Consider the following 112,375-nt stretch of genomic DNA (forward strand, 5'->3'; position numbering starts at 1 on the left):
ACCTTTGGTTCTGGCATTCATGTGGATACCACCTGACATGTTCCACCCACTCAAACACCGTTGCAGACCAAGTAACCCCCCTCATGGCAACAGTACTCCCCAACGGCAGTGACCCCCCCGGCAGGATAATGCATCATGCCACACTGCAAACATGGCTCAGGAATGGCCCAAGGAATGTGACAAAGACCTCAAAGTGTCAACCTGTCCTCCCAGAGATCCTGTGTCCATGCCTCGACAGGTCAGAGCCAAGTCCGATCCAAGCAGGCCCCACCTGGGATTAGGGGTACATCTGGGGTACCGGCACATCACAAGAATCCTTGAGCAGATTGGGACCGGGGAAATTTAGAAGCCAGGTCGACAACTTGAGCTTTTTGTCATGCTCCACAGGCCATTTCTAAACAGTAAGAAAGTTTAAGCTTAAAATGCAAATGATCTTTAAAAAAGAGTGCTAATGTGCAGACATTTAGAGAACAAAAATCAAAACTTTGGATAACTTTGGATTTGTTCTGTGTTTTATGTAAAAAAAAAATGCAATAAAAATGTTCTTAAAATAAAGATATGTATTGTAAAATCCCATACATTTTTAGACAAAAAGGGAGATTCCAGGGTAAACACTGTCACTTTTTTATTATTTTTTAAAAATTTTGCGTTAATTAAACCAAGTTTGTCCCATTTAGATCAAAGATCTTCTTTGCAAGAACAACCTGGCCAAGAATAGCAGCAACAGAATTTCAACAACAAATAACATTTACATAAAAGCACATAGATTTGTGTGACATAAAATGATTAGATATAGATTACACTCAATGGATTTCCCTGTGGTTTTAAGCTCATTCAAGGTCGCCATGTTTTGAAGCAAGATCACTCTGCTTCTTTTTCCATGTTGTAGGTGCAGAGAACCTAAAAGCTTTTTTGCCAGCTCTAAGTTTAAGCACAAGACACAAAAAGTCCTGTGAACAGAGATTATAATTTCCATATTTCATATCCAAAAGAGAAGATAAGTAGGAAGGAATTTTACCAACAATAGCTTTGTAAATAAAAACATACCAGTGACTGGGGCAGCGTGTACATATAGCAGGCCAGTTCACTTCTGAGTAACTCATAGATACCATCATGATAGATACCAGCTGATTACTTACATTTAAACAATAAAGTTTTCTGACATGTTATGTTTAAACACGCAAATGGGGCATTATCTAATTAAATATATGCTTTTTCAACACATTTCAGGAACAGAAATCTGAACCAAAACAACCACATTAAATGTGTTTTTTGGATGTTTTTTTTCCACTAGTCTGACAAAAGACATGGTTTATAAGCAGATTAGCCCAAAAATCTCAAATTTGACCGGTGCATGAGAAATCTCTGTTTGTACCTGGGGCGTCTCGCCTTAAGAAGAGATCATGAATATATATTTTCTTTTTTTAAAGCCCATGTAATTTCCTTTTAGCAAACATTACTCAAACAGCAGTAAACAGTGTATTTATTGGGGACTATTTTCAGTGATGGATTAATACACATTTGTTGCTGTAGTGAGTATTTACAGGAGGAGGATGGCGTATGTGGGATCAACTCAGAATAAACTACAGTGCCCAGAGTTATGTCACCCAGTGTGCCTCCCTGATGTGTTTTTAAGGACAACAGTTGAGGTCTGTGGCCTCAGATGCAGCCTGGTCTCACTCCCACAGCATCAAAATACTTCGCCTGGGCAGTGTCCCTGGAGTCACTATAATGATGCTGGGGGCAGAGTTTAGTGTCATTGTGAGACGCATTGTGCTTTCCACTAACTCAAATGTAAAACCATTATTAATAGACGCTCAGAGCAATGGATTATGGATTTTAAGGGCCTGAAAGTCCGTTCAGGGTGGGCAGGAGGTGAGGTGGATAGGGTCAACAAACCCTGGACTTTGGCCCAGGAGAATAGTGTTCAAGTCCAACAAACAACAACATTGGCTGCAGCTTTTGTGGCACTCAACGCAAAAGGTTGCCCCTGGTGTCATTTTAGCAATGCCCATGGTGAGTAGGGATAATATCAGTTTTCAAAGGACTAATTCACTGGGATTGTCTGCCACTGTAGAATAACACTAAATAGGCAATGATGAATGGAGCTTGTTAATGCTCTTAACTGATCAATATTTGTCATGCCTAATTACCATCATAAAGCCTCGGAATCAAAATACACTTTTAAAGAAATGTTTCTGCAGAATTTCACAAAGCAAACATAACCTTTAACATTCCTTGAAAACATAAATGTGTCCAAAAAATAATAATATGATTTAGAAAGTAGTGCAAAATGAAGATAAGCGGCTGCCTACTTCCACTGAGCTCTATCGGTAGATTTAAATAAATTGCCCTCAAAGCCATCATTAGATGTTCGGCAGCAGGGATATCAGTGGATCAAGAAAGTGAGGGTTTAAGCCGGTCAGATAAAGCGAACGTGGAAAATTCTAATACTCATCTTGCACCTGAACCTGCATTCATTAAGAAACTGGTCTCTGCCAGATTTGAAGCTTCGCCCCTGAAGGATTGTGTAGCTACACACCATAACCTATGAGCATGAAGCTGTCAGTGGGTAACTGAGTGTAGGATTTCACTGTGTGACAAAGTCCACCAAAGCTGTGTGCACTCACATGTCATGATGTCTGACTTGCTGACAGCTCACTTTCTTGCAGCTTTGTCATTCAATCTGTCCACATGTAACTCCAGTTCCTCGTCATTTGCCGCTAAACAAACATGGCAATATTTCATCTCGCTGCCTCAGGAACTGCAAGGAGTGCAAGTAAGAAAGGAGCTGAAGATAAGGCCCCCTTAAGAGATAAAGAAATGACAAGTTACAGTAGTGATATCAACTGTGAGGAAAAGGAGCTGTAAATGCCTCAGGACCATATCTATCTCTGGAAAGTATGAGTGGAAACATGAGGTCATGACATAAAAGAGAATATATCTCATTCCTCCTTTAATCTTGCCCATCAGTAACTTCAAATAATGTTACAACAGGTTCTGTCCAGATTCATTTTTCTTTTTCAGCAAGGTATGAGAGTCTGCTGCCTGTTCCTTTATATCAATGTCTCCAAGACTCTTTGGCTCCTGGCGCCTTAAAATGAAGCTATGTCCGCTTGTGAGCAGCAGTTTTCCTTCTCGGACTGTTTGATTTATGATTTAATTTTAGAGGCCTGAAGAGGTGATGGTTCAGTGTTCAGCAAAATAATAATAATATTGATAAAAATAAGTCAGAAACTCAGAAAGCCTTTGTCTTTAGTGGGAAAGGTTACAATGGACATTTATTCCCTTAACAAATGACTGTGCAGATGTCACAGGTATTTTTCAGCTCTAGCAGGGATGGAAACATAGCACCCAAGTGGCTACGCTAATTTTCACCCCTTGTGCGTGAACACCAAAATCTGTCACCTATCAGAATGTGTGACACAGCACCAGACTCCCTTAAAAAATGACTGAGTTTTGAGGGTTGTTAAATGGTCAGGATTAAGGGGCTGAGTCAGGGATTCTAATGGGTCACAGAATTCACCGGCACGACCTTCGTAACTTCTGTCCATCTCTGACCCTGCAGCGCTCGAACATCTTTTCAGATTAGTCAACAGTGAGAGAGACTGAAAAAGAAACACATGTAAAAAAGAAGTAACCACCATTACATTTTCACTGGCCTCCATGCTGCTCTCTACTGTTTACTACAGTCCGGTCCAGTGCATTTGTGATGGTAAATGTGACACACCAGAGAAAGAAATAGAAATGCAAATTTGTCTACTGGCAACGGGAAAGGAGTCTATTGCCATTTTCAGCATGCAATGGGTATAATTAAATCATCTATTAAAAGAGAGGAAAGTTATTCTTAGTATCCTTGTTAGTGGCGGAGTCCGCCATTCCTATTTCAGACTCAAATATGCACATGGGACTCACAGGAAACAATAAATGTAATCCAGCAAGAGTGTATGTTGTGTTTCTAAATAATGTGTCTTCAATCATGTCAAGTACTCTGCTACTTTTATGTTTTTATACGGGGGCCTGATGCACATGTTAAAATATTGAGGGGGGCGTGTCCCCTTTATTTATGTAAGCCAGCGTTTCTGCTTGTAATTTTACCTTATTGATATCAGCCTCACTGTTTACTGTTGTTCTTATCTTAGAGTTGTATAAAGTTACTGCTAATGCAAACTGAACATTTCCATCAGCTGCCAGTTGATATTAAAAGTGTCCTACTGGTGAAATATGATGTTACCACCAGTAACCACAGGTTTCACCAAATTAGAAGAAGAAGCAAAAAAAAATTAAGGTAAGGTAAATAAAAAGATTTCTGTAATCATCTTAAAGTCTGATTTAGCTTGGTGGCCCTTGTATGTTGGTCGGGAACCACAACTCTACATCAACCAAAGAGTTCTCTGCACTCTATTATTCCATTTTCATGGTGGATTACTTTTTGAAAGGAATAATATAGTAAAGAATATCACATGGCTTATCAAACAATGGACTCAAAGACAATGGACAACAAAGACAAAAGACAACTAGATTTCACTGGCTAAATATGCCACTGAGACCACAGTATGTCTATCCCCACTATATCCAGGATTGAGAGTAATGGATACTATTTGGCCACATGACTGTGCTGCAGTGTACTGACACCTTAAACAGGTGAGTAGTAGTCGTAGTAACAACAGTAGTCATATCCAGGTGTGCATGAACAACACAAAGACACAGCATGCACATCTTCACAAACACTGAGCCCAGTCCTTACAGCTGTTTCTCCTGATCAAGCCGGCCCATCAGCACCGCTCTATATTTACCTTCATCCTGGGTTACACACACACATACGAGGGAGGAGGAGGAGGAGAGGTCTTAAACAGCACAGGGAGATGGACAAGGGTTAGCAGCTCGGGGACACTTTGATTAAACACCGGCTTGGGTGGGCTCGATGGCTGAGTCAGGACCCTGTGATGATTCTCCCTCCCCTGGCTATTGTAAACACTCTCTCCACTGGACCCTGGCAGAGCTGTTAAGCCGGCAACGGGGTACCAAACAGCTCTGTGTCACATGAGAGGACTGGCTGGAGTCACGGTGGCCCGGGATACTATTCTTAGCTGTAGGAATGTACACAGTGGCCTCATGGCGAGCTCCACAGCGCCTAACTGGAAAGCCTTGTCGTTTCTCTGTGTCATGCTCCTTGTCTCTCCCTGACTGCACTACCCACTTTCTGTCTGGATAATGTTTTGGTCCTCTTTGATTGGAACACATACTTTCTGACCAGACATTTTGGATACTGATTATTGATTTTCTGAGGGCAGGAGGTAAGGATTCACTCAGTCACAGATGTTGCTGATGAACTGGCAACAGGTTCATCAGCAACACGTTTGTGTCAAACTCACCAGTTTGACACAAACATAATATTTAAATGCCTTGGTGCTTTTGTTAAGTAAAAGCCTCAGTGTCTGCTTAAATTGTATTCACATCTTATAGGTTTTGATCAAGATTTTTTTTTTTTTAAAGTCAGAAATTGCTAATATAATCCAGCTGTGCCACTTTCATAATAACCACTGGAATATATTCTATTGATAACATATTTATAAATCAGTTTTGGTATTTGGTTACAGTGTTAGGAGTTTCAAAATATATATATAATATTTTACAAAAGAGAACACACAGCAATACTTGTTTCATGATAAATGTTCAGAAACAGAAAGTAATCCAAGTGACTGACTATAATCTATACATGAGCGTGACTCAAGTCTTAATTTCTGATGCAATTCATTACAAAGAGCACTTTCTCTCAACTAGCAGGTCTTATTTAATCTGAGGAGAAATAATGATCTGTGAAACGTCACTTAGTCATTTCACAATATACAATAATGATCAGAGGTCTAAATATATCAGACAAGCTGGGCCCCGTAAGTGGGAGTAAATCAGTAGCTGTCGCCATGATTAGAAGACTTAGTGTCGCTAATAGCCCAATGAAATGCCCGCTCTTTAAACAGCAGGATCATCACAAACCCTCCACCTAGTGAGAGAGTAGACAAGAGAAGAGGAAAATGGTGTAAAAAAAACTCAACGTATAGAAATTAGCAATAGAGATAGCGAGAGGCATTGAGATGTCCAGAGAGAGAAATGCAGAGGGGATGGAGAGACAAACACAGATGGTCTGTTGATATGGCTCTGTTAATGTTAGCAGTGATGGACGGCTTGATGAGGGAGATGTGACTTGATGCTACATAGATGCATCGAGATAATTCAGACGGGGTAAAAATAGAAATCTATGAGTCAGTAATTGTCACATTAAGGACAGCTGCCATGCATAAGTTTGAAGAGGTGAAGGCCAAATAAAATGTCAGTTAATACTGGGATTCCTTAAAGGACAATGCATGATATAGGCTACTGTTTAAATTCACCTGTATGGATGAAACAGTAGCTTCTATCCTAGAAATTTATGACTGACCAAAAACTGCCAGGACAAGTTGTGGTTGTGCCACTGCAGTTTAACAAGCAAAGAAGCATTTTGGTTGATTAGTTATTTGGTGTAGTTTTGGTAGATTCAAGTCTTTCTGTAGCGCTAGCTTCAGCAGCTACTTTTGGATCTTAAAGAAAATAGTTACTGGCAACCTCAAAGTGAGACTCAGTCAATTTGCCCACTCAAGAAAGCACAAAACCTCCTGTCAAACCACAACATGTTGTTACACTTTGGTTTTTGCAAACTGTGTCCCGGCTGTAGCCAAGTATTTAAAGGGACAGTTCACCAGAACATCAAAAATACATATTTTTCGTCTTACCTGTAGTGCTTTGTATCAGTCCAGACTGTATTGGTGTGAGTTGCCGAGTCTTGGAGATATCAGCCGTAGAGATGTCTGACCTCTCTCCAATATAATGGAACTAGATGGCACTTGGCTTGTGGTGCTCAAAGTGCTCAAATAATTAATTTGAAAAACTCAATAGCAATGAAACCAGTTGACCCAGTTACTCATGATAATCCACAGACCTTGTTATGAGCAGTTTCATGTAGGAACTATTTTCTGTCTACCAAACTCAACCTCCTAATCATTTCACCACACAGAAGGAAATGTGCATCTACTCATGGACGAGACGCTCATGGTTGTGACAGCGCAAATGTAAACATTAATGGCGTCCTCCTCAGCTGAGCTGTAACGTTAGCTAGCTCAGTGGTGCTAGGAGAGCTAGCAGTAGATGCACACTTCCTCCTGAGCAGTGATATATTGGTAGAAAGAAAATAGTTCCTACATGAAACTGCTCACAACAAGGTCTGTGGATTATCTTGAGTAACCAGGTAATGATTTCTGGAACGAAAAATTGTTGTTGTGTTTTTAAAATGTATATTTTTGGCGCTTTGAGCACCACAAGCGGAGTGCCACCAAGTTCCATTGTATTGGAGAGAAGGCAGACATCTCTACGGCTGATATCTGCAACACTCAGCAGCTCACACCAAAACAATCTAGACTGATAAACTGCACTACGGGTAAGAGGAAAAATATGTGTTTTTGATTTCGGGACTGGAACTTTCCCCTTAACATACAGACATGAGAGAAGTATGGATCTATAGTCATCAGCATACTTTTTAAGAACTGTGTAATGTCAGCGTATGCTCATGTTTTTGTCAACCATCTGGTTCTGATGGACAATAGAAATACAACATGATCATGGAGTCTCTTTTTTCTTTCTCCACAGAATGGCCTTAAGACCACGAGATGTTTTCTCTTTCAAAGACTCTGAACTGCCCTCCCACCTTCTTGTCCAGCTCAACATCCTTCGTCAGGAGCGTATCCTGACAGACGTCCTGCTCTGCACTGAGCACCAGGAGATCCCCTGCCACAGGAACGTCCTGGTGTCCAGCAGCCCGTACTTCCGCGCCATGTTCTGCAGCAACTTTCTGGAGAGCAGTCAGGCCCGAGTGAATCTGAAGGGAATCTCCTCAAATGTCCTCAGTGGCATCGTGGACTATGTCTACACAGGCTGCGTCACTATCACCATGGAGATAGTGCTCCCGCTCATGCAGGCAGCCTCCATGCTTCACTATGGAAGTCTCTTTGAGGCCTGCTCCATGTTCCTGCAGGAGCAGCTGAGTCCAGAAAACTGTCTGAGCATGATACGACTGTCTGAGATCCTTCACTGTGAGAGTTTGAGGGAGAGGGCGAAGGAGATGGCTGTGAGATGTTTCTCTGATGTGGCCGCTACGGAAGACTTCTGTGAGTTGTCTCTACCTGAGCTAATGTGTTACCTAGAAGACGACCGACTTTGTGCTGAGGAGGAGCAAGTGTTTGAGACCCTCCTGGCATGGATCCACCATGACCCGTTCTCACGACGCGGTGCAATCCACGATCTCTTCAAGAAAGTCCGTCTTCGCTACATCCACCCAACTTACCTCTTCCAGTTCATTGCTAATGACCCACTGGTGCAATCCTCCACCCTCTGTACTGAGATAATCGAGTCAGTGCGTCGCCTCATGCTTACAGTCAGCACCAAGTGTAGCCGAGAGCTCAAGCCGCTTTGGACAACACCACGACGTTACACCTGCAGAGAAACACTGGTGGTGGTTGGAGGACGCAAAAACAATGAACAGACCTCACGAGAAGCCTTACTATATGATGAGAGGACTCATCGGTGGCAGTGGTTGGCCAAGCTTCCTCTGCGCCTCTACAAAGCTGCATATGTGTGTATTCATAGCATCCTCTATGTGCTTGGCGGGCTCAGCCTCTGCATGACATCAGGTGACAGTTCAGTCAGCGCCACAGTTTACACACTCTCCCTGAAGACCAACCAGTGGCGGACTGCTGAGCCCATGTTGGAGCCACGATACGCCCACCAAAGTGTGTCCTATCTGCACTTTATTTTTGTGTTAGGAGGCATTGGGGTGGACAAAAAGATCTCTCAGTCTGTAGAAAGATATAACAGCATGTTTAATCAATGGGAGGCCATGGCACCAATGCCCACAGCGGCGCTGCACCCAGCTGTTGCAGCCAGCGATCAGAAGATCTATGTTTTCGGAGGGGAGGACGCCATGCAGAATCCAGTCAGGCTGATTCAGGTAGGGTCAGACTTCTCATTTAAGCAACATTGAATCAGCATTAGAGTCCAATTTCTGCATTGTTGCCACTCAAGTACAGACACAGAATTTGTTGCCAGTATTTACAGATATTTTCAGAATGCCACACAAGAAGACAGTAAACTACAGTCTCAAATGCTGCTGTAAACAGGCTGACTGATGTCTGTGGTGTGTCAACAGGTGTATCACATCTCTCGTAACTTGTGGTCAAGGCTAGAAACAAGGACGGTGAAAAATGTTTGTGCTCCTGCTGCTGTCATTGAAGACAAGATCTACATCATAGGAGGTGAGCTCAGTGAATGGTTGGCCCAGCTGTTACATAGTTTTAGAATATAAATGCCATAGTAAAAACTGTAGTTGGTGACTTTGTAGTCACCTATTTGTAGTCCTATTGGCCTTATTGCACGTGAATGAAAACAACCAATCAGAGCCAAAGAGTCTTTAATGCTTCTGTAAGTCCTGCCATTCGCTGCTGGTGAACTGTGGTCAAACTGTCAAACTAGGCAGCACTGATCAAATATGAATCAAGATTCAGTCACTGCATTGCCTATTTGTCACCTCAAATGTTTTAAGAAACATATTTTAGTGTACTGTTTAGCTGTAAAATGAAAAAATTAGCCCAACCGGTGGGCAGTGTTTGGTGCTTTGGTCAACTGTTTTCAATGTGGTGGCCAGGTCACAAACTTTGTCATTTTACAGCTAAACAGTACACTAAAATATGTTGCTAAAAACATTTGAGGTGAGAAATAGGCAATGCAGTAACAGTATCTTGTTTCATATTTAATCAGCGCTGCCTAGTTTGACAGGTTGACCGCAGTTCACTGTCTGTGATATAGGAGTATAATAGCAAGAACCACAAGACTGCTTAATAGCTTCTTCCCACAGGCTGTTCACAAGCTGCATTAGAGACTCCTTGGCTCTGATGTCTCCTGATATGTCTTGTGTACTGCTTTTAGAATATAGTGATAGTTTCAGCAAATATCACAAAAAGTTTTTTTCATAAAAGTTGTCAATGATAGCTTTAACATCTGTACAGTAGGTGTGTACAGATTTCCGTACTTTGCCTAAAACTCCCAGCCCAAAGCCCACTGCTAAGTATCTTTCTTAAACACCGGGGCACTGTAGTTTTTAGCAAACATTACATAAATAGGAGAAAACAATGCATTTGTTTGGGACTATTTTCAGCTGCACATTGATACACATTTGGTACAGTAGGTGTTTCCAGTGGCAGGACCGTGTACTGTATGTAGGACTCAAAATAAACTACAGTGCCCATTTCGATTGTATTAAAAGAACATGTCTCCCAGTGCAACAGTGTGGCTCACTGATGTGTTTTTAATAGATTTCAGACAATGATGGAGCTCTTTGTCACAGAGGAATAAACTAAATCAGCTTTAGATACTCAGAAAACACTTATCAATTTATTGTTGGTTTTGGTCTTTGTTGACGATAAGAAATACATCGAATATCACCAGGCTTGTCCGTAAAAATATGCTCAATAAAAATCTAATTTCCAGGATACACCAGGCGAATGATTGCCTACGACACCAAAGCCAACAAATTCGTCAAGTGTGAGAACTTAAAGGAGCGGCGGATGCATCACAGCGCTACAGTGATCAACAACAAGCTCTATGTCACCGGTGGACGTATCCTCAACGGCCACGATGTCATCGAGGACTCAGACTGCTTCGAGTGTTACGACCCAAAGACAGACGTTTGGACCTCGAAAGGTTCTTTGCCATACAAGCTGTTTGACCACGGCTCCCTGCCGCTGGTCTGTGTTTCCAACCGACCCAACCCACCGTGAGCCACCATCCAACCAGTTACTTGGGTGAATGCTTTGCTGCATGTTCTTCTTCACCTCCCCTTTGCTGTGACTTAACGGCCTCTAACTACACAAATGGGAAACCATTTCAAACTGACTGCATTCCTTCATGCAGCTCACGCTGCCACAACTTAGCAGCACGTTAGGCCAGGCCGACTTTCATCTGACTCAAAGGAGAGCCCAGCTGACAGGCAGAGGTGTCATTACTAAGGCACCTGGTGTGGAACTGAGCTGAGAGCCCATGAGATGACGGGAGGCAGACGTACTTACATAACAAGCAGCTGTTCAGACACATACGTAATCCAAAAAGCTCTTTCCGCAGATGGCTGCGCTCGTTTGATGATAACTAAAAGTGTTAATGCTTTAATTTCCCAGACATTTATACGCAGCATAGCACTGCCTGGCAGCTGCAGCTGACTTCACTGTAACAATTAAATACATAGGGAACTAGAGACTTGGAGAGGGCAGACCTCCACCAGGGCCAGATGTTCTTGCTCGTAATGTTAACAGAAGTGAAAAATAAATTGTGAATCCACCCCATGATTTGGATCTGCTCCAAAATATAATGGGCTTTCCTTGGTCCATACTACACCCTTCCACCAAGTTTCATGAAAATCAGGCCAGTAGTTTTTCTGTAATTCTGCTGATAACAACTGACCTGAAAAAATAACCTTTTTGGCGACGACATGGGCAGATTATGTGACAATGGGCCCCTGGGCACAGATATGCAAAGGGCCCCACCACCTCTCCTACAGAGAGAGACACACAGACTTTCTTTGTAGTCTTTATGTATCTTTTTGAGGTTTTGTTTCTCTTTGTGGTCATTTTGTGTGTCCTTGTGGTTGTCTTGTGTCCTTTTGTAGCCATTTTGTGTCTCTTTGAGGTCATTTTGTGTCTCTTTGAGGTCATTTTGTGTCTTACTAAGGTAATTTTGTGTCTCTTTGAAGTAATTTGATGTCTTCTTGTGGCTGTTTCGTGTTTTTTTGTTGTTGTTTTACATGTTTTTGTAGTTATATTGTGTGCCTTTTGCATCTCTGTGTGGTCTTTTTGTGTCTCTCAGTGGTCATTTTGAGTCTCTTCCTGGTCGGTCCATGTTAATTTGATATCTGACGTTTTGCAAGTGAAGGCCCCCTGACACTCTGGGCCCCTGGGCCTGTGCCCAGTGGGCCCATTCAGTTATCCGTCCATGGGCAGAGGTAACTATGTCTGGCTGTTTGTAAACTCCATGAGCTTTGCTTTTTGTGTAAAACTGAAAATAACAGATTAGACAGCTAATATAATTTGCACTTTATGGAAAAAAACATTCCTCCTTGACCCACATGCTTCTATCAGAGTGCACTTGCTGATGAGAACAACAGTGACAGAACATGGACAAGCTCCCTCTGCAAAGGACAGCAGTCTGTTGTTTTGGCTGAGATGTCGAAAAGAAACACAATATTACTTAAACAAAATTACCTGGGCCAACTTTGTTCCAGTTTAGCTGGCTTGATTCTTGACTTTTAGAACTGAACCCCCAACAAAGCATGTTCTGTATTGTCTCATTTATGTTTCTTTCATGCAGCACATGTAGTGTAAGCAATATGAGGTAAAGTAAAAATATGCTTTAGGTGAGTCAAAGCACTGTAAACACAACGATTTGTGCTTCGCAGTGGTGGTTTACTTTTCATTTCACCATGTACAGTTGTTGGATAAAGAAAAAAGCTTCACAGGCAGCTACATTGATGTGAGGACATGTGACAATGCTGCCTCTGAGGCAAGTGCATGGTAGGGATGCAGTGTCCTACTAAGGGCGATTATGACTGGAAATGGTGAACATGTGGAGATTTTCAGGGTTTGCAGCCTGTATAATGGGCTCATGTAAATGTGCAACCTGCAGGTGGTTTCTCAGAAACATGTCCATTAATCTGAAATCTATTTTCTATTCATGTGTGAACAATAGCTGTGATGTATCGGAGGACGGTGTAAGACAATGAGACCGTGGAACCTCTCCACAAGCCTGTTACTTCAGTCGTTGCCCTGCAACCCTCTCAACCCTTATGGAGCGTACACTCACTGTTGTGCTCCAGCCCCTGGCCCTGGTAACTGCTGCCATAGCAACCCTGTTATCACCCCATCGGATCATTCGTGGCATGCATCCCTGTAGTGGGTCTATTTGAGATTACATCACTGATCAACTGTGTTGCTGTTGCTTGCACATTTGACTCTCTTTCTTTCTTTCTTTCTTTCTTTCTTTCTTTCTTTTTTTCTTTCTTTCTTTCCTTCATGTTTTATTTCCTACTGTACAATATGCTTATATTTTGGATATTGATTCCCCTGTTTCTGACTTGGTTTATAAAGGAACACTGTAATGGCTGGATATGTGCAGTATGTGATAATACTAAAAAGACAGTTTCGTTTGATTGCTTTGAATTTCTCTGCACAGGAGTAAAAATAATAGCATCTGTTTTGGACACGGTACAAATGCTGTTATTGTTTTACTGGACTGGTCTTTAGTTGAACTTGGTGCCAATTTACAGGGTTATCCATTTATTTAAAGACTGCAAGGGTGTAGGATTCGAATTTTGAATGTCAGACACTTAATTTCCTGCATTCTGGTGAATTTTTCTGCATCAGTTTATGGTGTACATGTTTTTAATTTTGTCAAAATAAAAGTCTTGGTGGACAAATGCACATGTTTTAAATATATTGGGGGATATGTCCTCTGTGTTTCCCATGAAATCTACGCCTGTGGCCGGCTTAGTCATGTCCCCTTCAAGGGAACATTGTTAACATGGACACAGAATCATGCTGGCTGGCTATCAGGTGACACATTGCTCTCCATACATTATTAAGTACCGCTGCAACGTCGATTAACTTTGGTGCAATATTGTAAGAATTATGACAGAAAGTTAAAGCAGTGAAATCAATACTTTTCTTTATGTTACAGTGTGACTAACATGTGCCAACCTCTCGACCCTTCACATTCTCATCGTAAAGTTTCAAGAGGAGCTCCACATGTAGACTGCATATCTAGTTACCGGTGTCCCCCCTGAGAGGCTCACTGTTTGCATGGTATGACCTACTTGTACACAGCCCTCCGGTGAAGCAGACCTTAGGAGAAGAGATGCGGTATCCAATTTCACTCTTACATTTTAATCCCTGCCCATTAGTGGGGAAACATTGACACTTGCCCAGGAGCAGCAACCAAAAGGGAATTCCATCACACTCCACATTAGCAAGCCCAGACTGTCATTGAGTTAAAAGGCTCCTTGTTAGCCTGGTCGCTCTGAATGCCTCACAGTACCCCTCTGTGTGTGTGTCTGTGTGTGCGGATTCAATACCTGATGCCTCAACAAATTATTATCAAGACATACTAACTGTGAAGAATGATACAAAACACCTAGCAGATTGTCTACGCTCAAATGTTGAAATTAAAACCTTAAAGGGACAGTTCACCCCAAAATAAAAATAAAAAATAAAAAATACATATTTTTCCTCTTATCCATAATGCTATTTATCTATCTAGACTGTTTTGGTGTGAGTTGCCGAGTGTTGGAGTAATCAGCAGTAGAGATGTCTGCCCTCTCTCCAATTTAATGGGACTACATGACACTCAGCTGGTGAGGCTCAAAGTGCCAAAAACAAAAATAGATTTGAAAAACTCAACAGCAACATCTCTTTCCAGAAATCATGACCCGCTTACTTAAAATAATCCACAGGTATTTTTGGACCAAACAGTTCTGGGGACTCCCTGAGAGGAACCGCTCGCTGAGGAGCCTCCCCCGAGAAGTAGAAACCTTTTAGGCCTCTTTTTCTGTTTGCACTCACATCGCCAATAGGACCATTGAAGTTACTAACTGTAAGCCAGCCAGCAGTTGGCATAGCAATGTCATTTTCTGTTTGACAATTCAAAATCATGTCATAGTTTCATTGTCACCTATATGTTCAGTAAAGCCTGGACTTCACTGTCAGTCTATTTGTCACTCCCTGACGTCATGGTTCTTCATTACAGATGGATATATTCGTCTCAATTGCACCTCAGTCAACCTCACCATCATCAAAGCCGCCATCAAACTGTTTTAAAGAATAAACAGGCACACACTTCACATAACACTCAAACGAAACATGGAGCAGGTAAATAAACATGCCTCGCTTGCTGCACAAAACCAAGAGGGAATGAGTCTACTTTGCTTATCTTGAACGGGCAATGCAATATCACCTTTAAACTCTCAAACCTTCAGGCAGAGTGTAAAATTTCTGCCGCTTCACGTGTCTACTTGGAGAAAAAGTGCCTCAGCTAAATGTGTCCCTGCAACATAGAATGTAAACATGGTTTCTGTACAGTGTTAATACAAAAACACAGCTCCTGAGTGATATTAAAATAAAAAAAAATCCATATTTATGAACATAAATCACATCAATTTTCTTCAATGTGTTGTTTACACGACTAACAGATTTTTAAAAATGGCATTTGCTGGTGCTGCATTGGCTGTATTCAACCAATCAACATACACTCAACAACATCTGGACCAATTACTGTACACTTGCATCACTCATAGATCCTCTTTTGCTGGGAGAGTACCTACTCAAGAATAGGACCTAGGATGGTGCCTCAAAAATATGTTCTAAGAGCTATAATCGTTGCTAGTTTTCATGGTACAGGCACACTCTAAAAACATCTACAAACCCTCTAAAAACATGAGCAGTTTAATGTCGGAACTATTTGATTTCTTCTGAGCTACACCTGCCAAACGTATCACAGTGCAGAAGGAAGAGTGCATCTACTGCTAGCTCACCTAGAACCACTGAGCTAGCTAACGTTACAACTCCGAGGAGTTTACATCTCACACTTTCACAAGCCTCTTGTCCATGAGTAGATGCACGCTTCCTTCTGCACTGCATTGGTGGGTGTAGCTCAGTAGAAAGGAATTCGACAAGCATCTCTAAGGCCGATATCTCCACTCAGCAACTCACACCAAAGCAGTCTAGAACTCTACAGATAAACAGCACTACAGAGGAAAAATGTTGTTTTTGATTTTGGGGTGAACTGTCCCTTTAAAGGTGAAATCAGCAGAGACTGTGACCATTACTAATAACCCTCCATCAGCTGAGTCAGATGTCACATGCTGGACTCAGTTAGCCAGAGCAGCATTTCAGAACAACACCCTGTGAAACTTTTTATTGAGCTGCTGCTAAATGCACAGCCTATTCACACTGTTTATTGACTGTGTGTTTGCTTGCTGTCTTTCCATAGAAACCAGTGTGTGAGGGTCACCCTTCAGGGAGGCTGTGGCCTGGCAGGTTATTTTCAGTGTCTGTTGCTAACCCATCAAGGGATAGCATTTCATTGCTCTGTGTGTGCGTACACACATATGGCTATTGTGGTTTAAGAATGATATGCATAAATGGGAGCTGCATGCATGCTGCAATCAATATCCATCATCGTATTAACCGTATCATACAAAACACCTTGTTGGGTTTTTTAACAAGCCCCAGGACATTCTGTATTTACATTCACTTTCTTTTTAGCCAAATCTGAATAATCCGTCAGTGTCTGTACTGCTGTGTAGCCTGAGGCTGAAGGAATGTAAAATATAACATAAAATCAAGCAGCAGCATTCCATTTCTCATTTATTAAACAAAATATTCAAAACCCTTTCATTGTTGATTAGAGACTCAGATTTCAGTCACTAAAAAAATGCAAAGGTTCCTGTTTGAAAGTAACCACAACAGTTCGATATTAACTGAGGGGTTTCCCTGCTGTGTCATGTGACAGGGCCTATTCTCAGTGTGTAACTGTACCCTCCTGTGTTAATGTAATGGACAGGAGGATTAGGAGGGTTTACACCTACACAGAGATTCTGCTTTTTTCTTTCACACAAGTCCAACTACATGTACGACCTGATACATCACCCTCTTCAGATACAGTATAGCTTTGATTTAAATTAGGTGCAAGCTACAACTAGGCTTTACACTTTTTATAGATTTAAACTTTCAGCTATACTTTAGCTTAACTTAAGATATACAGTGGTATTAAGTAGCTTTTCAGCAAAACAAAGCAACAGGATCAATTAAAGGCAACATTTTGAATTCATTTTAATCAATACTTACATTCAAAAAAAAAAAAGAAAGAAAGAAAGAAATTCACGGAGCAACTAGAGCAGTGGTTCCCAACCTTTTTCTATCACTGAGTAAACTGACAACCCCTGATGAAGTGACATATTTTATGGATATTTCATATTATATTCAATGCATAACAATAATAGTAAGGAACAACTGAAGTTAGATTCCCTGAGACTGTATTGAAACGGTAAAAACAGTCAGGAAGTTTGTGTAAAACAAGTGATTGGATGATTTTTGAGCACTTTTTTTCCTGTGAATATTACATTAGAGATGAGTTGGATATTTTTAGACACTTAAAAACAATTCTCTGTCTTGTATTTTATTTTATTTTTCCAAGTCAACTAACTAAATAATTCAATTTAACAATCAAGGAGGCCCCGCGTCAGATCCAGAACACGCTGGAGAGATTACATATCCCATCTGGCCTGGGAACACCTTGGGGTCCCCCAGGAGGAGGTGGAAAGCGTTGTTGAGGAGAGGTAGGTCAGGAGTGCTTTGGTCGGGACCAGGCTCCGAATAAGTGGATGAAAATGATAGACTTTTATCTTTTTATCATTACTATTTTATACATATTCATTTTTTTCCTCTCGCAGACGCTTGGCCTCTGTTCTATTAGCTCTTTGGGATGTTTTACTGCGCACTTTACTAATGCAGGACGAGGCTGTTCTGCAGAGATTGAAGGCTGTTTGAGTGTAGCTTGTGTTCAGGTCATCGCCATGCCTTTATTCTGTGAGAATTTATATCCTGAATAAGCTAAACTTTAATACCAATTCCATTTAGTTTTCTTACCATAAATGAATGAAATGCTGAGATACAGGCCCATTGTATACTTTTTTTTCTTACACACCTTTAAATCAAGAAGGCCTTTGGGTCAACCCCCTGTGAAGCTTTGGCGACCCCCAGGTTGGGAACCCGGGAACTAGAGTCCCAAAAGGTGATACAAGCATACAAGATAAAAAAAAAAAAAAAAAAAAGTTGTTTCCACAACATAATTAATAATTAAGTTAAAACATTCACTTTTGAGGGGCTTTAGGGGCTTCATAAAATCATGTAAAAGGGGAAAAAATTAAGTTTAAAAAAAACAAAAAAAAAACAAGAGGCATTAGTACTGCTTGTAAGTAAAAGTCTCCAGGTAGCTCATGTTTGAATTTAAAGCACTTTCACCATCTCTAAAATGATGACTTTTGCAGTGGGTCAACTGCAATGACAGCATTTCTTTGACAGCATTTAATCAGTCTAATCTCATCTATCAGTCTGAATATGGCAACAAATTAACATGCAATACACAGCCTCCACCACCTGATGTCCCTAAGACCACAGGCTGATGTGAAGCCTAACAGAAAGCTTTCCATTCATCGTACCTCCATCGCCCTCTGCTGCCCAATATGACAAATGTCCTCTGTAATTCTGCACATTTGTTCAACTCACCAGGCTTTGAATTCTGTAACAGGTATACATGAGTCAAGGTAAGAATCATGATGATTTTATTATAATGTCTTTGATAAAAACGAACAGATCACAGTACAGCATGCATACATTCCTTACAGAGGTCTAAAATAAAACTGGTCGGATGGTGTCACTGGAACATGGCGTCGTTATTGAACAGGCTGGCTTTGTGTTCATTTGGTAACAACTGTCACAAAACACACGATATAAACATTTGTGTTTAGGTGTGTATGTGAATACACGTCTTTTGAGAGGGGAAACACAATCATAAAGCATATTCAGTGACAGTTATATACTTGCCTACATTCAATTAAATGGAGAGTTTTGTTTTAGCCATTATTCATTTCTTACTCAAACAACCTGCAGCCATTCACACACATTTTCATTCATGAGGAACTCTGGGAAATGGCACTATGGATCCCCCAAGAGGTGAAAAACAAAAAGATTTTAATAATTATTATTACTTAAGACAAAAACCCAACATAAACAATAAATTGGTCCAATAAAAGTGCGATTTGCGATTTAGAGGAGTCTTAACACTGAGGAGTTTATAAACTATACAATAGAAATAAAATCTTAATATTACACAAACATAATAACACTAATAATAGAGGTGTCAGAGAAGAATTTCAAATAAAGTAACTCCAGAGGCAAATATCTTAAAACATGGTAAAATTAAATTTCTACTTTGTTAAGCTTTTTATATTAAATTTGGAACAATTAAGATATACAGCATGTACACATTCACAACCCTACGTCTGTGCTTCTGTTGCCCCGCCTGGAACATGGAAAGGGCAAGAAACCCAACCTTGGATTACCCTAAAAATGTCCCCTATTGAGTGTATCACACATATGTACAACAGGTCCATAACTATGAAGGCATTCAAAGAAAGGAATTACATTTTGGCACCAGGCACAGAATTGAACAAGTTAAAACTAAACCCACCCAGAAAAATAATCTGACTACTCTCACCCTTCGACGTGTCGCCCCGACAACATGAGAGAACAGTGAATGTGCATTTAAACTGGCTAAAAAAATGAAGGATGAAACATTTGGCATAATTGTTGCTGGAAGAATAAGAGAGAGGGGGCAGGGAGGGTGGTCTACCCCAACAGACCTGGTAGGAGGATCTACAGTGCATTTCTGTCAAAAAGACAATCTGTTGTTTATCCTGAGTGCTAGAAGTAAACAGGAACTGGAAAACGTATTCATAGCTAAGATTAGGGCCGGGCCTTTGTACTATTTACACGTTTATCACTGCAGCTTTTGGCTTTCTGTATCATCTGATCGCTCTTATGTCAGATATACATTCTCTTACCTGGTTCACAATAGCGACGTCAGCAACTTAATTTATCCATTTTATCCTGAATTATCACTTTAAAGAAACATGGCTCTCTGTTATCTGGCAGCTACTGCACAGTCCTGACCAGTCACGACCAATCACAGCGTGCCAACTTTTCCTGAGACGGGGTAAGGTATAAGAACCTTTACTAACTTTGGGGTGGAACGAACTGGCTTCATTGAAGGGATTTATTTATTTTCTTATTGAACGACTAGGCTCTGGGGGAGGCGTGAAGGAAAGTGCGCAGGGCGGCCCCACTCTCTACACCTCGTTGATGGTGCGCTCAGAGGGCCTGAAGTTGACAGAGTTAGACGATGACATGTAGAAGGACTGGGTTTTGCGGTTGAGACGGGCACGTTTGGTGGCCACGCACAGGCTGCGCTTGCTGGAGGTGATGATCTCTGTGATGAACTTTTTGCAGTCTACACAGATCTCCATAGTGACCCAGTCCTCAGTGAGCTCCTTCGGCAGCTCAGGTTCGTCCTGTGACCGGCCATCTTTGCTGCCACTACTGCTGTGCTTAGACAACCTGAGGACAGGAAGAAATGATGAACTCATCAGATAAAGCATGACATTTTCACCATAGCTCCTTAGTGTATAAAAAGAAATGGCACAGTCTACAGTAACATACTTGTAAACACTTCTGCGTAAGCTGTGTCGGCTGTGTCCGGACCCAAATGGGTTCTTTTCTGGCTCAGCAGGAGCAGACGCTCCACTTGCCTCTTCTTTAGCTGCAGCACCAGGGCCCAAAGAATAAATGGGCAAGGTGGAGTAGGGCTTGGATGGCAGCCGCATCTGAGGTAAAAAGAAACGCAGAATGGTTAAAAATAAAAAAGCAAAATGCAGTTTTGGAGGATCTGTTAGTGCCAACAGTTGTCAAGAGTGTCAACGAATTGTGAAGTGAGTGTTCAAAAGTGTGTTAAATAAAGCTCAACAGCCGCCTACCTTTTTGGAGCACTGGGAACACACAGGCCTGGGAAAGACAAAAATGAGCTGTTAGGTCGAACATGACTAAACAGATGCTATACTTAAACAGTATTCCACTGATTTACACTGTAATCCTGTAACATTGTCTGACTCATGAAGGTAAGTTTAAAACCGTAAGGATCAAAACTGATGCAAAAGTACCAGAAATATCGTCCTTTATATTCTACACTTCATGACGACGATGCAACTGGTCCTTAGACATTTGCTTTGGAGATTCATGTGTGTCATGTTTGTAGCCACTATTGTGACTAACGTAGCCTTCAGCTGCTACACGGACTACCTAGACCCTAGGACTAAAGACTCAACCCCGTATCCGCACAGGTTCGGGTCCATGTTTTTATATGGTACAACTTGGTCCGGGTCGGGTCCCATTCTATTACTGCTGGTTATATCTGACATGAAAAACATTTTTAGCAGTAGATTGGTAATTTTAATTACCAGGTTTGTTTGGTACATAAAATAGATGATCTTGGACATGCACCGAGTTGGCTCTCTAATATCTCAGGCAGAAACAGGTTGGGTAAATGCAATTTAAAAACTGTTGGGTACAAAGAGATCTCGCAATGAATTTTCTGTGTCCATCATTTTTGGCCTGTTAAGACCTCTAGCCTTCAGACCTAAGCGATGCTGAGTCAAGCGACATCACTTAAGGAAGGAAAGAAGCTCCCTCTGCAGTCACAAACAACTTCATACAACTTTTTTTTTTAACAAATGCAGCAGTACTTCCTAACACCCGCAAGCAGACATTAATGTGTAAAATTGGTGGAGTTGCCCTTTAAGCTGAGAAGAACTATTAATATTGATTCCGTTTACCTTTTGCAGAATTGGCAGGTGTAGGACCAGGTGAAGAGAGAGAACCTCTTGGTCCGACATGAAAAGCAAACCTAGAGAGGAGAGCATGAGGCGAGGTGAAGACGGTTTAAATGACAACCGTGAAATATTATCACTCTGATGACAAGAACTCTACATATGGCGCCTACCTTTCCTTTCTTGAGGGCGGTGTAGATGTCTTTGTACTGCTGAAACTTCTCCAGCTCAGCCTTGACCAGAACCTGCCTGATGTGCATCACCTCCTCCACCGTCAGAGCCAGGCACTCCACCGGGTAGCAGAACTCCTCCTGGAGGATAAACACACATCACATTAGCAAACTGCCTTACATCTGCAGATTAGGGAAGATGTAACCTGAAACACTGCAAACACAAGAAGGGACGATATGTGCTGGCAATGACACTGACACCCACTTAACCAAAACACCAAGCATGCGATGAGGTGGTGAAGGTGAAGGTTAAAACACCAATCTTCTATGCTCATTGTTAACCACAAATGATGCTTCCACTGACATGACAGTGTGGCAATGAACAGAAAATAATGTACAGAGCATGCTGTAGATGCAACACTCCCGTCATGTTGGTGGTCCACTGCTTTTGGCTATAAATTCACAATTATTCTATCATTGTATTTGAAGTAAAACAGATTACTGGACCCCCATCATGATGCAAGTTGTGGTTGCCAGGAGACTTGTGACAAAGCTGGGAGCCTATTCAACACTTGCAACATCTATCTTTTGTCTCAACATGATAGCTTAATGCACCCAAAGTCAGAGTGAAAATCGCTCAGGGAACTTCTTCACCAATCATTTACTCTCAGTGTCCTTCACTTGGCTCAGATTAGAAAATGTGAGACTGCTGTAAATGTTTAAAGATCGTTTCTCAACTTTCTCTTTAACTTTCCCCGAGCTATTTTCAGTGCACTGCAGATCTCCCATTCACACAAATGGCCATGACGCGAGGTCACATTCATCTAAAACAAGTCTATTGAATTACACAGCATTCTGATGGGTTCCCCACACAGTGTTATGTGTCTTTGATGATGTACAGTAACAGTGACATACCGGGCCCTGAGCACCACTGGCGGCTTCCACCTGACCAGCAGACAGAGGGGACAGTACGTTCAAACAGGAGCAGGACCATAAATTCACACAAGCACGTACAGATGGCTTCATAAGGTTGAATGATCAAGATGATCTATTAGGATATTTTGAGAGGCTGCCAGTTACATCTTATTTACAGCCATCTTTCCCAAACATTCATTCATTATTTCACAAACTGTCTTTGCATGAGCTTATACTATTAATGTAGCATCTTGTGTGGCATGAAATTAAATAAGGTCCCAAGAGTTTAATGGGATGGCAGCCTTCATTATCTCATGATTTCAGGATCATAGCTGGTGTCTCAGTCTGGTCTACATGTTTTACTGCATGTCTATTATTACATAATTATTATATTGTTCTATTTTTATCTTATCTAATTGTATTTTGCCGTATTTTTATCCTTACATATCACTCCATCACATTTTCCTTATTCCTCATACGTCTGACTCCTGAGCTGCTGTAACATGTGAATTTCCCAAGCATGGCTTTAATTAAGTCTTATCTATATTATCTTACACATCACTGCTAGTCTTGCCCAAATCAATCTTCTCTACTGTTTCCACATAATCTGTCCCACTCTAAGTTTTTCTCAAGTATAATGGCATATTATCGAGCAAAATTCAAAATGGGTTGATGATGATGATATAGACAGAAGGTTGACCAGGTTACCTTGGCGCTGGGATCCGCCATCAGCTGCGGTATTATGGAAAATAGGAAATGACTGCAAGTAAGTCTCTGGGACAGGACAGCTGACCAGTGTAAACATTTTAATGATATATAAGTACAAGACAGGGAGGGGAGCTGCAACAAAGATCTTACTGTTCAACTTCTACATGAGAAACTCAACTCCTAGTATGTATGTGAAAGGCAAAGCATGTTTCAGCATGTGCTTGTGTCAAACATGGCTTCAGGTAAAAGAAATAACACTTTGATTTTATCATGAAAAGAGGGACTAGAAAACAGTAACTGTGTGGCTTTTGATTACCTCAGTCTGTCACCAAGGAGTTTAATTATTCTCATCTTTAAGAGGCAAGACAGGATGTGATCACTAACATGAAAGGCAAAAAGTAAAATAAATAAATAAATTGGTGTCACAATTTTCCCCAGGGGAGCTGTCTCCTCTGGGGTTTGAAGTTCCTCTGATTTCATGATGGCTGAGATCAGGGCCTCTGGTTTGGCACCAGAGGTCTGCCATTACGTGGTGAGAATGAACCTTCATACAGCGGCCTGTCCTGTGGTTTCAATTACATCCATCAACCTCACTAGAATCACACGACCGGCACAGACACAATCAATGACCTCATGGCAAATGAATGCCCGGTCACAGGACGGGAGTAAATTCAGCAGATAGAATGGAAATATATCCAGTGTTGTTGGTAGATTCAGCCAGAGTTAATTCATAATGTAATGTCCATGTGAATGATTTGTTATTCTACAATGTTTTAGCATATTCTCCTTTTCTTCTTTTTTAATTTCAAATTGCAATTGATTTGTGGCCTATTCTCCAGAGGATAGTAGTCTATTCCACATCTGCCTTCCTGACACTGAACCACCTCCAGATGATAGACGCACTTCAGGATCTTCTTCCATTCAGAATCGTAGTGAACTCGGACAATGACTAATGTTAAACTGGTGGGCGTGGTTGATCAGTTTAGAGTGTCTGTTAGTGTGTGACAGAGGGAGAGCCAGTCCCCTGCACGTACACACAGCCAGCTTTTAATGTATTACAAACTACTAAAATGGGCAAGGTGTATCTTGAAATGACAATAAGGTCATCTGCCATATCGCACAAAAAATTATATTTGAGTATATCGGATACATTCGATACATCGCCCACCCCTACTTTCATCACTGAGAAGACTGAATTCCTTGACTGATTAGAGATGCTGCTAGTAGAGACATTTAGGGACAATAATCTGAGATATGGCAATAAAGAACATTATTTATCAGCTTTGTTTAATCACATAATATGAGTGTATTTGCAGCTGATGCAGTAAAATTTGTTATGTCACTAAAATCGTCTGGGAGGTTAAGGTCCTGTCATCAACCTTAGAGACTTCATTTTTTTGTTCCTTAATTCAGGCTGTGATGGTTAATCCAACAGACATAACGCCCCAGTTAACATACCAAAGACTTGGAGCTCTGTCTGGATGGAGGTGCAAAGGTGCAGACACTGGTGGGGGCCTCCTTCTCGATAGAGTGCCGCCTCTGTGGGGACTGACGCTTGTCTGGCTGTGGGGTGGCAGAGACGGGCAGGAACTTTGGAGGAGCTGGAGACACGGGACACAAAAGAACAACATGTGACAAGACTGTTAAAGAATGAACATTATAAAGACAACTTGGATGTTACAGAAGTCATCATAAAGTAGTTTCTACCTTTCTTCCCTATGGCAGACTCAGGTGACGTGTCCTCCATCAAAGATGTGGACATACTGGAGCTGCTTCGCGTGGGCTCGTCCTGTCCAACAGAAGATTACACTTATTTAGTCATGTGACACCAAAAGCTTTACATTACTTTCAACATTGCATGGCAACACATATGCTGAAGTTGCATCAATATTTTTCAAGCTGCTAAACTGGAACTAGGTTAAGGTGGTGACGATCATCTTATGAGCTTAGACAATAAGAGTCAGACATCTTACATCAGATTCGGAGCTGTCCAGCTCAGCCAGCGTGGGTGCTCTGAGCAGCCTCTTCCTCTGGCTTAGAGGCAGCGCCCCACCTTGACTGGGTCCCACGGTGCCACTGGCCAGAGACTGAGTGCTGACAGCCAGTTTCCTGGGTGCATCAGGAGTGTCTGCGCGGAAAAGATAGGATTGAAGTTCTGTTCTAAGTAAACCGTAAATTCTCATGAATCATCTCCTTATCTAACAGCTGGCCATCATGCCTTCTGTGTAAACAATGGGTGTATTTGTATTGTTTCTACATGATTCAACAGAGTCAGTATATGAAGGCCACAAGGTGACCAAGATAAACCCCAACCATATAGATTTCCTCCTGAATACTGTCATCGAAATGAAAGTCCTTTATGTTACAAAGGTCGAAGATCACACCACTGATGCTGGCTTCACACCCATGAGACGCAAGTTGGGTTTCTATCCAAATGCCGTGCAAATTTTAAACACACTTTCAGAAAACTGTCAAAAGAAAGAGCAAATTCAGGTGCTTTCCAACCGCTACTGTCATGCAAATTTAAGAGCTGGTTCACTGAGATAGCAGAGGGTGGTGATTTCTGTAGTCAGGAGAAGAAAAAGAAGGCACAACAAGATGGCTTATTTAAAAGAGCGCCAGTCAGACCTCAAACTGAAGAAGACAATGGATGTATAACAACTTATATTACAGTTATAAGCTCTTGAAAGAACTGGTAACAGCTTGTATAAGCGTGACCATCCGGAGAGGACAAGGAGAGCTTGCAGTGGCTATGCAGTGACGGTAGGTCATCATTTATCTGCTGAATCTGTTTCTATTGGACTTTGCTGCATTTACTTTTTATTGATACACCCACTTTTCCACCTCCCCCATGCATAACAACTTTTTTTGCAGGATTGAGAGACTTTTTTGAATTGTTAATGTTTCCACTCAGGTTATTTCAGGCACAAACTGAAAATGTGCACAAAAAGAGGTGGATGGAAACACACCGAATACTTCTTTACCTGAGCTGCGGAACAAGTCCTGAGGAGTGCTGATGCTTTTCCCTGCACCTGTAAGGGAATTAAGGGAATGTAACCTTCAGTAGGACCACACACATTCATATATTGATTCCTGACACCAGACGAGAACCACAGGGAGGACTTGACAGCAACAAGCATCTGTCAGACCAGGTGTGAACTGAGGGGATGCTGTGTGGTTGTGTGCTACGCTCGAACAAATACGTTGTGCACAGCTGGAAAGCACAGAGGGAGGGGTGAGTGAAGGGGAAGTGCCGGGGAAAGCGGAGAAAGACAATGAGTGCAGCCACGGTGCAAAAGGTTATTCTCGTATATCCGTGTGGATTACGGTCATCCTGTGAAACTGTGGTGCGACATTCAGACAATCATCTGCCATTCAACTTTCCATCTGAGGTAGGCTGCCGACACCAGTGTTATGTAATGTGTCATATTCCTCAGTGAGAGCGGATTAGGGTGACGAGCAGGGCAGACTGGCTGCAGGGGCAAAGTGATGATCTGTAATCTCACCCTACTGGCTCTGGTTCAACGGCTATCCCTCATCACCTAGACCACAGACGGTCCCTGTGAGTCACTACTACAGGGCACGCTGTCAAACTCAATCACTCATAAATGACTAAAATAAAGAATTCCTGCTTTGAAGCCATGTTTTTATTATACCTCCCAGCAAATCTCAATCAGGTTTTAAAGACAGACTGTCCAAACTGTTATTTGCTAGTGATCAGATTGGATTTGTGTATACAAACGTGGGTTGCTGTGGTAACCATGTATGCATCCCTAACTCCATAGTAGGGCAGGGCAATACAGAGAACAATACCTCGATATTGATATTGCAACAATATTGTAGAGTTGACAATTGGTGCTTTCACACAATAAGATTTTTGATAAATAATCATCAGTAATGTGGATGTAAGGACTAAATGGGGTAAAGACAAATTATACAACAGCTAGAACAGTCTGGTAATTTCAGAAAGGACAACACTTATGATATCTAATATATGTAATCTAAGACACTATCTAGGCCCAATCCCATTTCTACCTCTGAAAGACTGCCCTTGTATGCGAGATAACCCTTGATGAGGGAAAGTGAGAAATATCAGGGTAGAGATCTTTCCCTAAGAAATGAGACACCACTTCATGCAAATCAACGTGGCCGACGTGCAGGTATACATCACGCGTAGTAGCGACGCAAGATACCGGTAGTGATTCAGGTTTGAAAAAACCGGCTCCAGCGCTTGTGTTGTGGCGTGTGCTATGTTTATTCTTCTCCATCTGATGAATCAACGGAGAAGAAATGCTGAAAACAGGAGGCGCCTACAACGTCTTCTAGTTCTGATCGATTTTGTTCGATTTTGTACACTAGTCCAACCATCTGTTGTTTGTATGGCCTACATTCCGATCGTACAGTAACAAATTGTTTTCCAAAACTTGCCGAAGTTGCTGACTTCACAAGGTGTTCTGGGAAATTTCATCTTCCACTTCATTGAAAGTGTGGGTCGGGGCTCCTTTGGAATCTAGGGTGGGTTTTAAGTGTTGGAAACCACTTCCACTATCTAGGGTGGGTTTTAAGTGTTGGAAACCACTTCCACTACCTCAATTCTGTTTTGGGACACCACTCGCTTAAACGTGAACGTGCACAACCAAGTGCAAGTGGGTATTTCTAGGGGAAGTGTGTGTGTGAGTTTTATATATTGCCAAGCCCTCTCTGTAGCTAGTTGTGGCTTTCCAATGTGGATGTATGAGAAATGGAGGTCTATCATTTCCCGCTCAAAACAAACGGGCTGTCAAGTCGCAACGCAGACGAAGTCAGTGACAGAGAGGGCTGGTAAACACTGTATAATGCTCCGTGCTGCAGTCATGGTGGGCTTTACTGTACAGCGAGAGATTTGGTGCCATCCGTCACTCTGGATCTAAGGTCATCGTTGTGTGTTGTGTTGGGAAAAACACTTTAAAATCCAATTTGAGTATCTGGATTGAGACGCGTCTCCATGCAATTGCAATCACATTTAAAACCACCTCTAAATGTGGCTTGGATCGGATTTGCAATGTTTGTTTGGTTTTCCTGCTGCCTGGTGATTTTCTAAAATTAATCTGTATACAATCTCAATATGCCAAATAAAAACAGACAGATTTGGGTCAGCAGTCTAAACAAGGCCTTCGTTACAGTGGTTGACCCATATTTTCCTCAAGTACAGTAGGTGTCGGTATCACAGCAGCCAGTAAGTGACAGTAGTATGCCACTTGTACAACACAAGCATGAAATAATAATAAGGTGTGCGTGTGTGTTTAAATCAGGGAGAAGCAGGAGCTAACCCTGAAAATAGCCTGGAATGAAACACAAGGTACAACAATAGGAACACAATAGGTGACGTGAAACTTTACCTGATGAGTCAAAGCTGTAAGACATGCTAAGAGGTCGCATGACTGACAGATATGCCCATGTTTGAAATAAAAGGAAATGGGAGCAAACAGGAGAAAAAGAAACCCATGAGAGTTAAAATGGATGAAAGTCAATAAATCATCTAAGTAAATAAAACATATTCTCATTTTCTCCTGTAAATCTAACATTATTACAAAACCATAGCATGTTTAGAATAACATATGAAGCTTTCCATGTGTATGATTAGGCAACCACTGCTTCATATCACTCTCTTAAATCCCCTAACAATAGGTGTTTTGTGTAAACTGCATAGAAGCGCTGTACAGTATAGATTGACTACATATGTACTGATCTGATTAAAGCCTTAAATGGTAAAAACACTACCTCTAATTGGCCAATTATGATGACTGCATACCAAAAGGATATCTCCCAACCACAAAGGGTTGAATAACATGCCAGAATCATGTTATTAAGTTCACACCAAAGGGCTTATCAGTCCAGGAGCAGATTTGTCAGTGACCACAACATTTACTTTAGCAGTGCAGGTCTGGCAAACAACTCAAAGCTAACAGCAGCAGCCAAAGTGATCCTTGTTTAAATATTATGACACCTTTGATAAAGTGAGCAGATCAATGCAGGAAGAGGGCTGTTAAGAGTAATCATGATGGATGTGGTCAAGTCACGGTTAATGGTTTTTGTCCTGAGTGGAGTTAACAGACGCACTCTCACTGATTAGAAACAAATGAAGCTCTTTTTCCCAGATAAAATTAAAAGTTTTATCCAGAGAGTTGCAAGGACACATTCATTTTTATTTAATGGCCATTTATGCATGCATGCATATAAACATTAGTATGTTAATGTGTGTGACTGTTAGCAGCTTACCCAGGCGGCTTCTGCGGATCATGTCCGGTGAGACCGGCCTGAGCTTCCTCTCAGCTTTGATGTCCTCCAGCAGTCGCTCATGGAGGCTCCTGGGACGTGGCGGGTGGGGTTTCAGTTTACGGGCTGCGACCTGTCATGACAACCACCACACAAAGTGAGTGCTCCACTGCCATCACCTTGGAAACCCAAGTGAGAGTTTTCCCTCACATCTCCCAAGAAACAGTGCATATTTTGTAACTGCATTGTCATCTAACTCTTCTGTTGGTCAAAGTTTAGCACTTTGATAACAATACCACCATGTGATGATGGCATGTGACATTATGTTCCCTATTCACACCCAGTCATCTGGCATCTACTGTGAATGCCAGTGTGCTTGTATAACAACTGACAACAAAATCTCGATGGCACTGACAAAGAGTTTTCACACGCGGGTTTAAAATAGACGATAATCAGCATATCAGTCATTCTTCAGGTGAGGTAAAACTGAATACCAGAAATACATCAGGGGCCAGGTGGATAAAAACTCAGACACTCATGTAGATCCATACTAAAACTGTGTCTATGCACAAAGTACATGTGCACATTTGCATTCTTTTCTTCAGATTTATAAAGCCGAGCAAACACCTGATTATGTTTTATGAATCTTGATCATTATGGCACTGGGCACACAGCAACAAGCCTCATTCTACTCCCACAGTTCGCCATAAATAGATGTAGAAACGCTCTTAAACATCTACTTGCATATCGATACTTGTGCCCGGCCCACCACTCATTAGACCTGTCAATTAAAAACACAGCAAAGAAGGTGCAGTTTCACCCACTGCTTCACATCAGTGAGGTTCTATAACAGTACCAGAGCAGCTATCATTAAGAACGGCTGTGGAGATTTGTAGCATCTAGACCATTAATAACTACATTTCTACGTAACTACGTTAGCTGCGATAGATGTCTAAAGTCTGCGTGAGATGTGCACATTCTCATTGCACATTCTTCCTTTATACATACCAGTTTATGTGCAGGAAAAGGCGTATGCATGGTTTTGTGCCCACTGTTTTACCATCTTGCCCCAGATATCAATACTATACACTGAATGCTAAAACTTAACAGACTTTAGGGAATACATCATCTGACAGATCACCGACACCATGTTGTGTACTACTCACAGGGTTGAGAGGCGGTCGCGACCTGATGAATTCAAGAATGATTTCATGCGCACTCTTCTTTAACCTTGGTGGGATGTCTCCATTCACCTGGAATGAAATTGTTAAATTTGATGAGGATCATGACTTTGTTTTTCTTAAATACCTGCACTGAAGAGGTTGTCACAACCTGCAGAGAGAATTTACTATTGCAACATGAGAACTTTAAGAAATGTGACTAATATTAAAGGTATACCATGCAGGAGTTTCCTAAAAAACAAAAAATGTATAGACTATGAAAGTCATTTCAAGTCAAGTGTGTGGAAATGTAAATTTCTGCGGAAGCTCTGCCTTCTGTCTGCAATTTTCTTTTTTTACTTCTTATTTTGTGGTCAGGGCGTTTCTGGGCTGCAACCTTTAGGCAGTGGTGTGAAGCCAATAATAGCGTGGAGGTGAGGTCAGGACTGTAGCCGCCAGGTAGCAGCATGCGTGCAAAAGAAAGCAAAGTAAATATAAAACACAGCGTGGGAAAAAACGCAAATATAGTGAGGCGAAACACCAAGCAGCCAAAGCCTGTTCCAAAATGAGAGTGAATCTGGGTTTTGCTTTTACTTTTGCTGCAAGTACTGAAAGAGGGAATGAGGAGTGACATGGAGTTGGCCTGTGCTGGTGGTTAGTTTAGTTAGCTTTATAAAGTATCGCCATTATAACAAATGTTGGGTTCCTGCAATGGTACAGTGGCTTCCAGTGAATGTACAAGTAGTGTAGGGAGGAGCGGCCAAATTTAACTGTTGTGAATAAGCAACAATTCCTGCAGAGTATACCTTTAAGACGATCATAAAAAAACATGCAAAAACATGGCATCATTGTCAAGTGTTGGTCTGGAGTTATTCCCAACACAGAGACTCACTCACCATGACCTTTCGCAGCTTGTAGCGTTTGGAGCGGATGTCATCCATCAGCATTTCGTATGGTGTGAGCTGGTATTCGATGGGTAACGGGTTATACTGGCGCTCCTGAACCTTCTTCAGTTTAACACCATCTCGTAGATCTCGCATTACCTGCACCCAAAACCGTGCCTGGTGGGGACAAAAAAGATGTGATATGATAATTACTGCAGTGCATAAGTTATATAATCACCAATACATTGTCATAGAGTTGAATCTATTGATGCTTAGTGTTGTACAGTAAGTAGATATTCTTCTCACCCAGTCTGCATTTTGCAGCTCATTGAGGTCTTTAACAGGCTCCTCACGATTCTCACCTTCCATCCTCCTCAGGTTCTAGCCAAGAAAAGGGACAGGACAAACAAAAAGGCGGGAGAAAAACAGAGATAGAAATTAAAAGTGCTTTCTAATGTCACCTAATGACGCCGCATTCGCAGTGCTGGCTGATATTGAGCTGAGGTCACTGGCAAACTGCCCATGTTGTCAAAGCAGTCTGGTTAATAAAATCAATTGATGTTGTTTCACATGAGCGTGTCGATATCTGTCCCATTTTATATTGACAGTGTACCCGAAAGAAAAAAAGAAGTCAATAGTTAAGTAATGGCTGCTATTAATGTCTGCCTGCTGAATCCTCCCTGCACAAGCTAGTTATTGAAAACTGGGTGACCAGTTCAAATGTCAAACTGGGTAAGGTTGAGGACCGCTCTCCTTGTTGTTAGCTGCATGTGGCAAGACGATGTATTGTAAACACTTACTCTGCTGTCACACTATCCATTCAGTTGACTTGTTTTCACTGAGAGCATGACTATGCACTTAGTGAGGACAGATAAAGCAGCTGCCCAGACTGGAAGGACAGGGACAGGGTGCTCTTACAGTGGCTCCACCACCGAAACAACACGTACGCTTTTGATGTTCCTCTATCAGAAACAGGCAAATACTTGACTCATAAATTAAGTTTTGGTTTGTCAAAATTTGTTTTCAGGCCAGATGACTCTAACATGATCTACCATATCACTCTTAGATCAAAGAAAAAAAGCCCAAAGCGTCCCTTCTTGACAGCTGCTTTTCTTGTCATCTACACATCTATTCACCCACACCCGTGTTTACTGTTGAAACACATTCCTTTTTCTGACGCATAATCTTTTTTTTTTTCAGCTGATCTGACCTTTCTCTTTCTCTTCTAATATCCAAATGCATTTCTGCTGTCAATTTACTTGCCATCTTTGTTACCCAGGACTCTCTTCCTTTTATAAAACCATAACAACACTTAACCTGGCTGTCGCTCACTCTCAGTGTTCACAACAAATTCCAGTTTTGGTTTTATTTCTAGATTGGCAGAAAAGACAGGGGAATCCAAAGAGAAGAAGCTGATAAACACTGACAGAGAAGACAGAAAAACAACTGACCTCCTAATTTGTAAACATGTGTGATACTGTGCATGGTTACTTATTAGCAACTATCCAGTGACCTTCAGTGCTACAGGGAGTGCAAAGCAGCCCCTATAGCCTGGTGGTCCCCTCCTGTAAGCTCCTTAAATTGCTATAATAAGGTTAAACTTGATTCTATAACCATATATTACATAAGGCTGAATGCATGACTCACGGCACTGTATTTGGTGTACATACTGTGCAGCAAGCGACTCAATCAGGAAACACAAAGTTGTTCTGGGGCATGTACAAGAACTCATTTGATGTCTATTTTTGGAGTGCTTGAGTGGGGTGTGGCAAATATTTTTCCCACAAGCTCTATAAGGTACATTAATAAAATGTATGCATATGCGGATTTTATTATTACTGTCAGCCAGATGCAAATTTAAGCTGTAACAAGATGTTACTTATCAGAAACAGTGCAATTACTTGAATGGAGTCTATTCCCAACACATTACACTTTTACACAACATATTCATGTCATCCCAAATTTACTTGTAGTTTGTATTTTGTGCTAGTAATTGCTAAAACGAGCTTTTCTGAAATTAGACTAGACACTGAACTACAAAGTCTGGGCCTGCACAAGCTGCTTATGACATCTCCCATGGTGTATTTCTTTGATAGCATTTTTGATCAAGGATTTCAGCACATCTTGATTAACAGTTAGTTAATAGTTAAAAAAAACGCTGTCTCTAAGGCCTTTTTCAGACTGCCAGCCCACATCTGTTTTTTTGGCATACCGGAGGATTGTGTCCAGATTGATTTTAGAAAGTCTGAACAGCAAAAAAAAACAAAAAAAAAAACATGAAATGCAGTATTTGCACATTGGATCCAAACTACATTTTAAGGTGGTTTGACATGCAACTGGATGTCAACAGATGCCTCTCAGTCCTTAAGCTCTGGCTTCACATTGACTTTTGTTATCACTCGAAATGCAACATACAACAATGATGTCAAATCCAGAGTGACAGAAGTGCTGAGCAGAATCCATGCTGCTACTAGCAGAGCACTTAAGAGGACAACATGAGGAACAACAGTCTAGAGACAGCTGCCGACAGAGGAGTTCTGCACCCCTATTTCTCATGCTTTCATTTTGGAAAGCCGTGTTACCAACGTAGCTACGTAGTTATTGACGCCTACATTGTCACCACAGCAACCCACACAGAAAGGTTGGTGATGTCTGGACACAATAATCTGATATGATCACTTGCAAATGACAGTGTGGACAGTCAGTCTTAAAGATCTGATCTGAGAAATCTGATTTGCCTGCAGTCTGAAACTAGCCTAAGAGGGGGAACCCCTTACTAATCATACTTAATTACTCCAGTATCAATACTCTATGTACAGAAATAAATGAGAAATAATGGAGAATCGGGATGCCAGATCACATCCATGCAGAGTTAAGTCATGTGAAGTAATTTAAACGATGAGTTCCCAACTGGCCGTACAAGGGGGTCATACAGGGACACCCACACAGTCTCAATCATTCTGGACCATTACTTCTTCATGGGTTGTTTTGTTGTTATTGTGCAGTTTCTGGGCACCACTCTGGAATTTTCTTTTCCCAGTGTCTGTCTCTTGGCCTTACAGATCCTAATTCAACCAATTGAATTCTACACAGTAAATTCAAGTAAACACAGCAGAGTGGTGGGTTTGGTACCTCCTTATATACGCAAATCTGTTCTATGCTTACAAGCATTCCATATCACTTTCAGTTTCTTTTGAATTTTGATTTGATTTATGACGTGCAAATGAGTCAAATGTTGAGTATGACTCATGGACAAAATTAGCCGACTTTGGGAATATGGATGAGTGGCAATAAATGAAAGTGAGCGTAGATGTTACTTAATATTTCTGAAATAGGATTAGGTGACTCACTTCCTGTGTAAGTGTGTTATCAATTATGGTGATAAAAAAAAGATACAAGTGGGTGAGCAGAAGGCACTGCTTGTGTTTCCACCAGATTGCGATTCATCCTTATCAGATTTATCAATAACTTGCAGATGTCACTTGTCAGAGTTTCTTACCTCCTTGGCACTCTTGATTTTCTCCAGAAAGGTGTGTAGTTCCCTGGTTTCAGCATAGAGAGCCCGACAAACAGCCTGGTAATGGTTTGGAGCGTCGGATGGGCTGGGCAGGTGTGAGGAACATAGCTGTAGAGGAGAGAAGGGAAGGAATTAGTTATATACGGTATCCTATAGTGGCCCCTTGAGGGAAATTGTGATTTTGGGCCAAATAAATAAAACTAACTTGTGTATAAATCATGAATTAAACATGGCCAACATAAAGTACATATTTTAGTATCCTACATAACTGATGCATAAATAGATAGTTATATAACTGTACACAACCGAGGCACAACGGTACTTCAGTCTGGCTCAGAAGCAACCTCTGAGTTGCCCAGCATACATAAATCTGACATAAGACAATATGTAAACTGCATATATATTGTATGGAAGAAGCTAACGAGTGAGCCACCTCGCATCTTTCTCATCTCTGTAGAGCACTGCACATGCGCAGTAAACATCAAGGCTGCTTTCCTGAGGTGGAGAGAGCTACAGGACATAAAGAAATCCCAACCAATGTCAGCTCAGGGTCAGTTTAACCCTTTCATTTTAGCTTGCTTATTGTTTCGATCTTCTTCTGTTTACTTGTATTTGACACGTACATGGTTGTTGGCAACAGAGGTATGGGCAGTTTTTTTCTTTGCTGGTGTTTGTTTTGCTGGTGTTCTGTTTACGTGCTGAAGATACTGAGCTTGACTGAGTGAGAGTATGTGCAGGGAAGAAGGGGCTGTGCAGCGCTGAATATGTGTAGCCCATCTACATTTCCTGGGTTTAAAATCTAGCCCAACTGAATCAGTAATTTTGCTAGGATGTATACCATGTTCACCATCTTAGTTCAGTGTGTTTAGGTACTTGGTCATATCACAATTCTGGCCTGATGATGGCACTAGATGAAAAAAAAAAGGAATGGGAAAATCCAAGTTATCACAAGTCATCATGGGGGGATATGAAGTCTGCATAATATTTAATATCAGTCCTTCTAAAAACACAAAACAAACAAGTCTGGCTCAGAGCAGTAATAGAGACAATGTCAGGGGATCACCAACATCAGTAGGCTTTATCGTCTTGGGACGATAACTGTCTGTACAAAATGTCTAAATGCCATCAAAGAGTTCTTGAGATACTTCAGTCTGGACCAAAGTGTAGTCTGGCAGGCTCATGTAGCCATGCTGCTGTGACTAAAAACAGTGCGTACCAGAGTTTAAACCTGATCGCCAAGTCGGCGCATCATTGCCTGACTAGCATCACTTACGCACCATTTAAAGTCCTGACCCTGATGGTATGTTACTGTGATTGTAAAGATAATAAAGGCTGCCTGCCAGCGTAATGGATGAGCTGTCAATTATCTCCAGTGACACAAAAGGAGGAAACCAGATGAATGACATATTTTTCATGTTCTCCTAGAGGGCTTGGCTAGCCACAGGAATGTCTGACTCAGCAGTCCGTGTCTTCTTCCTTGTCCACTTGAAGGAAATACACAGGTAAAAATGATACCTGAGCAGTGAGTGTCTTTAATGCCATGCTTAAAATACCGCTGCATCGGTGGTTTCCACTGTTTATGCTAAAAACAATGACCAAGCACAAAACTTTATCTATTGCAAAAATTCGGGAAAGCTGTATATTAACAGTATGCCAATGTCACAGTCTAAAGATCTGGTGTTAAATTGACATTGTGGGAAATCCTTTAAATCTTTGATGAGCGATTATTAATGGGCTACAATCCAAACTCCAGATTGACAGCTTTGGTTAAGAGCATGACAGCTCATGTTGCCACTCCTCTGTTCACTCAATTTCACTGAAGCAATGAGGAAACCCATTCAGCACATTCAGTGTCTAACTATTCCTGTCTTAGTGGGATGCTTCCCTTGCAAGTCCTGTCATCTGTTGTCAGCTCCTCGTCTGGCTGAACCCTCGCCGACCCAACCTCCCGCTGCCCGACACAACAGCAGAGTAAAAGTATAGGAAGGAGGTTAGCCAGGAATGTGCTGTGTTATCTACCCCGGTCATGTCATACCAACATACTGCAGTTTACACTCAAGAGAATGATTGTTAGAGGAACTGGGAGGCAAGCAATGCGAGACACGCACTGTTTGTGTTCCACACCGGGTTCATTATATGGAAGGAACGGGCTGTGAAAGTTTCTAAGCCTATTCCCCAAATACCAGCGTGTTTACACAGCTATAATTGCCAGTCTCATATTCAGAAGCTACTTGGGGAATTTACAGCGTGACGGCCCACATCAGGGGAATTTGTTTGGAGCTGGAGTGATGACGATGTGTGGATGCAGAGCTCTGTTAACAGACCTGATGTGAAAATGGAATAAAGGAGCAAATATTCAAAGCAAAAGAAGAATCTGCACATTTAATGCGCCTATGATAACTTTGATCCGTCATGGATCTACATCAGTCTTATCCCTCGAACCATGACTGATTGCACTGTCGCAGTAAATGATTAGAGTTATTATGGGAGTGTTACAGAGTGAGAGGATTCTACTTTTGTTTTGAACACACCTGGTGTATCTCAGATTGCATCTTACTGAAAATTATCCATCTGCTCTGATCACCTGCAGCTGAGCACCATGTGTATCGTTCGCCAGCTGCTAAGAGAAAAACACAAAAATAAAGCAGCAACCCACCGTGATGAGGTCTCGATAGCTACGAATGCTGCTGATTGAGCTGGTGGTGGTGGCAGGGACGGGTTCCTCTTCCCCTTCCTCCTCGCACTCATCCTCCTCCTCTGTGGCTTCGTAGCCCTCGTCAGGACAGGGGTCACTCTCAGTTTTGTCTGTGTTGGTCATCATGTCGATCAGGCGCTCCAGCGGCGGGGTGAGTTCACGCTCTTCGTTTTCTTTGAGGCCATAGTCCAGAGCTTTGTAAATCATGACACCCAGTGAGTCAATAACCTGTGGGACAATGGACAAATAAGTTATTGTAGTTTATTATTGTATACTGGAAAATAAATAAATGCATTTCATAGACTTGGGTACAATAAAATAATTTGTTTCAGCTGTGATTCCACAGAAAAAAGGGCGGTGCAGGACTAGATATGAAAGACAAAAATAGAGTATGATTCCAGTATACACACAAATTCTTTGGTTTGATATACAAGTAAGGAGGCTGAGTGTAGTAAAATTATTTTCATTACTGCCCACTGTCATTTGTTTACTTCCTGTTGAGTGTGCCAACATTATGTTCTTTCCAGCTGAGAGACTACTCTCAATTTCATGTCACCCCCTGCTGCTCTATAATTAATGGCACACCAGCACATCCTCGTGGAACAGACCCAATTTCTTACCACCTCTTTGATACACAACTCCATCTACATCAGAACGTAAAAGGACAAGAAGACAGTTCATGTCCTCAACCCAGATGTGAAACGAGGCCACAGTGTTCCTCCAAACAGCGTGATTATTACCATAATCTGGGGATGATTTCATTTCATCGCTGCTTCCCCTCATTAACTGACAGGGGATGACCTATCTTTTTCTTTTTTTGCAGCTTGTTCCAAAATGTCTAAAACAACCACCGGGCTACGACAACACAAAGTTTTTCTTTCACTGCAGCATGATAAGTTGGTTCTGCTGTGCAATGTCCTCCCCTAACAACTTAATCAAAGCATTGCTCTCAGTTCAACAAGTGTTCAGGAGCAGCAGGAGCTAAAAACTCCACACAGAACAGGAGCTCACTGACGACGAACTCAGGAGCTGTTGGTTCTTCATCAGTTTGTACATGAATAAGTTGTGTAGGCCTTTGCTGACTAAAAATATTTAGTTAATTGATAATGAAATAATAAAAGTAATGAAAAATCTTTTGGTTTCTACACTCCATCCACTTCAGCTGATACTTCAAGCTCAATTTGTGACTTAAACTTTGATGGACATGTCAACTCAAACCCCCAGAAACAGCATTGGGCCTTGAAGCCAATTTTACACAGTGGCCAAACGTGGAAGTACAATGTCCAAGTTCATCATGGGATGACATGGGGCCCTAAAAGACTTTATCCCATAGACTTACACTGTCAAAGAGATAACTGTAAATCAGTGGATACATCTTTTTGAGCATCACAACTGCCATAAAATGTCTCTATATGAAATTTCGCTGTCAGGATTTGATCCATTCGGTTCGCTAACATTTAAAACGTCTAGAAGAGCTGCACAATGAAGTCATTTTATCCTCATTCAAGTTAGCGGAGGGCTTGCTCTGAAGATCCAGGTAATTTTATACCATGGAAATCAAGCTTTTTTGGCTTCATGCGCCAATAAGCAACTTTCATAGGGATGAAAAGGGCCTCGCCTCCAACACTATGACCAGTTCTCTCTATACATCTCGCTTCAACTCCTTTCAGTGCTGAAAAACTTTTTCCATGACTTAAATTTTAAATTCTATGGAAGTTAAGTTTCTTTTGGCATCCCAACATTAATAACGTAACATTCAGCATTCAGCAAAATATACTACAGCATGCCCCCTTTTCCTAGCTTCCAGTTGGGTATTAAAGAGTGCCCTTTATTGTTTTCTATAACATTCAACAGGACAATTAAGTCACTGTGCAACTGCTGTGGCTACAAGCATAGCGCAGGATTTGGATGTGGATAGAAACCACTAGCTGCAACCTATTTGTTTGTGCACAAACAACACCTCACCTCAAAACTATTTTGACATTGCTTTGTTGTGGTAATAAAATGAGCTAACTGCTCCTTTAAGTGCTGCATACTGCGAGCCATTATTGTACTGCGTGTTCTTATCCAGAGAGAATACATTGTTGAAAAAGGGAGGTGTCCAAATAAAACCGAGTGCTGCTGTGGGTGAAGCTCACGTTGATGGGCACGGCTAGCTGTGCTTGGGTGAGGTGACAGTGAACAGAACCTGGCCGTGGTGTCTGGGAGTGTAGCGCACAAAAGGGAAGGGTGTTGACTGAGCATGTTTGGGATCATTAAATCCAGCAACCGAGGCAGAAAATCATTACGTAACTCACCTGTCATACTGAGTCAGAGTGCTGTCATCACGTTTGGACTAAACTCATTAAGTCTCCTATAGACTGTGTTTGCCCTTGATCTTTCTGAGAGGCATGAATTTTTCAGCCATTACAGTGTTTCTACTGTACAGCGAGCATGTGCAGCTATTCCATTAAGGTCTTGTCTACACATACAAAGACATAGTTTAAAACTTATATTTTTCTCTGCGTTTTGGCCTTTCGTCCACACATAAAATATTTTCGGTCACTTTAACTGAGATTTGTGAAAACAAGGTGTTAAATTTACGCATGCAGATTGTTGCTTTGTGTAACGAGTATGCACCAGAGACAATAACAACAATGGCATACTACTGTTTGATTTTTCTATATTTTGTAAGCACTGCTAGGCCTATTGACCACTTTATATAATTACTTAGTATTACTACATGCTGTACAGATGAATGGAGGCATCTGATGCTCCGTTTTGGTCCACCTCAGCGTCTGCAGGCTGTCAGAAATGACGACGGAAAATAAGATCACTACGCATGCTCAGAATGTTTCTGTCATTTGAGGTTTAGTTTATGTAGCCTTCATCACCACCTATTGGCCCAGCTAGCATTTGGTGTTGTTATTGAGTTCTAGTGTGGAGATATTTTGTAAAACGAAGGCCATTTAAAGAGAATGTTTTTTTATATGCTGAAAAGAAATATCTGTTTTCCAAAATATCCGTACACATGCAGACACGACCTCAAATTCTATGTTTAACTAGCATCTACTTCCATGTTTATCCACAGCTTTTCTCTGCATTGAAAAGGTGTAGACGTCACAGTGCTACATCACCTGACCACATGACCAGAGCTTTCTCTATTACAAAGATGAGAAGCTTTAATAACAGTCATGTCTAAAACAGAGAGGCTGAGTGGTCGCGTGTTAGGGATGTACATGTCATGAGAGCTTTGAGAGAGAAACGGTTTATGTTAAAACTTAGTAAATAAACAAGAACATTTGTATCTATTTACCATTTTTGCTTGTCAAGAGAGTAAAGTGTACAACACTTTTGAGCGGTACAGTGAGTCTGTATCTAAATGTGTGTCACTAGAAACTGCTATGGGATTGTGGTTCTTCTCTCAAATCAGATCTTTGAACTGTCAGCTTTCTATAAATAAAAGAACAAGCACTCAAAATACCAATATCACAAAAGCAGCAACAGCCTCCATTCTGAATTTTCCGACACTAACCTAACCTATTCATCCAATTCTTTCCTGGAGAAAGGCAGGGTTTTTTTTTGGTCTTGTACTTTCACCATTTATCAACCATCTCTGTGTGCATCTGATAATCCTGTTCCAGGGCTAAAATAAATATCCTATTCCTTAGTGTCTCATTATGTAACCTTATAATCCATCTGTAGGACAACATGCACTGTAGTAGGCGGAGATTCCCTGCAGCGACAGACAGCACAAGGGGTCTCTTTCATAGGCCACCAGGATGCAAACGTTTACACTGGACCACATAGGGTAAACATCAATAATCAAGTGTGGTAAATCCTCTTATATCCATGTGTAATTTAAGCAGTTGCATTCGACTAGATTTCCATGTGAGGAACATTTGCTATACTGGCAAGGCATGGGTAGATTTAGCAGTTATTGTTTAAATCCAATTTCCCTGCCAACACAAAATGGCTTGTAATAATTAACTGCTTCACGGCTCAACAGAAGCTAGCACAGAAGGGCTCAATGCATCATTAATTAAAGCACTCTGTGCAATAATCTGGTTTATGTTATCCCAGGTTTACGCGCTCCAGAGCATAAATAATGAGAGCTTGGACTCAATTCGCCAAATATACAGTTAAGTCCAGACATAAATGGTTGTAAAAAAGAAAAAATACCAGTGGAGGCTGTATAACTCCACCCTGTTGCGACAGCTTTGTGACTTCATATCCAAGAATGACATTAAATCATGAGTTTATGGCAGGTGGAATGGGGAAGACGCATCTTAAGTATCGATAGCCAGCGACCAGGAAAGAGGAGAAATTACAGCTAGGTTTTCTAATCACACTTCACTATCTCATCTGACGACTTATGACTTAGAGGAATGAGGCAAGGAGCCAAAGCAGAGGAGGAGGAAGGAGGGGGAAACAAGTATGCAGATAAGCAGTTGGGAAAGACAGCCAGAAAATCCACTGCTGGGTTTCAGGCACAGGCAGAAATGTTTGGTAGCAAACCGCTAATTGAAACCAGGCTCCACCCAGGATAGGTGGAAGCATGCCACCGCTGATGAAACACTCATATGTTCCCATCGCTGTGGTCTTGGCCAACCACAGGTAGCGCAGGAAGTCGCCTACATTTTCAAATGCTCCTTGGGAAATGTAGCGGGATGAGTCACCTGGGTGTCAGTGAAAAAAAATAACATCCCGAGAGTGTGTAACACACAAAAAACCTTCTCAAACTCAATTCAAATAGCTCCACTCTCCATTGGAAGCAACTTTTCTCATGCTCGCCAAACTAATAATGATGCTAATCACTTGCATGACATCACTGCCCGTTTGCCAACAATGAGTTGTTTTATAGTACAGAATCTCGTTCTCACATGAAGACCAGTGTCAGAGGCATCATCTCGAGACTCAATGACAAATAGGAAGAGAATTTTCTACTCATGAATAACGTTTGTCTCCTTAAGGAATGGTGGTTTCATATCAAATCTCCAATGTTGGACCTGTGTAACTCTTAATAAGCATAACTAGTAAATAAAAGCTAATAAACAACATAAAAGTACAACTTCAAACGATGGATAAATTGTAAAAATGAATATGAAAACCAAATCCTCGTGCAGGGGACTGTTTTTGTCCACACATGACCTTATATATTGGGTCCACTCAACAAAATTATCGCAGTTTTTCCACTTAACCATTTGAAATGGGTCAAGCTGTTCACTTTGCAAACACTGGCCTTTTGATAACCAAAAATAAATAAAGAGGGGCACATAATTTAAAACATCTGTTTGGTCTTATTTTGAGCCAAATAGCTCAAGCTGGCAAGCAAGCAGTCTGGTCACTCACGAGTATAAATGCTTGCTCTGGTGAGGCTAAAACTCGAGCGGCCTTTGGCTCGACGCTGTGCGCTACTGTCTGAGGGAGTTTTACTGTGTGCTGCTCTCTTAACCAGAACTTCTATTATCTTCTACTATTTTTCCTTCTTTTCCTATGCATTGCATGTTTTAGTTGTAACCTTTGCAGTTTTCCAATCACAGAGCCTTTCATAAATAACAAAAGCTCTTACAAGCTACCACTTTGATTCATACATGGCAAACTGTGAGGACGAATGATCCTGAATCACAAAACTAGGTTGAAAAATAGACAAACATATTTTCAGCTGTATAAGACGGCTCAACGAGCAGTGCAAGAGGGGCAACCGTGATGGAAAAACATCGGTGAGTCAACGAGTACACACATGGGCAAAGAATGAGCCGTTTGTGTTAAAGAGCATCATTAACGTTCACACAAACACACGAGAGAGGAAAGAGTAAGGCTGATGTGTTGCTGAGTCTTTTAGCACACTGATCAGTTTACACAGAAATACAGTCTAGTTTTCCATTCATGAATTGTCCATTTTCATTTGTTGGCAAGTTTGGCATCAATCAGGGATGTTCCTAACAACTTATCTCCTTGATTTTAAAGTTGAAACTTTGACTAGTCCACTAGTCTAACAGCATGAAAAAAGTATAAATTTTAAGAGCAATTTGACATTGTTAATCGGGTTTAAATGACTAGTATTTCTGTTGCTGACTAGCGAGGGTAGCAACGTTTAATCAATGAGTAAACTAAACAGGCCCAGTATATAATACAGTTGATGAATGACGTTTGGATCTGCATTATCGCAGGCGACTTCAGATTTAAGAGGACTATTGAAAACTGTTATCTAGCCTTTCTTATTAAATATATGACAACTAATGGCACAATTCATGTGAGAGCAAAAGTCTGTTTTCTTGCAGACAACAACAACAAGCCTGACATCATTGTTTGGGTTAGAGTTAACACGACCACATTCTTGCCTTTGCAGCTGCAGCCTGAGGCAACACTGTGACCATCTGAGTTGACAAAACAGTCAGCTAAGCAGCCCTCAGCTTTTGCTGCAGTAGTAGAGTAAAGCCATCACAACGCAGACAGTTACATAAGCAGAGCTAAATCTAGAGGTCTTCCACCGCAGGAGCGGATGCTCGGCCTCCTCCAGTCTGAAGCATCACTGTTCGTAGCAAGAAAGAACACAGTCTTATCTCCAAGTCATAAACTTTCCAGTTTGATGTGAAGTCAACTGGAAGAACTGAGAAAATGTCACTCTGGATCAAACAGCCATCACTGACATTATGTGGCTTCTTTTCAAGCTCTCAGGGTGGCATAAAAGCTGATCCTGGAGATGCAGCTATAGAGAAGAGGATTTCAAACAAAACGCATCTCCAGATAAAACTCCCAAACACTAAGATTACATTTGATACTGTAAAGCATATGTTTTTCACGGTTAAACAGCTTTAGCAGCATAAAGTTCACACTGCAGTTATGTGCCAAAAACACCCTCCCAAAAGCACAAACCTACAGAGTATGGTTTATGTCACTATAGCTGCAAAATAACCCTTACTGAGCTTGACCTAAATGTTGTCAGAATTCCCCCAGTGGCTCTCGATGCCAGACAAATCTGATAGGCAGCTGTGACAAAGGAGAAAAATCTGTCTCTTCACACAAAACACATTTGTCTTATTCTTAATACCACACAGGACTTACTGGCAGATACTGGAAAATATCTGTGACAAAAAAGATCTAAAAACCTTGTAAACCTGACAGACTGAAGAGGAAATTCAATTCATCTCTCAGGTCTGACTGAACCAGAAGAAAATCAGAAATAGATTTCTTCTGTGGTGTATATAAATAGAATAAACTGACTCAAATAGCGCAGATTAGTCAATAAATTGCATCCCTGTGGTTTTGTTCTTGCTGTGAAAATCCCTGTATAGGCAGAAAATGGAACCTTACTGTGGTCTGTAATATGAGCCGCACGAATGCTTTTAAGTGAAGCAGTCAATGTCACAAAAATCAATAGACTGATTAAAAGCAGGATGTGAAAATAAGGTCACTGGTCAATGTCAGGCATACAGGGATCAAACTGGATACCAGTCAGACTCAAACGCAACTGACCCAAAAAAACCTCACTCATTCAAAAGAATCTGCAGCCATCATTAAAAATTATGTAAAAAATGACGTCTCCTTCTCTGACAATGTGCAGTCTGACGTCAGAGCTGACAAGAAAAAGTCTTTGTAGAGACAGAGCTCATTGCCTGCAGTGACTGGTATACAGGGGGAAGAAGACAAACACACATACACACTAAACACAGAAGCCTCACATGCAGACACATGCAGGCCCTGTTCAACCAGCTCCAGTGTGGAAGCCAGTACTGTAAACTGTTTGCATGCAAATATATGCACTGCTTCTTAGTCTTAGCCAAGCTGACAAATGAATCTAACCATCTGGAAAGAGGATAAGTGGGAATGATGGTGATCCAATTTTTAAATATGAAACTTAACATTGACAAGAAAAAAACAGGTCCGTGAGTGAACAAGTCTCAAACTTGGGGTATGATGGATACACACTTTTTGAAGAATGAGAATATAACCCTTCAGACTACTTCCATTAGCTGCCATTTGCTCATGCTCTCACTCATGACTGAAACTATTAGTGTCCATTTCAAAATCTGAGGATTTACCTTGTGCGTAATTCTGGTAAACTAATTGGCATGGCTTAAATTGAGCCACAGGGATCTGAGCAGACCTGGAAAACTGTAGAACCAGTAATGGGATACTACAACTAATCTCACCTTAGTTTTCAACTTAGGACAAACTGGGTTAAGCCTGTCATTAAGGCTACAACAGAAGGTCCAAGTCTCAAACTCTTTACCTCAAAGAAATATTTACAACTTGACATGAAGGTGACAACAAAGCACCACGAGAGAAAAGCTTGCTCATGACCAGTTTAAGTAACAAATTGGTATCTTGTTTGATATCATTGAAGCTTATCCCAACACAGGTTCTGTGGTGTACGAGAGCTAAAGTGGGTCAACTCTACGCAAGCTGGTGATTAGCTCCAAAAGACTGAAGAGTCTAGAAGCAGAGAGGAGTATGAGCGAGTGGCACTGGCTGATTGCCTAGTTGGCTGACTCACTAACACAAGGAACTGATACACAATGTCAAAACATGAGGGGCACAAGACTATGGCCAAAATGTGACCAAGAGTGAGAGGCCTGCTGTGTATCATCAGTCAAAAGGGACAAACTGTGTCCATGTGTACTGCCCACTAAATCAATTTTACTGAATGATCCAAACAGAACTAGGTCAAGGAAGAGCACCGTGGCAGAGTTATAGTTCCAGTTAATGTTCCTCTCAGAACATTAAATTACATTAAAGGAATACTTTGCCTTTTTTTAACCAGTTTTCTATCATAGCATTGTGGGTAATATCTGTAAAGCTACTCTCATAAACTTCCTTTCATTTTCCCATCTTTCAGATGCCTGCCAACCCGGCACAAAGAGCTCCTCTCTTTCTCTCTCTCAAACTCAGACCAAACTATAAAACTAGGCAGTTCTAATCAAAAATAAACAACGAGAATGTTTTCAGAAACATATTTTACCAATTAACTGTAATCTGAGATCATTTGTTACCAGTCTGCCACCAAATTGTTTCCTATGTCAAAACGGACAAGCTCACATTACAGGAGCACTTATCAATCTGGTGCGGCACAAAGTGTTCTTGTAGTTGTAGGTTTTCTGCCTCTTGAGCAGAAGTGAATGCCACAGCAATTTTTTTCTGTTTTCTCTGTCATATAGCACCAATTTCTAAAGTATTTACATCTTTCTACAACGTTTTATGAAAAGACCATCTTTGCAGTACTGAAATACTTCTTTAATCTTTTTTTTTTTTTAAATATCAGGTGGGACAATTAAGATAAAACTGTCTACAGCGATGCTATCGGCTCTGCTGTGAGGCCGCTGTGCTTTGAGCTAAATGCTAACACGCTTACATTTAGCAAGTGTAATGTCTACCATGATTACCATCTTTGTTTAGCATGTTAGCATGCTAATTAAATTAAATTAGCAGTAAACACAAAGTACAGCTGAGGGTGAATGTCATAAGTTTTTGCAGGTTACTGGTCATAAATGGGGACCATAAATGTCTTTAACAAGTTTAATAGGAATCAATCCAGTAGTTGCTGAGATATTTCAGTCTAGACCAAAATGGTGGACAGACTGACAGCCAAACATTGCTATTGTTTTTAGCATGATTTGGAAAAACAAGCCATTGACTCTATCAGAGAGCTCAAACAAGTGACTATATTTGTGCTTAAGCTATCAATCCATAAAACTAAGAAACAGAAATACATTTTTTAAAACTCGACATTTCCTCAAGGTTTAGCCATGCCATCACTTCTGAGGAACTGTCATGCTGATCGCCTCAAATAACCATTGTGCAAGATGTTATGCATTTCTGAGGTAAACACACCCTGTTTATTCACAAAGCCAATGATGCATGGATCAGCCCAGTATCAAGTAGCAAAACATAACGCTAGGGCGTCGGTGGCTTAGTGGTAGAGCAGGTGCCCCATGTACAAGGCTGTTGTCACAGCGGCCCGGGTTCAACTCCAGCCTGTGGCCCTTTGCTGCATGTCTCTCCCTCTCTCTCTCCCCCCTTCACACCTCACTATCCTATCAATAAAAGGCAAAAAATGCCCTAAAAAATATCTTTAAAAAAAAAAAAAAAGTAGCAAAACATAGCACAAGAACAAGAAAAGGAGGAGAGGAAGGGACTATCAGCTGAGGCTGAGGAATTCCATTTCTAACTAAGCCATGCAAAGACACTCATACTGTGCATGCCTGTGATCACATGAACTACAAGACAAACATGTAAAACGATCAGACTGCTGTGCTCAGAGTTGACAGAGGACTCTCTGTGTAATTAGTCTATGTACACATCACGAAGCTGTGAGAGAAACTTCTCCTCCCAGGATTGTACAGTGTACCTTGCTTGGCCAAACACACACTGGACATATGACCTCTCCACAAGGTTTTGGTGATGAGCGCATAATGGTGCAGAGAGTAATGCTTTTATGAACAAAAGGACAAGAAGTCGTGGTCGCTTTTAAGTGCTCATCTGCATCAAAGTGCAGCAAACACAATGACTAAAGAACAAAGCAGAGAGTGCATTTTGTGTAGCGCTCACTCCCACTCAAACGTGTTTAGTGCATCACAGGTCAGGGCTCAATCTCTGGGACAAGCAGATTTCTACCACTTCCTAAAGATAATAAAGAGGCCCTACACACAAGAAAAGATCACAACTTCAACCAATATTGATAATCGGTTAATGTTAAATGTCTTCCTGCATTGGCTCAATAACAAGGAAATATTTTTCTCAAGGCCAGTGTCAACAATATTGCAGCACAGCGGCCACACCAGCCTACTTGTGGTGGAATTGCTAACAAGTGGTGGGCAAGCTGTGAAAAACAGATTCTGAAATAGTTTTGTATGTGTTCGCATGATTAAGCAAACTAAATAATGCATGACGGTTGTGGAGTGAAAAGAAATCTGATAACTGAATTAACATTCATTCAATAACAGCACATTCTGTCTTGAGGGGAAATAAAACTAAGGGATTGTGTCTAATAGCAAAGCACTCTACCAGTGCGCTGAAAAGGAAAACTTATTTTCAAAACTGAACAATGGAGACTGTAATGTGAAACTCACCTCTAATGACGTGGGGGCCGGTTGGTATTTATCTGTAATGACAGAAGATTGAGAGTTATTCACACTCATAAACACTGTGGACAGTTATTAATTGTGCAAACACACCCTCTGAATTATTCATGTGCATCTTGTGTACAATTAAGCAAGACATCTTTAAAGGCAGAGAAAACACACACCTCACACAGCGTTACAAAACATTAATTATTAAATGTGAGAGCGGAGAGGAGACTGTGTAGAGGGAGCGTGATTACTCGACAGCGCTGATATCGACTGTAAAACTACTGAGTGAATAAATGATTATGTTTTCTCTGCAGTCACTGCACACTGCCTGAGGCAAATGGAGGTGTCAAAACCTGCCACTGGGGACTGGCTACACTGATATGACTGCTCCCTCATACTCAAGAGAAAGACATTGCCCTCTATTCACCATTTCCATGGAAACCCCTCTGAAATGAAAAAAAAAAACTCAACCTTGATCATGCCCTCTTACATACACTATAAACCTTTTCCTAACAGAACAACAAATCACAGGAACCTAAATGGACAGGAAAAACCTGAAGTTTCTCTTTCCCCTACTGACAAAAGCTTATACGAAAGCTTTGATAATCTTATCTCTTGTTCTATTAATGGCCTTTCCAGCACAGCTTTACCTCTGGATTTGATGTAAGAGCTCAGAAGTGCAGTCTTTCCCACACTGAATAATTACATGCACTTTAAAGTTTGACAGCTAATCACTAGCACGTATGGTGATTGGCACACAGATTAACTGCCGGTAAGAGTAACATCAGGGGTGAAAGTACAAATACAGAGATATATCTGCAGACTTTAACACCAGTCCAGAGTGTAAAATTAGGCCATTGCATATAAATGAGACACTTGGCCAGATGTGTGATGTCTCTGAATGCTAATACAAGTGCCATTTCAGTTTAAAACCTATCAATTGAGGAAGTCATTGAGCACTTTTCAATTAAATGGGACTACTCTGACTGCTGTGGCTGCATACTACTGCATTTTTTCCCCACATGGACCTTTAAAAGAATACCTCTTCCACAAAATAACCATTTGTATATCAATTAGTCATGCTGTGAAAACTGTTTCTTGCATGTCTCCAAGGAAAACAGAAAACATATTGCTTTACTGATTGAAAAGCAAATCTATATCAAAACATCCGTCTACGAACTGTCACACAACTTACTACTGTGTAATCCAAGTCTCATTTATCCAGTCGTATGCTCAGTACTTTCCAAACACATTCACGTTTGCTAAAACCGTACCGTTTGAAACTGAAATGAAAGTGAAGCTAATCTATGCGCTCTTCAAAGCCTGACACCGATGCTAAGGTTTTTGGGCAAAAATTAAAGTGTTTGGGAAGTACCTAGCCACATGACAGGATAAATGAGACTTGGATTATACTGCACGAGTTGTGTGAGAGTTGAACCCTTTTTCCACCATCATTAGCGCATGTATGTGGGTATTTTTTAAACGCCGGAAAACCCATTAAAAAAAAAATAGTCCACAGAATCCTTTCCCACTGACTGTAGACTACAGCGGCAGACGAGTATGCCTTTTTTTCTGTTGTGTCATGGTTTACATCCCGCATGGGCCCTAGTAAACAGAGGAAAGCAGTATGGAATCTCTCAAACTCAGTGGTGACTAAATTTTGATGATGTTTTAGCGCTGCTTGGACAGAGGCAGTATTTTGTGGCGATCTGTTATTGCATTGTGAGGGCAAAGGAGCTAAAAATTATTGTGTTCACCCAGGTGTTATATATTTCTGTAACTGCCAACCGAAGCCAATAGGAACTGGAGCCAACGAATACCTGTGCGTACTGCAGAGTGACCTGTGCCTGGGATGATTGCCAATGGTAACGTTTCCCAATAAATTCAAAGTTGTTAGTGGAATTTTTGGCCCATGGAAAAGGGGTTTTGATTTATTTTGCTGTTGTTAAAAGTGGCCCCCAATTAATAAATCATTATGTTCACTGGTTTCCAAGACAGCGTGCAGAAAAAAAACAAAAGTTTTCTTCACAAATTCAAGGTGTCCACCTGATTGACAAACAGTTCTTCGGTGGGTAAGTACTTCTTTACAGAGACATTTACGGGAAATACTTGTCTCAAAGTGTAGCATGATTCTGCGTAGGTCACTATGAATTACAGCCGACAGACGGGAGGAAAAAAATAAACAGCCATCCACCAACGCTCATCTGGGGAACACTGGCTCCTCTGTTTGTCCCAGCCAAGGAGCGATGGCTTGGCCAGGGCCCTCGTCTCTCCTAGAGCGAGTAAGTCACAGTGGACATATTTGGAGCAGCGTGCAGTGTCACCCAGACTATCCTATTCAGAGAAATATCAGCCTCTGTGCTGGTGAGAAAAGGGGTTCACAGAGAATGTTATACAGATGGGTAGATGTAAGGTTTTTCTACCAGACTGAAATTTTCAGAAGTTTTATTTTTTATTCATCACTGACCTTCATTCTAAGAAATGAATACAGAAGTGATGTTATATCCTTATTTATACCCATCCACTGACTTAAATAACCAGATCAACTCTATGAGTAACACACCAGGTAAAAACTGCGTGCATCAAATCAACTAAAAAGGAAAAAATCCCCTGCACTGTGTGTATGAATCATTGGAAATCTTGGGGTAGACAAGTGTCTCATCTTGATGCAGCATTCAGGCTTCATTCAGGCCCTAGGCAACATGGAGTGGGAGTGAACATATTCTTCCCCATGCTCCGTGTGAATTGATCTGACTGCAGAGTGCAGACTGTATCTGCGCTGCTTATTAGTCGGATTCTGTTTACCATGCGGCGCAAAAATGCAAACGACATCTTGATACAAGCAGTAAGAAAGGAAAAGTGACTTGAAGGCCTCAGTGTTTGTGGTCTGGTTGCTGGCCAAATAATGTCACCTTGTCCCTGACTTTTGCACAGACTGCACAACCATTGATTTTCTGCTGGGGTAACAACTTCAAAAAGGGGCGAACGAGCCACTGGAAGCCTAATCGGTCTCACGTCTCTCTCATCGCCAGGCCCAATAAGAATCAGGACAGAGCTGAGGCTGAACTGGCCCAAAATACCTCAGCCACCAGCCAGAGGAGCAGCAAAGGACGCTGTCGTAATCTCCAAACTCATCTGCAGTCAAGACTTCTGAAGTCTGTGCATCTAATCATCACATTTACTCTATTTTTAGCAGCGTCAAGACTCTCAGCAGTCTGTTTATACTGAGAGTGTAATTTCCACACACAGCAAACATTACTGCACTGGCTCAATAAATATGCTGAGTTGAGGGAGGGCTGGACTGAGGGGGTTTACGGGAGGGGAGAATAAGAAGCAAGGTGGCTAATAGGCTCCCAGGAGAGACAGAATATAACCTCTGTGCCTGAGGCTACACTGACAGCCACACCACCTCCTCCCACACCCAGGTTTATCTCTCACGTATTAATGGAATGCAGTTAAAGGGATACTTTGCTGATTTTTAACCAGCTTTGTATCATAAAAACGTGGGTAGTGTGTGTAATGAACTACGGTAAATTTCCCTCCTTCTTATAGAAGCAGACCAAGAGAGAGACCCACCCCTCTTTCTCTCACTCAAATTCAGACCAAACACAGATCAATCTGTACAACTAGGCAGCACTGATCAAAAATAAATCAAGATTCTGTTACTACATTGCCTATTTTACGCCTAAAAGGTCTCAAGAAACACATTTTAGCGCACTGTTTGGCTGAAATATGAGAATTTGTGAACAGGTAGAGGGTGCCTTACCTTTCCTTTCTCACCTAAAATATTTTTTAGTAACCTATTTCACTGTAATTTGAGATTGTACCAGCTGGCCGCCATATTGTTTGCTGTGTCAAAATGGTCAAGCTCACATTACAACACCCATCAGCGCGAGTGTTTATTGGTCTGGTGTGACGCAGTGCATTATCCTTGTTGTACGTTTTATACCTCTTGAGCAAAAGCAAACGCCACAGCCCTTTTCCTTTGTTTTCTCTGGTCATGTAGCTCTAATTTCAAACGAATTTGCATCTTTATGCTGCACAGACAGCCCAGTTCAAGACTATCTTTCCAGCAGGCTTTAAGACACTAAGTCTGTACATCTTTCTACACACCTGAACTGGTTTAATGGAAGAGGCCTTGCAGAAGTTCCTTTGAAATAGTGGAGACCCACAGTAATGGCAGTTTTTCCAGTAGGTGACTGTTCTCAGCTAGTGTCCAAATGTAAATCTATGCTCGACTATAGCAAAAGATATCAGTGACCAAGTCATTTGCACTGGAATTTGATATGCCTGTTCCTGTCCATGATGCCAGACAAGTAGCCTGTTGTCAGGTACATTAGGGCTGAAACTGATTATTTATCAACTAGTTTGGTCTATAAAATGTCAGAATATAGTGAAAAGGGTCCTCATATTGCTTGTTTTGTTCAACTAACTGTCCAAAACCCAAAAGTATTAATCTTAATATCACAAAAATAAGCAAATATATGCAATGAGCAGCTGGTGTGAGTGACATTCTGGATGTTTTTTGCTTAAAGGATTGTCAAGATTGTTGCAAATTAATTTTCTGTAAATAGACTGATCAACGCATCAATAAATTGCTTCAACTCTGAGGTAAATAGTCAAGGTGGAACACAAACCTACCACAAGTGAGTGGCTCTACTGTATGCAGCCCATGTGCATGCAAGCTTCCACTTTACTATTTTACATATTAAAACGTGTTTCCATCCCCCTCAGGTGCATGCAGCCCACACCAAGCATCTGCTCCGACACTTGTATGTATCTGTGACCTCACCTAATGTCACAACATAAATAATGAGGCTGTTAGCAGCAACGTGAGTCATCTGTATTTGGCTTTTGTCCAGTATTCCACTGTAGCCCTTGATGCAGACTATATAGCTTTGCTCTGGACTGGGCCCAAAGTGCTCTGCAGTTTGAATCCATCACATGGTTCATTGTTTACTGTAGCTAACTGACCGCTGCAGGAGCATGATTTCAAACACAAATCCACAGCAGCCTGTCTGAGCCAGCCCTGCTAACACACCCGTTTGAATGAAGCAGCAATGTAAGCCATGTTTATGATGTAAATATTAGATTGTGTCGTGAACAACACAATCCTCTCTGTCATAATTGATGATAAAGCTTTCTCTGTGTTTTTGATCCCCTGAAGCTATGCAGTGATCTGTGATGTATATTTAATAATCGCATCGGGCGTCTGTAAACAAATTCACCACATGGCTGGAAGCAGACAGCCACAACAATATGGCCTCTTTGTAGGGATGCTCCGTCGGTTTGTGAGTGATGTGAAGGAAAATGCTTCATTGTCGGCAGCCTGTTGAGATATCAGTGTGTGTCGTATAAACTGCGCAGTTACTCAAAATGTTTCCCCGACACCTGGCTGCTCGGCTCGTTTACCTGTGCTGTCTTCAAAGTGCAGTTTCACAGTCCCGTCTCTCCCGATCCACACATCCCCGGGTCCCTCAATCCTCCTCGGGCAGCCGACGGCCGACGCACCGGCGGACGTGGAGCTTTTCCTCCGGTGTTTCTGCGCTAAAGTCCGACAACACTGATAACACACAGCCCATGCCTGCTCCTCGTTTATCGGCTGGTTGTACAGTGTGAGTATTTCTTCCAAGGAGACGTCCGCGGCGCCCTCGCTGCAGTCCATGTTCACGTCCCCGCTGTTCATATCGGCGGAGAAATCCCGGAGAATCGTCGGCGAAGTCAACATCCCTTCGTCAGTCCCCGGTCGCTTGGCCATCCTCACCTCATCATAACCGCACAATTTAAAGATAAAAAACGAGAAAAAAACGAAATGAGGCTAATAGTTCAGAGTCCCTCGGTCAGACGTTAACCTCTCAATCAAATGATATGTCCCCGGTGTGAACGGAGAGCACCAACGGTTCACTGTGAACGACAGTTTGCTAGCTGTCAGCACGTTCCGCGTGGTCTCTGTGCCCGCCGGTTTACTGCGCATGACGCCTTCATGCGTCATTTTGTAGTCCGCCATCAGGTTTTGTAGTCCAGATTCCATAATAAAAAAAAAAAACACAATATATTGGAGTGTCCCTGAGGTCACACCATACATTGCAGTGGTGAATTTTAATGCTTTAGCTCATGAGGTGGAATGTAACAAAATTCAAAATGGCGTTCATTCACAAAAAACAGATTAAAAATTATTAAAGGGACAGTGCGTAGGATTTAGTGGCATCTAGTGGTGAGGACTGCAGGTTGCAACAAGCTGAAATTTCTCCCATTAGAATTCCTTCCATGATCATTGTTCAGGAGGTTTTGCCAGGAGCTGAATTCTCCGCAGAGGTCTCTACCTCTATAAAACAAATGGACCAGGTGATTAAAACCTGTTCAAATGTTGAATAACTACTGTGGTCGACACGGAAGTGGAAGGGCCCTGTCTAGAGTCAGTGTTTGGTTTGTTCATTCTGGACGACTCTAGCAAGAATTTTTAAAAACATATTTATAAAAATTATCAGTATATACAATAATTTATGGGGGGAAAAAACAACACCAGTTTGACCAATAGACTTTTCTAGTGGTTCTCAAACTTTTTTTGGCATGCCCCCAGAGGTATAAACAAAAGTTCATACTCCCGAACCATATATCTTTAAAACAATCATTAATAATAACTAGGGAAGCAACTAATAAAAAAGATCCACACTGAATTAAGTTAATTAAAGGTCAGCACAGTATCATCAATCTCTTGTTTATTTTCCCTAGACAAATCTTATTTGTTTCACTCCATATTTTTCCCCTGCTTGCACCTACAGTGGCTCTATGCCATCCTAAGACTCAACCCACAGAACTACTAGGCTATTCCCTGGAGTGCAAAAAAATACAATAAATTTGGAAAATAAATAAAAGCCGAATTATCTGGTTTTGCAAGTGAACCCTGCACTAAAACTTTAAGGTACTTCATTTCATTGTATGCTGCTTAGTACTTCTGCTCGACCACTTTTTTTGGCAGCTGTAATTACTGATTTATTTATTTTTTTTATTATTTTATTTATTTATTTGCATTACTATTTACACAATTCCCCCAAAGTAAACAACTTGACAACACAGACATTCTAAATGGCGCCCTTTGTATCTCCTGTTGGCATGTTTGTTACTTGAAACTTTAACTGCTAATACTCAAAAAATACTTAAGTTTTTAAATGCAGGACTTTTACTTGTAATTCAGTACATTTTTGCAGCAATATTTCCACATTTAATCAAGTAAAGAATATTCGTATGTCTTTCACCATTGCTTGTTTTTAATATCAAGCTGTGCTCAGCACTTGGTAAATAACATTAAGCAACATATATATTGGCTTATTGATTTAGGTCAATTAATTCTGCTTTTGTCTTTGCCTGGAGCTAACGAGAAATGACTGCACATATCACATTTTTCTGGGTTTCACAACTTAAGAAGCTGACAATTTTAATTCAAAGAAGAAAAGTGATGCAGATCCTGTGTGTCAAAATGTTGTTTCCAGTCACAAAAGTTGGTCTGTAAACATCTCAGCATTATCATCTCAGTGAACTCTTGACAAGTAACAGTTATCATAAGCATAAAATGTCAGTTCAGACAGGTTTTCTTAAAGACTCCAGCTGATCAACAACACCATCTGCTGGCCATAACTGTCACTCTGCTCATGAACCATCTTGAATGCACTTCTCAGTGCAGTTTTCCATTGTCACGTGTACCAAATAAGCAAAAAGTTTTATTTCTGACAGCTTGCTTTTGATAATGTTTAGGCAGAGACATTTAGCCATCAGCGCTGAATCAATTTGAGATTGATTAAACATGCAGATCAGTGTAAGCCACACAAATGACCCATCGTTAAAATATATTGTGGTAAATAATAAGGTATAACTTCATATAACATAAAAGAAGATGCAAGAGAACACATAATGCTGAACAGAACAAACTCTCAAAGTGAAAACAGGAGCAGTTCAGATTAATTGTAGGCACATGCGGGTGTGTTTGTTTTTTTATCTTGCAAAGGCTGGAGAAGACAGTCTTCAGCCCTCAAGCGTCAAACCTCCAAACCTCAGTTTCTAAACAGCACTTCAGGGTCTTTTAAATGAAAATAATTTACAGCATGTTTGAGGTTAAACAGCATTGTCATTGTTTTTCATTCACAAAGAAAAAAAGAATATACTTGCACAAAGAACTGAAGCAAATTCTTAAGGAAGGCCTCACACAGAAAACATTTGATGTGCAGATTGTGATTATCATGTGCATACTGGACAGCCTGTTCTTGTTTTCTTCAAAGTTGGCTTAACACAGTGACTCATTCCCTGACCGGCAACTTAAGCATGGGAGAAAAGCGTGGTGGAGAGTGGGAGCACTATTTGTGATCCACCCTCTGCTTCACTTCACGCATGCATTTGCAATGGCACAACAAAGATGCAGCATCCCAAGATCTTTGGATGGAAACATTATGCAAGTGCTTATGTTGTAAACCACTGAGATCGACAGCCAAGGTCTCGCAAACATCATCCCCACACTTCTGTATATCACTGTCCCATCTTTTGGTGAACTTCTCACAGTTCCGGCCATCTCCCTCTCTGCAGAGTCATGGCTTTTCTTCATCTTTCATCACACACATTCCCAGGTTCGGCGTCTCCACTACTGTTGTTATTGACAGGCTGCCCATCCTTAGACAAAGCGTTGGCCTCTTTTGATGCCCTCCTTTTGGACTCACGAGTGGTTTGCTGTGAAAAGATGTAAGAGTATTGAATGTCACATCATTTAAATGTCACCACACCGGACAGAGAGCGAGTGGGCAACGATGGCCAACTGAGACCTGAGTCACTGAAGCCCTGCACACAAGAGGAAGGTTAAATTAATAAAAACACAATAGTCTATGTTTCTGTGTTGCTGAAAATGTCATTTGTTTGGTCAGAAGAATTGATTTTTCATATCTTTTTGAAATGTTAAATGAGTTTTGTACAGACAAACAAAACATTTGTAACTCAGCCCCCAATAATGACAATGAAATTAAAACATGCTCTTTCTATCCGTTATTCATGAGTATTAGAGCCTACACATTTACATCCATCCATCCATCCATTTTCATCCACCTATCCAGGGCCGGGTCGCGGGGGCAGCAGGCCGCGCAAAGCACCCCAGATGTCCCTCTCCGCACCAACACTTTCCAGCTCCTCCTGTGGGACCCCAAGGCATTCTCAGGCCAGATGAGATATGTAATCCCTCCAGCGTGTTCTGGGTCTTCCCCAGGGCCTCTTACCAGTTGGACATGCCCAAAACACCTCTAACAGGAGGCACCCAGGAGGCATCCTGATCAGATGCCCGAACCACCTCAACGGACCCCTTTCAACGCAAAGGAGCAGCTGCTCTACCCCATAGTCCCTCCAGATGTCCGAGCTCTGTATCCTATCTCTAAGGTTGAGCCCACCCCAGAAGGAAACTCACTTCGGCTGCTTGTATCGTGATCTCATTCTTTCGGTCACTACCCAGAGCTCATGACCATAGGTGAGGGTTGGGACGTAGATGGACCAGTAAATCGAAAGCTTCGCCTTCTGGCTCAGCTCCCTCTAACAACACAACGGACCGGCGCAGCACCTGCATCACTGCAGAAGCTGCACCAAACCACCGACCATCAACCACACTCCATTCTACCCTCACTCATGAACAAGACCCCGAGTTACTTGAACTCCCTCGCTTGAGGCAGTACTGTAACTCTCCCCAACCCAGGGGGATTGATTTATGTTTGTTTTTTTTTGTTTGAGTGACACTTTGCAAATAAAGGCGATAGGGGACCCCTGACAATTTGGGCCCCTGTGCCTCTGAATGGTGGACCTATTCAGTAATCCATCCATGCACACACTAAAATCAGTTGTGAATCAAAAATAAAATTAGCAGCACTTTTTGTTTGCATAAACATTAAAATAACAGCATACGCAACACCTTCTGTAAACATATGAAAACCATATAAAATGTGCATTAACATTAAAGATAGCCTGTCTTTTAAATGTGTGCTCCAGGGTCTGTGTCACTGAGGACAAGAAGCCAGTAGAATCTCTGGGTTTGCCTGCTGCACGCCCACTCTGTAAACTAGGGAATAGCAAAACAAACCCACGTTGTGCACGCTGCACCTGCGTCTCAGAGACTGTTGCTATCTTTGGTTGATGCTGGACAGTATTTACCGTGAGTTTTTCAAAGTGTAGCAAGCAAACACAGCTTTAATGGTGAAAAAACATTGAAACAATAATACTTGCTGTTAAGAATTTTACCGTGGTTTCATCCAGAATGACAATCAAACATCGTTACTGAGATATTGACAAACGTAAAGTGTAAATATGCTCTGTCAATAGATGCACACAAAGCCTCTTATTTTTAATTGTCTATATCAGTGTTGTTTTTGTCTTTCTGTAACACGTGAGACAATAGTGAAAACTACAGTTATAATTTCCTATGTTTTAACTCCTTGTTTTATTCGATCACCAGGACAACACAAAGACATTTCACTCTAGTCCACTGATTCACCAGGAAGTGACAGCCCACACACTCATTTAGAATGCAACATTTAATCTTAATTTAATGTTTTGAGTTGTTTCTTTTATTCAACTATCATAAACCCCAAGTAGTGTCAAATATGACAAAGAAAAGCAGCAAATCCTCATATTTCATCAAAAGAGTCTGCCTGTTTTTAATTTTTTGTTTCAGCTCTGCATCTTTGTGAATAGAGTAGTATACAATATGTAAAACTTGTACCCCAGTACTGCACTGCATAATATACAGTTACACTGACATGTACATATATACTGTAGGATCTACAGTGTCAGTACTGTGGGTGTTGTTGTGTAGTCTATATTTGTATCCTCCTGAGCCTGGGATAACTTGGTTCCTATCTCTGCGAACATGTCTCATCTTGCTTCTCAGATCACAAGACAAATACCTGCCAGCTGCTCTTTCTTCCCTAAAGCCTTCATATTTTCTTCTCCAGTCACTGCCAACAAAAGCAAGTTAGATTAAGAAGTGTGCTATCATAAGCCAGATTCCTCTTTAAGTTGATGAAGATTCTGCAGAGCAGCCTGACAGAAGAACTGCACATGAGAAGTCATGTAAACAGACGGGTACAAGACATGATGCTGCCTTCACATCCCTGTGTGTGCAAAGACCAGAGGCACCTACTTCAGTCAAGGAGCGTCTGGGTCTCCTCTGGTGGTTGGAGCCAGTGGATGTGAGGGCCTGCTTCCCACACTGGGTGCCTGTGTTCACCATTCTCTTCTCCCTCAGGCTGGCCTCCAGAGCTTTACCTTTGGACAACAGTTTGGGATATTATCATGTGAAACACAGCCAGATTCTTGCCCTGGCTTCAACATGAAGACAATGACAGAGGTAAGAAACTGCTCTGTCAGGGAGTTGACAGCTGGTGTTTGGAGTCTTGTGAATCCTGCATCTCATTGGCGTGGCTGTAGTGTAGCCTATTACAAACGCAATGAGGGATGTTGCAGTAAAAATAGATAAAGCGGAGGCTTACTGTTTGCTACTGGCAGAGAGGTCTCCACGTCCGTGTTGGTAAGCCACGTCGATTCCGTCTCTCTGGTCCAGCTCTCATGGTACCTCGGCTCGATGATCGCATCCGCCCGACTCCCTCCACAACCCATCGGGACAATCATCCAGGGCAGGTGCAGCTGACACGGGCTAAACACGGCTCGGTTTGTCTCACAACAGCCGCTGCATCCTCCCCGGATCTCTACTACTGCAGCTCCATCCGTGGCTCCGTCTCCATCATCAGCCCGAGCTGCTGCTGCTGCTGCTGCTGCTGGTGGATGCTGCTCTCCACAGACAGCAGCTGACCAGCATTACCACACACTGTGTGCGTCATCCATCTGCATCCATCCTGAGTGCTGATAGGCTGAGAGGAGCATCAACTCCAGATCGTCATCATCATGCAAATATGCAATTACACCAATCAGAATCACTCTAACGCTTTACTTCAAGTAGCCTACCCCTATTTACAAACATTTGATAACTAAACATTTAATCATTCAAAAAATAATGCAGTTGTGTGCAGCTATGAGAACTTGTTTGTGTTCATTCGCAAATAATTGTAACTGCTCCTATGAAAACACCTGTTGTTTTTTACTATATTGTGATATATTAGCCCATGTTTTAGCAGCCTCCACTTATGTGACTTATGGTTGTTGACAAGTACATAAGGCTAATAAACACATAGTGTGTATAAACCATTTATCAAGTGTTAATAAACTTGTAAATGCTACAGGGCAACTTAAAGCAAAGTCTTCCTATAGTTAGTTATGTTTATAAAATGTTTTTGCTCTTGTACTTTTATGAATAATTATCAGTAACTACAACTAAAATAAAAAGAATCACAAGGATCAAAACTCAGACCTGTTGTCCTCATCCATGGACACTTTTTTGTGCCATCTAGTGGTAGCAAAAGCACAATACACTAATCCATGTAAAATAAGATGGCAGCCATCTCTGCCAAGTCAGTCTGCAGCCAATCCCGAAACAATAGTTTTGTAGTTTGATATGGCAACGCATTTGACCAATTTTAGCAACAGTAATAACACCTGTTAAGTAGGTAGCACTTGTTTGAGGACATTGGGACTTTGGGGTCTCAGGAGGTTATGCTCATGTGTGAGGTCTGGTCTCCAAATTATATTTAATGATGGTAAATGCAACTCCGCAGAATCAGTGCCTTTTATTGTCACCATATCATTAAAAAACACAACAAAATTAGGAGTGCTACTCCTGTAATGTGCTGACAGTTAAAACCACATTCTTCAAACATTGAACCATCCAATCCACACAATAATAAATAAATAAATTAGTGTTATAGGTGAAAAACTACACAGTCAGTGTGTTTGTGAATATTGGACATAAAGTGTAGTAATTACACTCATGATGGTAAAGGCATCTCTTAAACAAATGCCAATTGAAAAAGAGATAGCTGTCATTAAATTACACAAGTATTCATTGGGTCAGAGTTTGGTTCAATATATAAATTTCTTCAAGACACCCCAATCAACACATTTGCTCACAAAGGATCTCTGATGAAAGCTAGACAATCCCCAAATTGTTCGCTCTGCCATCAGGGAGTTTCTGCCACATTTTTGCATATGGTATGGGAACATGTGTGTCCCTTCATGTCTGTCAGATAGTATAGAAAACTCTGTACCATGCTTACACTTCAAGAATGACGAGTATAGCTAGCTGGCCTAACAGCAGCCCAAATAAATTGCTCTACTTTGGCAGGCCTTGCATTCATTGCAAAGACAACAGTGGTTACTTACTTGTCTGGATTTTCTCTGCATGGAACAATCTGTTGCAAACATGGATGGTGCCAAACAAAATAATGTACATGTTTTAGGCAAGGCTGTCGAAAGCATAAAGGTGCTTCTGTGGGAGTGTCCTGTGGGAGTGTCCTGTGGGAGTGTCCTGTGGGGTGCAGCAGGAAATGTTTCTGCCAAACATATATGTCCTGTGAAAATTGTTGTTCTCTATAATCAATTCAAATTGGATCACAAAAAAACAGAGAAACTCCAAATAGAAAATCTGAATCAGTTTTGGTAAACTGCTTCCAACGAGTTTGCATTATATTTTAAATGGTGTCAGGTAAAATCAATTTGGTTTTCATCAGCCAACAAGGTTTATAAACTTTTAACAGTGAGCCAGAGTCAAGCATATTTCACATAGAGTATTTATTTTTCACATTTATCTTAAATATGTGGAATAATTTTCAGTTATACTGACAATACAGTATTTGCACATAGACCTATCATTATCTTTCTCAAACTGCTTAATATACAGAAATCATAGGAGCATACAATCAGCAAACATATTGCTTCTTTAAAATGATCCGTCTCAGTGGTTCACAGGATTATATCTTTAGTGGGAGGGGACGATGGTCAACATCTACTTGTAAACAGACATTCCTTACATGAAGCTAAAAACACATCACTTTCAAAAACTGAACAAACAAAAACATTTTTCACTGAGTTTAGAGGTTTTAAATAAATACTATATTTAACATACATTTATTTTCCCCTCCGTTTTCCCCACGTGTACCGTTTTGTTGCTTGAGTAAAGAAGGGAGACTGGAAAAGAAAAACAACAATAAAAATGCAGCATTTCACATGTTGTCATTTTGATGGGGAATGTCAACCATTTTGTTGGGTGTAAACTGGGGAGCAATTCACTTTTACAGTGCGGTACAAAGAGGAAGAGACAATAAAGAAGACGGCCCGAGCATATCAGAACAGAAGTTCCAACAACTTATTTAGTATGGACCAAGGAATGTTCCAGAGGCATGAGAGAGGAAAAGAGGATGAGAGCACAAAAGGTGAAAAAAACAAACAAACAGGAAAAACATGTTGGAAATAAATTAAAGCTCAGGGATGTGATCATGTCACATCAGAATACCACTGCACAGAGAGGATGATGGCCATGTATCTAGACTTTAAAGTCCAGCAGGTTGCAGTCGATCTTGTAGTAAACGTAGGGGTAGTACTCCTGCTGGCTCAGGTTCAGCCCTGGGATGTCCATAGAGGCCTGCACGCACAGCAGAGACACTTGTTTGTATTCATATTTCAATACATTTTTTATTTTATTACAGTAAGTTCCCAGTGGAGTTTAATGATAACACTGTTTGGCATGGTTTGTCTCAAACATTCATGGCAACCGAGGCAACATCTGTCACACCAAACAGGAGGGAGGATTTGGTGAACAGCTGTGATAAAAGCATCAAGGAGCTTGACAGAGCCTCTTTGTTTCAGGGCTGATAAGGCAGTGCAATGTTCCCCTAGCACGGTGAATGATCCAGGTTTTGTGGGCTCCAGGGAGAAGCTTCATATTTGAAATTTCAGTGATGTCTGAAACATGAGGTAATGTGTTGCACTGATGGAGAAAACCAATCATGATCTATCATTTTTGTTTATCTGTCTCCAAGGGAAACATTTAGAGCTGTACCACGTCATCTTTTTATATTTAGAGCTTCTCGAGGTTTTCGAATGAAGCTTCAAATGTCTGACACAATATTTTATGACATCATCACCCCCCAAAAAGTCCTACAACAAAATCATCAGTTTGAATAAATTAATTGGATTATTTTTTAAATTAACTTTAATTAATGAACTGATGTTATTTATAGTGCTGCTGGATTGATGATATGTCGCCCTGCTACTGGAGGTACGTGCCTCAGTTTTTTGTGCTGAGTGAAAATGTGTTTGTTACACCAACAAATATAGATTGGAGCCAAATATTGTTAGATGATGGGAATTTTTAAAATTACTATATCCTATTATAAGATCCTGTTTTTCAATAAATTTTAATTTTTGGACTCAACCTTTGAACAATTTGGAAACAATCCTACGCAGCCACCAATGGAATCTAATTCTTTAAACAATATATTAGTGTAGTCTAATTCTAATCTGCAACTTTGCAGAAATACAGAGTTTAACCTTTTGTAAACTGGAGCGACATCACTTTTCTTGTGCTGCTTTCAAACACCTTTCACAAGTGTTCAAACCTTTGAACCCTGAACAAGTTGGTACAATTTCTCTCAAAATCATGGGTATAAAGGCAATGAGCAATGATTTAGAAAATCATTTTCAAAAAGCCAACGAGAAAAGAAAAAAAGCAATGAAAAACGATATTTAAAATTACGTTACAGAATTATAATTTTTTTAAAGATCTTTTGAAAGGTCATTTACTTTCTTTTTTTAAACATATTTTCTTGTTTTTAATTTTTTAAATTTTATTTTATTTTATTTATTTATTTATTTTACTAATTTCTTACTAATTTTTTGGGGACATTTCTTCTTTCATTGCTAATTACGTTCCTCCCAGGTTTTTGAAAGAAGCCAAGCCAATTTTCTCAGGTTTCAAGGGGTTAAAAAGAATGAATAGACATGCAAATTTGTTGATTTAGAATTCGAAGGTCAACATTATGAATAAAGCTTCAATACTTCAAACTATTCGGTACAGCCCTAAAAAAAAAAAATCCAGCTGAGTCAAGTCCAATTAAGAAAATATATGTTTAACTATGGCGACAGAAATAGTGATTTAGGGTGCGTTCTGTATTGCATACTTTTTCCTTTTTACTTTTAGTAGGTACTACATGTACCCTTAAAAAGTACATACCATTGCATGCAGTATGGACACAATCAGGACATACTACTGTCTCATAACATTACGCACTGAACTCCGACCCTCTTGCTTTTATATCCGTTACCTTGGAGATAAAACAAACGCTGCTTACCAAATTCGCCAGAGATGGAGATCAACCCAGAGAGCTCTGTTGTTACTTAGCAATGTGTGTAGTTTAACTTCAAAGTTCTAACATAGTATATTTCTCTGTCATTATTATTTTTATAGTTGTGTCCTACTGTTGTTTATAATATTTATGATTATTTTGTTTACTCAAACAACCAATATTCCTATTATTACTATTCGACTGGTCATCTGACTTGAATGTGCTGTTATTCATCACTGCGCCTTCTGACAATCAGCTGGCACACTATATAATATGGTAGTATGGGTATTGGAAAGCACTGTCTGTCTGTCCATCCTGAAGCAACACCCAGACATCAGTAGCTCAAACACCCTGAACGAGGGATGATCTCAGTCTTTCTAAGGACACTGTTATCATAAATGACAAAGAGCTGGACCTGCCTTCCTCCTGGTTACTTCACTTGCCACTTTAATTGTCAGAGTGTGTGTGAAGGAGACTCACATCAATGATGGCAGCACTGCTGTCCAGGTGTTTGTACAGGTCATACAGCACCTCTCTCAGCTTCTTCATGTTCTTCTTGTTAGGCTGGAGCAGCATGGCCTGGAAGTTCACCGGCAGCCCGTATCTATGACACAAGAAGTCTGTCACCTTATTTAAAGGATGGGTGGATGGATGACCAAAGTATGGAAAGAGCTGCAGACTGGTGAACTTCACTGAGGATGGTTCATGGCAGCTGCTCGGCCTTTACTTGCTTACCTCAGCACTGACTCCACAAACACACGCAGGGCTTTTATGTGAATCCAGGCGATGAAGGCTTCACTGAAATTCACTTTCAGCCATCGTACCAAAGGCCCCTGGGGGGACAGGAACATCATTTTAATGATTTTTAATTAAGATAATATAATCACTTTTTTCAGTGAGACAAACTGTGGGGCCATGTTTGCTCAAATTAAACATTAAATAAGAAATAAACATAAATCTACAGCCAATAGTCATAACTTTCATAGCTGAAAGGGAAAATTCAGATTTTTTTTAGGTAGGGCTGTATGAGGTACTTATCCATAGTCAGTGTATTACGTACAATAGATGGTGGTCAGCGCGCCCTCAGTTTGGAGAAACTTACAATATTCTGCTGTGGACGAGTTCAGCAGCAAAACATTATTTAGCCACCTAAAAAATCATTATCAGTTTACGTGCATGCAATATTTAGAGTATTTCCACTGCTTTACCTTGCTGTCTGACAGCCATGTCGGAACGGAGAACTGAAGCTGTTATCTATGCTCTCTTCAAAGACCAGACTGCCCTGACAAAATACATTTGTTAATTTTACCTCACTGAACACGGGAGTTGATTTACCGCTGCCTCTATCAGTTAGTTTGTGCTATTGTGTGACTTTGGGTAATAGGAACTAACCTCTTAAAACATCAAAGTCACACAATAACACAAACAAACTAAGACATCACGGCAGCTTTAGACCAGCAGCTCTCATGTTCAGCGAGGTAAAATTACTGTTTTTGTCGGTGGAGCCTGGTGGCTTTGAAGAAAAGGTTTTAATGGCATCAGTTCCCCATTGCAAAGGGCTGTCTGACAGAAAGGTAAAGCAGTAAATATATTCTAAATACAGCATACACTTAAACTGATATTGATTTTTTTAGGTGACTAAATACATATTGCTGCTGCCACCCACAGCAGTACATTGCTTAGCCTCCATGGTGGTAGTCCTGTCTGCTTCTCCAAACTGGGGGCGTGTCAACTGCCATCTACTGTATGTAATGCACTGACTATGGATGAGTACAACATAAAACACCACTTAAAAAAATCCAAACTAGCCTTTATAAAACCAAATTAAAGCCCTTCATCAGCACACAGTGAGCTTTGTTAACTTCCTCCTTCCCCCCTAATTAGTCGGTGTTACTGCTTGTGAGGAAAACAGCAGCCGTACAAACTGTTTCTTCTTGTCAGTGGACAAACGTGTCATCTCTTCTTTGTCTGCCTTCATCTCCTCCTCATTGTACTGGAAATCACGCACTGTAAACCTAGGTGTGGACACACAGCAGAGAGCTGGCAATCAGCTGTCAGCGAACACACAGATGTGCAGGGGCACACACACACACTCAAGTGCACTCATGAAAAAGAGCTACATACAAACAGACACAAATACATCAACACACACAGTGAAAGCCTGAGTCGTGCTAATTGGAGAGACTGTAGAGTGCTGACAGATCATGTTCGTTACAGAATGGGTTTCTATTTTAGAACGTAATAACTTCCTGCGTTCATGAAAAGGTGCTCCACTTGAAAAAATGAGGCATCATTACTGCTATCTGTGCTTGATTTCCCAAAGGATAGATAAAACATCATTCATGGAAAATACACACATAAAAGAAAACATTATCTGGAATTCTAAACAAAGGCATCTGTCAAATGGCTAAAAATGAAACACAGCTCAAGTAGAAGTTCTGGAATTAAAATGAATTTACTTGTTTTCTCTGGCCTGGTGCTTGAAGTCATCGATAGCCTTCCTGAAGAGAGTGACACTGAACAGGCCGCTGTCGTTGTCTTCAAAGAGCAGCCTGGTGGAGAGGAGGCGACACATTATCAGGAGAGCTGGATACACACATCATGTCTGATGGATTTCAGCAGGTTTTCACACATAACAGATATCCTCATGACAAAAAATAAGCACATCATTACATTCTGACTCTACACTTCGTACTCCAGCCCCACTGTTCATCTCCACTTGGTGTAAAATATCATTATTGTTACTCTGCAAAGTGTCCACGTTTTCCTTTCAAGCGATTTCCTGTATCCACCTCCATGTCGATGAACTGAATGACCACACATTCTGATTGCTACTCCACTAAATTTTGGAGGGAGATATTTTACTTTTTACTCCACTACATTTATTTTACAACATTAGTTACTTTACAGACTCAAATTATTAATAGAAAAATAAAATCAATTAATAAGTTAGTTAAGCTACCCAACAGTATATAACGCTGTTAAAATTAACCCCACCTTTACCAGCTGCAACATGATTGCTGCTTACACATTCATGCATCAATAATTATAAACTAATAACCAAATGTATATTATTCTGAAATGGGCCATTCCGCAAAATGAGTACTTTTTGTTTTGGTTCTAAGACTATGGTTGTTGTTTTTTGTTTTCATCAACAACAATACAATGTATACATTTTCCTTTTTTCCCTGCTGTACATAACATCTGTATACATTATATACATTATAATAATATAATATATTTGAAACTAATACTTTGACTTTTGTAAAAATTTGAATGCAGGACTTTTACTTGTGACAGAGTATTTTTACACTGCGACATTCCATTAAAAAAAACAGCACAATTTAATTATCTTTGCGAAACCAGTGGTGCTAAGACAAAGGATGGGTAAGGTGGAGAAAATCTTAAAGTATATGCATGTTAAATATTAAATCAATAACTTACTAACAAGTTAGTCCTGTCCATTGATTTTGCAATATTTCCCATACTGGACCAAAACACCCGAAGGTAAGGAATTGTCGTTTACTGTTTGCAAACAATATTGTCACTGTAAGTGAAAGTCAACTTTAGATTCACTGATGTTTGCTTTACTGTATTTGCCTTGTTTCAGCGCTGTGTCTGTGATTTTCGTAGCTTCCTCTTGTCTGTGTGCTGCTTACAGTCTGGAACCTGGTTGCTACCTTTTTATAAAGTCCAATCTTGCCTGCACGCTGTGCACAGAAATGTCCCCAACACAGCGAAATAAGAAGAAAATACAGGCAGAGGACAATGTCTCAGATAAATACACCGCCACACACTTCGAGTTGGTCATAAGTGATGACTGAGAGGGATTACTACTGTATAGGCAAATCCTAAGAGTATACCTTTAAAGAGATAGCCAACAACGTATAAACAGTACTGCAGAAAACTCAAACATATATAGCATTATAGATCGTCATCGTGCCTCTCCTACCTCAGACTATAAGTGCACACAGTTAATTCACGCTTTCATATCTGGACCATCCACTCCATGCCTCATCTCTTTGGTGGAGCATTTTAAACTCCTGTAGAGCAGGGTTATGAAATACTGGATAGTGACACACAGCTGATAGCTTACTACAGTCTGGACTCTCTGTTTGCTTTTGTTCCCTTCATCAACACTGTCAAGATGGTTGGGAAATGGTCAACAGCCTGGACAAACTCAAACAAACAAATCTGCTGTTTGTGCAGATTCCACTGAAGCAAACTGATTTCCATCCATACGTATGGTGTCACTGGCTATCTCTTCTTAGAAAGAGTCTCTAATGCAGTGATGATCCCTCACTGGATTCTTACTCAGAGACACAGGTTGCTAGGGTACCACTCCATATGATACCATATTAAGCCGAGTGCGCCAAGTGCCCAAACATAACGCTTCAAATCATCTGGCCTTGCTGGCAAAAGGTCAATTGCTTTCTGTAGGTCAGCCACATAATGTTTTCTATTTTAATACGAGTCAGCTGCTTTTTACAGGTCAACCATGAAGAGTTTCTGATTCTTATCAGAGTCGAGCACCAAACCTGCTAAACCGACTGCAGAGGACACGAGGAGGACAAACTGAGAAAGCACACCGTTGTTTATTCTGTGGGATACAGATACAAAAGAATGAACTGAACCATGTGGTTATGCTTACTTTGTGGAGCGTGGCACAACCATTTCTGCCAGGGTTTCATACGTCTTCTGCCAGTCAGCGTAGCTCGTCCTGGTGAAGAAGGAAAAGAAAGATAACAGCAGTGTGATTCACATATAAAGATGACATTTAAAGGCCATACCAATATGGATATTTTCAGGGTAAAAACATGATTTTAATTTTATGTTGGACTTAAATGCATTACAATTTAACCACCAAATCTTATCTACTCTATCCTGTTGTGTCTTTTATCTGTATTTTCTCATTTTATTATGCAAAGCACTTTGAGTTGCACTTGCTGTACGAACTGTAATATACAAATAAAGTTACTATTTTTATTACTATTTCCATGACCAAAATGTATTCAGTTACGAGGGGAAAGAAGTTTCCGGGACACTGAATGGGACTTTGCAAAATACATTAGTTTCTAGACTGTTTTTTTATGTAGCAGTAAAAAGCTGCCACCTCTGGGGCTGAGAAATTAAGCTACTGTAACACGCAAGTGCCAAAGAAGCAGTCCCTTGAATGGCCACTTGAGGCTGGCTCCGAAAGCGAGTCAATCACCATAATCAACTATATATAAATGGACGACATGACAGCTCAACCAAAGCGAAGCCAAAACATCTTGATCGCCCCCTGGTGGCTGGCGGCAGTACAGGTCATAAGCCCCACCCCCTCCATGTTAGCTAATGGGACGTGTGCCTTACTGAAAAAATCTAAGTACACGTCAAATAACTTTTTCCCAAAGATGGTTTCTATCATTCAAGCGCTCATTTTTCTGGTAAGTTTGGTTTTAACTAGTAATTTGTTCTTAAAAAAGGGGGGTTGGGGCGTCGGTGGCTTAGTGGTAGAGCAGGCGCCCCATGTACAAGGCGCTTATCCGTCCTATCGATTAAAGGCTTAAAATTGCCCCAAAAAATATCTTTAAAAAAAAAAAAAAAAAAAGGGGGGGTGAGGTTATGATTGAGAGCTGTGTATAATTAAGGGTGCGGCCACTTTGATGGGTGGGTGTCATCTGTTGTCAAGTCACTACCACGGCGACGACTTTGTCTACGTATTGTAACCACAGCTCATCCCCAGGGTCACAAAGTATAGATGTAGCTGTAGCTGTTTTAGTGTGTTTTCAGTCCATAAAATTTGGTCACCTAAAACAGCCTTGTTCTGTTTTTGTTGGTTGTACTAAAATAGGTGTTCAATTTTTCTGGTGAGTACATTTTGTTTTATGATTCTAAGCCTGTTTTTGCCTAGTATAAACTTGATTAACATTAACATTAACATTATCACAGTTAACCTTAGCTGTGAATGCATCGTACTATCCAAGCTAGCTGCTAGTGTAAGCTCCACCCTCTCGTCCACATATGGTCACATGTGGCTCCAACACTGCAAGATGGCGACGTCCAAACCAAACTTGGTGTCCACAAACCAATGGGTGACATTATGTTGGTTATGTGCATTATATCATACAGTCTATGAGCTGTGGTCAGAAGGGAACCTCCATCATGTCTACCATGGATACAGTGAGAATTCTTACCTCAGTGCATATTGCATATATAGATACAGATGTAAGTGTACTTACTTTGGGACAACCACCAGCATGGTAATCAGGTACTCCGAGTCCAGGACAAAATCCTCTTTCTTCACTATGTCAGCCAAACTCCTGGTCAACAAGCTCCCCCTACAGGACGACACATGACATTCAGATTGTCTGGATCTCTCTAACAAAGACATATTTTTGTTACATGTGGACTAATTTTAACATCATTCTGTTGTAGGGGGAAATAACTAAAGATCATGCATGATCAAGCTAATAAGTGCTAAAGTATAATATTATGGTTGTTATTATTATCATTAGTAGTAGTAGTGGTGGTAGTGGTGGTGGTAGTAGTACATGTCAGTGAAGATTCTCAGTCACCCAGGTCATGGTAATCGTAAGTGCTATATCGTCGGCAACTGGACTTGTTAGACGTTTCACCTCTCATCCAAGAAGCTTCTACAGTTCTAAATGACAGGTACGTAGTTGCAGGCTATAAACCCTGTGTGGGTGGGAAGTTGGGAACCCTTGCAGAGTCGTAGGGGTCACGGTAGTAGTAAATTACTCACGCATTCTTCCTCTCCAGATTTTGCAGGTTTCCCTTCAGGTTGTTGTAGGCTGAAGCTCTGGCCTTCAGGTCATTGTCTATCTGAGTCGCTTGCTAAATAACAAGAAGAAGAAGACGAACACTATAGATAACTTCACCAAGGATCATTTCCTGCACCAAACATATAACACATTATAATCCCGATAAGATCACAGGAGTGAGCAAAATCTAAGTATGATTTACTCTGCTGCGCTCGGTCTTAATGCCCTTGATACTGCCTGATTAAAACAAAAATGGCACCTACACAAGCAAAGCAAAGGATAATTAAACATTATGTCTACAGGTGAGCAGATTTTTTAGCATACCTTGGAGATGATCTCAGAGATGTTTTTCAGCGACTGTTTGATGGGATACTTCGCCATGTCCCACTGGAATCTGGTGATGTAAGTGACCAGGTCAACTGCGGAGAGTGAATAAAACCAAATGAAGTCATCATTGAATCACTTAAAAGGGGACCTATATACCCTGCCGTAGTTTGTCATATATAATGTTACAATGTCATGACAACAGAGTGTCTACGACAGACGGTGAATACAGGTATTCTAGCACAGATAATATGAGGAAAATAAAGTGTTTTGAACACTAAATCATGAAAACATGTTCCAGTAGAAACACAAAATGCAAGTATGAATGTGAAAATTAGCAAAATAGGTCCCCTTTAAATTGCCTCTACCAAGGAGGTTATTTTCAGTTTGGTTTGTTTGTTTTTTTCTGCAGGATTACTGAAAAACTACTGGCCCGATTTTTAGGAAACTTGGTGGAAGGGTGTAAAACGGGCCAAGGAAGAACCCATTAAATTTCAGAGCAGATCTGAATAACTGATCACAAATTATTTTTCAATTTCGTTAACATCACAAACAAGGCCATTTTGCTCTCAAATTTCTTTGAGGTCTCTACAACGTCACCTTCTTCACCTTATGTCTGTCAACTTCTGAAAAAGAGTGAATGCCTGGGAACCAGTCTGATGATAAAGTCTACAGAAATTACCTCCATTAGCCAGCAGGTTCTCCTGGACTTTGTCTCGACTGTCCTCCAGAACATCGGCCATGTACTGAGCAACCTTCTTCACCACACTGACACCGGAGAGGGGTGAGAGACCAACACAAGGGTCGAACATGAACACAAGAGAGAGAATAGTTGTAGAGTTGAAGAGTTGTAATAAAATATGCCATTTGTTAATCTAAAACTGTCTCTGGCTGCCTAACAAACACAGAGGGTGTTTTACAAAGTTAAGAATTAACATGTAGACGTTTACCTTTCCACAAAAGTGTCTAGTTTGGCCAGTTCATCTGACAGACCCACTAAGACATCTAGTGTTCCGACCTGTTAGAGACAAAACATACAAACATATGAACAAAATCCATCTCTATACCACTGTTGGCTGGATTTCTGGTGATGGAAAATACAAACGACTGCTGTGTCTGACCTTGAGATCAGGGATGTTGAACTTGTTGTTGACTGAGAGGTTATTGGTGCGTGTGGTGGCCACCATCAGCTTGTCCCAGGTCTGCTGGCACGTCTTCTCCCCCGGAGCCGAGATCAACCAGAATTCTGTCATGGCTGCTGGTAAAAGGTTAGTCCACCGGGCCTTTGATGTAAGGAAGTCACTGAGGGTGAAGTAAGAGAAAGAGTTTCGGCTGTTCTGTCACTGACTCTGTATCAATTATACGATGGTAGATGTAAGGTGTAATGAGCCATTGTGGGCAGCGTTACTCAGTTAAATTATTTTTGCATCAATATCATGAAGTACTTTGATTTGCCAAACATTTAATTTGTCTTTTTTGTTAATTATTTTGTCAATAAACAAGTATTACAGTATCAAAACAAAAAAAAAAGTGCATCTATAATAATACAACATGTGAAAAATGACAATAAAATGACGTTACAAAGTATTTTATCCAGATTCCCCACTCCTGTATGTTATCATAGACAATACTTACACAAGTCAAAATGAAACTGATATACCTCTTCAGCAAAATCAAAGCAGAGAACTTTGAAAGCTAGACAGTTTTAGCGTGGTAAAACTTATTTTTCTTGAGGGTTTAAAGGAGTAGTGCGAAAGATTTAGGGAGATAAATCAGCAAGACATGGCATATAATATAATAAGTATGTTTTCTTTAGTGTATAATCACCTGAAAATGACAATCGTGGTGTTTTCGTTACCTTAGAATGAGCCTTTATATCTACATAAGGAGAAGGTCCTCCTCCACAGATATCTCTATGTTGCACCACTATGTTTCTACAGTAGCCCTGAATGGACAAACCATACACTGGCTCTCAATAGGGCAGTTTCTGTTTTCCTGTCATTCACCATAGTTAGTGGCCCCTCTGCTATGAGAGCATCAAAAAAACACTGATTTTGTAACAGTGTTTTTAACGGTTTAAATCACTGGGTTTGTTTGTTTTGNTAGGGCAGTTTCTGTTTTCCTGTCATTCACCATAGTTAGTGGCCCCTCTGCTATGAGAGCATCAAAAAACACTGATTTTGTAACAGTGTTTTTAACGGTTTAAATCACTGGGTTTGTTTGTTTTGGAGAAGGAGGAGACCTCTGTGGATAATTCGGCTCCCAGTAAAAAACCTCCTGAACTTCTGGATGACAAATAAGGTGAACACAAATTAGCAGGTGGTGCGCTAGAATGTAGAATCTGTTGTTCTGGAGACAAAGAGACCTCTGCAGATAATTCGGCTCACAATAAAAACCTTACCTAGCTGGGAGTTTGCACCTGGCACACTGCAAAACTTCCAGCTGGTTGCAATTTGCAATCCTCACCACTAGATGCCACTAAATCCCCCTAAATCTTACAGACTTTTCCTTTAAAGCTTTATTACCTAATGTTTTTTATGATTCTCGTAACTGTCTTTTAATTTCTTGTTTACTGTGTGGTTGTGTTGTTTCTGTGTTTTGCTTTTGTCATGCTGATTGAGTTCTTGTGAATGTTTGTTGTTCCTGGGTCTAGCTTGAAAAAGAGTTTTAATTTCAGTGAGACTGCCTGGTTAAATAAAGATTAATTAAACTCATATTTGGAGATGCTCCCTTGAATACACATTTTCAGCCTGAAGGAAGCAGTGTGAAGGGGTTAACTTCCATTTTATGCTGCTAAATACTTCCACTCCACTACATTTCAGGGGAAAATATCTTACTCTTAACTCCACTACACTTACATAACATTTGTGGCTCGTTTCTTTGAATGCTGGGGTTTTGCCACATGATCAACATTATAAAAATGATGCCTTGTTACACATTAAACTACCCAATTATATATGCACCTAGTAAAATTTGCTCCTCCTCAAACTGCTACATTAAAATGCTGCCTACATGTAATGCATCGGTTATAATGATTCAATAATACTATATTGCTGTATATCTTTGATGTTTCAGTTTACTTTGCTACTTTAGTACCTTTACTTGAGTAAGATATTTAAAGCATGGTAAAGGTTAAAGGGCATGAGTACTTATATAGGACTATAGGACAGATATACAGACATGTAAGTATCCTTGAATGAATCACAGTCATGTTATGAAGCCCTTTGTTCCCCTTTTGACTTCTACTTTGCTTCTGATTCATTCACTTCCCCATGATTGTGATATTGACACTGCATACACACACTGACAGATTGTATCAGTGAAGCACAGCAGAGACAGACGGGTCTCCATGTCTGCTGGTTGACTGTCATATGACCAGTGTCTGTGCTGTGGACATGCTACACACTGACCCTCCTCTTAATCAAACACCCAGAACAACACATGACCAGGAGCTGCTGCTCTTTGTGTCGGATGTGTCAGTCATTCTCATTGAACACCACTGATTTTAACAGCAAAAGACACCTGGTTGCTACATGGTTAAATTCACTGTTAGCTTGCTACTGACACGAGCTTGTTTGCATCGCAGTCTCGCGCTGTCACGACGTCACTAATCGGTGTGTATCCGTACTTACCGGTGCGTTTGCTGGCTTCAGTGTTTGATCCACGCGGTGTAGTTCAGTAAACCCGTCGCAGCTTCCCATACATAGCGTGGATAATAACAGCTTTTTTCACTCCAAGGTGCTTCAGCGCAACATCTCACTCACAGTCAGCTGACCAGAGCTGAGCTTGACTGCGGCTGCGCAGAGGCTGCTGCGTACTGTGCTGCCTTCACGTGACCCACAGTTCCAAGTGAGGTTCAGTGTCTGGATATAAAGTCGGAAATAGCTTACGTGCAGCGACTGGAAGGCGCGAAAACGGGGTTTTTACTTATCAAACATCTAAATATAAGCATATAAATGTTACATATTAAGCATATACCCGCATATTGATTCATCTGAGAACATCTGTGTGTTAGAGTGTGTTAAACTAACGTTAGATAAAAGTTAGTTAATGGGTAAATTGCATGAATGTATCATAGGTGTGATGCAGGGGCGTAAGTATGGACAGTGCAGGCGGTGCAGTTGGGGCCCGTGGGGTGGAGGGGCCCTAATGCCACCTGGAAATAAGCCCATTTCCAAAGAAGAACTCATGGTAGATCAGAAAGAAATGGTGCGGTTTTCTATATCCTCCTTGTTTTGTATGCATTTTTTATAAATTCTCCTTGCTATTTGGGATCAGTAGGACCCGGTAAGTATAAAAAACTAACATTGTCAACAATAATCAAGTCCCAATGTCCATAAATGAGACGACAATTAAGTCCAGATGTCCTCAAACGAGTAGTTTACTTCCTAATTAACAGTGTCTTAGCTTGTCACTGTTGCTAAAATTGGTCAAATTTGTTGCCATATCAAATTACAAACATTATTAATCATGAATAAACAAGTTTCTACCATAAAATGTGATCAGGTTTTGGATCTTGTCCACTTATATGTCAGGATCGGCTGCAGACTGACTGGGCAGGGATGGCTGCCATCTTGTTTTTACATGGATTAGTGCATTGTGCAAATTATCTTTCTGCATGTTCACCAATGGAAACCATGTTACAACTTTTACTTCCTATAGATAGTCATGTTAAGGTCTAAGTTAAACAGAATGAAGTATAAGGTCAAGTAAAACCAAAATGTGATCAGGGTCTCAGGAGGATATTATGCCCCTAAAAAGGCAAACCCATCTCAATTTTGGTTTTCTTTTTTCTTTTCTTTTTTAAAATATTATCAATCTACAACACAATTCTGTGCTTATTCTACATAAACTATAAAACTTTCACTAAAACTATTTAGTTAAGCTTACAATTTCTTATTTTCTTTTGTAGTTTCTGTTATATACAAATACGCCATGATGATTGCTGGGTAACATGTATGTTGATGTTGTCCAATATCCACTCTTTGTTTAATCATGTAACAAGACAATACAATTTACCGTAGCTAGTTTAGGTGCAAAATCTCTCATGACTAACAAGCTGGGCACATTTTTTTGGTAAATTGTGGAACTAATCTGTAAATATAAAACCTCTTCCACAAATACCAAAAAAGATTAGTAAACTCACAAAACTATTTTGCAAATATAACATGCAGCTGCAAATACACAGATTCCACAAATTTTAAAAAAAATCTGAAAATACATTTAATACATTTACAAAAAAATGAATATACATGACTTTACAAATCTTTTTTGTATTCGTCAAAGGTGTTTTATGTTGACAGATCACACCTTCACACACGAATTGTCAAACTGCTCACACAAATAATTTTAGGACAAATGTATCTCCATAGAAAAGTAATGTCAATAGATAATTTGTTGAAATAGTCAACTTAAAGGAAACATCCAGCACCTATCATTACAAGGGATCGTAGTGCGAATGTAATGAAGTTTTTGGCCGTAAAATAGTGGTATTAGCCTATTATTATTATTATTATTATTATTATGATTATTGTTGTTGTTGTCTTGTAGGCCTACAACAGAGGCGAGATGGAAAAGATAACATGTGTTTTCAGAGACCAAATGTGTGAGCTTCATATTGTTTAGATCAGTGTTACCATGTTATTTAATTATTTGCTCTTGGTACAATATTCTCATATTCCCAATATTTTGTTTTATTTTATTAATTTCAGCTGTATCGTTTTTTTGATAAATCAGTAATTCCAGTATTTCCGATAGTCCTTAAAGGCAGCATGAGCGTTTGTTTTGACAGTTCAGTCAGTTCCTCTCAATGTCGACCTCTTCTGGTGAGATGTAACTACTGCATTACATGACAGTCGCTGCCTTCAGGTGTCAGTGAGTCACTGTCTACAGATCAACAATTTCATAAGATGTTTTTTTCTTTATTTTGTGTCATGAACACAAAAATGTGCCTAAGGGTTTACAAAAATACCTTTACAATATTGTTGCAGAGATCAATCCAATATACATGTTATCTAACTGTTCAATCCACAAACAAAATACTTTGCTTTCTATCCCAGGCCCAGCAAACAAATTCTGCCACAAAAAGGTTCCCTCTTAAACACAACTTCAATTTTTCATGATCGTCCAACCAAAATACATCCAATAATACACCTTTTTCACCAAAGACATTTCAACATGTTGATGCATGAAAACTAAAACTAAGAAAAAAATAGGCTATATATGCTATTTCCTGAGTGATACTCTATGTAATGAAGACAAAATGTTTGAGACATCTGTTGACTGGTATTTTCTTTTCACTTACCAGCTGTCACACATACAGATACATATACATACTGTATGTAATGTGCTGATACTGATGGATAGATCTGTCCAGCCACTCAAACATCCCTTACACTTTGATAAGTTGTCTTACTGAGCTCTTCATAGTTTGGAGGAAGTAATTATTTTGGATTTGTTTATATGCTAAGAGTGTTGAGAACTGATTTATGCAGCTGTTTGTTTATAGCTTTTACCTCTGGCTACAAATGGCGTTTCCTTCCTGATGACATTCAGGGCTTTTCAATGAATTCAGCAGAACAGAAGCATAAAATCTAATTTATTCCTCCTCTGGTGGACCCTGGAGCACATACTTTGCCTTTTCACTTTACTTCATAATGTGTTGCATTGTATCAAAACAGCAATAAACCCATTTAATATATCACATTTTCCCCAGTCTTGATCACTTCAAGTGTGCAGCCGCAATCCAAAACGTTGTTATCCGTAACGTTAACCTGGAAAGAATGCTGTGGCCAAACTGCCGGCTGCCTTTGACGTTATCCAGATTCAGCTTTCACGGCTAAAGCTGGTTTTAAATGCTGATTCTCAAATGCTGGAAAGAAGCCTGTGGACACTCCTGATGTTCTAAAAAAGTTAGAGATTGTCACTCGTTACAAATATCTCAGTATTTGGCTCGATGACTCCCTGTCTTTTAGACCTCAGATTGATAATCCTCCTAAAAAACTGAATATAGGGTCCTACTAGATACAAGTCCTGTTTCTCCTTTGAGGCCAGAAAAAGACTGGTTGCTGCTATGTTACGTTCTGGATTATGGTGCTTTGTTGTACCTGGATGCATCTGCCCATTGTTTGATACTGAATATCATAGTGCACTGAGATTTGTTACAAATTGTAAAGCCCTAACTCATTACTTTGTACTTTATTCCAGGGCTGGTCGGCCATCTTTGACCTTTCGTAGGCTCAGTCACTGGGTTAAAATAAAATAAATACATAAAACAATTCTCTGGGAAGAAGCATTGCAGTTTCATTATGATAAGCATCACTTTATTGACAGACTATTACTTTATGTCCTTGCTGTTATGCACACCTTGTTTTTATTGTCATCTATCAATGATTTATGGCTCTGGTAAGCAGTTTAGGCTGCGTTACATTTCACACAAATACTTTACAAATAAGCCTTGACTTGGCCGTCCCATTAGTCCCAAATAGATTTAAAAGCCAGTTCTGAGAAATACCTTCTCAGAAATGAGAGCTGCACAGCCCAATTTGATCAGCTATTCCTGTAATATGTATCTCATGGCCTTTAGCATGACCGTATACTGTGTCAATCCATTAATGTAATCACGTCACTTGGTCTCCATACATAGTACAGCCAGCCATCTGAGAGCCTTTAAAATATTAGAGGGCTTTCTAGGTTTTCCTTGTTGCTTCCTCCAAAGTTTTCTAGGCCACGTTGTTTTGTGGACACAGTGTCCCTCGGACTGACTGTCATAAAACAAAGATAAGAGCTACAGGACAGCCAGACAGCTCCAGACACACAGAAGAAGAAGAAGAAATGCAGCCTGTTGCTCCGGTCGCAGAAATACAAGTCATACGACTGAGGTGGCTGCAGGCTGAGTTTTAGTGCCAGTCATTCAGTGTTGTACTGAACTCCTGACCACCATGCATAATGTGATAGATTACTCCAAATGTATTTCTTCCCATCAAACTGAATTGCACAAAACATTCAATTATCAAAGTTGAAATTAGGCTAGAGGCAAGTGTGACAAAGGCTTAGGGACTAATCGACCAAATATTCAGTAAGCTCTTGAATCGTAATAATCCCCCAGATTCCACGAAACTTTAGCAGGAACACAGTGAATGTCAAAACATCCGCTCACTAGACCGAGGCATATTTCTACTTCATATTGTCTTTTCTGTGTTGTGAAAGTTTGTCAGTGCCGCACCATTGTTTCCAAATCGATTATTTCTCCATACAGACCCAGAGAAAGGTGAATCTTAGATCAGCCAGGCTGTAAAAAGCAGTCATAACATGTCATTGACTGAGACTTGTAATTAGAGAGCTTTTGACCCACTGACTTTCTCAACCTCTTAACTTCCCCAGCCATGAGGCCTGCATTCACAAACGTCTTCTATGCTCATGAATGCTCTCTAAAAAAACAGTGATGAAAATGAAAATACAGCTTTGTATTCACTCAGTGTGGAGATGTCTATGAACAGCACGTCATTACTCATAGAAGTAACATCATGGTGGGTTTAGGGCCATATTACCATAGAGGAAACAGCATGTGACTTAAAACAAGGCTGTATTTCTGCATTCTCAGACGGACTTGGAAAGAGGATTAAACAAGGAAAATACAAATATCCTTGAAGAACTCATTAATGGTCAAATGTGTCCAAAGACCAATGTTTAGTTACCATAAAACTTCAATAATAGCCTGTGCTATTATTAGCTTAAATCACTGAACTGAACAGGCCTGTATTCGGGACAGGCCTTTAATTCCTCTCACACAAAACTGTCACTCAGCAGAGATGGTAAACATGATCAAATTGTTCATATCAACCAGTATAAAAATTAGGCTTCAAATTGCATAACAGAGAGTCACAACAATTGTTTAACAGCACTCAAGGGTTACGGCACCCAGCATACCGACACAACACCAACTTATCCTGTTGAAACAAATACTTGGGATAATTTTTATGAAAAACACTTTTGATTCTTTTGATCGATGGACCCTTATGAATGAAGGGAATATGAATAATTTACCAGATAATGGAGGATTGCACACATATTCTGACTTTATAATAGCTTCAGAGGTAGGGAGTCACCACACTCACCACCATGCCAGTAAATCTGAATGAATTACAATCTCCTTTGGTGCTCATGGTTATATCTGTATGCCCGATCGAAGCAGCTAACTAACATTCAATCAATCAATTTTCAATTTTATTTATAAAGCCCAATATCACAAATCACAATTTGCCTCACAGGGCTTTACAGCATACGACATCCCTCTGTCCTTAGGACACTCACAGCGGATAAGGAAAAACTCCCCCCAAAAAAAACCCTTTAATGGGGGAAAAAAACACATTAGCTCATGTGGATAGCCAACAACCTGGCTTTATACATCCAAGAACTTCTATATGGATGAACTGCTTGGCAACCAGACCAGGCCTCTAATTGAGACAGGCCTTTACTTGTTAAAATGTGCAGCCACACCGGGCTAGTAAAAGCAACTAGGTGTTTAAATGGGACTAGGCTTTTAACTGAAGTTTTACAGTATATTGACATTAGATTTTCAGTACAAAACACAGGATCAGTTTAGAAAATATGATGCAGTGCCATATAAACTCTACCAGCTGTAACATTAAAATGCTCCTTGTCAGCAAAGCATCAGTAATCCATCCATCTATCCATTTTCATAACTGCTTATCCTCTTGAGGGTTGCAGGGGAGCTTGAGCCTATCCCAGCTGACATTGGGCGAGAGGTGGGGTACACCCTGGACAGGTCGGCAGACTATCACAGGGCTGACACATAGGGACAGACAACCATTCACACTCACATTTACACCTACAGACAATTTAGAGTCACCATTTAATCTGCATGTCTTTGGGCTGTGGGAGGAAGCTGGAGCACCTGGAGTCACAAACTCCACACAGAAGGGCTACGGTGCTAACCACAACACCACCGTGCCACACTAGCATCAGTAATAATATTCAAAAATTTATGTTTTTTTGTTTTGTACATACTGATAAAGTGTACAGTCGTGTGTATAGCTTATACAGTGGTGGAAGAGCTCATATTTAACTATATGTGACCATAACTCGTTAATACTTTAAATTATGCTGGTAATGATTTTGCACTTTGACTTAAATGAAATATTGAATGCAGGACTTTTTTCAGCACAGTATTGCTTTTCACATAAGCAAAATGTATGAGTAGGCCTACTTCTTCCACCACTGCCTAAGAGCTTTGCACAGTGCCAATGGAAACATATTGTTTACCATTAAGCTTAAAGTATAGGTTTATGGACCATGTGGAGATAAAATACAAATATCCTAAAAGCATGAAGGCCCAAATGCGCTTAAATACAGGTGGGGTCAGTAATGCTTAGTCACTTCAGTCCCATTAGATGTCATAAACAAAACATACAGGAATTTCCTCAGGCATCTAAGGTAAAATAGTTTCTGCCTTGCCTCTCTCACCACTGAGTCAGTTTGCAACGCCCCGGCCAGACCCTCGGTGATGTGGACACCAACGTACTTGAAGATATCCACCCTCTCCACTGCGGACCTGTTGACATTAAGGGGGGCGTAGTTCCTTTGGTACTTCTTCCTAAAGTTCCCTATCATCTCCTCAGTCTTGCTGACGTTCAGGAGTAGGTTATTGTCCTGACAGCAGTGAATCAGGTCCTCTGTTTCTCTCAGGTAGGCTTTTTGTTATCTGTGATCAGGCCCATCACAGCTTTGTCGTCAGCAAACTTCCTTATGGTGTTGGAGGTGGATGTGGCTACAAAGTTGTGTGTGTAGGTACAGGTAAGTATATATCTAACTTTCTGAAAGGGCCTATTCTACACAACAGGTGCTTTTACTTTAATACTTTAAGTACATGATGTTGTTTTGTACTTTTACTTAAGTAAAATCTTGAAGGACTTTGACTTTAACAGAGTATTTCTATTGAAGTATTGCTTTTGCTTAGTCAAACTGTATGAGTAGGCCTACTTCTTCAACCATTGTCTCACAATTTTGCATAGAGTCACTGCGAGCAATTACACCAATTACAGCTATACATGGACTGTGCGGAGGAAAATACAAATATCCTCAAACTAACTACCAAGGTCTAAATGGGTTCAAAGACGGGTTTAGCCAGTTATGCTTAGTCATGTTAACAGTACATTTTAAATAGGCTACAAAACGTGATCAGTTTATATAATGCAGTACGATGCAGTGCTATGGCTTAAACTATCCAACAGTAGGCTGTGTAAACCAGTTAAAATGAGCTCCATCTCTGCCAGCTGTCACGTTAAAATGCTGCTTGCATGTTAAAGCATCAGTAATCATGTTCATAAATTAATGTTTTTATGTTTTGAACACTGAATAAATTGTGCAATTGTATATATTTGCTCCACTGTGAACTTTTGCACATCCCCTGATTAATATTTTTGCACATCCTACACAAAACTGTACCGCCTTTTCTGTAACGGCTATATTATACATGTATGTTATAGTTATAGTAGTTGTGGAAAATGTCATATCTTTTATTCTAAAAGGGCCTATTCTGCCTAACAAGCTTTGCTTTAACACTTTAAGTACAATTTGGTGTTAATGCTTTTGTACTTTTACTCAAGTGAAATCTTGTACGCAGGACTTTTAGGCTACTTTTACCAGAGTATTTTCACTTTTTATTTATTTAACCTTTATTTTACCAGGCAGATTGCTTGAGATCAAATGATCTCTTTTACGAGCAAGGCCTGGCCAAAATGGCTTTGGCAGTGACTTTTATCACTGTTTACCATTGTTTAACAACTTTGCACAGTGTCACTGAGTAAATTACGCCTACGGCAACATGTTGACCATACAGCTTGAAGTAGCCTACTGTATATATGCTCAGCCTACAGCTTAAGGTGAGCCGTGCAAACTATTTTTGCCAAGGGTTCATCTCCTATACTAATGGCTGGAATTATACAACAAGTGTATAAATAGATAGATAGATGAAGCAAAGACAACATATTTTATTTTGAAAATGCAAAATTACTCCAAAGTAATTTGCTACAAATTACTTTTTTTCCCCACGACACATACCAATTACAAGCTACTCGAAACTACTCAAAATGAGTGATTACATGAGAGAGAGTTCTGTCAAAGTCATTCTTCTAATTTATGGCTCACAGTAATGTCTCAAAATGAAATAGTATGGGTATTATATGCATTTCCTGAATCCTTAGAGTCATGTGAGTATTCCAGTTTTTGAGTACTGTGTCCCTGACATTTGTAGATGCCACAGGGCTAAAAGAAAAAATATAATTTTTTTGAAAATTGTGAAAAAAATATGTGTCATTGACTGTTTAAAGGGCTACAGTTACCTCAGTATTTGTCAGAAAGATTAACAATTGGGCTTGAGTGAAAGCCAACAAGGTCCCCTTTAAAATGACACCAAACACAATATAGTAAAACACTGAAAAATGTCCTGACCACGAGCCTAAACCAGGATATGCGCCAGCGTCTACAATGCAATATACTTTAGGGGTGGTTCACTTCATGAGCTGGTTACTGTGACACAGCTGCCACTCAGTAATGTCTATAATACCAAAATATCATCTACAGACATGGACATTTTCATAAATTATTACTAAATTATTACTAAGTCTTGCCACCTCGAGTGGTACTGAAATCTGGTCTGGCCCATGGACTAATATACACAAAAATAAGTAGTACTAAAATTTAAAATATACAAGAGAAATATGCAGGAATGAAATAAAAGTATCAAAAATTCAGGGGAATGTAACTATTAAGCTATCACTGTCCCGTGAAAACAAGAGCAGTAGAGGTCCCCGACTGATTGACTGAGACGAGTTGCCATCTATGGAAAGTTTATGGTTATGTAACCTGAATAAACATCACAGAACTACGGCGGCCTGGAAGATATGCGGAAATACATATTAGGTATGTTCTCAAGAATGCAGGAAGCTAATTGGTGGAACTGAACGCAAAGTCCCGCCCCCAGCCGTTGATTACATTTTCCACTTCCTCCGCTCAGCTCCAGTAGTCCTCCGCCCATCCACCGTTAGAGAAGAAGCCGCACAACCCGACGCTCGTCCCTCATCTAAACATATGGCAAAAACCGCCCTCTTTCTTTCTTATATCGTTGGGCCCACTACTCTTTAAAAATTCCGCCGAAAAAGAGAAGACGATTTTCCAAAACATTCTGGCCGTTATCTCACGTAAGTACAGTGGAACACTCCGGTTGAGTTTCTTGGAACCAGCAGGCGGACGTAACATGGCGGGCTGGTCTTTCTGCCTTCTAGCCACACATGACAGACTGATTCATTGAATTTTGTGTGTTCGACGTGCCTTTTTATAAAACTTAAACGTACAAGTAGATTACAAATCGATCTTAACACTTGTGTCAAACGTTAAATCTTGTATTGTAGTAGTGTAGTGGTTTGTTTTTAGGATTATTATCAAAATGAATGCTAACATAAGCTTCTTCCCGACGTGCAGTCGCAGCCAGCTCAACATTAGCAGCTCTCGTTGCCAAGAATATCTCGGTAGCGCGTTTCCTCGCGATGGTGTTTCCTATCTTTAATACAGCCGCACTTTTACATGTTAAACCTACATTTTGATAATGTGGTGGCCTATTTTAGGGTGTAACGTTTTGTTTTGGTGACGCATTATAGTAATAATACGTCTTTTGTCAAGTTATGACACTTTGCACCACCACAACACAGTGTCATGTTGTATTTATAGACGATTGCAAAATGTTGACTAATAGAGGTTTATAGGAGTCCACTGGTTTAATGATTTACTTATGAATAACACACTGGGCGTCTATTGGGTTAAATGAACAAGCCACGTAAACGCGCGCCACAGTTGTCTGACATATTGATTGTTCCGGTGATATTTTGACCTCAGTGACAACATAATGTGAACCAATGGATGATAGGTAAACTTTGTAATAACACAAGAAGTAAAATGACTGACACCCAGCTTAGGACACTGTGTCTCATGTGAGTTCGCTTTTGGTAAACATGTTGACACCTTTAAAGGGCAACACCACCTACATTAGGAATTGCAGTATGTTATTTCCATGACCTGAAAAAGTACAATAAACATTTGTAAACATGAGTCATTCTCTCTCAAAGCTAATGTCGCCTGGAGCGTGTCTTTAAACAATGAATGGGAGACTGATTTTGTCAACCCCCAGGATGTTTGTTTTCTTTTTATACCCCAGTGATGTTTATTCTATTGTTGTGTTCTCAGTTGCGAACCATAAAGTGTATTCATGTACATGCTTTAACATCCATAACATCTTTCTTAATTCACTGTCAGCAGACTTAATACCCTATGACATCACACATTTGAGTTTCAGCACTCTAGTTTTTGGATTTTGAAGTGAGTTGTTTATATTTTAGGACTTTCTTAGACCATAGGAATAACATGTATGAATTTGGAAAATGAGTTCCCTTTTAAATTGTTTTGCTATTTATGCATCGCTAATATTTCTTTGTTTGTCCCATCAGGGCTCCCCTGTCTCTGCACAGGTGTATGAGCGCTACCCAGAGGGCCTAGGGGCGGCTCTTTACCGGGAGCACTTTGACTTCAACGCTGAGCCACCTTGGGATCCTAGCTGATAGCGGGACAGGTCCATCTCCTGACTTGTCCATGTGAGTGACTCGCTGCACTCACACACACACACCTGTAGCAAAGTCCAGGAGCATTGTGTCCTGGGTGGAATTTGTAATACAAACCATGGCGTGAGTAAACATTTTAGTGTTGGGGTGGACATTTTTTTTTTTTTTTTAGGAAGTCAGAAGATTTAGATAAAAGCTCAATGTGATGTGTAGATTTTACACATTTATTTATTATACAAGAAATAATGAGGGGTTAAGAAAAACAGATATTAGGATAGGCGTGCCCTAAGGGACTACAGTCATATAACAGGAGCTATAATTGTCGTCATACTGGAATTTCTGATTTCGATACAGTACCTTGAGGAATATCTGTATTCAAAGCCACGGGGAAACTTTGACAATGAGGGCATACAACTCAATTTTTTTATTAGAAGACACATGTAATAGGCTGTAACATGGCAGAGCTGACTTTTCTTTTCTTGCTTAGTAGCAGAGAACTGCATTATGACTGTCGTAAACATTAACAGTGAGAGAAAGGGAGCAAACACAGCTGTACCTGTGTATCAATACTGCAGAAAAGGCGGAATTAATATTCAGAATCAATGTGTATTGATAAACCAATATTTTTACAACACTAGTAGCTATTTTTATTTAAACTGTGGAATTGCATCTCGGTAGAAGTTCATCAGCCTGTGTATTTTATTTGCCTGGTTAAATTGCTCTAAAACAGCTTACTGTGGTGATATTAACAGTTATGTTTCTTTTCCCTTTCTTTTCCAGTTTGTTGCATACCGGCAGGACCCCATTGGCTCAGTCGTGACCCTTTGACTTGCTTATCTGTTCTTTATGATTGTCGGCTTAGCGGAATACGGTTGAGATGAAAGGACTCGCTGACAAACCCAGCTACATCATTGAACTCCTGGAGGGAGGAGTGACCCTTGAAGATGTCATCGACGGACACATCTGCGAGCAGGCTCTGGTTGGTCCCGCTTGTTAGCCTTTCAGTGGAAGAAATTCCCCAAGTGCTTCAAATTGCTTTCATGACACTGTCATCAGCACTTAGCATGTTTTTCCTTTTTGACTGTCCCTTTCTAGGTGGAGAAGAATGCATTTGTGGTGGGGGACCTCGGTGCCCTGATGCGGCAGCATGTATGCTGGCAGAGCGTAGCGCCGCAGCTGCAGCCCTACTACCCAGTCAAGTGCAACAGCAGCCCTGCAGTCATCGAGGTGCTGGCCTCCTTGGGCCTGGGCTTCGTTTGTGCCAACAAGGTAAGCTTCAAATTCAGGTGGCTTTAGTTTTGTTAAACTGCTCAGTGCCTCATCCTTTTATGAAAGCACTTGACATTTTGGGGCAATTACATCACAGGCACTCAATTGATTATAAGTCAGCTGATGACTGTTATCCTTCCAACTTATGCAACACACTTAGTACCATTTTGATTGTTTTGATGGGGCTTTTAGACTTTTATGTGTTCATTTCTGTCACGTGTGTGTGTGCTCTGTCCTGCAGACTGAAGTGAGCCTGGTGTTGGAGCACGGCGTGCCACCAGAAAATATCATTCTGTCAGGCGTGTGCAAGCAGCTGGCGCACATCAAGCACGCTGCCAAGAACAACATCCAGCATCTTGTGTGTGAAAACGAGGCAGAGTTGTCCAAGATTTCCCGCCTGCACCCTGGTGCAAAGTAAGTGATTAAATTGAGCAGAAAACGTTTTCCTTAGATACTTTAATTCTTGTGTGTCAGTGTAATGAAGTACATTGTTTTTTTGCCTTAGGCTATAAATAAACACAAGATTGGGAAAGCTGTTGTTAGTGTCAAAAAGTGGATTTATCTTGCTTATGGATGTTTCTTCTTTTTTCCTGTCTCTGGCTGATGTTCCTTTTTTGTCTCTTTAAGGTTACTGTTGCAGTTGACCACTGAGGCCCACGCAGCTGAGACCAGCATGGCCTTTGGCTCCTCTCTGAAGAGCTGTCGGCACCTGCTGGAAGCAGCCAAGGAGCTTGGAGTACAGGTGGTGGGGGTGACCTTCCACATTCCCAGCTCCTGCCAAGACCTGCAACAGGCCTACACCCATGCACTGTCAGATGCCCGCTGTGTGTTTGACATGGGGGTGAGTGCTGTCTGGAAAATATTCTTCATTATAAAATGATTAACCCAGAGGAATTTAGTCAATATGGGTCAACTCGGGATTTCATGCTCTATCCTAAATGCCTTTTATCCCTTGTGCTGTCTTCTTTGTTAACTATAACGACTGACTGTCTGCTGGTTCGTTTCAGTTTGATCTGGGCTTTAACATGAACATCCTGGACATTGGTGGTGGATTTACTGGCTCAGAGTTTCAGCTCAAACAGGTGAGTGGTTAACAGCTGTGATATTTTTGGCAGTGCTTTAAACAGACAAACATTGTTCATGTTTTACAAAGACTTGGCTCAGAACATAAAATCAACCTGATGAACACATATGTGAAAATGCAAATGTTTTATAAGTTAAAAATCCTTAACGAAATGATATAAATGTAAGTTAGAGTAATATTACTTTAATATTTTAAAAGCTGCACCATCTCATGCTACTTGATTCTTGAACAGATTATTGAAGACATGACCAGTATGCTTAAAGACGTTTTCAATCATCTAGTTCGACAGCTGTTTACACACAGTAGTGATGCAAGATGCCAGTATAAGTTCAACTCCGGATGCTCAGCCATCTATTTATAGTTCACATGTGACATTAGTTGCCTCTCACTAACAGTGTGAGCAGCTTCAAATGCCTGCAACTTGAGTTCTTGCACATGTTTGTTTTTATCTGGAAACAGCCTCTGAATGCATATCCACTGTAACTTTACAGGTTGAGTCTGCAGTCAGGCCGCTGCTGGATGCCTACTTCCCCCCACTGTCCGGTGTGCATGTGTTGGCCCAGCCGGGCAGCTTCTACGTGGCCTCAGCTTTCAGCCTGGCTGTCAACGTGATCGGGAAAAAGGTGGTGACCCGCCACTGGGACACCCTTGCCCAAGGTGAGCTACTTAATTCTCTAAAGTTCTCTTTGTCCTGTGTTGAGTCTGACTGTAATACATCTGTCTGTGCACTCTGACAGTGAATATGTGTAGAAAATGATATGCCGTTTTTAAAACAGGATTGTTTGTGTTCTCATTTTTTGTGTCAATTTTGTTTTCCCACATGGGGGTTGCATAATCATAACAAAACCATCAGAGGTCAAATCACATCCTCAGTTCTGAGATAATACACTGTGTTCTATATTTCTGACATGGTCACCCTCTGTATTTACGCAGGTGTGAACAATGAAGATACCGAGTTCCTGTACTACATGAATGAGGGTGTTTATGGCCCATTCAGCCGCAAGCTGCTGGGAAACTCCATCGCTGCCCCGTCAGTGCACAAGGTTAGTAGGCCTCCGCTCAAGAGAGTCAACCCCATTCAGGACTGAATGAAGAATCTGATAGCAGCTCTAGTTGAATAGAGAAAAGGGGTCATACAGTATGAGTATTTAAGGAAGCAGGATCAGAATTGCTTTCGATAGTAAATCATGTTGACCTATCTATATCTATATGTATGTATCTATCTATCTATCTATCTATCTATCTATCTATATATATATATATATATATATATATATATATAGCCCCTACAGGTTTTCATATAAAGCTGAGGTATTTAAACATACAACGTTATCTTGTGGGGTGACAGTAGTCAAAAAGGTTAATGGTGAAACAAACATTTACCTAACTGTACTCCCTACCAGATCAGGACACCAATTGTAACTCAAAGTGACTCAAACTACACAACATTAAACTGGAGCTGTAATAAACTAATATCAAGATGGCTTGTGATGTAGAAATTGTGTTGTGTTGCCTCAGGGCAGTTATAATTCATTTTATACAGCCCACCCCCCTGATGCTAACAAGCTAACAGTCATAGTCTGGGAATATTCTCACACATTGTGTTCTTATTAAATAGAAAATAAAACCCTACAGCTTCTGACGTTTCTCTCTCTGACTAAACTAAGACTCATCTAAACTCATCTTAAAAACACACTTCATTCAGACTCAACAGAAACAGAATAAAGCTCACTCAAATCATCTTTGTTAGTCTTTCCATTGTTCCAACAGTTGCCAACTCTGATGTGGTCGAAATTCCCTGAATTCATGAAGTTAGATGTGAAAATATGCTCGCTCTGCACACACTTTTTCTACATTGTCTCTTTGCCATTGCAGGCCTCTTTGTGCTTTTGGGTTAGCTCACAGAATGAGTCTGTCGCTGAGTGGACTTGCATAGCCACACCATCTCCACTCTTCATTTTAGAATTGTTGTTCGGAGCAGACCAATAAATTAGAAAATTGAAATGTCAATATTTGCCAAAAATAACAACCAGTGATGTAGTCAGACAAACGCTGATAATCGATATATTAGTCCAGGTCGCAAATGCTGATGCATCGGTTATCTTATTGGTTGTTTTACGACAAGTCATCTCTTCAGTTGCGGATGTAATCATATAGATATTGCTTTTCTCCTATTTTACATGTAGGGTATAGTTTTACAGGTGCAGTAGAGATGTGACAGGGCCTTGCTCAAAAGAACAATCTGTGACATTTGTGATTGTTGCCTGTTACGATGACACTGTTTCCTCTCTCCAGCATGCGCTGTGCACTGAGAAGGGAGTGTATCCCAGCAGCCTGTGGGGCCCGTCACTGGACCAGCTGGACCAGGTGGTGGAGCGCTGCCTGCTGCCTGAGCTCAGTGTGGGAGACTGGCTTTGCTTCCCCAACATGGGAGTGTGTGGCCTGGAGGAGTTCAGCTGCCTCTCCGGCTCCCCCCCGCTGCCTGTCTACTACACTGTCTCCACCTGTGACTGGTGAGTATGGAGTGATTGGCATGTGAAGGCTCACCACTTATACAGATGTAGTAAGAGTATGGTGCATTTTACAGAGAGCTGATTCTGATGCTTGGTGTTGCCCACAGGTACGAAATGCAGGAGGCCGGTGTGGCGCTGGACAGTGCCATGAAGAATTTCTCCATGGTCCAGTACAGTGCGTAACTCCCCTCTGCCCCTGTCCTGTATTATATTGCACAGATCCTCCTTAGCCTCTGCTTTCACCATGTGAGAAGAGAGGCCAGCGAGGTATTTGGGACAAGGGGCTAAATGTGGTCAACATTCCAGCCACCTTGGAAAATGCAGTGTCCTATTATTTCTTACAGGAATTTGAATTTTGTACCTCTCAAGAAATTGGTTGTTCGATACCTCAATTGTCTAAAATTTAATCTGGAAGGTGATTGTTTTCATCCTTCATCCTTCATCCTCCCTCCTCCCTCCGATGGACTCCAAATCTTGTCAGCTAAAAGAACTCCAACTCAAATGACAATATGCAACAAAATGGACGACTCTTTGGAGATGGGACCCCCCAACGTGTTTGGGGTGGTTTGTTTCCTAAATCAAATCCAGTTTACAAAATGTACAATTGATTTAAATCATGTTCTCTATTGATTACCTGTTGACAGTCGTGTAAATCCTGTGTCTGTTCAACACCAATACATTTTGTCTGTAGATGATTTTTGAAGTGTTTAAAAGAATCAATGCCTCGTGTGGATTCTGTACGTCAGACCCCTCACTTTGCATAGTCTAAATGAAATTATGACAATGATGTAACCTATTTCTTTATTGCAGCTCACCTCAATGCATTTTTATTTATTGGATTCAGATATCACTGGGGCAAATTTAAAGCTCCATCTTTACGTGTGTTTTGCCCATGTATTATGCTGTGGCCCATCTAACAGTGTTTTCCTGATAAGATATTGATGTGTTTTTTTAACGCTACATGGATTAAGTGTGCTGTGATTGCCATTTGTGACCTCAGTGGTTTCCCTTTACTCGAAAGGCATGAAGGAATTGCTGTGGGAGATTCTCTCTATGCTGAGCTACAGCTTGAATACAGAGAAGCTGCATACACCCGAATGCACTTCTTGCCTCTAATAGAAAGGGGTTAATCTGGTTTAAAAATGCACAAAATCTTTTGTAGGTTAAACATGTACTGTGACATTTCACAACACAGCCCTGATTTTTCAGATCATCATATTGGTGTCTCTCGCCAAGGGACTCGGCCCTTGTTCTCCCAGGATCTGAAAAACCAGCAAAGAAGCTGTTTCTGAAGACTGCTCAAACATAAATTATCTGTATGTGGACTTGCATGTCTTTATCTCTCACAGAAGAGACATGCTGGTTGTGCACAGACCCCTCGGAGGCTGCGCAAACACAGATAACAAGCCAGACTTTTCCTCATGCCTCTCTAAAGTTAAGAGGGACATAATGCACAGTCTCTTGTACAGCTAAATGTCTCATGTCTAATAATATTAAAGGTGACCTGACTCAACTGCAGTTTTTAAAGAATCCTGCCCTTGTGTGATACAAATGACTAATGTATTATTAATTGCTTGTCTAAGGCACTAATGGACCATAGCCTGTTTTTGACTGTAAATTGTGCTTGTTAAAGTAATGAAAGTGATTAATTTAATACATTTCTGACTTAAATCATTTGTCTTGTGTACGTGTGATCTTTGGTGTCAGGGGTGGAGCAGTTGATTCCCACACATGTTCTGGATAAAATCTTCACTGTTGGCCAACATAATTTAAATCCATATGTTTCTGATCTTAATGGATCTGGTGTTTATTCTGACTGAACAGTAGTTAAAGTTCCTAGAGACAATATAATCCAGATTTAGGGCTGTTTTTGCAGCAAGTAATTAGACCTCCTGTATGGCTGATTCATCCTAACGGCACACTGGTAGAGTGTTTTCATGATATTAAGTGTTGTCCCATGAGAATTAAATATGTACATCAGTTTAGCAAGGCACTACAGAATTATCATCTACCAGCAATTAGTGTTTAATCAGTGAAATCAATGATAAATGTATGCCTCTCTATCTCCTGCTACCATATCTTTCAGCATCTATTTATAAATGTGGTTATCTCGCCTGTTTCAAACTCACCAGCCATCTTTATATTCAGTAATGAAATACATTTAGAGATGGAAATTGAGACGAGGTTGTCAGGGTGACCGGCTGGCTAGAGAGGAAAAGGGAAACTTCGGTAATTTCCATAGCTGCATGGAAATTTCCGTACATGTCTGTCCCTGAACATGACACTCTGCTCTCACCTGCGTGTGTAGCTTCCAGTAAGATCTGTGCTTGTTTACACAGCATGGTGTAGTGCTAATATATTTATAGATAATGAACATCATATATTGCTTTATCCATTGCTTACTTTGAGCCTCAACACTAGTAAAATATCAAGGGCAGATTAATTTATATACGTGTAATGTGAAGCCATTGATTTCCTCTGCTTCAAAATTAATTAGCAGCCGCTGAAACATTTCCTTGGTGTTGCATGTGAGAGAAGATGCCAGCTCAAATATTGCTCCAAGAGGAGCCATTACACCTTCAATTAAGTGTCTCATGTTAGCGTGTTTATTAGAGGTGATGGCTGCACCTTAATTAGATTAGAAATAAGATTAATAGATGGGTGGAGAGTTCACATACTTTGCCACTCGCTGCATGTCACCATGGTAAGACAGCACGCTTGGAGTGTACACAGAATTATTGCGCATTTGATAGTGGTGGGGGTGATGGTAATAAAAAAGCAAACAACTAAGTAGTCTGCCTAGGAGTGCACGCTCCTGCACACACATGACAATGCAGAGCAGCATTAAGACGGATAGACTTTACAATTACATGGCTACAACACAGATGATTGATTTGATATTACTTGAGGAGGAACTTGATTCACAGCTTTTTGAATGAGTGACTGAGCAAGTATGAATGAACTCTTAAGTGGCTGGTTGTGATTGGTGATATAACCTTGAACTGATCTGACAACAGGGAATCTGACAGTGAGAAATCTCCTTTCCCTTTCTTTCCTCTCTACTTTGGGTTTAGATATCATGTCATCTAACCGAGTTGTCCTTTATCAGTCTTACCTTCGGGAAGTGTTGCAGACAGTGATCAGCTGCAGCACAGAGCCATTATGAATGTTGACACTTTACCCTCTCATGTTGCTCCTCTGTTTGCCCAGGAAATTAACTGTAATGTCTGTCAAGAGGGCACAATGGTAGATGTGATCTTGTTAGTCAAATTTTTAATTAGGTCGTTACATCACTTAAACACCAAACTGATTCATGCAGCAGAACTTCGAGAGACATTTCCAGTGGTCAAGTGAGGATTTGACCGATGTCAGACATGGGTGCATTGTAGCAGCTATCAACAGTATTGATCTGAATAATGGATTGCGTTCACATCTGGGCTCGTATTGTGAAATGGCGACTACAATGATTCTGTAATCACAGGTGGTAGATTGACAACACAAGAAATGTTAGGTCATGAGTCCAACACGAAGTAGCTTTAGCGTCATTGCTTTAATGAATCGTTGATTAGCCGCCAAACAAAGTGACCTCTGTTCATAAAGGCTAATTGGTAGGCCGTAATCCGAACTTGGGTTTCGCTTTACTCGCACAAGCGCTAACCTGTTTGTAAGTTGGTAGGTGGTCGAACATAAATTTGTTAACTTTTACAAGACTTGAGTCTTGGAAGTAGCTATGACTAACTATAAGAATAAAATTAATAAAATAAAATTAAGTTTCGCTGTAAATTGGCATGCGGTGGCAGCTAGCCATTTTGTTTTTATGTAATCGTTAAACATATGAAAAAGTGCTACAACTTGATGCTATGCTAGCCAAAACACATCCAACCCATTAATTTCACTCATTCCCCTATCAAAATGGTGGTTCGCTGTAATTGGCTAAAAAAAGTAGCATGATATGACGTCACACGACAAAGTCCCACCCATTTAGCTCATTTTCACGACAGCCCATTGGTTAGCCTCATCCATGTACCACGTGACTGCCAGTGGGGGTCGCAGTAGCCACGCCCCCCGACCTAGCTATGTGTTGTAGAATGGAAAAGTCCAATTAACAAGTGAGTTGTGACATGAAATTCAAAAACAGGGGGGTGAAATGCATCACCTGGACTGTGTGAGACAATGGCTGCCCGTGTTAGTGACAGAATAAAAAGTTATTCAGTTTTTATGCTGGGACGCCTCCCATTGGTCAGTGTGTGCAGTATGCAAATGAGGACGACTACGTCAGATCCTGAACTTGAGCGCCATTTTTTCCTCCATAGGAGAAGAAAGGGACAAAAGCAGGACCAAAAATAACTTCTCTCTGGAAGAGGTTCGCGAACATCATCTTTTACATTTGACCGCGCGCTACATACGTGTGTGTGTGTGGACAGAAGATGCAGCGCGGATGAGTATCTGTGTGCACCGCTGGCAGCAGACGCAGCTCACCGACACACAGAGCTGAGGGCCGGTGGAAGTGGAGATCGTTAGCCCTGTCGGAGGTGGCACAGCGACAACTAACGTTAACCTACACCGAGACATTAGCCGAGGTAAATATCTGCGAGGAGGCTGTGGGCATCCTTAAGTAGGAAGAAGCGGCGTGGCCGGTGTTACCCGGCTCATCACTGTCAGCGTGCTACCACAGGCTTTTTCATGACTGTAGTGAGGGCAGCATACACTCCTCTCAGCAGGGTTAGCATGCATGACAAGGGTTTTACTTTGTATGTGATTTAAATCAAACACTTTCACTCTCTGAAATAAGTTTTTCTTGCCCATCATTAAATAGTTACTAATCATATATTATCCACACAGTGTGTTAAATCATCTGTTGCACATTAATTGTTATGTTTATAAGAGAATTACCACGATGCTTATGCAGACATAATAGCCATGTAACGTTACAGTCATGCTGCTGATTTTATTCTCATTTTTATATAACTGAGTGGGTGAAATTTAGGGATGTTATCTTTATGCTGCAGTCACTATTTTACCACTCAGTTCTCACCACAGTGTGTGCTTTGTTTTTGTTTGCAGTATGACACTATAAAATGGACCACACAAAGTGTTTAATAACTTTATTTTTATTAACTTTTTGTTTACTTTATTGTTTATATGCACACTGCAAATTGAATTGATAGCTTTTGCCTTTGCCATTCTTCCCAATGTGTGCCAATTTCTTTTTGCTTCTCTTTTTCATACATTTCCTGTGCACCAAATTGTACCTAGGGCTGCAGGATAAAGTGGAAATTAAAGTATCCCTATCAAATAGTGTTTACTTTAGAGGCCAGGGCTGGGAAATGTTGTGTTTATTTAGGGATTATTTAGTTCAACAATATTTCTCATGTTTTTAGAATAATTATGTGTGTAAATCATAGATGATAGATGATAGACAAAGATGTTGTTCTATTTCAGTGGTGTTAACGCTCCCTAAAATTAAAGCTTTTTTTCTCCCACAAGGCTTTGAGGAATAATGTATCAGGTTCCAGTTGGAAATATTGAGAAGATCAGAAAGGCTCGCAAGGCGGTGAAAAACATCCTGGGAGAGATTGGTCTGGAAGACTGCCAGAACCTGTTGAAGGTATGTTCTATCTTGCAAAACAGTTGAAGATGCCTTTTAGGATTAGGCTCTGATCTAGAGCTAGTATATAACTGTAATTAACACTTCATGTAAGATAGGTTTGCTTTGATATAATGGTTTATAATGGTCTTTTATTATTACTGAAGAAACAAATGTTGTGTTTCATATGGCAGTACCAGTATGTTATCTGGTGATATCAGTCATGTTTCAACACTGCGTTGATGTGTAATGTCAGCCATTAATGCAATCAGCACTATACAGTGTGCAGCCTCACAGTTTAAAATTAATATAATAATTCACTTCATGGTGAAAAATATTTTTTTAAGTTGGGGTATAAACATTTGAATACAGCCACATTTGCACATTAAAATCAGATTTTAATGTGATGGTTATGGTCACATTGAAAGAGCACCATTCAGAGGGTTTTTGGTCTATGGTTGTTATGGCAACAAGTAGGGTTGGGCGCTATGATGTCATGTTAAGTGTCAGAGATTTTCGGTGGCATTAAGCTAATGTGGATATTGTTGCAAATCAATGAGCAGGGCTGCTTTCTGACTGTGTTGGATTTGCAGGATTTTTTCCCAGACAGCAGAGATTGTACACATGACAGTGGCAGCTTGAGGCATTATGTAGAAGTCAAATTGTGAAAGATGATGCAGTCGACATATATGTGTCAGCTATTTCCTAATTACACTGCCTGTACAAGTGCAGAGGTTTAACACAGAGGTGAAAATTAATGACGTACTGCGTTGAGGTTCTGTTTTGTTTTTTTGTTTTTTGTGAGTTTGCACTTAAAATTTTCAGAGGGAAGCATGTCACCTTTCACTCCATTTATCTGTTGGCTGTAGTTGCTAGTAACTTTTCAGATTAAAATATTTTATGTGAAAAATGTACTCAGTTGTCAGTTTATTAGGTATATTCACCTAAAGCTAACAGTCTAATAAAATTAATCCAGCCGTCATTTAGATTTTGTTAAAGCTGTTTTAGAGAGGTATTGATTCAAATTAAAGGTGGTGCTGCATTACACAGAGAGGTTCTTTTAATTTGTACATTACCCTCATTGCTATAAATGGGGTGGATTAAATATTAGAAACATCTCTCAGCACAGTCCAACACAGACTGTTGAATCAACACCAATGTAAAACAACAAAAACTGAACATTATAACCTTCATAAAGGTTGGATTTATTGCAGGGCTTTTTAATTATACCACATTAGTTTTAGCTATTAGGTACACATTATAAACTGGAGATTCCACATATGATTAATTCACACAGTGTGATGCCTTGCTGTTCTTGAAGCTGTAGGCAGAATGGCCTTACTTACTTTGAAACAACTTTGACTGTATGACTTTTAATTGACATGTTTTACATTGTGGCTCTGTTAAGATTTGTTTGTTTGTGTGTTGTTTACTGTGCAGGAGCTCCATGAAAACACTGAGAAAAACACAGATGAAGATGAGGCCTTTCAGGAAACGGAGTGGTTTGATTTCACAGATGGATTCAACGGCAGGCTTCAGAAAAAGGTGAATGTGACACATCTGGATGATTATTTACTGATTTATTTGTTAGATGATTAAAACTGTTGCTGACCTGTCGCTGTATTATTAAAGAGGAGAATAGTCATTCCATGCTGCTGTCAGGGATTTTGCTGATTTTCAACTAGCTTTGTGTCATAACAATGTAAATGAAATGTGGTGAACTTCCCTCCATCTTGCCAGCACCCAGATCTCCCTGTCCCTACATTTCACATCATCTGGCAGATTTGAAATGACTCTAGAGCCTTTGCTCAAACTACACATTGTGCTCGCACATTTGTGTTTGCCTGCCACTACGGATGAGGCTTCAGCTAATGATAATTTTCATTGTTGATTCATTTGTTGATGATTTTCTCAATTAATGAATTAGTTAGTTAAAAATGTCAGGAAAAAGTCAGAAAATGGATGAAGTCCTCAAATGTCTTGTATAGTCCACAACCCTAAGATACCCAGTTTACTGTCATAGAGCAGTAGAGAAAACATAAAATATTCACATGTGAGACGCTGGAATCAGAGAATTTTGACTTTTTTTTCCTTTAAATAATTACTGAACCTGATTAATCAGTTTTGAAATTAGTTGGTGATTAATTATTGCAGCTCTACCACAAACACAGAGTACAGAAGTGGACTGAGAGAGAGAGCGAGAGAGAGAGGGATTCCCCCCCCCACCACCACAAAAAAATAGCTGACTCAGAAGCATGTCTTAGTGCACTGTTTGGCTGTAATACGAGAGTTTGTGAACAGGAAGTGGGCAAAATGGAGGCTTGTAAAACTCAGATGAAACTAAAACTAAGCAGTGCTGATCAGATATGAACCAAGATTCTTTTACTACGTTGCCTATTTCTCGCCTAATATGTTTTCGGAAACATATTTTACTTTACTGTTAAACTGTTAGGCAATACATTTGTTAGCAGTCTGCCACCATATTGTCAAAACACAACTCACTCAGCAGTGGTTAGCAGTCTGCCACCATANAGAGAGAGAGAGAGAGAGAGAGAGAGAGAGAGAGAGAGAGAGAGAGAGAGAGACATGCAGCAAAGGGCCACAGGCTGGAGTCGAACCCGGGCCACTGCGGCAACAGCCTTGTACATGGGGTGCCTGCTCCACCACTAAGCCATCGACGCCCCACCAGTGGGAGTTTTTACTGGTCCACTGCAGCACAGTGCATTCTTGTAGTTGTTTTTCTACCTCTTGAGCAAAAGCGAATTCCACAGCGCTTTCTGTTTTCTCTGGTCATGTAGCACTAATTTAAAAGTAATTGCATTTTTCTCCAGTAGAGACAGCCCCGTTTTATGAAAAGACCCATCATTCCACCAGTGAAATACTTCTTTAAGATATATGAATAAGTAGTATGGATGTTATATACCTAGTACACACTGGGCCCAAATTTTAATCTTCATTTTTCTTCCTCTTCAGTGGCCTTACCGGTCTCGGTCGCTGTGCTGTAGCCTGTGCAAGTACTCTTCGCAAAACATCTACAACTTCAGGAGCCACGTCTCCCGCTGCCATGGATATGTGCAGTCATTCTGTGCGCTGGCGCCCTGCTCTCAGTGCCTCTTCATCGGACACCCGAAGTATCTCAAGAAGCACATGATGTTCTTCCATGCCTCCTTTATACAGCCACAGAGGGAAGTGTCTCAGCCCACCCATCGTGGAAATGAGCGGTATCAGTGTAGAAGATGTGGATATCCAGCCTCCTCTATCTTTACGATGAAGAAGCACATCATTCTCAAGCACCTAGCCGGTTTGGCCGAACAGTATATCGGTTACAGATCACACCTTCAAGGGAATACCACTGTCAGGGTGTATTGCTGCAAGGTGTGCAAGGTGAACACTGGAAATCTAGACCAAATGTTGCATCACATGCTGGTTGAGCCCTCACACTATTCAGTCAGCACACAAGTGCAAAGTTTGATTTATGAGAACAAGAACTATACCATTAGAGCAACACCTAATGGGAATGGCGTGTTTGTGACATTCCCAAGTATTGCTCCTAAACCACAGCAACCTCAAGTGTTCAACAGTAAGTCCTTGGTTTTACCAAGTAATGGCCAACCTGCTGGGACTGTGGTGGCGTTACAACAATTACAAGGAACTACAAACAGTACTGCTACTCTGATTTGTGCCCCTGGAACCAACCAAGCTTTTCTGCCCCCTCAAGCATCAGCGCTAGTGCAGCTAGCTAGTGCTGAAGCTAAAGGTTTGCTCCAGCCCGGTGCCACGATCGCCCTCCGAAGTGCTTTGCCCCAAGGCTCATCTATGGTCCAGCTTCCCACAGTGTCTAACGTGTCTCTGAAACAGGCACCTGTGGCTCTAGCTTCTACTCAACCACAACCGACTCAACTTACTCCGACACAGCAAATCCTCCTTCCATCGGGACTGCAGGCCAATGTTGCAGCTGGACCTGGAACTGGAGCTGTATCCCAGCCTGCTGTGGTCACACAAAATGCACCTACGAACCATACAGCCCTACAAGGTACCATGCTGACGTCACAGTCCCTGCTGAGTCACCTAATCCCGACTGGCAACAAGATGAATGGCATGCCCACATACACTTTTGCTCCACTGCAAGTAGCAATGCCCGTCTCTCAGAGCACAAGTACCCCTCTCAAGGCTGTTGAGCAAACAAGGAACTCCACACCACAAACTAAGAAATGGATTACCTGTCCTCTCTGCAATGAACTTTTCCCCTCTAACGTCTTCGACATGCATACAGAGGTCGCTCACCAGGCAAAATCCACCACAAACAAGTCAGAAAGTGTGGCGGCGCGAGCAGCATTCTTGAAGAAAATGCCGGACAAAACTGTTAAATGCCTAACGTGCAAAATTCTACTATCAGAAAAAAGTGTCTTCCAACATCTGCTGCACGGCCTGAGTTGTTTGTACTGCTCAGCTTTGTTCTTTTCAATCAAGCAGCTTGCTGAGCATGTAAAGCAGCACAATCCCGCAAGCAAGGCGTATTGTGATTTCCTGAGGCAGAAGTACAGGGTCTACTCCAAAGGGGTTGGAGGAATCCTGTTCCCTTACTTTGATGTCCACACCACCGCACCAAAAGAGGTCCTAGGAGACACTGAGGTCAACCTGGCCCTAGTCACAAACTCCCTTGACCTGATCTTCTTCAAGTTGCAGCCGAGCAGCCAGCCAGAAATCTGTGCAGCACCTGTGAAAATCAACAGCTCGTACTGTCCCTTCTGTGACGAAAAGTTTCAGAATGAGTCCAAACACCTTCAGCACCTGAAGCAAAAACACTTTGTAGCACCCACCATTCATGCTATCCTCAAGACAGAGGCCTTTAAGTGCATATACTGCAATGGTGTGTATACAGGAAAGGTCACCCAGCAGGCTGTGATGCTCCACATTCAGCGATGCCGGTGTTCACCAAAACAGCCACAGCCACCTAAACCTACAGCACCACCACCACCACTACCACCACCACCACCACCACCACCACCACTGCAGCCACCAAAACCAGCTCAGCAGATCAGTCAGCCACTCTACTTTCTCCAAATGCCGCAAGGGCTGACTATGAAACAAACTTTAGCTCCGGCTCGTTTGATTGCAGCTCCACCACCCCGTGTAGAGACTCCAGAGACAGAAGCAGAGCTGCAGTCTAAGAAGAGGCTGGAGGCAGCATGGAGGGAGGTGATGGAGGCCAACAAACGAGAGCGAGAACAAAGGGCAGCCATGCGCAAGAAGCGAGAGCAGGAGAAGTTGTTGCCCCCACCAGAGCCTGTGGTTCAGCTCGATCCCACAGTGAAGCTGATGTTGGAGCCAACCTCCGCAGAGCGCCGCAACAGCGAGGAGCGCAGAGACTTCATATCTAAATACTTCAACCTGAACCCGTACACGACCAAACCCGAGACTGAAGAGCTGTGCAAGAGGCTGTCTCTCACCAAAGCGGAGTTGGCGGCCCACTTCAGCAAGAAGCGCAGCAAGTGCATGAAGAGTCTCAAAAAGAACACAGCTGCTATTCTCCTCGGCTTCAACATGACAGAACTGAGCAAAGTCAAGCACAATCTCATAATCCCTGAACAGGAGCCACCTGCCGATCCCACAGAGCAGTCATCTGATGATACCTCAGAAGAGCTGGCTGACGATATCACGGAGCAGCCACCCTCTGATCCAATAAAACAGCCGCCCCCCAATTCAACAGAGCGGCCAACCGCCGATTCATCAGAGCAACCGCGTGCTGATGCAACAGAGCAGATGGAAAATGGTGAGGACGGACCAGAACCGATGGATGAAAGTGGAAATGAGAAAGTTGCCGATGGGGAACAGGTGGAGCAGATGGAAAGTTAAAAAGCAAATAATGCAATCGCAGATGTCCCTGATTGAAAACCAAGATACTCTACTGATGGCCTTTTGTGTTGATAGTCACTAGAGGAGCTCATCATGCAGTGCATACAATGTATTACCTAACATACAAGTTACTTGTAAGTGAGGGCAGTCTCTTAAAGTAGCCCACATCAATAGTGCTTTGTTTGACTCCAGTATGTTGTCAGTGGTCCATATCCAAATTTCCTTATAAACACAGAGAAAATGATAATAAAAGAAAACAGATGCGTCGTCTTTTAGATATGATGGTGTCAAACCGTTGAGCTGCTGGTTACAATCTTTCATTCAACAATGGCTACTGACTTCAACTCAAGCACTGATTTGCTCCTGGTAGCTGATTTTCTTTTTTGCACCCTTTATTTAAGCCCATTTGTACAAAATTGGGATTCCTACATCTTTTCTTGTTTGCTTATATCAAGACTTAAGTACACGCTTTAACTTTCACTTAGATTATCATTATATTATACTTTCATTTTTGTAAATTGATTTGTTTTTTACATATTTGGACCTATTTGTGTCATGTTCACAGCTTTGTTATTTTGCTTTGTTTTTTTCTACCTTTCAGATTGTTCACACCACTCCTCCCCTCCCTACATTTAAATCGGTTAACGGTAAAATGTTTTAATGCTCATCAACTCCTGCAGAAGGTTAACGTACATCTTTCCGCTTCAAGCCAAATTCTTAAGAATGTACAAATGTTTGAGTTGTAAGGTTGCTGAATTCTCAATGGACTCTTGGTTTTCATACATCTCCGACCATGCTTGCATGAGCCTTTGTTTTGACGTCAGATGAAATTATGATTTGTGCCATTGTGAAGTCTACATATTTGCATAGACTTTTGGACATTTACCTAGAGATTTGACAAAATATAAAACAAGTTATTGGGTGTTCACCATATATCTTCTGTTCTCCTGACAGCTGTTTTTTTTTGTACAACACTTGTATTTTCTATAATTCCTAGAGGATCAAATGTTGGGAGAGGTACTAATTATCATTCTGTCCAAGGCCACTGTGTTGTAACAAATAAAGTGGTTTCCTTTTACGTAAATGATCAGCGATTTTTATTTTTATTTCTTAATAAAACCTATAATTTAAAATCTTTGTTAAAGTACCCCAAGTATGATTATTGGTTTATCAGCAGGAACAGAACACATTGGTTTAAAGTCAGAATAAATGCTGACGAGAGTGAAGTCTTGAGGGTGTTTCATCAATGTTTAATATTCCCCTGAGAAAAACTGAAATCAAACAATGTTCTGCTCTTCACATACAATTCAGTCTTCCATTGTGGTGGCTCTAAAATAAAATAATAGTCCCCTAGCAGCTCACAAGCTCAAGATGAGAGGGCATGTGTTGGGCCCAGACAAATGTCTCATGAAGTGCATGCAGTACCAACTTCTGGCCACACGATGGAGTTGGTTCAATTTCATAACTGGGTCTTAAAAGCTTTGAATTTAGAAATACTGGTAGCTGTTTGACAAAGAGAAACTCAACTCAAGGTCCAGTTACGAGCTCAGAAGACTGAATCTCACAGTCTTCATCACCATTACATGACACATTATGATTTAATAAGTATCATTATACTATTACTACTTACATTACGGTAATAATGAAGGCTGTGAGATGAGGTGGAAAGCTCCAGAAACTGCTTGTAAGTGAATTAATAAACTTCAAGAGATACAAAGGTATTTTTAAACCCGGGCCCTATTTTCCCATGGCTTTATATCAAAGTCAATAATGGGAACAGCCGAAGCAGGGAACAGATCTAATTAGACTCACAAGTCAGTCTTTAGACGCTTTGCTTAACTAAATCACAAGACGTAGATCTCTGATTGTCTGGTGGCGAGACTAGGGTCTAATGTAAACCCTACAGGCAATGTCCTTTTTCACAGCAGACAGTTTGACTTGTAAATACACCTGTGGTTTTCCTACTATGACTTGTCAAAATGTCTGCATTACGTCCATCAAAAGTAGTTTTGCCACTAACAGGCTCAGATTGTTACTAGAAGTGTTTACAACATTATAGAGAGGACCCTAAAGAGACAGTTTGTGAAGTTTCATGGTGAGACGGGGTCTCTCTTTGAGCGTGACAAATAGGCCAGATCAGCAAAAGTAAAAAAAAAAAAAATAAATAAACTTGTTTCACTTTTATGTAGGATCCTTTCCATAATGTTGTCAGACACTTTAATAAAAATCTGAGCCTGTCAGTGGCAAAAACAAGCACTTTTAATGGACTTAAAGTGACAGTGCACAGTTTCCCATAGGTATTATATTGAAGCCTGCCTCACCAGTGCTCAGTAGTGGACCAGTTTTAAAGACTGTTGTCTCCATTAGTCACTTAGACACATAAACATGGTAAAATAAGATCCAGGGTCAAAAACACACAAGTTTCCCTCAAATAGCTATCCTGCACTCTGTTTTGTTTTCTACTCTGCTCTTTGTGTTCTCAGAATTATAGCTAATAATTGGACCTTGCAGTGAGGTTGGTTTTATGCCTCCACATCAGCGATTGCTGTGGCCTGAGGCATTATGATGTCACGTTGTCCGTCCGTCCATCCATCCCATTCTTGTGAAAGCAGTATCTTAAGAACGTCTTGAGGGAATTTCTTGAAATTTGGCACAAACGTTCACTTGGACTCAGCAATGAACTGACTGGACTTCGGTGATCAAAGGTCAATGTGATTTTGAATCTGTCTCATTCTCGTAAACTCGATATGTCAAGAACATCTGAAGGAAATTTCTTTAAATTTGACACAAACGTCAACTTGGATGAAGAGTAAACTGATGAGAATTTTGTGGTCGAAGGTCAAGGTCAGTGTGACCTCACAATATATGTTTTAGGTCATAACTCAAGAATTCATTTGCTAATTATGACATAATTTCACACAAATGTCTGATAGGATAAAATAATGAAGTGATGATATTTTATGTCCAAAAGGTCAAAGGTCAGCTTCACTGTGACATCATAACATTCTGCATAAAACACTTCTCAGCGTCATCGGGGAAACATTTGGTCAGATGCGGTGACTTTAATCTTGGGTGTCCACCTTGAATCTGTGCCGACTGTATAGATCTTCTGTGCTACCTGGTTGAAGATGTGTGTGAGCCATCTATGTGTTTACATACATGTATGTAAACTGTAGGTACAATTTGACTGGTTTGCGGAGCGAACAGCTGGAAAGCAGTAATTGTAGTTGTCGGCTGCCGTTTCCAAAGTCAAGAATGTGAACTTTGACTCTACTTCATGACTGTTCTGATTTGATCAAGGATCGAGGGGCCACTGTAGTTGTTGGTTTGGATTGCCTCCAGCCTCCTCAAGTACTCCGCCGGGAGTCCGTTCTGCTCTGCACCCAGACACACCACCTTATATGAAACACAGAGAGACCAGTCAGAGACAAGTCAGCTGGACGGTGTCATTTATGGCATGGTGTAAGATTTAATAGCTCTGTAGTGTGAATGTTTCTGAACCATATATTTGTGTTTACTTGCACACACCTGTTTGTACTGAGGAGAGGGGAGGCAGGCATGGAAATTGTTCATCTGGTAAGACCTGCAGAGTACGAGTCCTTTGTCAGTCTCCACTGAAACCTCCAATGGAGAGTACTTCCCCAGATTCACCCCTTCCTGGCTGAGGACACAAAGAGAAGAACCACGCTGCGGTTGGTTTCAGTGACAAACATTAATTCGTACACGGGTGTGTGTTAATGTGTCTCACTTGTCGAGGCTCGGGAGGTTGTCGTTGCTCAAAGTCCAGATTACCCCCCACACTTCTGCCCCTGGACAGGACTCGATGGTGGCCACTCCGCCATGCCAAACGTTGTCCACATGTTTCTCCCACAGGCCAAAGTTCAACTTATAGTCCTGCACACACAAACAGGGGGTGGTGATGGGGGGGGTAGGAGGTGGAGGACAAAAGGCTGTGAACAGTGATGAGGCATTGTGCATTTTAGACAAAATGCCTTTTATTTCACTGTGATGTAAAGAGGGACGCTATGTTTGTGTTTTCAGCAGCGTCCCCTGTGAGCCTGTTTGCTGCTGGTCGTCACAGCATGACGGCCACAGCACGCTCAGGCCCTGTTGATTCAGCTGCTTCTAGTAACCATGTAGGTGGGCTAACTTGAAAAAAAAAATAATGGAGGCAATATAGTTAGCCTCAAGTCTTTGCACTCAAGGGCCATGTCAAGACAGGCAAGTGCTAAATCAAATCCCAAGTGACACTTCCCAAGTCCTAAATTTTGAGTTTCAAGCCCTTACAAGTCATGACATGCACTTAACCGACTGTAATGACATTTTAACAACAGAGTAATATTATATTAAATTTACAAAAAATCATGAATGCTTCTTAAAAATGTGTAATTTATCAAAATAAGTTTGTTGGAAGTTGTTGCATCTCCATCTGTAACTTTAAATCCCCACGTTTTGCATTCTGCCATTTGGTTTTTGAGAGCACTGAATAGTTTTGTTTTTTTTTGTTTTGTTTTTTTTGTGGTATCGTTTTTCTCCAGATGGCGCTCAGTAACATAGAGTTAGTTCTTCATGGTTTCCTGGGATGGATGTTGTGGGATTGGACCAAACAAAGTAGATCTGGGAATTAGGTGTAGACTTGCTGGGAGTGAACAGCATTAATGTTAGTTGATTGGGGAAATAAAGGGAGATGAATTGATTCATGGCACACTTTTTACTTAACATATCTTTGGGCTTGGTGAAAGCTACCCTGTATTTTCATATCAAAAGGCTCAAGTCAAGTTAAAAGTTGGGTTGCAAGTCTATTTTGTTTTTTATCGAGTCTTACATCATCAACTTTGTGATTCCAGTCTGACTCAGGTCTTAGTTATGTTACAGGAGCGCAAACCTCTGGCCTTTACCCACTTAGTCACTCCCTGCACATTATTGAAGATTACTTATCAAAAATCTCATTGTGTAAATATTAGGGCTGATTATTATACGTGGATGAAAAAAGTATGCGGTATGGATAATGTACTTTTCATGAGTGTGAGTATCATCCGAGTAAAATGGCAATATCCATAATTGCGATGAAGGAAAATCATCATTTGGGTAGCTGTGTTCAATCTCTTACTCTTGTGATCTGACGCTCAATTCTGAGGCTGTTCTGTTAATAGTTTTTTAATAATAGTAAATATAGCAACTTAATCAATTCATATCAATTTAAGGTTTAAATAACAGTTTCTGATTTGGCTCCGCCCACATCTAATTTAAACCCCGCTTATTACAAGTACAGACAAAGATACAGATAATGGTGTGCTGGCTTACCCCTATTACAGATTTTGTAAAAGCACCAATAGCTCACCCTACAGTATAATCACGATATCGATATCAAAGTATCTGGTAAAAAATATTGTGATATTTGATTTTCTCTATATCACCCAGCTCTACCTGGAAAACATAATCAGGGGCCGTATTCACAAAGCTTCTGAGCACTAAGAGCTGCTCCCAGTGACAAAATTGTAAGAAAATTCCTGGGATTGTGACCTTTTCTTAGAATTTCCCCTTTAAGTTAAGACTAGGTCTTTGTAAAGATTAAAGTTATTCAGAGAACATCTTAGACCATAAAAGAACTCCTAAGGGGAAAAACTGTTTGGGGCAGGGAGGACTTTTAAAGGTCCTTAATCAGAGAAGATAATGGTGGAGATACAAAGAGGTACGAGAGGTAAATGAAATGCTACAGATTAAATCGTGCAGGGATAATATGATTGATCTCATTAGGGATACACAGGAAGGTCCCATTGAAATACAACATCTCCTCTTTCACAAAGTCCTGATCAAGACGGCACAAACGGAAAAAATTCAATTGTACTTTAAAGAATAAAATAAACTATGTAACACAGTAAAACACATGCAATACATAACAGCAAGACAAGGGGAGATAGTAAAACAGGAGGGATATACAGGATGAACCAGTAACGTCCATACACATTGCACCTCGCTCAAAAGCAGCGACATGTTTCCTTCAAGGCAGTTTTTAAAAGACTTTAAAAATCAAGGACGGGAGTGCTTCTAAGGCATAAATAAACATTTAAATTACCAGAACTGAAATCTTAACACTGGATGAAGGTTACAGGTGAAAAATTATTTTGTTTCATTTTGTAGATATATTTGAGTCAAAGGTTTTTACAGAGGGGATTTTTTTTTAATCTCTTGTCATCACTGCATTAATAAATTAAAAAAATAAATCAATTTTCACCATGTATTTAGGAATAAAATTGTATATAAATTAGGCTATTAATGGTACACAAGCGAGTCCCTCTGTAAACACTTTCAGAATATCGATAGGAATAAAACTGGGCAGTTTGTTGGATGTTACTGAAAAAAAGGTAATGAAATTTTGAGAAAGTGGCCTTTAAAAATATGTGCTGTAAAATTCAATACATTTTTAGACAAAAATAAGACTGAGGTAAAACTTCATACAAAAAAATATCACCACTGAACCTCCCCTGTTTATTACTTATGTTTAAATATGCTGATGAGTCATGGTCTAAATAACTATGTGGGGTTTTTTTTGCTTACACTTCCAGATCAGAAACCTGAACTAAAATAAATATTATGTATTTTGGACATTTCCTTTGCACTAGTCTGTCAGGAGACATGTTAAGGCAGCATAACAGCCTAAACTGAGCAGTGCATGAAACACCACAGAGACACCATGGTACATTCACAGGCAATAAGCTGACTAATGTGAGCACATATACACACAGCTCGTCACCACCTGACATGAAGACATAATAAAATGATGGTTACCTTCAGTCTGCCGGTGGTGCAGAACACAGCAGAGGGGTTTGCCAGCTGAAGTCTCTCCTTCAACAAGTTACTGCCAAAGGCGAAATACATGAAGTGACCGGCTTCACCTTGGAAAACGGACATCTTACAATATCCGTGGGTTTCTACGAGACGAATCAGAGGATTAAATCTAAAACTTGATATCGGTGTGTCTCCGTCTCGCCGCCGTCCTGGCAGAGACTGGCAGCAGTCTGGCAGGTGCACATCAACATCCACTGAATAATAACTCGGATGTGAGCGGCTGCTGCAGCGCCCTCAGTATTTGTTGAGACATTTTTCAGAGATGTTCATTAACCTGCCAGGCATTGCTCCCATAATAACCACCATATACAGGGTGAGAGGGAACACAGACAGGATGCCACCTTTTGGGGTGCTGATGATTATCTGATGTTGAAGCTGTAATATTTAAATAGGTTACTTTAATGTACTTCCGGGCAGGATGCAAGGCTATTCAAGAGAAGGCTGAGACACGGGGTCAAACATGGGGGGATTTCACATGCGCAGTAAAATCTGGTCTGCACTTCCTCAAAGGCTCAGTAGATGGCGTCAGACCGCGGAATAAAGGGGATGTGCACATAGACGTGCATGCATGTCATTTTCACAGCTTATTACTGGACTGTCACTGGTGGCCTGCGTTGTGGGTGAGAATGACAGAGATGCAATTCCGACAACTTCAGGCAGCCGCTGTCCAAAAGTCCAAGCAGACCGCACCAAGCGCACTCCTTGATCGCCTGAGCAGGTCCTGCGCTTTTTATCTGCTGTCACCCTCCAGCATCGCAGCTCAAGTTACACTGCGCATGTGCAATCCCCCCATGTTTGACCCCGTGTCTCAGCCTTCTCTTGAATAGCCTTGGCAGGATGGCGCTCTTTAGCAGCCTCTAGCGGTGACCTGGTGCTACTACAGAAAATATAAAATTTTAAATTAAGATTATTTTTTTTGCTATTAATTAATACACCGCATTAAAGACAAGTTCTTTGATGTTTAAACTGATCAACTTTGTTTTCGTGAATATACGCTCATTCTGAATTTGATGCCACATTCCAGAAACGGTTGGGGCAGGGTCATGTTTACTTCTGTGTTACATCACCTTTTCTTTTCACAACACTCAGAAAGTGTGGAAAATGGAAACTGAAAACACACATAATGTGCAAAACATTGTCAATGGAGACAGGTCTGGATTGCAGGCAGGTCAGTCTAGTACTCACACTCTTTTCAGCATTGTCTTGTTGGAATAATCAGGGCTGCCCTGACAAAGACGCTGTCTTGATGGCAGTGGGTGTTACTCTAAAACCTGTATTACCTTTCAGCATTAATGGACCAAGTTACTGATGATGCCATGGGCACTAACACACCTCCAGCTTTAGAGCTTTGCTCTGGTAACAACCTGTGTGGCCCTTCTCCTCTTTAGATTTCTTTAGACTAGACATCCATGATTTCTAAAAACAATTTGAAATGTGTACTCATCAGACCACGGCACACTCTTCATCTTTGTGTCAGTCCATTTCAAATGAGCTTGGGTCCAGAGAATTCAGCTGCATTTGTGCAGGTCGTCCATATCTTGCTTTCACTTTGCATGGTAGTCTTAACTTTCATTTGTAGATGCAGCGACAAACTGTGTTTACCAACAGTGGTTTTCCAGTGTTCCCCGTGGCCATGTAGTAATATGCTTTACACAATCATGTTGGTTTTCAATGCAATGCCACCTGAGAGGTCAAAGGTCATGAGCATTCAATGCTGATTTTCAGCTCTGCCCCCGAGATTTCTCCTTATTCTTTTTATATTCTGGATTGTAAATGATGAAATCCCCAATTTTCTAGCAATTATTAATTCAGAAACACTGTTCTTGAACTGCTTACCTATTTGCCCGCAGTGACCATCCTTGCTCCTGACAACTGAGCCTCTTGAGGATGCCTGTTTCAAACCCAATCATGATACTTTAATCTGTTACCAGTTGACATGTGAAATGTTTCAGCCCCGTGTTTTGAGCATTTCACAACTTCCCCAGTCAACATTCTACACAGCGTCCTAAATTTTTTGGAATCGGTGCCGAAATCTTTTGCCTGCACATTCGTTTTCCTTGTTTTGGTCTCCTAACAGATCATGTCTCTGTCCGTCAGCTGCATCTCACTGCTGGGGCCTGTATCACGAAGCGAGATCAACCTTTCCCTGGGTTACCCAGACCTATCCTGGGTTGACTAACCCTAACAATGGCAATCAGGATAATCGGTATCACGACGCTGGATATCAACTCGGTAACTCAACTCAGGGTTGCTTTATCAAGAGCTGTGAACGCGCACGCAGCGGACAAATCACAATCATGAGAGAAGCGCAGCGTCACTGAGCGTC

General features: G+C 40.8%; 7 protein-coding genes across 12 annotated transcripts; 3 read left to right on the forward strand and 4 right to left on the reverse strand.

Annotated features, from left to right (window-relative positions):
• Positions 1-5,249: 5,249 nt before the first annotated feature.
• Positions 5,250-10,862, forward strand: klhl38a (kelch-like family member 38a). The gene is made up of 4 exons (XM_050034809.1): positions 5,250-5,297; positions 7,681-9,037; positions 9,236-9,341; positions 10,573-10,862. Exons 2-4 carry the CDS (start codon positions 7,682-7,684, stop codon positions 10,860-10,862), a joined length of 1,752 nt encoding a protein of 583 aa, XP_049890766.1. The 5' UTR covers positions 5,250-5,297; position 7,681.
• Positions 10,863-18,438: 7,576 nt separating this feature from the next.
• spire1a (spire-type actin nucleation factor 1a) lies at positions 18,439-54,829 on the reverse strand. 6 transcript variants are annotated; one of them, XM_050034972.1, is made up of 20 exons: positions 54,333-54,829; positions 48,921-48,952; positions 37,831-38,097; positions 35,157-35,282; positions 31,964-32,038; positions 31,670-31,834; positions 30,780-30,866; positions 29,617-29,746; positions 28,737-28,778; positions 26,343-26,390; positions 25,332-25,486; positions 25,066-25,147; positions 24,817-24,959; positions 23,359-23,382; positions 22,651-22,680; positions 21,739-21,876; positions 21,572-21,642; positions 20,717-20,744; positions 20,403-20,566; positions 18,439-20,300 (listed from the first exon to the last, which is right to left on the reverse strand). In XM_050034972.1, exons 1-20 carry the CDS (start codon positions 54,676-54,678, stop codon positions 20,033-20,035), a joined length of 2,421 nt encoding a protein of 806 aa, XP_049890929.1. In that variant the 5' UTR covers positions 54,679-54,829; the 3' UTR covers positions 18,439-20,032. The 6 variants fall into 6 exon arrangements, with proteins under 6 accessions (XP_049890929.1, XP_049890932.1, XP_049890931.1 ...); XM_050034975.1 differs by lacking the exon at positions 28,737-28,778; XM_050034974.1 differs by lacking the exon at positions 23,359-23,382.
• Positions 54,830-56,167: 1,338 nt separating this feature from the next.
• On the reverse strand, positions 56,168-60,779 carry si:ch211-215i13.3 (brain and acute leukemia cytoplasmic protein). The gene is made up of 3 exons (XM_050034468.1): positions 60,428-60,779; positions 60,079-60,203; positions 56,168-57,635 (listed from the first exon to the last, which is right to left on the reverse strand). Exons 1-3 carry the CDS (start codon positions 60,564-60,566, stop codon positions 57,510-57,512), a joined length of 390 nt encoding a protein of 129 aa, XP_049890425.1. The 5' UTR covers positions 60,567-60,779; the 3' UTR covers positions 56,168-57,509.
• Positions 60,780-62,601: 1,822 nt separating this feature from the next.
• Positions 62,602-76,057, reverse strand: atp6v1c1b (ATPase H+ transporting V1 subunit C1b). The gene is made up of 13 exons (XM_050034868.1): positions 75,894-76,057; positions 73,383-73,563; positions 73,212-73,279; positions 72,944-73,029; positions 72,262-72,356; positions 71,919-72,010; positions 71,395-71,493; positions 69,822-69,890; positions 67,630-67,722; positions 67,092-67,185; positions 65,906-66,003; positions 65,651-65,774; positions 62,602-63,468 (listed from the first exon to the last, which is right to left on the reverse strand). The coding sequence occupies exons 2-13, from the start codon at positions 73,512-73,514 to the stop codon at positions 63,370-63,372; spliced, it is 1,149 nt and encodes a 382-aa protein (XP_049890825.1). The 5' UTR covers positions 73,515-73,563; positions 75,894-76,057; the 3' UTR covers positions 62,602-63,369.
• A 9,241-nt stretch (positions 76,058-85,298) lies between these two features.
• Positions 85,299-93,431, forward strand: azin1b (antizyme inhibitor 1b). Its single transcript, XM_050035647.1, has 11 exons — positions 85,299-85,481; positions 86,781-86,924; positions 87,672-87,870; positions 87,987-88,160; positions 88,402-88,574; positions 88,788-89,001; positions 89,168-89,242; positions 89,736-89,901; positions 90,178-90,287; positions 91,540-91,757; positions 91,865-93,431. The coding sequence occupies exons 3-11, from the start codon at positions 87,769-87,771 to the stop codon at positions 91,938-91,940; spliced, it is 1,308 nt and encodes a 435-aa protein (XP_049891604.1). The 5' UTR covers positions 85,299-85,481; positions 86,781-86,924; positions 87,672-87,768; the 3' UTR covers positions 91,941-93,431.
• Positions 93,432-96,000: 2,569 nt separating this feature from the next.
• adnp2b (ADNP homeobox 2b) lies at positions 96,001-103,425 on the forward strand. The gene is made up of 4 exons (XM_050035646.1): positions 96,001-96,337; positions 97,245-97,365; positions 98,785-98,889; positions 100,318-103,425. The coding sequence occupies exons 2-4, from the start codon at positions 97,258-97,260 to the stop codon at positions 103,198-103,200; spliced, it is 3,096 nt and encodes a 1,031-aa protein (XP_049891603.1). The 5' UTR covers positions 96,001-96,337; positions 97,245-97,257; the 3' UTR covers positions 103,201-103,425.
• Positions 103,426-103,722: 297 nt separating this feature from the next.
• On the reverse strand, positions 103,723-110,475 carry ggcta (gamma-glutamylcyclotransferase a). Its single transcript, XM_050035648.1, has 4 exons — positions 109,990-110,475; positions 106,949-107,094; positions 106,729-106,861; positions 103,723-106,596 (listed from the first exon to the last, which is right to left on the reverse strand). Exons 1-4 carry the CDS (start codon positions 110,110-110,112, stop codon positions 106,471-106,473), a joined length of 528 nt encoding a protein of 175 aa, XP_049891605.1. The 5' UTR covers positions 110,113-110,475; the 3' UTR covers positions 103,723-106,470.
• Between the last annotated feature and the right edge of the window lie 1,900 nt (positions 110,476-112,375).

The sequence above is a fragment of the Epinephelus moara genome, chromosome 22 (assembly GCF_006386435.1).
Source record: "Epinephelus moara isolate mb chromosome 22, YSFRI_EMoa_1.0, whole genome shotgun sequence".
In the NCBI taxonomy this organism is placed as follows: Eukaryota; Metazoa; Chordata; class Actinopteri; order Perciformes; family Serranidae; genus Epinephelus; species Epinephelus moara.

Coding starts and splice junctions, on each gene's coding strand:
- klhl38a (XM_050034809.1), top strand. CDS start 7,682: ATGGCCTTAAGACCACGAGATGTTTTCTCTTTCAAAGACTCTGAACTG. Junction 9,038..9,235: donor ATCCAGTCAGGCTGATTCAG/GTAGGGTCAGAC, acceptor GTGTGTCAACAG/GTGTATCACATCTCTCGTAA. Junction 9,342..10,572: donor CAAGATCTACATCATAGGAG/GTGAGCTCAGTG, acceptor TCTAATTTCCAG/GATACACCAGGCGAATGATT.
- spire1a (XM_050034972.1), bottom strand. CDS start 54,678: ATGGCCAAGCGACCGGGGACTGACGAAGGGATGTTGACTTCGCCGACG. Junction 25,148..25,331: donor TGGACAGCTCCGAATCTGAT/GTAAGATGTCTG, acceptor TCTGTTGGACAG/GACGAGCCCACGCGAAGCAG. Junction 24,960..25,065: donor GTCTGCCATAGGGAAGAAAG/GTAGAAACTACT, acceptor CCGTGTCTCCAG/CTCCTCCAAAGTTCCTGCCC.
- si:ch211-215i13.3 (XM_050034468.1), bottom strand. CDS start 60,566: ATGATTGTCCCGATGGGTTGTGGAGGGAGTCGGGCGGATGCGATCATC. Junction 60,204..60,427: donor CTCTCTGCCAGTAGCAAACA/GTAAGCCTCCGC, acceptor TGTTGTCCAAAG/GTAAAGCTCTGGAGGCCAGC. Junction 57,636..60,078: donor CCAGACGCTCCTTGACTGAA/GTAGGTGCCTCT, acceptor ATCTTTTCACAG/CAAACCACTCGTGAGTCCAA.
- atp6v1c1b (XM_050034868.1), bottom strand. CDS start 73,514: ATGACAGAATTCTGGTTGATCTCGGCTCCGGGGGAGAAGACGTGCCAG. Junction 73,280..73,382: donor TCAACATCCCTGATCTCAAG/GTCAGACACAGC, acceptor TGTCTCTAACAG/GTCGGAACACTAGATGTCTT. Junction 63,469..65,650: donor GCAGTGCTGCCATCATTGAT/GTGAGTCTCCTT, acceptor CTGTGCGTGCAG/GCCTCTATGGACATCCCAGG.
- azin1b (XM_050035647.1), top strand. CDS start 87,769: ATGAAAGGACTCGCTGACAAACCCAGCTACATCATTGAACTCCTGGAG. Junction 88,161..88,401: donor GCTTCGTTTGTGCCAACAAG/GTAAGCTTCAAA, acceptor TCTGTCCTGCAG/ACTGAAGTGAGCCTGGTGTT. Junction 91,758..91,864: donor ACTGTCTCCACCTGTGACTG/GTGAGTATGGAG, acceptor TGTTGCCCACAG/GTACGAAATGCAGGAGGCCG.
- adnp2b (XM_050035646.1), top strand. CDS start 97,258: ATGTATCAGGTTCCAGTTGGAAATATTGAGAAGATCAGAAAGGCTCGC. Junction 97,366..98,784: donor ACTGCCAGAACCTGTTGAAG/GTATGTTCTATC, acceptor TTTACTGTGCAG/GAGCTCCATGAAAACACTGA. Junction 98,890..100,317: donor ACGGCAGGCTTCAGAAAAAG/GTGAATGTGACA, acceptor CTTCCTCTTCAG/TGGCCTTACCGGTCTCGGTC.
- ggcta (XM_050035648.1), bottom strand. CDS start 110,112: ATGTCCGTTTTCCAAGGTGAAGCCGGTCACTTCATGTATTTCGCCTTT. Junction 107,095..109,989: donor GCACCACCGGCAGACTGAAG/GTAACCATCATT, acceptor TTGTGTGTGCAG/GACTATAAGTTGAACTTTGG. Junction 106,597..106,728: donor CCTCTCCTCAGTACAAACAG/GTGTGTGCAAGT, acceptor GTTTCATATAAG/GTGGTGTGTCTGGGTGCAGA.